The 144,179-nt window shown below is 34.8% G+C and overlaps 7 protein-coding genes and 2 long non-coding RNA genes across 19 annotated transcripts; 3 read left to right on the forward strand and 6 right to left on the reverse strand.

Annotated features, from left to right (window-relative positions):
- Positions 1-2,135: 2,135 nt before the first annotated feature.
- On the reverse strand, positions 2,136-17,492 carry LOC145306541 (uncharacterized). Its single transcript, XM_080148718.1, has 7 exons — positions 17,426-17,492; positions 16,306-16,461; positions 15,841-15,885; positions 15,025-15,096; positions 7,002-7,036; positions 2,588-2,694; positions 2,136-2,285 (listed from the first exon to the last, which is right to left on the reverse strand). The coding sequence occupies exons 1-6, from the start codon at positions 17,483-17,485 to the stop codon at positions 2,598-2,600; spliced, it is 465 nt and encodes a 154-aa protein (XP_080004844.1). The 5' UTR covers positions 17,486-17,492; the 3' UTR covers positions 2,136-2,285; positions 2,588-2,597.
- Positions 17,493-17,499: 7 nt separating this feature from the next.
- LOC145306540 (uncharacterized) lies at positions 17,500-21,623 on the reverse strand. Its single transcript, XM_080148717.1, has 6 exons — positions 21,482-21,623; positions 20,636-20,785; positions 19,779-19,973; positions 19,145-19,195; positions 18,807-18,929; positions 17,500-18,491 (listed from the first exon to the last, which is right to left on the reverse strand). Exons 1-6 carry the CDS (start codon positions 21,590-21,592, stop codon positions 18,354-18,356), a joined length of 768 nt encoding a protein of 255 aa, XP_080004843.1. The 5' UTR covers positions 21,593-21,623; the 3' UTR covers positions 17,500-18,353.
- Positions 21,624-28,319: 6,696 nt separating this feature from the next.
- On the reverse strand, positions 28,320-29,569 carry LOC145306542 (histone H3). Its single transcript, XM_080148719.1, has one exon. The coding sequence runs from the start codon at positions 28,803-28,805 to the stop codon at positions 28,395-28,397; it is 411 nt and encodes a 136-aa protein (XP_080004845.1). The 5' UTR covers positions 28,806-29,569; the 3' UTR covers positions 28,320-28,394.
- A 1,604-nt stretch (positions 29,570-31,173) lies between these two features.
- On the forward strand, positions 31,174-31,691 carry LOC145305713 (histone H4). The gene has a single exon (XM_080147445.1). It carries the CDS (start codon positions 31,351-31,353, stop codon positions 31,660-31,662), a length of 312 nt encoding a protein of 103 aa, XP_080003571.1. The 5' UTR covers positions 31,174-31,350; the 3' UTR covers positions 31,663-31,691.
- A 2,302-nt stretch (positions 31,692-33,993) lies between these two features.
- On the reverse strand, positions 33,994-44,770 carry LOC145305573 (histone H2B-like). Of its 4 annotated transcripts, XR_013874624.1 has the most exons (4): positions 44,535-44,770; positions 43,539-44,392; positions 42,600-42,661; positions 34,812-35,624 (listed from the first exon to the last, which is right to left on the reverse strand). XR_013874624.1 is itself a non-coding variant. In XM_080147255.1 (3 exons), exon 3 carries the CDS (start codon positions 34,787-34,789, stop codon positions 34,415-34,417), a length of 375 nt encoding a protein of 124 aa, XP_080003381.1. In that variant the 5' UTR covers positions 34,790-35,624; positions 42,600-42,661; positions 43,539-44,770; the 3' UTR covers positions 33,994-34,414. The 4 variants fall into 4 exon arrangements, 3 of the variants coding, with proteins under 3 accessions (XP_080003381.1, XP_080003384.1, XP_080003385.1); XM_080147255.1 differs by having other exon boundaries at positions 33,994-35,624; positions 43,539-44,770; XM_080147258.1 differs by lacking the exons at positions 43,539-44,392; positions 44,535-44,770 and adding an exon at positions 43,135-43,321 and having other exon boundaries at positions 33,994-35,624.
- Positions 40,505-41,187, forward strand: LOC145305572 (histone H2A-like). Its single transcript, XM_080147254.1, has one exon. The coding sequence runs from the start codon at positions 40,758-40,760 to the stop codon at positions 41,133-41,135; it is 378 nt and encodes a 125-aa protein (XP_080003380.1). The 5' UTR covers positions 40,505-40,757; the 3' UTR covers positions 41,136-41,187.
- Positions 44,771-50,770: 6,000 nt separating the features above from the next.
- LOC145305574 (uncharacterized) lies at positions 50,771-75,966 on the forward strand. Of its 7 annotated transcripts, none has more exons than XR_013874625.1 (31): positions 50,771-51,473; positions 52,069-52,161; positions 52,689-52,794; positions 53,109-53,182; positions 53,592-53,677; positions 54,084-54,190; positions 54,558-54,626; positions 55,294-55,373; positions 56,308-56,385; positions 56,940-57,069; positions 59,503-59,588; positions 60,192-60,296; positions 60,581-60,784; positions 61,596-61,794; positions 62,350-62,490; positions 62,923-62,979; positions 63,573-63,734; positions 64,538-64,678; positions 65,022-65,122; positions 65,478-65,589; positions 65,930-66,196; positions 66,636-66,782; positions 67,585-67,723; positions 68,617-68,684; positions 69,180-69,278; positions 69,941-69,994; positions 70,233-70,406; positions 70,863-70,928; positions 74,743-74,865; positions 75,333-75,584; positions 75,827-75,966. XR_013874625.1 is itself a non-coding variant. In XM_080147260.1 (30 exons), exons 4-29 carry the CDS (start codon positions 53,130-53,132, stop codon positions 74,860-74,862), a joined length of 3,045 nt encoding a protein of 1,014 aa, XP_080003386.1. In that variant the 5' UTR covers positions 50,771-51,473; positions 52,069-52,161; positions 52,689-52,794; positions 53,109-53,129; the 3' UTR covers positions 74,863-74,865; positions 75,333-75,646. The 7 variants fall into 7 exon arrangements, 5 of the variants coding, with proteins under 5 accessions (XP_080003386.1, XP_080003387.1, XP_080003388.1 ...); XR_013874626.1 differs by having other exon boundaries at positions 68,626-68,684; XM_080147260.1 differs by lacking the exon at positions 75,827-75,966 and having other exon boundaries at positions 75,333-75,646.
- Positions 75,967-117,406: 41,440 nt separating this feature from the next.
- Positions 117,407-118,693, reverse strand: LOC145305245 (uncharacterized). Of its 2 annotated transcripts, none has more exons than XR_013874550.1 (3): positions 118,665-118,693; positions 118,464-118,520; positions 117,407-117,721 (listed from the first exon to the last, which is right to left on the reverse strand). It is a non-coding gene; the product is annotated as an uncharacterized LOC145305245 (long non-coding RNA). The 2 variants fall into 2 exon arrangements; XR_013874551.1 differs by having other exon boundaries at positions 117,409-117,721; positions 118,636-118,692.
- A 5,416-nt stretch (positions 118,694-124,109) lies between these two features.
- On the reverse strand, positions 124,110-129,089 carry LOC145305246 (uncharacterized). Its single transcript, XR_013874552.1, has 3 exons — positions 129,007-129,089; positions 127,107-127,161; positions 124,110-126,472 (listed from the first exon to the last, which is right to left on the reverse strand). It is a non-coding gene; the product is annotated as an uncharacterized LOC145305246 (long non-coding RNA).
- Between the last annotated feature and the right edge of the window lie 15,090 nt (positions 129,090-144,179).

The raw sequence follows: 144,179 nt of genomic DNA on the forward strand, positions 1-144,179 counted from the left end.
CCCCCCCTTAATCATCGGAATTAAAAAAGTAAGGTGTCAAATTAAAGAGCTTACTATTTTTGTTCATAATGGCAATTTTCTTCTTTTTTTTGTTGCGTTTTAGAACCTTAAAACAGACTTAAATTACTTAAAAATAAGAGGTCTACAAAAAAAAAACGATTGCATATTTAAATTCTTTGGAAAATTTTATATCTACTACTCACTAAAAACACCGACTAGCTATAAAAATAAAAGTTAAGACACCTTCTTTTGACAGCATTTGTTTGTTTTTTTTACAAACATTTTTAAAAACTAAAATTTTCTTCAGACTCTACCTATTAATAACGAAGCCACTCATTATTTAACTTATCATATGTCAACCCTTCTGTCAGTCAGTCCGTAAAACTATGGAGGAAATTTTATTTTCTTTGCTGCTATTTTTTTGCGACGGCGGCGGTGAACGAGGGGAGCGGCAGTCACAGATAATCTAAAAAGTAACTTTGGCACTTCAGAAGCTTAAATCCTATATTAGCACCCTTTAGATCTAAGATTTCTCGATTAAGTCTTTTTCTAAATGGCAACATTTTTAAATGTGTGTCAAAATATTGCTTAAATCCTTGCCATTCAGCATGATAAACATAAAAATACTCTATCAAAATTCATTGAAAACTTTTGAGAGTATACACTAAGTAGAATGGCACAGAGAATGGTTTCTCTATAACCATGTCTCTCTCTGCCTCTCACTCTCTCTTTCTCTCTCTACATGCACAGTATGAAAAGGATTTTTTATACAACCTCTTACTTACATACAATATTTACAAACAAAACTACATGATGTTAAATATTTTTTAAATGTACTTTTTATTTACGATTTTGGCACGATATCGCTTACGAGCCTTACGATATCGCTTACGATTTCGTGGGTGTATCGCGCAGCTCTAAGTACCTTTTCGACCATTTATCGTAACATATCGTCGATGTGCATTGGACGACTATTTAGCGATATCGTAAGAACTCGTGCTCGATTGCTACACGATATCGTGCGCGATAGTGACGCTACTTTCTGGCTGGGTGCTCAAACGCTTCTTAAACGTATAGATTTTGTGGTTTTTTCCCGAATTAATTTCATTATTGATATAAGCTGGAATAGTCCTTCTATTTTAGGATCTAATCCCTCTTTATTTAATTATTTAATAAAGAATCATAGCATACTAACTGAAATTTAAAAGGTTGTGGCCCCTCTTTTTTAGGGGTAGGTGACCCCTCCTTTTCTTATGGTGGTCAATGACATTCATAAGTAAGACAAGAGTTAGGTGGCACTTGGAGACTACCCAACTAATGCATGTTTGGACTAATAAACCTTCCCAGGACCTATGAAAATCTTCACTGGATGTAGAACTATATTTGTCTAACGGTTAGCAAGATCTTTTAGTATACACAGGCAGACACAGACACACTCACAGACAGACATCCTGTCACTTTTATATAAGGATTTATTTTTATCTTAATATGGTTTGGTTAATTTCTAATGCTACGCTGCTTCTGGAAATAAGGGGGGGGGGTGAGTTTGTACACTTCAAGGAAATAATATTTTAGTATAAAAATTTGCCCTGGACGTTTGGGCTTGCTTTTATAGTTAACAATGTAACCTTTTTTTTTTACATAAATGAGTTAATTAACCACCACATATTTCATTTTGGCACTTTACTTCTAGGGGCTTGTAATCTCAAAACTTATCAATTTTGAATTTGAGGGGGTTGTTTTCCCCAAAGGCCCCGAGAAGGATAGCGCATAAATAAAATCTGTAGGTACTGCTTATTTTAGTTATGTAAAAATAGTTTCCAATAAAAAAATTAGTTTGATATCTTTAAAGATAAATTCAGAACTTAAAATTTTAGTGTTTTAGGGGATGTTTTGCCCCACAAGCCCCTAGAAGGAAAGTGCCAAAACTCAATTTTCAAAGATTTACAGGTAGATCCAACCATATTTTGCAAAAAGAATTGGATTGATAACTATGTATAAAAACAAGTTTAAACGTCCAGGGCATAATTTTCTTTTTCAAACCATCTATATATTATTAATGGCTATGTAGCATACCACCGTATTAGAGACAGTTATCTACAGATAGTAAAATGTAAAAATAAAAGAGACTAACAAAACTTTTATTAATTTTTATTTTATAATTCGAGTAAAATTGATCATAATATTATACATTACATGAATTTTCAGTATGGCTCAGAAAAAAATATTTTGTTCTCCAATCTATTCAGTTGTTGATTACAGCTTGTTTCCTATACTCTTGAAGTACCCCTTTCAAACAGGGGTGTATAATCACAAGATTCATTTTTTCCACTGCTAAAGAGTTTCTCCCTTCCCCCCATCCCCTATGTTTTCCCCATGGAAGGGGAAAAATGGGGAAAAATGTTTTTAATACTCATTATTTTAATCATTTTTTAACCTCAGCACCATATTTTTGTAGTTTATCTCAAAATATTTGAAAAAATGAAAAAAAATGTTTTCGGTGCCTACTCCTTATTTTTCCCCCCTTTCACATGTTTTTACTCCCCCCATCCCCAATTTAGCAGGGTCAACCATGCAGAATATATACACCCCTGCTCTCAAATAAACAGGGAGTCTGTGTAGATATCTCTGATCTTGTTGGCCAGACGAGGTTGATCTCCGGAAGCCTCTACGAGTTCCAGAAGTTCTGACAGCCTGAAAAAACAGCAATCTTTATGTACTAAAGTAACAGAATGTATGTCTGTTTGTTTGTAGTGAAATATCTCGCTATCCTCCAAGGTTCTCCATTACAGTGTAGCTTCTGAAAGGTCCAGGGAAGGGGATTGTATCAACCCCCCCCCCCTAAAAAATATTCCCCCCAGTAGGGCGAATTCCTTGGTCGATAAACTTGCAACTCATTACCATGCACAGTTGGGACTTCCAGACTAAGGTCGTGCAATCAAAGGCTTGGTAGTCTTTTGGATGTTACTTAGCCTAATATCCTATAGTTGGCGTTAGAGTATTGCACCCTATTAAAAGCGAATGATGCCCTTGGGTTCTCTAGATAAATACTTAAAATTTAAGGAGAATACCGCCTCAATGAGGTAATAACTAGGAAAAATGTGCATAAATAAATGTACTGGTAACTTATGCCTACAATAAATGGATATAAAATATACGTGGATATTATTATAGTGAAAAAATTGTAAGGGGGGGGGGGGCGTAATGACATTTATTCGTAATCCGTGAGCAAAATGGTCTTAAAATTTAGCTAGACCCTTCAAACTTGGCATATAAGCCTAGTCCTATAGGTATTACATCTAAATGGCAAAAAAATCCAAAATTTTTTATTTTAAGGTTAGGTTAGGTAAGAAAACCCCTGCAAAAATGGGGTTTTTAGGCTTTTTTTGGTTTATTTTGATGTGGACACTTAACATAAATTGTTTTTTCTTAGGGTTTTAAATTAAATACACTGTATCTATTCATATGGACTTTAATTAAGATGATTCAGCAAGTCGGGGACGGACCCCAGGTGGCTAGGTGGGTGGCCCGCAGGGGTTAAGTGCCTTTTTCCCAATACATATGTTGTGATACATCTAATTATAGGTTTTTTAGGTCAAGGAACTCAAATTCAGAGCTAAAATAAGCATTAGACTAATCTGAAGCTAGCCCCAGCGGGCTAGGTTGGTGGCCCGCAGGGGTTAAGTGCATTTTTTCCAATATATATCATGTTATATATCAAAATATAGGTTTTTTAGGTTCAGAAACTCAAATTCTAAGCGAAAATTAGCATTAGACTAACCTGAAGCTAATGTTAATGTTAATGTCGTGTGGGTGAGTTGCACCTGGACTGAACAGTCAACTTGTCAACTCAAGGCCAGACTCTTGGTCCTTCACCTCATACCCGTGGTACAGTACATTGCAGACAACCAACCCTTTGATTGCACGATCTTTGTCTGGAGATCCTAACTGTGCATGGTAGTGAGTTGCGCCTGTTTGGGGCCAAGGCATTCCCCCTACTCAAACTCTTTGATGTCCTGTGCCGAACAGAGCAGGTAGGTACCATTTTTAACGTCTTTGGTATGACGCGGATTCGAGTTTGCATCCTTCCCATCATTTCCCTTGACACTTTAATTAGGGCTTGTGGGTAATTTACACTTTAACCTTATGGATGGTGAGTTAAGGTTTCGTGATTTTTGTCACGATATTATTGCGACTTTTAATGCAACCAAGGCACAGGACGTGGCGCTGTTTTGACAACGACACAATGAAGTCACATTAAATCCTAGGGGCATTTCAGTCAACCTAGTATTTAAGGGTGACTCCCAGTAGATGAACTAACAAACGCTACTAACACACTAGCTAGCTACTACACAATGCTAGTTCACAGGGACTTTTCAGTCAACCTATGACTGAGCAAAGTTTTCGATCACTAGTGTACCATGCCAAGGACCACCCATGCATACCTGATTTAGGGCTAAGGCTTCCCCCCTACTCTTACTCCAAATCTCTAACGCCTGAAAGAGCAGCAGTAGGTACTAATTTTTACATCTTTAGTATTGATGCGGTCTGGGGACTCGAACCCGACACCTCCCCAACAGATAAGCGGACGTTAAACCACTGAGCCATATCTGCGGGGGGGTTAACCTGAAGCTAACCCCCCCGGGCTAGGTTGGTTTTCTACAGGGCTTAAGAGCATTTACCTAACCTAACCTAACCTAGAAACTTATTTATATTTTAACATGTTTTTTTTATAAACTTTGTCTATTAATGATGACTTTATCTAAGATAATCCAGCAAGTCGGGAACCGACCCCAGCGGGCTAGGTTGGTGGCCCACAGGGGTTAAGTGCATTTTTTCCAATATATATCTTGTTATATATCAAAATATAGGTTTTTTAGGTCAAGAAACTCAAATTCTCAGCGAAAATTACCATTAGACTAACCTGAAGCTAACCCCCCCGGGCTAGGTTGGTTTTCTGCAGGGCTTAAGAGCATTTACCTAACCTAACCTAGAAACTTATATTTTTACAGGTTTTTTCTTGAATAAACTGTGTCTATTAATGAGGACTTTATTTAAAATGATCCAGCAAGTCGAGGACCGACTAATCTGAAGTTAGCCCCAGCGGGCTAGGTCGGTGGCCTGCAGGGGTTAAGTGCATTATTTTCCAAAATACATCTTGTGATATATCAATATAAAGGATTTTAAGGTCAAGAACTCAAATTCAGAGATAAAATAAGCATTAGAATAATCTGAAGCTAATCCCAGCGGGCTAGGTGGGTGGCCTGCAGGGGTTAAGTGCATTTTCCCAATATATATGTTGAGATACATCCAATTATAGGTTTTTTTAGGTCAAAGAACTCAAATTCAGAGCTGAAATAAGCATTAGACTAACGTTATACAGTAAAGTGATAACTTTACCTAATATTGTATTGAACCAATAGACCCATTCTTAATTACAGTATTTGTTATATGGTCAGATCTCGAAAGATCTCAACCCAGATAAGCAAGTTTGATAATTAAGTAGGATATTTGAATTAGGGTCAGATCTCGAAAGATCTCTACCCTAATATACGTTGATAATAAATAACTCTTCTCAATAACACAGTTGTTACTCCTAGACTCAACGTTCGTATACAGCACAGATTGCAATGAAGTCATCTAAAGCCCGCTAATGCCATGTTGTCTGAAAGCATTTACTTTCTGACTTCTTTTGTCTTCCGGGATGTCTCAATCCATAGTTCCATGATAAAAACAGTTAAAATCATTTATTTATTTATATACACTAAAACACAATTAGGGATTTATCATGAATATAGTTAGGACACCCCGGGGACAGTCTTGGACATCAGCAGCAGTAGGGTATGGCAATCTGATCTGGTGTAGAAGGAGAATCCAGGAGTGATGTTTAATTATCTGATTCAGATTCCTGAAATGATTAATGTCATTACAGGAAGTTGTAATCTAATGTAATCTGAAGCTAACCCCAGCGGGCTAGGTGGGTTGCCAACAGGGCTTAAGTGCATTTTACCTAACCTAACCTGGAACCTTGAAACCTGGGTTTTTTCTGGAATAAACTGTGTCTATTTATGAGAACATTATTTAAGATGATCAAGCAAGTCGGGGACCGACCCCAGCAGGCTAGGTGGGTGGCCCGCAGGGGTTAAGTGCATTTTTAAAAAGTATGTGCTCTCATACATAAAATTATAGGTTTTTTAGGTCCAGAAATTCAAATTTAGAGCTAATAATTGAATCAGACTAATCTGAAGCTAGCCCCTGCGGGCTAGGTGGGTTGCCTGCAACGCTTAAATGCATTTTACCAAACCTAACCTAGAATCTTACTTTTTTGAAGATTTTTTAATTGAATAAACTGTTCATGAGAACATTATTTAAGATGATCTAGCAAGTCGGGGACTGACCCAGGCCGGCTAGGTTTTACTTAGATACACAGTGTTCAGTCCTAAAGCCATCATTTAAAAGATTCTTCATGGAGGAGGCTGACCCAAGGAGGTCCCCAACTTGCTGGATCATCTAAAATAATGTCCTCATTCATAGACACAGTTCATTCAAGGAAGAAACCAAAAAATAAGTTAGTTTCTAGGTTAGCCTAGCCCGCGGGGGTTAGCTTCAGGTAAGACTTATGCTTATTTTAGCTCTGAATTTGAGTTTCTTGACCTTAAAAACCTATATTTTGATAATAATGCATTTAACCCCTGCGGGCCACCGACCTAGCCCGCTGGGGCTAGCTTCAGATTAGTCTTATGCTAATTCTAGCTCTAAATTTGAGTTAACTGACCTAAAAAAACTTATAATTAGATGTATCACAACATATATATTGGGAAAAATGCACTTAACCCCTGCGGGCCACCAACCTAACCCGCTGGGGTCGGTTCCTGACTTGCTAGGCTTATATACCAAGTTTGAAGGGTCTAGCTAAATATTTAGACCATTTTGCTCACGGATTACGAATAAATGTCATTACGCCCCCCCCCCCTTATATTTATATAGATTCGTTTGCTTACCTTGAAACTAACTCTGAACTCTTTTCATCTCGTAACTAGATAATAAATTGGGATTTAAAATTTATAATAAATATTCTTTCATAGGTATATAAGTTTTGATCCTTTTAGGTACTTAAACCATTGAGAAATGGTGTTTTAGTATTTTACCCTGTAGGAAATAAACACCTCTTTAACTGCTGAAAGACTGCCACAAGTATTAAAGTTGGAGGCTTCAATCTGGGGTTTTGGGTCTATTTGTTGCAGTCTTTTAGCAGTTAAAGCAATGTATATACTGCAGGCTTACTTAAGTTTTTAAAAGCGAAGCTTTTCTATAATTAGGGTCGGTCCGTCCGTCACGGATAGCTTTTTTCGTTAATTTAGACATGTTAGAATTGTCCTATCGATTTCAAATTTTGCATGCTGATTCCTTTAGTAGTTAGGTACGATTTAGAAAGCGTAGCAACTCTATAATCATTACCAAAATGTCCGTACGTCCATTTTAAACATGTTGATTTTTTTTACTTTTTTAAATAGCTTTTTACGTTAATTTAGGCATGTTAGAATTGTCCTATCGATATCAAATTTTGCATGGTGATTCCTGTAATAGTTAGGTACGAGTTAGAAAGCGTAGCAACTCTATAATCATTACCAGAATGTCCGCACGTCCATTTTAAACATGTTGATTTTTTTTACATTTTTAACAAAAATTTGTATGTGACCAAATAATCCGATTGGTCTGATTTTTGGTATACTGATTCCTGGGACAACAAAGTACAATATTATAAGCGAAGCAACTCTATAATCAAGTCCTAAAAATGTAATTATGTCCATAATCATTATCCTGTATCAAGCAGTTTTTCAACAAATTTACTTACAATTTTGCTTTGACTCTTATACATTCGCATTCTGATTATTCAGTTCTGATATTATTCAAGTGTTAATGTCCGTTTGTCCTACCGTTTCAGAGCTTCGCTTTTATGGATGTTGTCATCCTTGTTTTAGTCATGAATCAATACAATTAAAAAAATTTCATGATCTTTAAAAATACTTTTAAATCTTTTTTCGGCGTTATCCTCTTAGAAATTTTTTTTCAATTTTTTTCAATTTTGTAACCCCCCCCCCCTTCCCCCTCCGAATACCGACGAACAACTATTTTAGGGGGGGGGGGTACTCAAATTTTTAATATTGAAAAAAAAATTCTAAGAGGATAATGTGGTATCTGCCGCGGTTAAGTGGCAGACACCCAAGTTCAAAATGACTACGGCAGTGCGGCCCTCCTCCGAACCAAGGTCAGGGTTGCCACATAGCATGGCTCAGGGTCGCCGAATACCACAACTCTCCCCTCGGAAGGCTGGGTCACCAGACTTCCGACGGTGGTTGAGGCCTTCAGCCCGCTCCTTATGGGACTATTATGTACAGGGGTTAACAATTCAATGGAATCCTAGTGGTGCTTTTAGAGTTGATGGGCCCCCAACGTGGGGTAGAAGGTAGAGGCGGGCTTTTGTTGGACACGTAGCTCGGCGCCAGCGGGTGTCAGGCCACCATGGGGCGCGGCCGCTGCGGGGCCGGTCAGCAACGGGGCGTTCTGGTTGGCTGTGGCAGCGGCTGGAGCACTGGCTACGAGGTTGACCGTCTGGGCGGCAGCCTGGCCTCCCGAGGGGCCACGGGGTTTCCCGTTTACATTTCAAGAGTGCGGTCCAGGCTTGCCTGGGCGGTCATTCCCGCTATCGGCTGACTTCATAGACACCATTTCTTTGGCTGCTTCCCGGCCAATAGGAATGGCATCCCAGTCCACTGAAAAGTCTCGAGACTTGGCATGGTTGGCCCTGGCCAAGGCCTTGCGATACAAGGTTGGGTGATACAAGAATACTTGCGACATTGCGTTCAGGGCGGCACATACACCTCCTTGTGCTGCTGCCAGGGAGATGATGGTTAAGTCTCCCAGTAGCTTGAGAATCAACAGCAACAAACACAGGATGGCTGCGCCATCTCCCCACTCCCCACTCTAAATCCAGCCCAGACATCCAGGGTCTCCTCCCCTTCCTCCGCCAGCCTTTCGATATTGTAGGACACTATGCCGTGGTCTCCTGTGGCTGAACAGCTTCCCTGCTGGACGCAGGAGCCATAAGACAGGCCGGTCAGCATGGCGGCCTTATACGCCGGAAACGACAGTAGCTGCTGCCAATCATTCAGCTCGGCCTGGGAATACAATCCTCCCGAGCTAAAGTCATCCAAGGGCTCGGTCAGCAGTTGTTTGGGTGTATCCAGCGGGGGCGGCCTCTTTTTAGGGGCTGGAGTTAGCTCTATCCATCCTTCCTCGGCATGCACAGTTAGGGGGTAGGTGGAGGAGCAGGGAATCTTGGTGGCGTGACTGCTGTACACCTTTGTCACGGCATCTACAAATCCTGTGGGCTCCACCGGCACCTTGTCCCAGCATTCATTGCTCTCCCTTACCACGTACTTATTACGCTGGCAGGTAAGCTGGAGCAATACATCTCCCCTCAAGATGGAGAACGTGCTCCCCTGAACACGCACCGGATGTGCCGGGTCTAGTTGCTGGAGCTTCCAGCAATTGGCCGCTACCTCTTCTACTGCTGCGCTTCGCATCCGAGTCTCCAGGGTGAATCCGATGTAGGCCGCGTGTATCTGGGCCTGGAGGGGGACATCCACGTCCCTGGCCGATACCCTGGGCAGCGCTGCCGCGGCCGGGTCTGCTGCCACAAACAGTGCTGGGTGGTTGGTGGCATGGGCTTCAAAGTCGCAGTTCACTATAGAGGTAGGGGTAGTCATGTTAATGAAGAATTGCGCCTGATGGTCCACCAAGAATGCATCCATCACCAGGCTGGGCTGGAGGCTGCGGATCAGCCTCAAGGGGCAATCTCTCCCCAGGTGGTCCCACACGTACGTGGCCTCGCCGGTGACGCAGGACAGCTTGGACTGAGGACACGCCAGGGTCAGGTGATCGGACTGGGACTCCACCCGTCCTCCCTCGACTACTTAGGTCTCCTCCTTGACCAGCAGCCGTCGCTCCTGCAGCACTAGCTCATTGCGGTACAGCTGGCCTTCGAAATGGACGTCCTCTCCTTCACAACCCACCCCCTCGGGGCTGTTTACCAGTGCCCCCACCATATCAAGGGTGAAGAACAGGGGGTGGTTCAGCTGGAACGTCAATGGCTTGGTCTTGCCGGGCAGGGTGTAGACTCGGCTCCGGGCCAGGTCCCGGCAAGTCTCTGGGTCAATCTTGGTTGGCCGCATGAGGGTGGGGACCGACGTCACCTTCAGGTGGCCCCAGACGCCACACCTGAAGGTCCACTGGGACACGGTGAGTTGACAGCTATACCCAGTGGTCTCCCGGATCTTGACTTGCTGCAGGATGTGTACCTCATGGCCTAGAGGCACCTCCTGGTGTAGCGGCTCTTTGTTACACATCTGCTCCTTGTTGAAGGTGGTGACATGGGTGGGGTTGGCACAGTCCCACCCTACTAGAACATAGCTGGCCGTGGGCCACACAGCTGCTAGCAATAGGCCCCACAGGACCATCCACCAATGGGAACACTGGCCGGACAGCCACCATACTCGGGCGCGCTTCTGGGGGTTCTCGGCTCTGGCCGCAGCAGCTGCTTGGGAAGGAGGGCTGGTTGTCTGCTCCTGGCTAGATATAAGTTTCCATTGAGTGTTATCCTTAGACGCCCGGGGCTTCCCTATACCCTCCCCAATGACGGACTGACAGGCGACCGGCGCCTGTTCGGGTGTCTGCTCCCCTAGCCTCAAGGCGGCCCTTCCCTTGTCCATGGCATGCCCAGTGGCATGGGGCTCTAGTGCGGGTGGCACAGGCTCGCCCTGCATTACATCCCTCCCTTGCCCTAGGAACTCAGGTGCATGTGGCACAGACAAGTCCTGATACCCCCAAATCTCAATCTCCCCAGCCTCTGGTGCGGGGGGCACAGGCAAGGCTGGGGGGTTACAATATATTGGGTACAATGTATTTGTTAATTTTAACTTATCCTGGCTCAGTTGAGGGGGTTGGACAGCTGGACACAGTTGAGGATGAGGGATAGCTGGACTCTCCCTGCTGGCTGGGGCCTCGGGCTGACTGGGGGTGACGGTTGTCACCCCTTCCTCCATGGCTGCGGGCTCGTTCCAGGGTCCAGGTCTCTCAGTGGCGGCGACGGTTGTCGCCCCAGACACCAGCGTGGGGGTGCTGGATAGCACCCCTCGGTCTCCACAGGTGGCGGCGACGGTTGTCGCCCCATACACCGACTCGGACTCGCTGGCTAGCGCCTCTTGCCTCTCCCGCTCGGCAGCCGCGAGGGCCTCCCCGTACATCGTCCAGGTGGCGCTGGGTAGCGCCTCTCGTCTCTCGCTGGGGGTGACAGGGGTTACCTCCTCCGCCGGGGGACTCGGCCTGGCAGGTACCATCATGTTGAGGCCAAAGGTCAGCGGCCGCAGGACTTCTGGCTCCGCGATGTTGGTTGGCTGCACATACTCCGGTCCCATGTGGTGGAGGCTGAAGCCCAGGCCAACCCGGTTGGGTTCAGCCGCTCCTCCCAGCACGTTGATCCTGGCTGGGATGGTTCCAAACTGCGGCATTCCTTCCGAGTGGCCCACAGCGGTGGGGGCGGCGGCTTGCTGAAGGGCCGCCGGCGGTGCGCTTCCTTCCATGTTGGCTACCTGGGAACGGGGCTTGCCCGGGTTAGCGCCCTTGCCGGCTACACGTCTACTCCCGGCCTCCTGGTCCCAGTCAGCCGTATGACCATTGAAGTGGCAGCGGTCACACCGGCAGGTTGGTCACGGCGGGGCTGGGTGCGTCGCTCTTCTAGGCTGACTTCCACGGGGGTAGGACAGTCTCTGACTCGGTGGCCCTTCCCATGGCATCGGTAGCAACGGCCTGGGATCTTGGAGGCGTCGTCTAGGGCAACGTTCCCCATCTGGTGGAGACCCGGAGCCAGGGCGCCAATCTCCATTGGCTCCGAATCATCATACTGGGGCAACTGGACGCTGGCCGATCCCGTGAGCCCGTCGGTGGCATCCACCAGACACACACCCTCCTTCAGCTGCTTGGTGATCATGGTCACGGTGAACATGGCACGCCTCGTGTACTCGGGGACCGAGGCGATCTCGTGTCCCATCATGACACGCTTCACATTGGCGTTGCGGATGCCACGGTTAAGCTCATCTATGAGCAACTCCAGGTCTTCGTGGCTGTAGGCCTCCCTGTACAGGGCGCACTTGGTGGAGATATAGGCCTGGATGGGCTCCGTCGAGTGTTGCCTATAGTCCCTGAAGGCTTGCTTCAGGGTCTGGGGCTCATAGGCTGGCCGGAACAACATTTCACACTCGGCCTTGACTTGGTCGTAGGTCAAGGCTTGGCCTGCCTCCCCAAACAGGTGGGAGGCCATCTCCGCCGCCTGCCCCGCCAGGGATAGTAAAAGGGCGTTGCGGCGGTTCAGCGTGTCATGGGGGGGCACTCGGTAAGCCGCCCATGACATTTCCAGCCTCCGGATGTGGGAGTTCCAGGACTGCTTGGGCGGTCCTCGGTACTCCGGCAGGTTACTCAGCATCAGCTTGCGGTACTCGGCTGGAGCCGGCTGGGGATCGTCCTGGAGCCATCCTTGAAGCTGGTCGCCTCCCTGCGCTTGTGGTTGCTCCATAGGGTCAAAGATTCAGCGTCGGGTCACTAAGTCTAGATCAAAACGATAGGCTGCTTACACTCTTGGTCACTATGCTAGCAACCGCTACCATTTATCCTTGGTTGGTAGTTGGAAATACAAATGTATAATAGGTATACACTAGGGTACTTTTTCTCACTAGTTTCTCAGCTTTAGGGTAGGCTGGTAGGTCTAGAGAGTTGTTGAGGGTCTGAACTGCTGTCAGGAACTGATTTGGTTTTCCTTATCACACTGTAGATAGGGGGAGGAGCTTTGCAATTTCTCAAATTGTATCCTTAGTATGCTATAGAGTAGCTCCCCTCCTTTGTGTGTGTGTGTGTGCGTGAAATACCTTCTCTCACAACGCGCCTATGCGCCGTCAGAGCGCGCACACAGGTGAAAGGCGCATCTATCCCTCACTCTGCTCTTTCATTGGCCCACGTTATCTCCTTTGTCCGTCAGCTTTCGTTGCGTTCCGCTTCTCTGCACAACCCTTGAAATGCGCTCCGTTTTCCCGGTCTCTGTCTCTGCACGGTAGACGGACTTATCCGAGTGCGGGGAGAAGGGGGAGCGCGTGAGGGGACAGGGTAGGGACGCCCTTCCCCAGATGGGGAGGGGGTGCTGCGGGCTTCAAGTGACTGGGTGATAAGGTAGGTGGGCTTCTCCCTTAATCCTTTGCTTATCAGATGTCACCTTAGATTGTATTTACTTCAATTTATGGGGGGACCCTCCCCTTCTGTTGGGGTAGGGGGCGGTGTATTTGCCGTGCTGCAGGGTTGGGGTCCAAGTCTTTAACAATGCATTGTTAACTCGCACCTGGGTTCTATTTTTGGCTTATCAAAATTCCCGGCAATTGTTTACCAATCCCTGCCCATAAATCTATTGTTTAGCCTTCACACCAGGGAGGCAAATCCATAAAATCTGATACAATATCTGCTTTTCTCAGTGGGTGGCTGCACTGTAGCCTCTCAGAATACTCGGGGTTAGCGTAGTTTTTCTTCTACTTGGTACACTACACTCGTATTTTCGCTCACAGCTCACAGCTATTTTGCTTGTTTCAGCCAGTCGGCGGCAGGGAATGTCCCGTCCCGCAGCGCCGTGGGTCCGAATCCAGGAGTTGGCGGCAGGGAATGTCCCGTCCTGCAGCGCCGTGGGTTCGAATCCCGCTATCTTTCACAGTAAGTAATGGGCCTTTTCCAGCCGTCTGCAATTATTTGGCCTGTTTCAGCCAGTCCGCAGGCCTGTTTCAGCCCTTGAGCTCACAATCCTCCGTTAGATTTCGTCGCTCTTCGCGGTTCTCCGTCAAATTTCGCTTCCACAGCTGCTGGATACAGAGTTAGACCTTGCTATCCAGGGTGGGTACTTCAGGTTGCTTGTGTCAGTTTTGCCAGTTTCAGGTTGCTTGTGTCAGTTTTGCCAGTTTCACTGCTGGGAGTACCTTAGCCTCAGCTGCGCGTCTGCTCTACACTTGTGTTTTGCCGTAATCTCACACAGCTGTCACCAAGTTGTGGTATCTGCCGCGGTTAAGTGGCAGACACCCAAGTTCAAAATGACTACGGCAGTGCGAACAGACGTGGACACGTATAATTATAAAGAAGCTGGGCTTCTCTAGCTTTCACTAAATAACAAACAGAGTCTATTCAGATGTTACTTTATTCAAGGTCTAAAGGTTACTACTTTATAATACAACAAATAATAAATACACAGATTGGAATAAATAATACTAAAACAAAATCAATATAACTATACAACCAGTAATCAAAATAGGCAATAATGATCCCCCATCCCTCCCATCCCTGGAAGGGGTGGGGGAACCAAACAATACAACTTAGCCATAATGCGGCTGTCAAATCTATCATTAATTTTAGAGCATGGGGAGGGGTCAGGTGGACCCCTTCCCCGGTACTCGGGGGAGGGCCCTCGGCCCTCCTCCGAACCAAGGTCAGGGTTGCCACATAGCATGGCTCAGGGTCGCCGAATACCACAATAATACCATTTTTTCTTTTAATTCAAAAAGGTTTAAGTAAGCTACAGAGTATTTTTAGTAGCGAAGCTACTCTATACTATTGGCCTGTCCGTCCATCCGTAACGCTATGGGGGAAGTGTAATTTTCTCAGCTGCAAATTAAGATAAATTACTTATTTTTTTTCGTAAAGATTTCCTGTACTTATGAACACACAGAAAATAATTTACTTTGTCCGTTAGTTTATCAGTCATGCTTAAAAATATAAATATCAAAACTATAAAAATTCGTTAGAAAGGTTTCGTGATTTTTTTCCTCCAATGTATTTCTATTCTTGATTTTAATCGGTATATCTCATCCCTCCGTATTCCCATGACTATTTTCTGTTTCGCTATTTATGGATGTCGTCATCCTTGTTTATGATAATGATTACCCTTAAAAGTTTTTCGTGTTTGTTCAGAGAATCTTGTAGTATCTCCAGTTCTTGTCGTAGCTTTTCATTCTCCTTAAAATAAATGTATAAGTATAGAATTTTAAACCAGACAACTACCTGCCCCAAGTGACACAAACCCTTTTTCATCTGGTATTAAATTGCTTTTTGTTCAACTGTATGGACTCTTTTTTTTATTTGTTAGCTTAAAAACTTTTGGAACTTATATTGAAATTTAATAGTTGGTTCATGAAGTTGAATGTCACTGTCCAAACATTTCAACCGAAAATAGTAATCTACAGAAGGGGCAATTTTGTGTATAATTACTGGATATGTACAATAATTACGACCATAGTCTTATCCCTTCTGATCCTTGATTAATCGAAGCGCTTAATAGAACAAGGGGCTTTAAGTTATTAAGTATATCATCAAATATCTGAATAAAGTTAAAAATAAAAGTTTATCTGTGGAACATTGTGAATTAAGCTTTGTCTATACAAGAGAGACAAATACAACAACATCCAGAAGTAGCGAAGCTAAAATAATCATGGAATGGACACAATTTATAGAGAAGATTGTTGAATTTATATCTTTTGATTCATGACCAACAGACAGACGGACAAAACAAAAGGTAAATAGAATGAATACGCATCTCATACCTATGTAAGAGGAATCTTTACTAAAGATTTCTACTTTCTTTAAAGGCCGCCGAGAAAATATCATTTCTCCTATAGCGTTACGGACAGACGGGCAATGTGAATTATTATAAATATAAAGCAGATAATCGCTGCTAAAAATATACTTTTTAAACAATGTTACCTCTTCCTTAATTTTTAACTCTGATAACAATTTCTTATTTTCCTCCTAAACAAAGAATGTTTGTTAATTCCAGTAAGTCGTCGAAACCGATTAATATCCGCTGGATTAGAACCATGTACATATAGTATCGTATTAGACAATTTTCCACGAAAATTAAAATAAAAATTATAATAAAATTAAAACAAGTTTTGTTTTAATTTTAATATCCGCGAAAAGCTGTCTGTGATGCGACAAATAACTTTTAACAATCTCAATGTCTAAATCGAATATCAAGTTTAGAGGGGCAGATGTTATAACTAGCAGCTGCGCCATTAGCATCTAAATTAGGAGAGAAAGTAAAATAGCAAATATGAAACCTTTGTGAAGCTTACCAAAAATAAAAGTCTAAATCTATTTATAGCGAAATCTTAATGGGCACAACAAACCTCCTTGCCAATTTATCAATAGGATTATATATGACGGTACCTTCTCTAAATTAAAGATGATTCTCCCATCTTCTTCATTTCTTAGTTCCAGATCATCACAGGAATCTATTTCATAGCTGTCTAATCTTTCATCCTGTTCTTTATTACCAGGATCAACATCAAGCACTTTGTCTAGGTCTTGGGAATCTAAGCTTTTCTAATTTTTGATACAGAATAAAAAACAGAAATAAATCCTTGAATAAAAGTAACAGGATCTCTGTCTGTCTATACCGAAGGATCTCGCTAACTGCTGAATCGGTATGGTTCTCCTTTACAGTGTAGTTTCTCATGGGTCCTGGGAAGGTTTGTAACTATTTTAGGGGACTGGAACTCGAAGGCCTTTTACTGCATAGCCGCTTGTAGGTAATATACCTAGTTAGTTTAAGGAATGTACAAAAGGGAAATATTCTGTTTGGATATTAAATTTAGACACTCTACAAGTGTTCATGTTCGTTCATACACACATGAATTCAGAGTATCGCTTTTGTGGATTCTGTCCATGACATTCCAACAGAAGGTCGAATAAGGATAATATTCGGTTAAGTATTACCCATCAGACAACTAACACTTTCATAGCACGACCTTTGTCTCGAAGTTCTATCTGTACATGGTAATGATTTGTACCTGTTTTGGGCCAAGGCATTCCCCCTACTCTAACTATTAATGTCGCGCAACTGACATAGCAGCAGAAGGAACCATTTATAACGTCTTTAGTCTTGACGCGGTGTTAAATTGAGATTTGAACCTATCACCTCCCCGACGACGAACGGATGCGCTATCGTGTTGAGCCACGAACGCAGGTTATCTATAATACAAAGTAGAACGATGTCTGTCTGTTTGTTTGTAGCGAAGGATCTCGCTAACCGCTGAACTGAACGGGTACTCCTTTACAGGGTAGCTTTTCATAGGTCCCGGGAAGGTTTATAACTATTTTCTTTTTAAAGCTAAAATTAAAATAGTGGGGTCGACTTCCCGCCCCCCCCCCAAAAAAAAAAAAATTTCCTACACAAATTTTTTTTTATAAATCTAAAATACGAAAAATTGGTTTGATCAAACCTCTTGGGGCAAAGCCCCTAGAGACTAGGGGCAAAGCCGCTAGTTGTGGATATAATTCTGTATCCCTGATTGTGACTGGTTTCACTGCCAGCAGCATTATCACTACCCCAGCCTAGAAACCACATTCTAGTAATTCTGGAACAATCATAAAGGTCAGTGAGTTTAAGGATGATTTGCAGGGACGTACAAGCTTTTTTTTTTTTTTGGGGGGGGGGGGGTATTTTATATTTAGATTATAGGGGGGGAGTGGGTTATCATTAGTATTTTCAAAAATTTTGAGAGGGGTAAAAAGAGGGCTAGCAAAGTTTGAGGGGGCAATCATCAAATTACTACCCCCCAAGTTTAGACGTAAATAGGTCATACTTATAAAATAAATGAATTAGTTCATAATATAAATCTAAAATAATGTGTTTCCGATTTCGGGTAACGATTATCTCCAATAATCAAAGCACTTTAAAGGCTGCTAGCTGCCGAACGTACAAGTCATGTCCGTACACCGTTTTAAGCGGCATAAGAAGGCCTCTGACTAATCTGGATTAGTCAACATCAAATGGTGCAAATGGAAAGAATTTCAAGTTCGTAGATTTTTGCAGATAATCGTTACCAGGAACATATGCACTGTGAAATGCACTAAATTCAAATTTTTTTAAAAAACATGTTTACATACTGATCAAATGTTTTGATTATGTCAATGTGATTCAAAATATAATAAAAATGTAAAATGTATGAGAAAAAAACAGAAATAATATAACGGTCATATAACGTAAAACATTAAAACAATATACATAAAGAGATCATTTATTTTTGAATTATGGAAAGAAAACGAAGTAGCTAGTTTTGTCGTACTTTCACAGAAGCTTTTCTTTTATTTCTAGCCCCTGCGGGTGGCGCCAACACTGCGGGTAATCATTAACATTTACCTAACCTGAGTTAATCTATCAAAAGCGACAAACCCGCTACTTCGTTTGCTTTCCATGAACCGGATTTTTTCCTCTATTTGATTAGCAGAATATCAGTGAGGATATCAAATAATTCTTTGTTGTTTTTCATGATTTCATGTGTGTCCTTGGGGGTAAATTGTTTGCTGAATTGGGCTAGTTTGGCCGTGTTCTTGGCTGCAGCTGTCTTCAGCTGAAATAAAATAGGTAATTTTTAACAAAAACGGTAAAAGAATATACGTGGATACTATGACAAGAAAGGTTGCAAACATGGATCTTATTTATTGGTCAATTCATACAAAAAGATGGGAAAAAGTAAAAAATTACCATCACTTTATTGGACGAACGGAGTTTCTAGTAAAGATTATAGAGTTGCTACACTTATGAAATCATACTTAAATGTTAGGACAATATGACATTAAAACATGTCTAAATCAGGGAAAAGAGTTATACGTCACGGACGGTTCGACCTAATAAAAGAAAAGATTCGCTTTTAAATTAAGTCTACCTTTCTTTTTAATACTCGTTTTCGAACGTCATTCCTGACCTCTTTGGCTTTCATGCTTTTTTGCAGTCTAACAATTTTCTCACTTTTCCGTTTCGTCTCCTGCTCCAATAGACGATTTTTAGCCTCCAATCAGGGGTGTATATTCTGCACAAGATTAATTTTTATACCCGGCTAAAATATATTTCTCCCTTTCCCCCGTAGTTTTCCCCCCATTGCCATGGTGGGGAAAAACTGCAAAAATGACTGCACACACTGCTTAGTCCACTATTTTTTCACCCCCCCCCCCCCCCACATATTTTTCATCAGCAGGGGATTCCAAGCAGAATATACACTCCTACCTCTAATTCTTGTAATTTTTTAAGTGCATCAGCCACAGCCACAGTATCCACCTAAAAGTAATGGATATATTATTACTTGGATGTTACACCAGATTTTTATGTTCTCTAATATAGTGAGTCTCGCAGCTGGCTAAATCTTACACCAGAATATAATGTACTCTCATAAAGTGAAAGAAGTATGAAACGTACCCCTTCCCTTTTGTACTTTAATAAGAATAAAATAATAGAGGGGGAAAGAGGTTAAATAACTGTATGTCCCCACCCCGTGAACAATCTGTCGACTTTCAATAGGGTCTTTGAATATCAGCCAATATCATCGGAAATACTAACATAGCCAAGTAATTACAAAAGAGCATAAAGCAAAAAGGTCCCCAACACTGAATCCACGTCGTTTTCTTGGTTATAACATCTATACTCTTACATTTATTGTAGGGCGGGAGGGAACATTGGACTGTTTATTACACTAGTTGGTTGGTTTATCAAGTTGATTGTTCAAATGTAATCTATAGAAGGGGAAATTTTGTGGTTTATCAAGTTGATTGTCCAAATGTAATCTATGGAAGGGGAAATTTTGTGTATCATTGGGTTTGTGCATCAATTTTTTGGCCATTGTCTTATCCCTTGGTCGGCTTACCTGGTGTAAAGGTGCCAGATTGTTATTGTTCACTTTATCACAATTAGAAACAATATTTCTATTAAATTCTTCTTTAATTCCAAGATTTGAAGGAATGCCTTGACATTCTGGCATCTTCTCTTCATTTATTTGTTCTCTAGAAGTTCCAGGTAGATTATTTATTTGCTGATAAGATCCTCCTGTTTGATGATGGCTCTTTAAATTTTCAAGTTTAGTCTAAATATAGTTGTAGATGTATATTATATAATATATGCTTAGAACATTTATTTTTGGATCTACTGCAGTTCACGGTAAAATATTGCTCGTAACGAATATTGCCAAAATTCTATGATTTTTGGCAATATTCGTTACCAGCAATATTTTACCATGAACTGCAGTAGATCCTTTTTTTATATCTAAAATACAAAGTATAACGACGTCTTTCCGTCCGTCCATCCGTGTATCTAGCAGTCATTTTCCTTGTCTGAAGATTAAGTAACCGGTGAAAGCAAAAAGCTCCGTTTATATTTCTTATAATGGATGTAATTGTAGAATATACATGGATATTATGACGGGGCAAAATTTTCGTCAATTTAGGTGGCTAACATTTATTGGTCAGTTCGCTATTCCAGCAGGAGGGAAGGGGATGGGATAAGGGAGTGGAGGGGGGGAATCGTCATTTTAGTCAGCTGTGAGTTTTACTTTATTAGTGTACATGAAAATTTGGTGCAACATCCAAGTAATAATATATTGATTCTTATACAGCTAGACGGATAAACAACTGCTAGTTATACATAGAGTAGTTGCACTTTAGAACATTTGTTAATAATTACGATTGAGTTGACGAATTACTATGTTTTCAGAACATATATCTATCCCTGATAATGAAGAGGCTGTTTAGCTTGAATAAAATCAATGGGCACTGAACCAAGGGTTCTGTGTTGGTAATGGGGAATGCTCCAGCCATCGTTAGAAAGCAAAATATTTGGTGGGGGAATACAGGGGTTGAAGCCCCAGGCAGGTGGAGGCCTGTAGGAATGAATATAGAATCAGGGATAAGACAATGGCCGTTAAATTGATGTACAGTACATCCCCAAAATTACCCCTTCTGTAGATCACAATTAGTGGTTATAGCGTTTGGACACTCAACTTATTGAACCAACCAACCCCAAGGTTGTTAAGCCAACGAATAAGAAACCGGTATTATAAGACTTTGGGGACTAGTGTAATAATCAGCCCAATGTCCCCTCCCTCCCTGAATGGATATAGAATGTACGTGAATATTATTACAGAGGAAAAATTGTCGTTAATTTAGGTTGCTAACATGGACATCACCTATTGATAAGTTTATTCAGTAAGATGGGAGGGGATGGTGTAATAGGGGTGGATTATTATTTCAGCCAGCTACAAGTTTAACTCTTATTAAAGTACATAATAATCTGGTTTAAGATCCTAGTAATAATAAACAGAGATCTAAGGGGATAAGTTATTGGCTAATAAATGAATGTACAATTGTACATACCCAATGATTATACACAAAATTATCCCTTCTGTAAAGTAAAATAAGTGGCTGAAACGTTTAAACACTCAACTTAATAAACCAACCAATCACAATTTACTTAAGTCCCCAAAGTTGTTAAGCCAACAAATAAGAGAAAAAAAAACTATGGGGACTATTGTAATAAACAGCTCATTGTCCCCTCTCTCTGAATAATATATCCATTCCTGTAGGGTTCAAATACAGGCGTTACACTGTTTAATATGTTGAAAATATGGTTGCTTGACTTGGCCCACGGGACTACGCGAATTCCTTGGTTTTGGTTAATTTTTCCCATTTTTATTACTCTGAAAAAAAAGATTATTTCCATATAATTGTTAATATATTTAGTATACCAAATAAAATTCAGGTATATAAAGGTATAAAACATGATGATAGATAAGTTGATGTAAATCACCAATGAGAATACACAAAATTACCCCTTCTGTAGATAACAATTGGCAGTTGGACACTCAACTTTATGGACCAACCAATCAAAAGGGATAGTTTCACGAAGTGTATTTAAAAAAAAAGTGAACTGTAAGTTTTTTCTATTTTAAATAACGTAGTAGTGCATAATATAAAGTTATTGATTAAAATTAAAAGATTTGACCAGGGACTTTCCTTAAAAATGAGTTTTTCATTTTTATTTTCAACTTCGTTGCATGTTATATATGGCAAAAACTTTTTTGTCATAAATACAACTTTAGATAGCATTTACTAATTAATAGAACTTCAAACTTTTTATACAACAAAATACACATAACAACAAAGAATGACCAATAAAATATTTAGTTTAGTACTTAGAGTAGTGATCTTTTTATATGTCTTAATAGAATATAATAGGCATTGGATAGATATGATTGTGATAAAGAATTTTAACATTGACCTAACCGAACTTTTTTATTTGACAATATCTAAAAAGTTAGTGATTTGCAACATAAATTACATGAGAATGGTCTTTTTTAATATATATATATATATGTTGTATGGTTAGTTGGTATTTCCGCGTGAGATTATGTGTATATTGTAAGTAAACCGGACGGTTTTCTTTATTTTTTAAAAATGAATCTATAGAAAACCTGTCCTATAATGAACCGGACGTTATTTTTTATGTTTTTTAAGTAACTTGTCCCAAGGGGAACCCCTGTTCAATTTTTTTATAACTATTGTGAAATTTGTGGAAAAAGATTCTCTGATATTGGTGTTTTGGCTATACATATTTGGACCATTCTCATGTAATTTATGTGGCAAATCACTTTAATTTTTTTAGATATTGTCAAATAAAAAAAGTTTGGTCTGGTCAATGTTAAAAATTCTTTAACATATAATCATATCTATCCAATGCCTAATATATTCTACTAAGACATATAAAAGTTCACTACTCTAAGTACCTTAACTCTTTAAATACACTTCGTAGAACTATCCCTTAAATTAAAGTCCCTAAATTTATAAAGTCAACGAACAAGAAAACGTTTTTATAAAACTTTGGGGACTAGTGTAAAAACAGCCCATTGCGCGTTCCTCCCTGAAATTAATGCATTAATCAAAACAAAAAGAGAGAATAATATAAGAGGTTAACTCACAAACAAGATATAATAGTTATTTCTCGCATCGTATATATAAACAACTTTCCGCGTATATAGAATGTACAATTATAAGATTAAAACTAGCTTTATTATCCCCGAGGTGCCGAAGGCACCGGCTAAAAAAACTTGTTTGAATCTTATGATTGTACATTTTTATATTTGTAGAAAGCTGGATATTATACGATGCTAACCATAGCTTTTTCGTATGGAGGAGAACCAGTTCCTATCCACCGGATTCGAATGAATACGAGAAATATATTTATTTTAACTTAATTTTTTTAAAGCACTTTTCCCTATTGATTTAAAACTGAAAGTATATAGCTATGGTTTCTTCATATTTACTTAGACAGATGTAGACTAAGGATGCGGACGTCCTAGAATGATTAGGATCAGTTAGACAGTTTTAGTCCTAATAAGGCCAAACAACAATCATTAGATTACAACTTCCTGTAATGACATTAATCATTTCAGGAATCTGAATCAGATAATTAAACATCACTCCTGGATTCTCCTTCTACACCAGATCAGATTGCCATACCCTACTGCTGCTGATGTCCAAGACTGTCCCCGGGGTGTCCTAACTATATTCATGATAAATCCCTAATTGTGTTTTAGTGTATATAAATAAATAAATGATTTTAACTGTTTTTATCATGGAACTATGGATTGAGACATCCCGGAAGACAAAAGAAGTCAGAAAGTAAATGCTTTCAGACAACATGGCATTAGCGGGCTTTAGATGACTTCATTGCAATCTGTGCTGTATACGAACGTTGAGTCTAGGAGTAACAACTGTGTTATTGAGAAGAGTTATTTATTATCAACGTATATTAGGGTAGAGATCTTTCGAGATCTGACCCTAATTCTAATATCCTACTTAATTATTAAACTTGCTTATCTGGGTTGAGATCTTTCGAGATCTGACCATATATAACAAATACTGTAATTAAGAACGGGTCTATTGGTTCAATACAATACTAGGTAAAGTTATCACTTTACTGTATAACGAATCTTAAAATGTAAATATGTCCACATGAAGCATTACTTAGATTAAAATTACCAGGGATTTATCAATTGGCTATCCTGCTACTTGTTAAAAATAGTTTTATGAAGCCTATTAGAAATCTTATCAAATTTTTTAGGAACTTTATTAATACCCTTATTTGTAGGTTGAGGTTTGTGTACAACAATATTATATGTTCAGGGTGGCCACAAGGTTTTTAAAAAAAATCCGTACATTTCCGTCCATATTAAAAAAAATCCGTACATTTATCCGTACATTTCCGTACAATTCCGTACATTTTTATACTAGTAAATATTAGGGTTGGGCCGGATATCCGGCAAATATCCGGTTAACCGGCCAAATTTACGGATATCCGGCCGGATAACCGGCCAAATTACTACATATTAAAGTATCAAAAAAGGATATAGTCCCTTTCGTGGCAACGCACCTTAAGGGGCGATTCGTTTTATTTTTTAAATTGCTTTTAATAGGTTATTTTAGGTTAGGTTAGGTTATATTTTGTAAGGTGATTTCCCCGCAGGGTAAGGCAATTGGCCCCGCAAGGTTAGAGTCCCCCGCGAGGGGCTAGAAATAGGAGATACGCTACTGTGAAAATAAGAATAATTGCTGCTTAAGGGGCGTTGCCACGAAAGGGACTATTCCCGCAAAAAAAATTTCTTCATAAACTGGTGTTTTATATTATACTAGCGTCTGCGTCCCTAGTATCTTGGGATATATATTAGAAGGGACATGAAAGTGCAGAAAAATAACTTAAAACCTTACAACGACTTTTTTTATAAAAATTAAACAGCCTAAAACCACCCTGGGACCTATAAGAAGCTTCACTCTAAAGGAGAACCATATCAGTTTAGCAGTTAGCAAGATCCTTTGCTACAGACAAAAAAAGCTTAGTAAATAAATCTAATTAACTATTACTACTCTCAATCTGTAATATCAAACTCTAACGGTTGGAGGATTGGCGGGGAGGTGGCGTTGAATGCCTTCCCCCCCCCCTCTGATTTTTTTCTATCCCATTTTCTGTGTATAAAAGGTAGAGGGCTATAACTGAGTGACTTTCGAAATATGGGTATGACACATAACTGAGAGTTGAATTACTTAAACAAAGCATTTCATGTTATCTAATACTAAAATATCCTATAGTCGTACATCCTCATATGTAATATAGGTGTTCAAGTCGATTTCAGGTTCCAGGTATAATCCTGCAAGTCCTGAACCTCCAGGTCTCCAGATATCTTTAAACGGTTCCTGTGACCGCAAATTTGTACTTGAAGATTTCAAATTTTAAACTTAGGCTTTTTTATATATCTTCATGACATATTACAATTTCATAAAATCTGTTGCCGTTTACCTGCCAACCGTCGGTTTGCGGCTTGCAGCTGCCAAGTACTGCTGCCACCGCCAAAATTTATGTTTTGAGATTTCTAATATAAAATTTACATAAACATAAACATATTCAGAAAAAAATGTTCTTCTAGCTTCAATAATAAGAAAATTAAAGCCATTGAAGATTAAAAAAACCCAGAGATTTTTGTTGAAAAATATAAAAGATTATATTGCCGGATATCCGGCCGGATAGTTTCAATATCCGGTATCCGGCCGGATATTGAAAATGGCCGGATATCCGGCCACACCGGATATCCGGCCACACCGGATATCCGGCCACACCGGATATCCGGCCCAACCCTAGTAAATATATTATTTAGAAAAATGTCTCAGCAGTGCATTGTGGTTTATTACTACTGATCTGGTTCTGGGTAGCCTTGCAGGGTTTAGGCATCGCAGGTATTGGCCTTGTAGGGTTAGACCCCATCTTAGCCATAGTAAAAACATGGGAGGGGGTTACCAGAGCTCAACAACCACCTTATGTGAAGAATCCATGGTAGAAACTAACTAATAAACGCCTATAGAAAACCCTTTGTCCTTAGAGACTTAGGAAAAAAGCAGGAATCTAAAGGGATAATACAATGGCCATAAAAATTGATTTACAGTCCCATTGCTGAAAAACAAAATTATCCCTTCTGTTGATTACATTTAGTAAATGAAATGATTGGACACTTAACTTAATGAACCAACCAGGAAAAAATCATAAAAGTTCCAAAGTTGTTGAGCCAACGAATAAGAAGGCTTTGGGGACTGGTGTAATAATAAGCCCAATGTCCCCTCCCTCCCTGGGTAAAAGTATAAGGTAGAATATGTAAGGATGAGTTTGTTATCTTTACATAAGTTTGTACTGAAGGATCTCACTAACCGCTGAACCGAAATGGTTCTCCTTTACAGTCTAGCTTCTCAAAGGTCATGTGATGGTTTATAGCTATTTTGGGGGAGGGTACCGCCAACCTCCCAAGAGAAATCATCACTAGAAAATAGCCCCCCCTTAATTTTCTTGATATAAATGAAATTAAAAGTGGGGGAGAATCGATAACCTAGTGAGTAAAAAAGTGTTATACTTCAATTCAAGAATGACAACATCCTTAAAAGCGAAGCTCAATTAGTCCTATTAAATAATGTAAAAATCTTGTCTGTGGCGAAGGACCTCGCTGACCACCGATATAGTTCTCTTACAGTGAAGATTTTTAACTTTTTGACAACTTTTTGTATGAAACAATAGTTTCACTTCCTTAGATTTTAGAGTTTTGCTTTTATGAATGTTTTCATCCTTGTTTTTTTGTAACCCTTTTTTTTTGGGGGGGGGGGGGGGGAAGGTATATACTGGAACTCGAATAGATAAAGCAATAGACATTAAAATGATAAACATCATAAATAATGATAAACAAAATTACCCCTTCTGAATAAATGAATTTCTAATATGTTAGACACTTCTAGTATGGAAAGAGGTTCAGTGGTTAGTGATATCCTTTAGTAGACAGACAGATACACAAAGACAGATAAACTTAATTGAATATTTAAGAGAAGAATAATTAAACTTCTGGTACACCACCCAGCATATACTTTTATGGCATTATTTTAAGAAACATGTCGCATTAATACGTCCTTAATGACGTAACTTTTTTATTACTATACAAATGACGTTTCATATTTTTTATTTTTTTTTAAAGGACGTGTTGTGTACCAAAAACACGTCGTTATCTTTAAAAAAACGTCACCAAAAAAATATAAATAATAACAATATTTTGAATTTAATTAATGACATTTTATCTTAAATAACGGCGCATTAAAACGTCAATTTTTCCTTTAAAACGTCCAGAAAAACAAGATGGCCGCCAAACTTTCAAAATTGTATTATAATTTTTTATTATTTGTGGTAAATAAAATGATTAAATTTAATTCAATTTAAATCATTTAAGGCTGTATTAAGACGTCAAATTTTTATAAAACGTCAAAAAAACAATATGGCTACCAAATTTGGTAATGTATTATTTACTTACAAACAAAATAGTAGAAATAATTCAGGGTTAAAATTAATCTAACAATTTTGAATCAAACACATAATATGTTTCTATTATTTCATTGCTTACAGAAAAGTTTCATGACCTATATATATGGTTCTATTCTTTCTAGAAGGTCTCACCAAAAAAATTAGTTTTCATAATATACATGCATAAAGGAACTAAAATATAAATTCATAGTGGTGTCTGTAGTACTAATATCCTTCATTTCATTACAAAATAATAATTGTCAAACTAAAAATAAGGTCAAAACATTGAGAAAACAAAGCTAAACAATTAGTGATTTTAACTGCCATCTAGTGTCAAAATCAGTAACTATTTGATCCAATTCCTTATTAAATTTAGATAAGATCATTTTAATGCGTCCTTATTTATCAATACGTCATTTAAATTATTTAATTAATAAAGATGACTTATTACAAATAAAGGACGTTTTGAATCCACATTATTTATTTTATTTACTGTCACATTAATATGTATTCTATAACATATATATTAATATGTGGAAAAAATAGAATATGACATATTGAAACAACCTTAAATTTTATATTTAATCAGGCATTAATTTGTAATTTCTTTTTTTAAGAAAAATAATGGCAAATAAAAAACAATTAAGGCCATATTAATAAGTCATTTTCTTTAAATACGTCACAAAAAAAAGTATTGAAAATTAACGACATGTCAATGCAACATTTCTAAAGAAACAAAACCACTTTAGTAGATGCTGGGCATTCTTGTCCTATCTGGTTCCCGTGAAATCCAAAAGTAATTTACAAATAATGATACATTTTACTTAATTCATTAAGACCATAACACCAATTATAACACATTCTAAAACCTTTGTAACTACAGTATGACAAATAGCTAAAAAAATTATTTTAAAATAGAAAGTACGGATTTTCCGTACACCAAAAATAAAAATCCTGACATTTTTTAGCACTTTTTTGAAAATCCGTAAATCAGTACATTGTGGCCACCCTGTATGTTCTATTAAATAAAGCATGGATATTTCTCTTTTGATAAATATGGTTGGCTCTATAAAGAGCCGTTTTTTAGGATCGTTGGGCAAAATCAAATAACTTAGGCACGTTCTCCACGGATTCTCCTGGCGAGCTGGATGTCCTTGGGCATGATGGTAACTCTCTTGGCGTGGATGGCGCACAGGTTGGTGTCCTCGAAGAGACCAACCAAGTAGGCCTCGCTAGCCTCCTGCAGAGCCATGACAGCGCTGGACTGGAATCTGAGGTCAGTCTTGAAGTCCTGGGCGATTTCTCTGACCAGACGCTGGAAGGGAAGCTTGCGGATCAGAAGCTCAGTGGATTTCTGGTAACGTCTGATCTCACGAAGAGCAACGGTACCGGGCCTATATCTGTGGGGCTTCTTGACTCCACCGGTGGCGGGGGCAGATTTCCTGGCAGCCTTGGTGGCCAGCTGTTTGCGGGGAGCCTTTCCTCCGGTAGATTTACGGGCAGTTTGCTTAGTACGAGCCATGATTACGTTAAAATTCAACTTAACTCTGTAAATTTTCCGTTTAATATTTATAGTTAAATCACAAAAATTTTACTTGGTGAAGAGGAATCAAATAGACCCTAAAAGAGAAGGCTGTTTGATGTATGGGGACGAGAAACCTTCCAAAAAATTGGGGATAGGATTATATGGGGGAGGGGTTTTAAAAAATAGGGTGGGGTGACACAAAGGGAGGGGAACTCAGTTGAAGGTGGCGTCGATATGTAGACATTAATTGTTTTGGTGCAGTAAAAGAGGGGTTTCTAGGATAACATGCCGTACTGTCACGGATTATTGTTCAGGCAGATGTTTAAATTTGCGGGAAATTTTAAAAGATAAAAGAAAGCAAAACTATACATACAGTTACCTTAGAGGGAACTTAAATTTTAACGGTTTTTCTGTCTACAATTTACACTAGGCGGGATTTTCATGAATTTTTCTCATATCTATCATTATAAAAGTAACAGGAAGTCTTTCTGTTTGCTAACCAATAAAATGATATTGTTCCCCGTAACAGTGAAGCTTCTCATAGGTCCTGGGAATGTTTTTCACTATTTTGAGGGAGGATACTAGGGGCGTAACCGCTTGTTAATTATTAAACAAGAGTTTGAGTATGACTTCAAACAAATATTTTAATTTTGTAGAAGTATGTTTTTTTGCTTCAAATATAAATATATATTTCAGAACTTGACTGATTTTATACTAACAAAGATGAAAACATCCATAAAAGCGAAGCTTAATGGATTAGAAATATCTAAATCAACAATATATTTGATATTCAACATTATTTAGAAGTTTAACAAAAATTGCGTTTATATCTATCTCAAAATTACTTAAATACAGTTATCTTTCAATAGAAATACATATATCTTAAGACTTGATTATAGAGATGATTAGATCACAACATATACCTATTTGTCATAGGAATTCATAAATGATTTTTCATCTAAAATATTATTTTTTAAAAAGGCAAAAATCATCGCGTTATAAAATCTTAGAACTACTTAAGTAGGCATAAAAAGAAGTATTTTCAAGTATTTATTTTTTCTACTTAAACTCAAAAATATGATATAATCAAATAATTTTCATGGAGCCATCACTCTTTAGACAAGACTATTATTTTAGGTTTTAATAAGAGGTTAATTTTTTTAGCGAAAACTTATTCGCATCGTATTATAGACAATTTTCTGTGTAAAGTAAAATGTACATAAGATTAATTCCAGTTTAGTTGGCCCCAAAGGGCTAAACTAGCATAATCATTATAAGGACGAATATTTAATTATGGAGAGTATTTTAGTTATTAATTTAGACACACGAGAATAGATCTTTAGATGACAAACTTATCTAGACTATTCAGTTAGATAGAATTTCTAGAAATAGAAATCTTATAATTAATAACATAAGTTTGTATGCCCATTTTTTGATTTTGGCTTTTTTTAAGAGCAATATTTCAAATGATATAATCTTCCTGTTAACTTTTTGTGTACAATTGGCTATAATGTTAAATGAAATATCTCTTTAATCAAATCGTAAAACGTAGGTGTGTTTTTATCAGCAATTATATTTAGGTAATTTAGGGTATTGTTAAAAGTTCTATATAATGTTGAATATTAAAACTCGGGTATTAATTTCTTTATGTTCGTTTGTCTGACTTTCTGATTTAGTTATGCTTCATTAGATTATGACAAAAATCACTTACATTGTCATTATAAAAAGCTTGATTTCTGAAAGCATGCTTGAATTAAGATCTCCGTGATACACCCAATGAAACATTTGACATAGACAAATAGAATGACATTATGAGGTCCATTATTATGTAGATTATCTTTGTACTTTGACTTTGTATATGACTATGTATGAAGTAGATGAACAGCTGCTTTATCTTTGTACATTAAACTTTGTAATCTTTGATGATGTTCAGGTTCACCTAAACTAAACATGGACATTATTAATGATTGGCGCTTTTATAAATGATTTGATCGTATTTAAATGAAAGGGTAGAGAAGTTTCAAATTGTCCTCGGGATGGTTTTGCTATTTTAATTTAAGATTCAAGTTTTTGTGTGGTTTTAGGCTATTTTTGAGTATTCTTCATTCCTATATTCTCGAATAAAGAGCTCTTAATACTGTTGGGGGCGCAAACATTAGTTAAAGATATGAGAATAAATTAAAACAAAAGTCAGTCTGTTAAAATGTTTTTGTGGTACAAATATTAAAGATAAATAAACACATTTTCAACGTTTTATGAAAATTTCCCTCCTATTTCTTTTGTATTGTGAATGTGAAAAATAGAACTTAATCCCTAGTAATCCTTCCCCCTCCCCCCAGGCCCCCTCTCTCTCCCACTACTATATGTTAAGTTGCGCGCTTCACACACAACGTTGTTGTTGTGTTGTTTCACCTGACTTTGTTGTACTGGAACGTCGAGACTAACATCCAATAGGAGTTGGAGATAATTGAGCGGATTGACTATAAATATGGCGTGTTTGGGTTAATCAATTCAGTTTCAATTTTGAAATTAAACTATCAACATGACCGGCAGAGGCAAAGGAGGAAAGGGACTCGGCAAAGGAGGCGCTAAGAGGCACAGGAAGGTGTTGAGGGATAACATCCAGGGTATTACCAAGCCCGCCATCAGGCGTTTAGCTCGTCGTGGTGGTGTCAAGCGCATCTCTGGTCTGATCTACGAGGAGACCCGTGGAGTACTTAAGGTCTTCCTTGAGAATGTTATCAGGGACGCTGTCACCTACACTGAACACGCCAAGAGGAAGACTGTCACCGCTATGGATGTTGTCTATGCCCTGAAGAGGCAAGGCCGCACCCTGTACGGATTCGGAGGTTAAATATAACTACTGCTCATCGGAAGAACAAACGGTCCTTTATAGGACCAACCATTTATATCAACAAGAGATTAATTATTTTACGAAACCTACTTATGTGTACATACTAATACTTATTAGGTTATTTATTTAATAATATCTATTATTTATTCTGACAAGCCTTGCCTTAAAAGCAAGTAAGATGTATACATTTAATGATATAATGATACATTTTTGCCTTCAAGTGCAGGGGTGCAGCCATATAGACATAAATTTCAGCATATCAAGAATTTTCTTAATCTGTTACGTAGTTCCCCTTTAACTCTTTTCAATCCGCCTCTCAGTCTATAGCGGTAATAATGTTTATTGGTGTCTGAAAGGTTACTTTTTGAAATTGAAATGTAAACAATTTGCACATTTCTATTATGCAACAAAAATACTAGTCTGTCTGCAATGCATTATAAAGAACATCTTAATAAAATCCCCATATAAGGAAATCTTTTTTTTTGTTTGGGGGTGCGGGGGGGGTGAATAAGGGATAGGCCAGATAATGAAAGTTGTTCTTAATTTTTTTGCATGAATTCAAACCTATATAATATTCATAGATTCACCCCCCCCCCCCCCCCCTAGTATATGTGTCAGAAAAGCAAGATGTTTTTTGGTGGAAGGGGGTGGAGTGCAAAATCCCATACACAGACGAACTAATAAAACATTTGGTGAGAAAAAAATATGACAAAATCATTAGAGAAGCACATAAAAATCATGAAATGGACTTGTACAACAGATATTCAGTTGTAATAACAAAAAGACATTGTAAATATGCCAATACTTAAATAAATTTAGGAAACCTTTATAAAAGGTTTGGCGTTATCCTGTTAGAAATTTTTTTATCAATTTTTAAAGCGGATTATTACAAAAATACGCAAAAAAAACCGGATTAATCCGTGGATTTTCCGGATTCTAGCAATACTTTAAAGGCCTTTTTTTTACTGGGTACAGGAAAGAATCTAAAACTGCATTTTTCTTCTTCATATTTTTACATTAGCTTTTCTCCTATTTCTAGATCCTACAGCGGCCATTTTCTAACCCTTACTCAACCTAACCTAACCTAAAATAAGCATGAAAAGCTACTGTGAAATATTCGGAGGAGTAAAAAAACTCAAGACGCTATACTAATTTTAGCCTAACAATTAAGAATCCGAATCTGCTATTAAAATAACGGATTCAGGATTGCCAATCCTAGAAGCATGAACGGACAGAACTTTGTCTAGACTAGACCGGATTGTCGTTGGGATTCCAGCTATCTATCTTGAAATGAAGACGAGAAATTACACATAACGTTACGGACAGACGGACAAAGTTAATCAGGGGTGTATATTCTGAAAATTTTACCCTGCTATAAGGGGGGGGGGGGGGGGGTAATTTGTGGGTTGGGGGAAAAAATGTAAAATTAAAAGGACTGAAAATATTTTTTACATTTGCTCCCCTTCCTTGGTGGAAAAAAAAATTTAAAAAAGTGTGGGAGGGGGGGAAAATATAGAATTCTTTAATAGTTATTTCTCGCATCGTATTATAAACAGCTTTCCGCGGATATAGAATGTACAATAATAATATTAAACCAGTTTTTAAAACCCCGAGGTGCCTTCCTTTTAATCTTATGATTGTACATTTTTATATTCGAAGAAAGCTGGATATAATACGATGCTAGACATTTTTAAGCATTTTCATAAGCGAAACTTGATTAAACTTATTTGCTTAAATATGTATAAACTAAATTGACATGTCAAAAATGTGTTTGGCAGCCAATATAACAAATTAAACATTAATATGCGGGTGAGGGTTTCATCAACAACAACCCCCTTAAATTTGAAGTTTAATAGCCTTTATTACCCTCGCAAGATTAACAAAATCCTGAGCACAACACTGCAGGGGTGTATATTCTACATGGGATCCCCTGCTCAGGGGGAAAAAAAAAAATAAGTTGTTGGAGGGGAAAAAAAATGTAAAAATTGAGAAAACTGAAAACATTTTTTCTATTTCTCTCCTTTCCTTGGTGAAAAAAAATGAGTGGTAGGAGGGATAAAATAAATAAAATATAGAGTTCTTTAAATATTTTTCCATTTTCCCCCCTACTTGGTAAGAAAAAACTAGGGAGGAAAAAATAAAAAAATTTGTAGCAGGGGAAAAAAAAAATCTTGTGCAGAATATACACCCCTACAACACTGACATTAACATGCAAGATTATAAGTCAACAAGAGTTAATCAAATTCTTGGTATATAATATGAATGGGCCTATTATCAGACCAGGATCATCTTTTAACTTAATTCAAACTTGAAGCATGACTTATAATCCACCCAACAGTTTTAAAGTAATATTCTGCTGAGCTGGATCTTAAAATCATTTTAAAGATCCAGCTCCTATAAAGCTTTAGTGGATGCTGTCTACTCGTTTTTACTGGTAATATTAGGCTTTAAGCAAATAAAATTAAAAATTCTACTCCTTTTGTAAGTCTTAACTAAATATCATATTGACAAATTCAGTTTATTTCCCGAAAGCATACGGTAACTACTTATAACAAAATAGTTACCAAATTTTATGGAATTGATGAACGTGTCGGGGAAACATACTTCACAACTTCATAAGCAGAGGTAATAGAATTTCTTATGCCAATGTTAGGTTAGATAAAAATTAATTATAATGAATCTCTTGTTTTGATATATATAGTTGGTCCTATATAGGACCGTTTATTCCTTAGGGCAGAAGAGATGGATCAAATTACTTGGAGCTTGTGTACTTGGTAACAGCCTTGGTACCCTCAGAGACGGCGTGCTTGGCCAACTCTCCGGGCAGGAGAAGCCTGACAGCAGTCTGGATCTCCCTGGAGGTGATGGTGGATCTCTTGTTGTAGTGAGCCAGACGGGAGGCCTCAGCAGCAATACGCTCGAAGATGTCGTTGACAAAGGAGTTCATGATGCTCATGGCCTTGCTGGAGACACCAGTGTCGGGGTGCACCTGCTTCAGAACCTTGTAGATGTAGATAGCATAAGACTCTTTGCGTCTCAGCTTCTTCTTTTTCTTGTCTCCCTTAGCAATGGCCTTCTGGGCCTTGCCGGACTTTTTAGCAGCCTTTCCTGAAACCTTGGGTGGCATGGTGATGTAGATTGATGAATCTTGTTAAATTCTAAAATATCCCTGTTTATATACTCACTTTGTGTTCTATCACTACAAATAATCCCGCCTTCTATTCATAACTTATTCCCCTTTTATTTTTGTCACTAAGAAATGTAGCTAGATGGGGGTGTATAGTACACAACACCGCGTCGAGCCGTTGCGGGCGAGGTATTGCTATGAGCACTGTGAGTTTGTTGTACTGAAACGACCAAACAACCCCGTACAGGCAAGGCTTCCTAGAAAATGCGGGAAACTTAAAATTTTCAATCTGAGATAAACAAGCCTAAGCGAGAACAAAATTTTATTACTAAAATACGATAAAATAATTTTTATCTCAATAAAAATAAGTTAAGAAGACAATCTGAATGCAAACTTTCATTATTGTAGATAAATTATAATCTAAAGAAAAACTTGTGCTTATCAATACACTAGAGAACTTCCTAGTGAGTTTAACATACTTTTGCTAAACATGATAAGAAAAAAATTATCTTAATAATCATATAATGATTTAAAAGCATTGAAGTTATCTAGAATAATTGAACTAAAAAAATGTTATCGGAGATATCAATTTGTGTTATTGGGTAAAAACTTCTGAATCATCTGAAACTAAAAATACACACAAAAAATTGTTTTAACAAATTGACTAAAAAGGTTTGTTCTCGCTTAGTCCTAAATACAAGCTTTGTTTGGGTATTATAGCCGATACAGTACATAGTTCTGTCCCTTTAAATTTGAAATGGCTTGGCTTGGGTTCATATCCGTTCATCTGTTGTTTGTGTCTTTTTTCTTTTACCGCCAAATTTCCACTTGCAAACTGAAACAAAAAAATATAGAATGTTATTTTTTGTGTCCTTTTATGGTCTCAGCTCTTCGCGGATGTTAAAATGAAAAATTTTAAGATTAAATCCAGTTTTGTTAGACCCGATGTATCGCATTCACTGGCTAGCTAAACTAGTAGTAATTTTATGAATTTTATTTTTATATCCGTGGCAAATTGTCTGTAATTAGATGCTATACATGCTTTTTTAGTATGGTTGAGGACCGGTTCTAATCCAGCGAATATTAATCTTAATAAGTTATCGTGTAATTCTCATTTCCCTTTAAACTTGCTACTTTTAGAATTACTAACGTAAAGGCGGAAAAAAACAATATATATTAGATTTGATACGCATAAACTACAAAATCTTTAAAAAATAACTCTAATATCTTTAAAAGAAACCAAGATAATCATATAAATAAATTGTCTATCAAAGCAATACCGACAGACCGACGGACAACGCAATCTATAGACTGAATGCGTATGTCACAAGAATCTTCACTTAAAAAAAGCTTAATATCTTCAATAGAAGCCAATAAAGCATTACTGACAGCTAGGTAGGCAGACAAAACAGTGTAGCTGAAAAGTATGTGCATAGGTCATCAGAAGCTTTAAAATGTAGCCTAATATCATTTATAGAAGCCAAGAAATTCATATTTCTTCAAAGAAATTAAATAAGCATCACTGACAAAAATAATCTTTGAAAATATCAGCTTAATCTAAAGGGTGAGCAAAAAAAAATGCGTAGATTTTTAAAATTCAAATTGCGTGGCTTGTGTTAATAGTAGAAAAATGTTACGCATACCATTAGAACCGATAAGAAGTCTATTTTTTGGAAATATAAGAACGATTCCTCTGCTACGTATAGTTAGGGAGCTACATGTTAAAATGTCCCAATTGACTTAAAACTTGACTTGCGAGTAAATTTTGGGACATTTTACCACCTAGCTCATAGATTATTTGTAGCACAGGAACCGTTCTTATATTTCCAAAAAATACAGTTCATAGCGGTTCTAACGATATGCGTAACATTTTTCTACCATTAACATAAGCCGCGCAATTTGAATTTTAAAAATCTACGCATGTCTTTTTGCAAGAATTATTGTCTAATATTTACTAATATACTCGCAAGTCAAGTTTTAAGTCAGTTGGGACATTTTAACACGTAGCTCCCTAACTATACGTAGCAGAGGAATCGTTCTTATATTTCCAGAAAATAGACTTCATAGCGGTTCTAATGATATGCGTAACATTTTTCTACTATTAACACAAGCCGCGCAATTTGAATTTTAAAAATCTACGCATTTTTTTTTGCTCACCCTTTAATAATATATAGTAGTAAGTTTTTTTTGTCTGAAGCTTAAGATCTTAGAAACTGCTGGTCTGAATTGGTCATGTTTTTTAGGGAAGCTTTATAAATATCTGGGGGGTGTTTTAAGCTGTTTTCCAGAACTCTCCCGCCTTCCCCTAGAGGCTAGTGGCGAGGCAACTAGTATCTTTAAAAGAAGCCAAGAAAATCGCGTTTCCCCTTTGCCGTGCAGATAGACAGACATAGTGAGTTAAGTATCTTAGCTCCTTCCAAGATTTAAAATAACAAGGATGACAACATCCATAAAAGCGAAGCACTGAAACGGTAGGACAAACGGACACATTAACGCTTGTATAGTGTAAGAACTGAATAATCAGAATATAAATGTACAAGAGTCGAAGCAAAATTGTAAGTAAATTTGTTGAAAAACTGCTTGATACATGATAATGTTTATGGACATACTTACATGTTTAGGACTTGATTATAGAGTTGCTTCGCTTATAACATTGTACTTTGTTGTCCCAGGAATCATTACACCAAAATAATCAGATCAATCCGATAATTAGATCACATAAAAATTTGTCAAAAAAGTAGAAAAATCAACATGTTTAAAATGAACGTATGGACAATCTGGTATTGATTATAGAGTTGCTACGCTTACTAAATCGTACCTAACTGCTAAAGGAATCACCATGCAAAGTTTGAAATCGATAGGGCAATTCTAACATGCCTAAATTAACGAAAAAAGCTATCTGTCTCGCAACGACCTTATAGAAAAGCTTTGCTTTTAAAAAAAGGGGTATTTTCACGAAAAGTATTTGTATGTAAAAATTTTAATGACCAGACTAATGGCAATGACATTTTTTTTTATAATATCAAGAATACAAAATCAAACTTTCTTGATATTTGGAATCTTTGAATTATGTCTAGTTAGCATTACCGATTATCCTCCATGGAAAACTCTTTAAAAAAAATAAAAAATTCAAAATAGGCTGTGTTAAACCCCAAATTGTGAAAATATGTTAAGTCCAAGCGACCTCAGTGTTTTACTTAACGAATGATATGGCCTTCAGTTATCGTATTACATCTAGTTTTCTACGAATATAAAGGTATATGATCATAAGATTAAAACCAGTTTTTTTAGCCCGTGCCTTCGGCATCTCAAGGCTTTTAAAAAACTAGTTTTAATCTTATACTTGTACATTTTTTCATCCGCGGAAGCTGTTTATAATACGATGCGATACATAACTATTAAATCCGTTTTACATTTATGAGCTTCGCTATTTATGGATATTTTTTTTCTTATTTTTTTGATTAAATATCATTCAAAAACTAACCTTATGCTGCAACGAAAATAATCGTTGAAAGTGTTTAAGACTGCCTTTTTCTGACCATTTTTTAGAATCTAAATCCTTAATATAAAGTTCTGTGGCTTAAGATCTCAAAAATACTGAAGCTACTTGTAGTCAACAGTCTACACAACGTTTGGAATTCAAAGAAACTTGCTCTGAAAACAAAAATCAGACTTTACAACAGTAATGTGAAATCAGTTCTTCTTTATGGAGCTGAAAGCTGGAGAACTGTGAAAACTGAAACAAATCAACTTAATGCATTTCACAATAGCTGCCTAAGAAGAATTTGCAAAATATTCTGGCCAAACAAAATATCAAACATTGAGCTGTATGCTAAGACCAAATGCAATAGTATTGAAGCAGAAGTGAAATATAAAAGACTAAGGTGGCTAGGACATGTGCTCAGAATGGAACAAAATAGGTTTCCAAAAAAATGCTTAAAATGGAACCCCACCACCACTGGTAAACGTAAACGGGGACAACCAAAAATGACCTGGAGGCGGAGCACTGAAAAGGACCTCTTTAATTTGGAATTAACATGGGGAGAAGCTGAAGCACTTGCCAGAAAAAGGAATTCATGGAGAAACAAGGTGTCCGTATTCTCTGGACTTAACAGTCAAAAAGAGAGATGCGCCTGATGATGATGACTTGTAGTCTAAAAAAAATTAAAAACTTGAAGATTTCAGGGCAAAAACGCAGTAAGATGATTTAAAAGTATAATTTCAATTTCGTATAGAAAGAAAGGTCATGAAATTAAGATAGAGAAGATATCAAACCCTTTCACTTGCGACTGAGACCCTATATAATTGAACTTGGGACTGCATTCGTAGGGGGAAGAACAATAGCCTAAATCCACCCTAAGGCTTAAAATAAAATAATAGTATAAAACTACACAGGGCCCATGTGAAGCTTTCTTAAAACTCAATCAGCTCCGTGGTTAGCAAAATCTTAAGAGACAGGAAAAAAAGACCTTTAAATCAAGAACTTTAATTTTTGGGCCAAAATCTTAATAAATGTAATTTCCATTCATTGAGCTACCTAATAAAATAAATAGGTAAATATTTTTTGAAAGTAAAATATCTTTTTAATAAAAGATGTCCGTCCGTCCGTCTGACGAAACCTTCAAAGAAAATGTGAATTTCTCTGCTGCTATTAAAAATAGAAAGCTAATTTTTTTTTATGAAGAATCCAGTATATACTTTACTCTGTCCGTCGGTCTATCAGTAATGCTTTGACTGGCATTAAAAATCCACAGGAAAAAGATATAATCCTATGCTATATGAGATAGACAGCTGAATTTCTTATCATGATTCTACTAAGCAATAGCACATAGTCTGTATCAAACTTGGTCCGTTGGTCTGTCTGTAATGCTCTAATAACATCTAATTTCCACAGAGAAAATGTTTTTTTCTCTTTGCTAGGTATTAAAAATAGAACTTTTTTTAGTTTTCTGAGATTAATGCGCATCTACATTCTACCCTATAAACCATGTTGTCTGTTAGTCTTTCTGTGTTGCTCTGAAATGCATCAAAATAAAAATATGCCGTTTTTTCAGCTATTTTGAAACATAGAATGTTGTTTTTTTTGTGTGAAGATTCATAGGACCATTGAACGTCTACTATACAACTTCTAAAGTCCGTATGTCTTTCAATAAAGCTGTGATGATATTCTGTTTGGGAAATATTTTTTTCTTAAGAGTTGATATATTATATAATTGCGGATGAACTCCTATCATCTAGAGCAGAAAAATAGCATAAAACTATCTTCAGATTAAAATCACTAAAATCATCCGAGGACTTTTATGTGGCTTCCCTAAAATGTCAAACTCAATCGGATCAGTAACATATCAAAATCTTAAGCAACAGATAATATAACCTCACTACTTTATATTATAGGATAAAGAACATGTAATTTGTGTGAAGATTTCTATGAGTATTTGGCATCTTTTCGTCATTAAAATTATTCTTCTTTTTGGCTGTTTACATATTTATATATTTACATTCAAGAGCTTTGCTATTTATGGATGTTGTCTTCCTTGTTAGTTTATAAATACCTTAAAACTTAAATTTTAATATTTTTTAAAGTCTTATTTTCAAACCTAAAACTCTGCAAAAATAAATAAACGGTCTTTGTTAATTTTCCCGGTAAAAGGCAGGTGAACTTTCAAAATATGAGGGAAAATATTTATTTTGTACAACTAGAAAGGGGATATAACACACTCAAACGCACGTTTATAGTGCGGTGCGTGCGTGCGTGTGTGCACGTTTGGGGCGCTTAAGAGGATTAGAAGGGGGAAGGTTCTAGGAACTTCTAAAGAAAAAGGGAAAGAAAATAGAAAAATGTATATTTTTACAAAAGGGAAGGCAAATATTAAAAACAAAGTTTGTAATCGGGTAGGGGTATAAATAAGGCAACAAAACAGATAAAATTCAGTTTCGAAATTTTGTTCCAAACACCTAACAAATCATCATGTCTGGCCGCGGAAAGGGAGGTAAAGTCAAGGGAAAGGCAAAGAGCCGTTCAAGCAGAGCCGGTCTGCAGTTCCCAGTTGGACGTATCCACCGTCTGTTGAGGAAGGGAAACTATGCTGAGCGTGTTGGAGCTGGTGCCCCAGTCTACATGGCTGCTGTCATGGAATACTTGGCCGCTGAGGTTCTCGAGTTGGCTGGTAATGCTGCCAGAGACAACAAGAAGACCAGGATCATTCCCAGACATCTGCAGCTCGCCATCCGTAACGACGAGGAGTTGAACAAGCTGTTGAGCGGTGTCACCATCGCCCAGGGAGGTGTCCTCCCCAACATCCAGGCTGTTCTTCTCCCCAAGAAGTCTGAGAAGACCAAGGCTTAATTTCATCATTGACCGGATTACTGACCACAAAACGCCCTTTACAGGGCAACCATATTTATCTAGATAAAGATTATTCTTAAATTAACAAGGATGACAACATCATAAGTAGCGAAGCACAAAAAATAATAGATTGGAATACGTACAAGTAGATTAAAAGGGTATTTATTAAAATCAAGAATAGATTTATGGGATAAAAAAAAACACGAAACCTTGTTTTATTATGTATGATGACGATTGTCAAAGTAAATTACATAAAAGATGCTCATAATAATGGGAAAATTTATTTTGATACTGATATCCCATAAAGTTTAAAAATTGGATAAAAAAAAACACAAAGATATGGGGAAATATGTAAAACATATTAAAATAGCCAAAAACCTGATTAAAGGCAGCCTGGCCGCCATGATTGTTGTCTTGAAACAACAGAAAATTTAATTTTTCTTCTTATGGATTATTAACTTTAAAAAATTAGGAAAAATGGACCATATACTCTGAAGATATGGAGAAAAATGTGAAAAATATAAAAATAGCCTAAAACCTGCTAAAAAGGCAGTCTGGCCGTCATGTTTGTTTTCTTTAAAAGACGGGAAATTTAATTTTGATATCTATAATTGAAAAATTTTTGAAAATCAGGCCATAAACACTGAAGATATGGTGAAAAATATAAAACTAGCCTAAAACCTGCTAAAAAGGCAATCTGGCCTTCATGGATGTTTCTTTAAACGATGGGAAATTTAATTTTGATATCTATAACTGAAAAATTTTTGAAAATCGGACCATAAACACTGAAGATATGGAGAAAATGTGAAAAATATAAAAATAGCCTAAAACCTGCTAAAGAGTGGTCCGACCGCCAAAGATGTTTTATAGTTAATTGTGCTCCTAAATTATGGGAATGTTGTCAAAAATTTTCAGCCTTTTACCTTTAATAGGAGCCGAGAAAATCACGTTTCCCCTAATTCATTAATTACGGACGGACGTACGGACATAGTGAATTATAGAGTAGCTTCGCTACTAAAAATGTCATTGGCATTAGTCTGGTCATTAAAATTTTTACATACAAAAACTTTTCGTTAAAATACCCCTTTTGTTAAAAGCAAAGCTTTTCTATAATTAGGGTCGTTGCGCCCGTCCGAGACAGATAGCTTTTTTTGTTAATTTTGGCATGTTAGAATCGCCCTATAGATTTCAAACTTTGCATTGTGATTCCTGATTTCAGCATTCTATCTTTTATAGGAGCTGAGTAAATCCAATTTCCCCCATAGCGTTACGGACGGACGGACGGACAAAGTGAATTATAGAGTAGCTTCGCTACTAAAAACATATACTAAATTAACCTAATAATACTGCTGTTATGGATATTTATGGTTTATAGTTATACTATTAGAGTCCAGTTCCTTTTAACCCAAAAGGCTGTCTAAACTCCTAAGGAAGGTAGAAGATCTTAATTTGAAATATTATCACCTCATCTTGTTATAAAGTTTTGTAGAGAATTGTACTTGTTTCAATTCAGGCACCTTTCAATTCTATAAAATAGTTTTACTTTTTTTTGTGCGTTTATTTAAAATTTTACTTTCAGGAAAACTTAGTTTGCCAGTTTTAGGGGTAGATATTAAACCCTGTTTCTATAATAACAATATTCCTCAATGGAATTAAAACAAGGATGACAACATCCATAAGTAGCGAAGCACAAAAATCCGTGGATGGGACTGACGGTCATAGTTGTTTTCTTCAAACGACGGGAAATTTAATTTTGATATCTTTAACTAAAAAAAAAAATTTGAAAATCGATCCACAAACACCAAAGATATGGGGGAAAATGTAAAAAATATAAAAATAGCCAAAAACCTGCAAAACGGCAGTCTGACCGTCATAGTTGATTTCTTCAAATGACGGGAAATTTAATTTTGATATCTTTAACTGAAAAAAATTTGAAAATCGGTCCATAAACACCAAAGATATGAGGGAAAATGTAAAAAATATAAAAATAGCCAAAAACCTGCAAAAAGGCAGTCTGACTGTCATTGTTGGTTCTCCAAACGACGGAAAATTTAATTTTGATATCTCTAACTGAAAAAAATTTGAAAATCGGACCATAAACACCAAAGATATGAGGAAAAATGTGGTTAATAAAAAAATAGCCTAAAACCTGCTAAAAAGCCGTCCGACCGTAATTGATGTTTTTTAGGTAATTGTGCTCCTTAATGATGAGAATGTTGTCAAAAAATTTCAGCATTCTATCTTTTATATGAGCTGAGTAAATCCCATTTCCCCCATAGCGTTACGGACGGACGGACTGAAGGACGGACAAAGTGAATTATAGAGTACCTTCGCTACTAAAAAATAATAATATAATAATGAAAAACTAAACTTATTCTATCATACTCGAAGTAATGAACTTACCAAATTGAAGGTAAACTCTGTGGTAGATTTTTTTGCTCTTTATAATCTTTATTACCATTTCACTTTTTATTCTGAAAAAAGTATACGAAAACATATAAAAACAAGGATGACAACATCCATAAGTAGCGAAGCACAAAAAATCGTAGATGGGAATACGTACAGGTAGATTTAAAAGGTTTTTACTAAAATCAAGAATAGATTTATTGGATAAGATAAATATGAAACCTTGTTTTATTTTGTATGATGACGATGGTCAAAGTAAATTATATTAAAGATGCTCATAACAAATGGGAAAAATTATTTTGATACTGATATCCCATAAAAGTTTGAAAATTGGATCAAAATAAACAAAGATATTGGGAAATATGTAAAACATATAAAAATAGCCAAAAACCTGATAAAAGGCAGTCTGGCCGCCATGGTTGTTTTCTTAAAACGTCAAAAAATTTAATTTTTAAATCCTTAAAAACTTTAAAAATTTGGAAAATCGGACCATATACACTGAAGATATGGAAAAAAGTGTTAAATATATTTATAAATAGCCTAAAACCTGCCAAAAAGGCAGTCTGGCCGTCATGGTTATTTTCTTTAAAGACGGGAAATTTAATTTTGATATCTTCAACTGAAAAAATTTTAAATATCGGACTATAAACACTGAAGATATGGAGAAAAATGTTAAAAATATAAAAAAAACAGCCTAAAACCTGCTGAAAAGGCAGTCTGGCCGTCATGGTTGTCATCTTTAAAAGACGGGAAATTTAATTTTGATATCTATAACTGAAAAAATTTTGAAAATCGGACCATACACTGAAGATATGGAGAAAAATGTGAAAAATATAAAAATAGCCTAAAACCTGCTAAAAAGGCATGCTGGCCTTCATGATTGTTTCTTTTAACGACAGGAAATTTAATTTTGATATCTATAACTGAAAAAATTTTGAAAATCGGACCATAAACACTGAAGATATGGAGAAAAATATAAAAATAGCCTAAAACCTGCTAAAAATCGGTCCGACCGCAAATGATGTTTTATAGTCAATTGTGCTCCTTAATAATGGGAATGTTGTCAAAAAATTTCAGCATTCTATCTTTTATAGGAGCTGAGTAAATCCCATTTCCCCCATAGCGTTACGGACGGACTGACTGACGGACGGACTGACTGACGGACGGACAAAGTGAATTATAGAGTAGCTTCGCTACTAAAAAGTGAATTATAGAGTAGCTTCGCTACTAAAAATGATAGATAGAATTAAACACATAAGGAAAAAGGATAAGAGGATGAATACTCACCCCTTTTTCATGGTAAAATACTACTTCCCCATCCCTAAATTTAGAAGCAGACGAAAATCAAAAACCGCCCAGGGCTTTTTGTAAGTCAATCATAAATAATAATGTGAATAAAAAGAAAAGCAATACTTAGCAAACAGCCGTGGGCGGTCAGAATCAGCTGAATGTTCATTATGAAAAAAATTTCCCCCTTTTTAGAAATAGAAGGATTCATCTTTCATGAACAAATTTTTTTAAATAAAAATAAAATTCTATGTAATTTTTAATTAACCCATTAGTGACGAACCGGCTTTTAACGCCCGGTTCCAGAAAATGCCGGAAAAAAACGGTTCTCAGTTTTAGCATTGCATCATTCTCAGTATGAATCCCCCCTCTACTACCCTGGTTTTCATTTCCCCCTGGAGCAGGCAGTTTTGCTTACTTCCGTTTGCCGGTATAGCTCAACAAAATTTGAAAACCAAGAAAAACGAGGTGATTTTAAAATACCCCTCCTAACTTTTTTGTTTATGAAGTAAAGTTAGTGATTTTTTTCGTGAAATTTAAAGTTTATTGGCAACTACATTCATTTGTGGATTCGTTTTATTCAAATTATTATTTTTTATATGATTTTTTTATCATTTTTTTACGTTCTACAGTATGACCCTCGAAAAAGTATTTTTAAGCATCTGCAGCCCTTATTTCTCAATGAATTATTAAAAAATGTATAAGTCCTTGTTCTCTATAGATTTCCACATAAGTAGATATAAAAATATTTTTTTTACCTCCATTAACACCGGAGATTTTTAGAGCTAAAGTTTTGAAAAAGTGACTGAGGAAAAAGTAACTTTTAACATGAAACGACTTTTTTAGCAAAATTAAGGTAGAAGTCCTTTTATTTTTGTTACTAGCAGAAACTTTATACAAAAATGAAATAAAAAATTTAGGCTTGAGTAAAAAGCATTTTTTTACACATATTTTTTGAGTCTTTTTAGTTTAATGATATTTTGAAAAACTTACTTATTAGGCAAATTTGTTTTAGATTAAAAAACCAAATAAATCTTTATGAATATAGCAGGAAAATTGTTTTTGTTTCATAATCCTAACTTTAATTACAAAAAAGTTATAAAGAAAATAAAATTAGAACATAATGATTTTTTAGTCTAAAAAACTTAATTAACCCCCTATTAAATGATTGAGATGTCAGAAAAGGGGGCGGAGCAACTGTCATAATTAATCCTTTTTATAAAAAAGGGTAAATAAATAACCTAAAATTTGCATATAATCAATTCATTCAGTAGTATTTTTTGCCATATAAAATTGATATTTTTTGGTAGAATAAAAATAAATTAATTAGTTAACTTTTTTTTCTTTGTGTATTATTATTCAGTTGCCAGAAAAACATAATATAACCATCCAAAAATTATGAGAAACAAAAAAAAATTCTTTTTCTCAGTCACTTTTTCAAAACTTCAGCTCTAAAAATCTCCGGAGTTAATGGAGGTAAAATTAGAATTTTTATATCTACTTATGTGGAAATCTATAGAGAACAAGGACATATACATTTTTTAATAATTCATTGAGAAATAAGGGCTGCAGATGCTTAAAAATACTTTTTCGAGGGTCATACTGTATATAGCTTCGGCTCGGCGCGAGTAAAGATACCCGCTAGTTTTATTGCCCTGCTTGGCGCGAGTAAAGATACCCGTCCACATATAATATCAAAGTTTTAAAACTTCTAGGAAACGGGCTTTTTTAACCGAAAAGGGCGGTACCTATAGCCAAAATCTTAAATGTGATATAAATCGTTTTGTATCTTACTTGTAGCTCTATCAATTACATGAGGTTATGTAGTTTTCAATTACGGATCGTAGCGTAGTATTAGCTACTCTACAACTCACTTTGGACGTTCAAAAATTACATTTTTAACTTTTTGGGCCAAATAACTGGGTATTTAGGTCGAAAACGGGCTTTAATGCCGGGGGAAAGCACCAAAAAATGCCAAAAACGGTTATCAATGCCGAACGGTTTCTTTACTCGCGCCGAACCGGGTTTTATTGCAACTTTCCTGTGCACGCCACCAGAGCAAAACAAAAAATTGGAATTCCGTTTTTACCATTATAAAGCTTCCCTGAGATTTTCACCTCGATCGGTCCATAAAAGTGGCCCTCGGCACTAATGGGTTAAAACATTAAAACGAAATATCTAATCTAATATTCTTGCCCTAAATATGGAAATAGTAAAAAGTAAAAAATATTTTTAAAAATAATTTTTAATCCTCCCATTTGAAAAGTAGTGGAATAGCAATAAATTTTAGCGCGGCAACAGCGCTAAGTAGGCCTCTAGGCCCACTGCCTATTTTCGTCTTCTAGTTGCTTCGATTCCTCTCTTTTATTTTTTTCTCTATGATTAAACATAAATAAATAAGCATAAAGTAACTTCAATGACAGTTCAGAAACAATTTACATTCGGTTTCAATTAATCTTGAAGCGATCTATTAATACTTTGTTATTAACTGTATTAAAACTTTTCTTAAAAACACGATTATAATAAACTATTCGCCTATATTCTATGGGCTCTGCATTTCAGGACCAAAAATTAAGACTTAAACCTATAATCAGCGTGTCGGAGCCGTTTAATTTTGATGCGGCTCCGGCTCCATGGAGCCGTATCTGGAAATACGGCTCCGGCTCCTACCTTAAAATTAATATATCAATTTTTGTTCATTATTGAATTTGATAAAATAAAATAAATAATATAAAATATTTTGCTTTTATTTGATTAAGCTATATAAAAGTAGAAGGATGTGCGTCTATTTGTTAAGTAACAATAGTTTTTCAGTTTATTATATGGAAATAGACCGTTGCCAAATTATAATATTACTTTAAAAAATCATTTTTAGCTAATCTGGAGCTGTAGCCGGAGCCGTTTTTAACGAAAAATACGGCTATGGCTCCACCAAAAATGTTGCTGCTCCCCGGCTCCGAAACGCTGCCTATAATAAAATAGCCTGAAACCATCCCGAAATCTAAAAGAGGATTCCCTAAAATGAAGAACTACATCGGTGTAGTAGACATAGACATTTGAATTCTTAACCCACAGACAAAAAAATCTTACTACTTAATATAAAGTCCGTCCCACGTATTGAAGTCTAAAGAACTTAGAAATACTGGCGGTTTCCTAATTTGATTTTAATGAAATCATACAAAAGATTTTCTAAACATAATGAGGACAGAGTTTGATTAACGACACATCCACAATCCTAAATCCATTATAGGCATTTTCATTGTGGGTTTCTGAAATTATAAGAATGCATAGAGACTCTATCCCAGCGAAACCTTTTTAAAAAAAGGTAGCATGCTACCTTTTTCGATATCTCTAAGAGTAGCATTTTGACGAACTTTTGTGAGCTCGTAAATGGGTAGCTAGCTAGTATTTTAGAGCTCCTACTTTAGTAGCTTGCTACCTCACAAATTATTAGCTTTTCTGCTAACTTTGGCGACCTCGAAAATACTAGCAGAAGAAAAAACACGATGTCGCTCAAATGTAGCATTTTACGGTGTTAACACACACATACATCAAACACACAATCAACCCATGATCAAAATTAATAGGGAGAAAAATATAGTTTATAAATTTGCCACTAGGGACTCAAATAATTTTTTTAAGACTCTATCAATCTTTCTGTTTTCCAACTGAAAACAATAAAAAATGGTAATACATAATGTTATAGAGTGTTAATAGTCTTTGATGAAAAAAAGTAATTTTTAAAAGGCATTCTTTTTTTAAACAACAACAAATATAGAAACATATCTTAATGTTCAGTATATTATGCTGAGAATGGTATGATATCTGCTAAGTTGAAAGTCAAGTCAATTAAGCAATGCGTCTAATTATGAATAAATTGAGAGACATGTTTTCCTTATGGAGACATGATAGAGAATGACTCATTCTTTCCATCAATCTCTTTCTCTTTCTCTCTCTCTCTCTCTCTCTCTCTCTCTCTCTCTCTCTCTCTCTCTCTCTCTCTCTCTCTCTCTCTCTCTCTCTCTCTCTCTCTCTCTCTCTCTCTCTCTCTCTCTCTCTCCTCTCTCTCGCCTTCCACTTTTCTCTATGATTATAGCTTCCCACTGTGTTTGGAGCATTTAAGAGTTCGTATAAGAAATGTTTCGAGTCGCCATCGAGATCTCAATTGACGCATTTTAATGTATGCTACTATTGTGCGACTTCGCCCCATACTCTGCCACGATATCGACGGCGAACTCGCATGCTACCTTTTGTTTGAAAGGACGATTTTCCAACGTTGTTCTCCAAAAAATTAGGTGTTAATTCATGGCGAATGGGATTCGAGGTAGCATAGGACTCGGTACATATATTGCACGAGCTCGTAGGCGACTCTATGGAGAAATGTCTCGCTGGGATTAGAAGGGCAGAAAAACGGCTTAAAACCTTCCTAAGATCTTAAAATATAAACCCATCCCGTGGAAATAATTGAAGCTTTCCTACAATTGAGAACTTACTTAATCTGTTCAGTAGTGATCAAAATTCTTAAGCTAAAGACAAAAACCCTTCCTAATTAATATTAAAGGACTAGATTCGAACTTGTGTTATGAACATTGAAAAATTAAATGTTGTAATAAAGTTGATACTATTAGGCAATAAATACATAAGTATAACCGAAATGCCTCGACCCATAAGCAGGATCAAAGCTAAGATATAGGTCTGAACTGAATAGTTTTCCAATTTAGCATGAAGCTTTGAACAAAAGGTTTTAGACTGTTTTTTCCGCCCCCTCCCACCACTTTCGATAACAAGGCTCCTGGGAACTAGGACAGCAGCCGCTTTAGCTTAATTAAATAGTACTGCAATCGTAGAAACATATAGCTGATTATAATTTTGAAAAAAACAACGATATTTAAACGACGACATAAAATCAAATGAAAACAAAAAAATCAACCAATTAGAGAAAAGTAGGTGAAATACTCACCCAATCAGAGGCAAGGACAAATAAAAATATTTGTTTAGCCATTAAAATGGACTAAATTTGACATACAATATAATTTTTGCTTCAAATATTCAAAATATATTGTATCTTACTTAAAAACGCAACTTTAAAGCAATTTAGAAAGGCGAACAGTAATTATTTCATAAAAATGTGTGAGAGGGGAGTGAAAAAATTCCCCCGTTATACATGTCTGCTTTTTCGGCATAAAAATAAAGACACGCATGCGTTATTTGTCCTGAAGGCTTGATTTGCACACTGCGCAGGCGCCAATTTAACATGTCTGCTAAATAGGATGCAACGATACAACATTTTATAAACATCTATTTTTTTTAAATAAAAATAATATCTCGATTTCAATTTTTTAGCCTATGATTTAAGAAAAATTGAAATTCAAATATTATTTGTTTATATTTTATATTTTATTGAAATTGCTGCAGCCTAATTGCCACCCTTATGCTTTCTAACGCATGCGCAAGTTTACAATTTCGCGGATTTTTAAAGCTATTACGCATGCGCTAATATATTTCTTGGCTTAGCGGATATTTGATTAAATTTTCTCTGTATATTTTGTCCTAATTTATTTTGTTCTAGGAATCAAAAATATAATTATGTGAATATTACAAATGAAACTAATAAAAACATTTAACCCTAAGATATAATTTCAAGATTTATTTTGTTGGGATATTTTCATAATCTTTAAAAAAAAATTATACAGGTTAAACCTTATTTTACTCGGTCTAATTAGCCTAAACCTTGCTAGAGTTTACATAAAATTTTCTCAAAATTGTGAAATTATTGACTAAACTGTCTAAAAGATCTTACTGAGCTCACAATAGTCATTCCTACATTTACACAAATTATGATATACACATAAAAATATTTTAGGGGAAAATCTGATAGTATAAATTTTGTCCAAAAACCTTTCTTGATTTTGCGGATTTTCAGGCATGCGTGCGTCCCTTCATTTGCAGGATTTTATTATTATACTTACTACTACATATACACGTCTGTGATTTTATTACTATTTTTATTTTAAAAGTGAAGATTTTCCATAATAAGGGTCTGTATGTTCGTCAGTCCGTATTTTATTGATAGTTTATCGTTATTTAGGCATGTTAGAGTTGTCCTATCTATTTCAAACTTAGCATGATTATGATAACATCAGAAAGCGTAGTTGGCAGATCTAATTACCAAAAGAATGTCCGTATGTTCATTTTAAACATTTTTTGACCTTTTGACCACAATTTATATGATATTTGTTATATTCTGAATGAAAATTTCTGGGGCGTTTAGGCACTATTTATATTTAATACAAGTGAAGCATCTTTATAATCTAATCAAGTTTTAAAATAATTAAGCATATTTATGTCTTGTATTAAGCAATTTTAGATCGATATATTTGCATTTAGACTTGATACAAATTATTTTTATACATTTATTATTGATCAATTGTAGTTTATCATATTTAATATTTCATATGTTCGTTTGTAAGTCCAATCTAGCTAAATATATATTTTTACCTGAGCTTCGCTGTAATGGATGTTGTTATACTTGTTATTATCCATATTTTATCAAAATAGTGTGTTTAAATTATATCTATATTTCAGTAACTAAAGAGAGAAATAAATAAATAATATATTTATATATTAATTATAACTATATAAGAGGTGAATAAAGGATTATTTCTTAAAGTTATACTATTAAAATCACTAAATAATAAGTACAGTTAAATCTATTGATCTTATAGTTCTATACCTAAGAATCCTTTTTTTTAACATGGTTTTCTTGTTTTTTTTTCTGTATAACTATATATCTATGGGCTCTGAAGTGGGTTTGAAAAATGGCTTAAAACCGTCCCAGGTCTTAAATCAGAAATGAAATTGCCTAAATCTATGTGTTGCTCATTTAGTTAGGAGAACTCAAATGTTTTAGTACACTAGTTAATGATATCTTAAGCTTTAGATATAAAACCCGTGTCCTAAAATATAAAGTAGTAAGGATTTTTTGTATGTAGATTTTGATAACTACTGAACCTTATGAAAGATTCTTACAGGTCCTAGGATGGTTTTAGGCATTCCCCCCCCCCCCTTTTTTACTCTATAAGCAGAGCTACTAGATGCTAGGAGAGCATCCGCTAGTTACTTCTTATAATACAGTGTAATTTGATCAATAAGTTTTCTATTCTTTTATCTAATTTAACCTTGTTAAAAGAACTTCATCAAACATTCCCTTTTGAAACTGAAATAATCCTTTATTGTATAGAAACTAGTGTCTCTAGACAGAGAGAATTAGATAAAAGGACAGCTACCTACTTAAACAAATAATATAAAAGAAACAAATATATTTGAAAAACAGGTAAATATATTTTCCTTCATTACTTTTTTCGACCATTTCAATTTTTAATGCTTTCTCGTAATTTATATTGCCCAAAGGACCATTAAAATAATAGTTTCAAAAATCTTTAACTGTGTATCACCCTTTTTTTCCAAAGTCGTAAAGTCGTTCATTGCCTGAGAAGTGGGACAATGGTCGACAGATTATTGAACCCCTTTCACATTAGATAGGCTCAATTATCCATTTTTTTCTCTCCTGGCTGCAAAATATTATATCCATCCACCCCTAGTTTTCTCCCCAAGGATTGGGAAATAATGGAAAAGTGTTTACAGTATCTACTTTTTATTTTATGCATTTCTTTTACGCCTCCGACACATCTGTCTATTTTTTTGCCAAGGAGGGTTAAAAAATGGAAAAAATGTTTAGAGTACTCTTTAGTTTTCCATTCCCCCCCTAGCTTTAGCAGTGAAACTCTTGCAGAATATTCATTCCTGTTGTCCCATCCCATCCCGTAAAAACTTAACTAATTTAAGAATGTTTTTATTTAGTATATGTTTGGGCTACGCGAGCTAAGAAGGACCACATTGATAGATTTTGTTTTGACGGTACTCCAGCATAACAGACAAGATTCCGGTACCTACTATTAACAGCAAGGTTAGATCATCTTCTAGTAGCGCAGCTACTCTACTACATGATCTGTTCTGTAAGTGCTCGTATTTGCGCGTCTTCCACACTTTACAATAAAGTTGAAACGTTAAGTTTCTGTAGTAAAAGACTGGCACTGTGTACCGTAGGATCTCGGTAACCGTTGGACCTATGGTTCTTTTTTCCAGTGAAGCATCTCATAGGTTGATCCTGGGAAGGTTTTTGATCTTTTGTGGGGCAAGGTATCTTCGCCCTACCAGGAGATATCGCCTCAGAAATAAAGAAATTCAAAGAATTATTCTTATTGTAATTTTGATATTCAGGGCAGCTCAAGCCATTCCAGCATGAATTCTACTAAAAGAAAGGGACGCGGAGGCGGTAATAATAACACTATGGGGTAAGTGGATAGAATTAGATATTTAAATTTTAAAATCTAAAAAAAACATCTTATTTCTACTAGTTTGAATGACCAATTTGCCCGGTTATTTAAATATATTGATCTTTTCTTCAAATAAAATCCTTACATCTTCACATTTGTAAATTATAAAAAAAAGTAAAGTCAGATTGTTAAAAACCTCATAGTGTGTGCAGTAGAAACATTACTTATGGTTTTATCCAAGGACGTACAGATGAGGGGGGAGGGGATGATTTACGGGTTTTTAGTAACCCGCCATCCATATAATTTTTTGTAATAACCCAAAACCTATAAAAACCTTCATTCACCACCCCCCCTCCCCCGCAAAAAAGCTTGGACGGACGTCATGGGTTGTATCTCGTAAAGATTTAAAAATTTTGTATGTTTTCAGACGTGTTGAACGGGGTCACGGAGGTGTACATAAACAGTCCAAATCTCCAGAAAAAGAAGTCAATCATACTCCACCCCCATTGGAAAAGGAAATTCATTCTTGGACAGCATGAAAAATAGAATTGAAGTTGATATTTTTTTTGCAGCGCAATTGTATTTCAATGTGTTGATTGTTTTGGTTAGGTTTGATAGGTACCCATCTTAATTTACTGTGCAACAATTTAATGTGCTTTTTTGGACTGTAAAATGCCTGGTACCTAAAGTTTTCATACCATGCAATCTCATTCGTTGACGCAAAACTTTGGCTACTTTCATTTAATTTTGATTCGTTGATTCCAAAACTACTAATGTCCAATCCAAACTTTAGCAGGTTCAATTTTGCAGAAAATACACCCCTGTAATAAAATAATGTCAACTTTTAATGATGCGTTGATTTTCTTCATAAATGTCCTTGTTCTAATGTAAACTTAAACCAAGAATGAACGACGTGCACAGGAATCCAGCCCTGACAATTTTAAAGGAGTTTATAAAAATGCCAGATTTACGTGGGCGCTTACTTCACTTATTGGGGTTCCGCTTAGGGTGGAAACGGCTTCAAATGTGAGTATAATAAATTATTTATTAATTGAAGATTTTCGAGATTTACTGTTTGTATTTTGTTTTCATTTTTATGCCTAGTAATACGCAGGATTTGCAATCCAAATCCGTTTCGAAATAAGATAAAAACCTTTTAATTTTTGAACTATACTCCTTAAACCGCACTGTAAATAATTATTTTTTAGCTCGATTCGTTAGGAATTCGCATCAATTTCACATGATTTCGCCAATTTTCTGCCAATCTAATCAGAATCGTTTTCCCTTCTTATACGAAAATGTCTTATACACTTAGTGGATTTTAACAGTTCGTTTGTTTTGATTTAAAGACTTAAGTTTTAATAGAAACTAATATTGTTGTATAATGTTTTAGGATGAATTTGAAGGAATTTTAAAAACTTTTTCCCCCGAAGTTGAATTAGTGCTAGAACAGAGTCATAAGGTAATGGAAACATTTTATCACATAAAGCACAAGATTTTAATGGAAATAATTAAAAATATTTAATACCTAACACTTTTCTTTCTTGATAAAGACTTAATTTAAAATATGTTGCCTCTTAAGCATTTTGAAAGTGGATATTTATTTATTTTTAGGGGGGCGGGGGGTGTTCATTAACTCGCGACTTAAAGTACCAGTCATTTAATTTTTTCACTTCTCCCTAAGATTTATTTTAAGGAGTCAACCCCAACTATCTTTCATTATGAACCGCCGCAACCCCCCTAAAAATTCTTTATCAGGGGTTTATATTCTGCCAATTGACCCTGCTAATTTCTAAAGGCAAGGGGGGGGGGGGAAATAAAAAATATTTGGTTGTGGGGGGGGGGGGGGGGGGAATTAAAATTAGTTAAGAGAATTGAAAATATTTTTTCCATTCCCCCTCCTTGGTGAAAAAAAATGTGGGAGGGGGGAAAAAACATAGAGTTCTTTAAATATTTTCTTTATTTTTCACCCCTCCCCCCCTCCCTTCGTGGAAAAATCCCCTTTTCATTATAGTTTCGTAAGTCTTCGCTTCTTGTGATATATTCTAATTGTTTTATATTTCAATCTATTGTTATTACTGCGCTTAATAGGCAAAAGTGTACTTAACTAATCCAAAACTAATATTTAGGTTGACTCTGCAAATGAAGATACAGTAAATCATAAAAGTATTATTGATAAACACGTTTTTCCTTTAAAAGATGTCGTAAGGTACGTAGTCATCATAATATAAAAGTAACAGGATGTCTGTCTGTTTGTACTAAAGGATATCGCTAACTGCTGAACTGATAAGGTTCTCCTTTATAATGTTACGTAGCTTCTTATAAGTCATGAGATGGTTTTAGGCTATTTTATTTTAATAAAAAAGTCTGGGTATGGTTCTAGGATAATTTTCTGCCCTATATAGTATACCTTCAAATATAGAGCTTCTATATTCTAGTATATTTAATAAATAAAGTAATATGATGTCTGTCTGTCACGTTACTTTGTTTAGATTTGCTAAAACATTTTTTCTAGCAAAAAAAAGATAAAAACATTTAAGTTAATGGCGTGCTAAGGGTTTTACCATGAGGGTTTTTAAACGGATCTGAGTGTCTGATTATTATTAATCCTCTAGGTGTAATATGTCCAGTCTATCTAAAGTAAAAGAAATGGTTGTGGATCTACCACTTCAAAGATTGACTTTTGCTGGTTTAATTTTAATTAATGGATAAAGAATACGTGGATAGTGTGAGAGATTATTGCAAACCCAGAAAAAATGTTTCTCCCAGCAGGCTAATTAAACAATACGCCCTTATTCCCCCGTATAACATTACCCCATCCCCTCCCCTGACCATGGAGGAACGTAATCACCAATATCTGAGAACTATATTAGCAACCTAAATTGACTACAAAATTTCCCTGTCACAATATCCATGTATAGGGGGGACAATGGGCTGTTAATTACACTAGTCCTCAAAGTTTTATTATAACGTTTTCTTATTCGTGGGCTTAACAACTTTGGGGACTGTTGTTTCATTAAGATGAGTGTTCAAACGTTTCAGCCACTAATTTCAATCTACAGAAGGGGTAATTTTGTGTATCGTCATTTCGGCCATTGTCTTATCCCTTTAGATCCCTGTCTATATCTATTAATTTTTTTCAGGTATTATGCAAAAGATGTAGATATGGAGTATGCCATGAAGGAGAGTTTTCTTACAGATACACAAATTAGTCAAACTAGGTAGGTTTTAATGATTTTTTAAAGCGAAGCTTTTCTAAAATTAGGGTCAGTCTGTCCGGCTGGAACGGTTATTCCTTTTCGTTATTTTAGACATGCTGAAATAGTCCTATCGATTTCAAACTTTGCATGTTGATTCCTAAAACAGCTAGGTACGATTTTTAAAGCGTAGCAACTCTATAATTTTGCATTATAGAAAAGCTTCGGAACCCTTAGGTATTATTTTTCTAATTTATACAAAAAGAAAATATAAAGTATGTATAACGAATTGTTTTAATTACAATAGTCAAGTTAGTGTACAATACCTCTTAAGTTTATTGTAAAAGACTGCGTTTTTTTCGTGGAATTCTAATGCACTTAAACCAAGTTGGTGGAGTTAGTTTCAGTTTTTATCTTTATTTTATATTACCAAACTTAATTTTTTTCCTTTTTGTTTAAAATTAAACTAGCGGCTACGCCCCTAGAAGTCTCTAGGGGCAAAATAAAGGTGTTGGGGGCGGGGAGGTGACCCCTCAATTTTCAATTTAAGTTTTAAAAAGATATATCTATCTATCTAGAATGAATGGAGAGACTGCAATTAAAGAATTAGTGGCCTGGCAAGCTGACGAAGGTGACCAGGGCCTTAGCATCGAGGATGAGAGTTTAAATGCCTCCAAGGGGTGGAGCGCACATGAAATGTTTGCCAAGGTAAAAATAAAAAGAAGTTTAAAAATAAATTAAAAGGGGACTATGCACGGACGCTATTTCATCAAAAAAAATGCTTATTCTTTCAAATATCTATTATATAAAACCATGGTGAAACTTATGTTTTCTTTTTTATTAAACACTAGTGGCTTCGCCCTAGCCTCTAGGGGCTTTGCCTTAAGAGGTATAATTACATCTTCTATTACTTACCCAGCAGAACGGATCACAAATTTTCGCACCTACCCAGCAGGAAAACATTTGCGATTAAATTTGCAAAATTCGTAAAATTCGTAAAATTTATAAAATTCATAAAAGGGGGGGGGGGGGCGAAAGTGACACTTTTTGAAACCAAAACTAAGAGTCAACAAAAAACTCAACTAAAAATAGGGTTACAGGTCTGAAATTTTGCATGGCAGTTGCTTTATAGGGGTACAATATGGAACTGTGAAGAAACGGCGGCGCAACCGCCGAAAACCGCCGTTTCCCGCCGTAATTTTTGTTGCCTTTTCTCGGCGGTTTTCGGCGGTTGCGCCGCCGTTTCTTCACAGTTCCATATTGTACCCCTATAAAGCAACTGCCATGCAAAATGTCAGACCTGTAGGCTGTAACTCTTTTTTTTAGTTGAGTTCCTTTGACTTTTAGTTTTGGTTTCAAAAAGTGTCACTTTCGCCCCCCCCCCATTTGTAAAAAAAAAAAAAAAAAAAATGGGGGGTTTTTTGTTTTGTTTTTTGGGGGGTTAGGGGTGTCCCACCCCTCAAGAAAATAGCTTAAAACCACCGCAGGACCAATAGGTATATACCCTGAAGAGTAGAATCCGATCGGTTCAGTGGTTACCGAGATCTTAAGCTTCAGACGGACAGACATAAAGCTACTTTGTATTATAGATAAACCTGGTATATTCACCAAAAAAAGAGGGGGGGGGGGGGTAATGCAACCATCTCGTAATCAATGATTAAATGGCCCTTAGAATTCGAATTTTGATTATAAAGGGGGGGGGCGAAAGTGACACTTTTTGAAACCAAAACTAAAAGTCAAAGGACCTCAACTAAAAAAAGAGTTACAGGTCTGACATTTTGCATGGCAGTTGCTTTATAGGGGTACAATATGGAACTGTGAAGAAACGGCGGCGCAACCGCCGAAAACCGCCGAGAAAAGGCAACAAAAATTACGGCGGGAAACGGCGGTTTTCGGCGGTTGCGCCGCCGTTTCTTCACAGTTCCATATTGTACCCCTATAAAGCAACTGCCATGCAAAATCTCAGACCTGTAACCCTTTTTTTAGTTGAGTTCCTTTGTTGACTCTTAGTTTTGGTTTCAAAAAGTGTCACTTTCGCCCCCCCCCCTTTTCATGAGTATTCCTTGGTAGGTCTATTTTCCCTAAATCGAACAAAAAGTTGGAAATGTAACTGCTGGCGGCTCAGCCGTTTAGCCGTTTTTGCCTATTTTCAGGGCAAATTCATCATTAATTACGTAGGTATCAACTTTTTAAAACATATTTTTGGTTTAATTCATGTTAAATGATAGCAACAACCATTTTTTAAATTTCTAGTATCAACAGCTACCGGCTAGAACCGTTTAATAAGGTTTTTTTTGAGGGACAAAAAGTATTATGTGGATATAGGTTTCGTGACTAATATGCTCTTAAGATTGGCAAAACGGCTGAGCCGTTAACCGTTACTTTTCCAACTTTTTGTTCGATTTAGGGAAAATAAACCTACCAAGGATTATTCATGCAAAATTTCAGATCAAAATTCGAATTCTAAGTGCCATTTAATCACTCATTACGAGATGGTTGCATTACCCCCCCCCCCCCTTATTCAGGTTCACTGCTTGAAGGTGCTTAAAATCACTTGCTCTCGTTCGTGCCCTTCAAAAAATTATCTCATTTCAGTCCATTTTTAGGTTCCTATTCTCTACTAGCGGCTGCGCCCATAGCATATATGGGGTTCTGTACTCAAAGGGTAGATAGGGGACATAAAAATAACCTTAAACTATCCCGTGATCTATTCAAAGCTTCCCTATAAAGAAGAACCCAAATAGTTTAGTGTTAATGAAATCTTAAACTTAAGACAAAAAAAATCTTAATACTTGATGCAATAGGATATGAAAAATGGCATAAATTTTTTATCTCTTGCTCTCGTTAGTGCATAGTCCCCTTTTAACTTAAAAAAATATCCTATTTTTTATACCTTAAAATGGCTTCTAGTGTTTACTTCTTCCACCAATTTAAAAGAAAAATTTCTCATTTTTAAGGCATTGCATTGGGGACTTCCAAATTGATGGTCCCCAAAGGCCAAAATGTGTGTGTGTTTGTTAGTGTTAAAAGGGCAATATTATTATAATTTCTATATGTCAAAGGTTTGCATAACTTTACACGAAAGGTCGAGAGTAATCTTTTTTTTTCAGTTTTCATGAAAAATATTCTTGTTTGTTTTAGAATGAGGAACGGTATGGTGTAACGTCCACTTTTGACCCCAACCTATCTGGGTACACCACTCAACTGACAAAGGATAAATATGGCAGGTAAGGATATTACTATGTTACTATATCAGGGATCTTAAGGGATAAGACTATAAACGATTTAATTGATCTCAAGTTATGATAATTAAAGTAAAATGGTGGAAGGGGGGGGGGGGCGCGTTTTGTAATACGGCATACCAGCAATTGGGCAATTGAGACCACCGCCGTTCAACACTTTTTTTCCATTACCGCCAAGAATTTATTTTACTTTTCTCGCCGAGTAAGGCGATTTGAAATCATTTGAGACCATGTTGTTTTTGTTTTTTTTAGTGAGATGGAGAGTCAGAGATAGGCAGCTAGACTGTGAAACTAATCTTATTTCTGTTTATAGTGAGATGGAGAGACAGGCAGCTAGACTGTGAAACTAATCTTATTTCTGTATATAGTGAGATGGAGAGACAGGCAGCTAGACTGTGAAACTAATCTTATTTCTGTATATAGTGAGATGGAGAGACAGGCAGCTAGACTGTGAAACTAATCTTATTTCTGTATATAGTGAGATGGAGAGACAGGCAGCTAGACTGTGAAACTAATCTTATTTCTGTATATAGTGAGATGGAGAGACAGGCAGCTAGACTGTGAAACTAATCTTATTTCTGTATATAGTGAGATGGAGAGACAGGCAGCTAGACTTGCAGCAGAGATAGAGAACCAGGGAGACAGTGGATACAGAGCTCAACTAGAGAATGGCGACGAGGAGGATGCTTTCAGGTAAAGCACAATGCCAGGAATCTAAAGGGATAATACAATGGCATGTACATCCCCAATGATGATACAAAAATTCTCCTCTTCTGTAGATTTCAACTACTGGTTGAAACGTTTGGACACTCAACTTAATGAATCAACCAGTCAAATTTCATTAAAATAGCCCAAAACCACCTCAAGACAAATATAAAGGATTTAAGTCCATAATATCCGAGACCTTATGCGCCAAACAATGAAAAACTTTAGATTCTTTTTAATAGAATTAAGCAATAAAAAAGTTATAATTTCAGTGCTGTAGTACGGCCGAGCGCTAACGACAAGCGGAACGGTCGGGAACGAGAAAGCCCTGGGGACGATAAACCCAGCCCCGCCTATGTGCCCCCCAACAAGAGAGGGGACTCGGGACGTGGTTATAATTCGCGGGGGAGGGGCCAGAGAACCCCGCCCCCAAGAAGTTATGATAATAATTATGATGACAGAGATCACAGGCAAAGGTATACAATATTTATCCTTATACTAAAGTAACAGGATGTCTGTGTATTTGTGTGTCTGTATCGAAGGATCTCGCTAACCGCTGAACCGATCAGGTTCTCCCTAACAGGGTAGTTTCTCATAGGTCGTGGGAAGGTTTATAACTATTTTGGGAGAGGCTACCACCAACCTCTTAAGAGAAATCAAAATAAATCGAAATTTTTTTCCCTCGAATTGAGACTCCTACGTAACATTGCAAAGTATCGTAGCAATTTGATAGAGACTCCTTCGCAACATTGCAAGGTATCGTATTATTTTTTTAAAACACCAAACATTTAAACTAAAGTGCCACTAGAGGCCTCTAGGGCCGTAGCCGATAGTGAATTATAATGGAAAGGGGGGGGGGGGGGTGTCTTCAAAATCAATGATGACCCTGTTTTCCTAACCTGTGCAGATTAAATCGGACAAGTCTCTCTCATAGTTAGAAGGTTCTGCCAGGTACTCCTATCTTAGGATATTGAACGTACAATACCCAAAGCATGTTCTACAATGCCACCTCTTCATCACTATGCCTGTAAATCTATGTATTTCAGGATAATATTTTATACGATTTAAAATTTCTTTTGATATATTTGTGCGACAAGGTTCGAATGAATACTAAATATAAATACTGAAAATCTTTGAAATATTTCTTCTTGTTTCATTAAAAGTACTTGTTTCTGTAATACTTATGGTTTTGAAGATCCTTAGATCCAGGAACCTTGTAATAATGCCAGGAAGCATTCGTTACCAGCAATATTTCACCATGAACTGCACTTATTTTGATTTATCCAGGGACGACCGAAGAAACGATAGGTACGTTGGGGGCAACAACAGGCGAGATTACAATGACCAGCGAGGCCATGACCGGGTTGGTGACCAGCGCGGTCATGACCGGGCGGGCGACCAGCGGGGACATGACCGGTCTGGCGATCAGAGATTCCATGAACGCGGGGGTGGATACTCCAGGGATGATCGCAGCTATGGCAGACAGGTGAGTTTTATTGGTGGAATTGTCAAATTTCTTTAAAACCTTTACTAGGTATGATTAGAATTCAAATGTCAATAAAAGGTAGGCAAAATTGGATTAAGATTAGAATTTCAATTTTAAATATAGCGGATTTAGATACAGCCTAAAGATTTAAAGAAAAAAAGGCAGGATAGTACTAACAATATAGGTAATGTTATAATTTTTGTCGAAAGTGTTGTTATAAAATAAATTGTGTATTGAATGTCGGAAAAATAAGAGACAAAACGTTAGGTATAAAATAAATTGTGTATTGAATGTCGGAAAAGATAAAGGAAAAATCACTGTTATATTATTTATACTAGCGGCTGTGCGACTAGTATTTAGGAGCTCTATATTAAAAGGGGAAGGTAGTTAGAAGAAGATTAATACAAAACAATCATCAAACCTAAAAATAATGTAATTTAGGCCTTAATGAAGTTTCCCGAAATTGGAGAACTCAATCAGTTCATTAGTTTTTGAAATCTTAAGCCTCAGTCAAACAAAAAACCTTACTACTTTGTGTAATTGGATTTATTTTAGGATTCCCACGGCAAGAAAGATGATTACAATAGATACGACGATAGGCGGGATAATCGGGATTCACGCGACAACCGCGGAGACTCGAGAGATAACCGCGGAGACTCGAGGGATAACCGCGGTGGGGATAAATACCGCAGCCAGGTAACACTAATTTAGCTAATTAAAAACTTTGGGTACTTTTATTTAATCTTGATTGTTTTTTTATTCTAGGAAATATGTAGGGAGGGTTCATTGGAATATAAATTTTTTTTCCCTCCTAGTTTTTTTTTCCAGCAAGGAAGGGAAAGATTTGAAAACTATTTTCATAACTCTTTATTTTATTCATATTTTCCCCACTCCCACTTAGGTATATTCTTTTAGGGGAGAAAAATGGATAAAAATCTTTTCAGTTCTCTTAATTTTTACATTTTTCCCCCCCAGACACATATATTTTTTATTCCCCCCCCCCTTCCCCCACCCTTTACCAGTGTCAAATTTGCAGAACATACAACCCTGTATTATAAAGCTTCATTGGAAAATATTAGAAATAAAAAAGTGTTAGGCAAGGTTCTTCATTTAATTTTTTTGTTCCAGGATCGACCCGGCAGCTCACAGGACTCCAGAAGGGATGATAGAAAATCCATTGAAAAGGTATTAAATATTTTTTCGTGAATGTTTAATTGTCACTAGGTTTTACAGACAGTTTTCCGCGGATAAGAAAATAAATATATCATATGTGATTGATTCCTGTTTTTGGTCGGGCCAGCAAAACAAGGATTAATTCTTATGTTTATTGTATTTTCCTACAACATTCTCTAAAATATACATGATTTTTCGTTATGGCTTAGAACTGGTTTTAATCAAGTGGAAATTAATCGAATCCGAAGCCATGCTAATAATGTATTCAAAGATAAGGTATTAGGGATTATTACGTGATTTTAGGTACAAATAGGTAAAAGGAAGATAATTAATTTTTCAGTATGGCTTCGAAAATGATTAATATTCACTGGATTAGAACCGGTTTTAAGCCATACTGAAAAATCATGTGTATCGTATTATATCCAGTTTTCTACTAATGTACTAAAAATGTACGTACAATCATAGTATCAAAACCAGTTTTGTTAACCCGTTCCTTCGGCATCTCAGGGTTAACAAAGCTTGTTTTTTTGTATGTACTATTATTATATCAATGGAAAGGTGTTTATAATACGATTCGATAAATAACTATTTATTCAACACTTCAGGTATCTCCCCTGCCCCCGCATGACCACGACCGCCAGAAGTCTGGCGGTGACCGCAACCGGTCCCCGGGCACAAACAACAACGGTCCCGACTCCATGGGAGGCATGGCTGACGCCCTACCCCAGAGGGAGGGTGGCAGACGCAAACAACAAGATAAAACGAAGGTAGCAATTTATCCTATTGTATAAAGTACTAGCGGCTTCGCCCCTAGCCTCTAGGGGCTTTGCCCTAAGAGGTTTGATCAAACCAATTTTTCGTAATTTAGATTAAAAACAATAAATCTAAAAAAAAAATTTCTTGGGGGGGGAGGGGGAATTTTTTTCCTAAGAGGGGGGTAGTCGACCATACTATTTTAATTTTAGTTTTAAAAAGAAAATTTTTTTTGGGGGTATTTTAAATTTTTTTTTGGAGGGGGGGGGTTGGGGGTGTCCCACCCCCCAAGAAAATCGTTAAAAACCTTCCCGTGACCTATAAGAAGCTACCCTGTAAATGAGAACCCGATCGGTTCAGCGGTTAGCGAGATCCTTCGCTACAAACAAACACACAGACAGACATCGTTCTTATTTGTATTATAGATTAAGGTTTTTTTTGTCTTTTGCCTAAGATATCGATAACTACTGAACAGATTTAGTTTTCCATTCAAGGGGAGCTTCTCAAAGGTCTCGGGATGGTTTTAGGCTATTATAGATTTAAGTTTAGTTCCCTTTCACTCTTAAAAAACTGAGCCCCTAGATTTTAGTGGTGCTGCCGCTAGTAAGAAAAAACCTCACTCCCCTTTAATAAGTTTGAGGCTAAAAAGGTTAAATAAAAATTATTAAAACGATTATTGGCACTGGGTAGCCATTCAGGGTTTCAAATATTCTTACAAGATGACAAACAAAATCATATGTAAATATAAATAAATACTCAAATGTTCAAAATTGAAAAAAAATATCTTAGAGGATATTACCCGTACTTCTTTTTCCAGGAGATTTCTGAGCTTAAAGGATTCCATAGTAATTTCAAACTGAAAACATCGGATGAAAATGCGCCGCCAATTTTATCGCCTTCCAACGCTCCCCCGACGGTCAGCATAAACGCCTCACCGGCAATGGGCAATGACCAACAGGTAAAGTTTTTTTTTCTAGAGTTGCCATATTCCTACTATTCAGATTTTACCGAATCAAACTCTATTGATGTTTGATTCGGTAAAAATGTACTTCAGAGGTGTATATTCTTCAGGATTTTTTTCCCCTGCTGCAAAATATTTAATTTTTCTCCCTCTTAGTTATTTTCCTCCAAGAAGGGGAAAAAAGAGAAAATGTTTTCAGTACTCATTATTTTATTCGTTTTCCCCCTCCCTAAAGGTCATGGCCGAGCACTGCGCCCATGACCTTTATTATCAGTGGAGGCTACTTTCCTTAGGAGGCTACTTTGTCCAAGATCCCATATCATTGATATTACCTATCTAGGACGGCGGGCGGCAGTCTGGCAGCAGTCCTCGTGATCAGCGGCCGTCCATCAGTCCCAGAGATACCACTGGACCTCCTCCTAATCAGCATGACAGGAATGGGTTTCATACATTTAATGATCCGGTAATATTTTTGATTTAAGTGTAACAAATTTCTTCTTTGATAGCTTTTAAATATTACTTTTAAAATTATTATGTAATGGTATCTTTTTTCCTATTCTCAACCCTAATGATTCAGTGCCCTAAAACATTGAAAGAAAACTATTCGCACCCCCCCCCCTCACCCTTGTTTTCAATTTGTTTCATAAAACAATAGGATGGGAGTATTTGAACTAAACTTTAAACAAGGCACTTTGAGAAAAGATTAAGCGACGTTTCTTTAATTATAGATAGGTATTTACTCAAAATTTCTTATGAAATAAAAATGTATGAAAATCACAAATGAATACAGGAATAGTCCCCGTAATAGCGTGGCTACCGGTCCGCCCCCTGGAATGGGAGGACCCCCAACGGATGGCGGAAAAATGGGTGGAGCCACCACCCCAAAACCGCCTTCTACCCCTAATCAGGTAAAAATCTCAATATGAAAATGTAAATCAAAACTAGAAAGTAAAACACTAGAGGGGGAAGGGGTTAGATAACTGTTATGTTCCCATCCCAAGGGCCTTATGTCGACCTTCGATTGGGTCTTTAAAAATCAACCAATATTGTCGGGAATATTAATACAGCCAAGTAACAGAAAAAATAATTTGCTAGCAGACGAAAAGGTTCTTGGAAAATGGGGGCAGGTAGTTATCTGTATACATCTATACTTACTATAGATCTTTTATCAAAACTACAGCAAAGTTTAATGAGGGAGGAAAAATATTTTTTTCGTTTAACTTTTTTTCAAGCCAAAAATAATTTCAGGGTATGCCGCCAAATTCTACTCCCACGGCCGGCAGCGGCGGTGACATGTCAACGCCGACCTCCGGCTCTACTGGCGATTCGGCGAAAAAGTCGCAGCAGCTCAACCCGCTTGCCAAGGAGTTCACGTTCAACCCCGGGGCAAAGGAGTTTACGCCGAAAAATGTTTTCATGCCGGCAGGGCCGCGGCCATCGCCGACCCCGCCGCGAGTACAGACCCCGGTGCAGACTATGGGTGGGCAAGTGTTCCCCCACTTCATTCCTGTACAGGTAAAAAAAATCATTGGGGGGGGGGGGGAGGCGGGGAGGAGTTTTTCTTTATAATTTGTCTACATAATCAAGCTATCTAATCTTTTGATTTCTTTTGTTTTGAAAATATATTATTCTTTGGTGTGAAACAAAGCCCTTTTGCATGGAAAACAAAAATATATTAATATTTAGACAAATAACCAGGGAGGGAGGGGGAACTTGGGCTGTTTTACACTAGTCCCCAAAGTTTGATGACAGCTTTTTCTTATTCGTTGGATTAAAAACTTTTATTGAAATTTGATTAGTTGTATCATTAGTTGAGTATCCAAATGTTACAACCACTAATTGTAATTTATTAAAGGGTAATTTTGCGTATCATTATTGGGGATGTACATCAATGTAACGGCCATTGTCTTGTCCCTTTAGATAACTGTATATAACTAACTCTGTATATATCTAGGCTGGTGGTCAGCCAGGCATGCCGCCACACGTGGTCGTGTCCATGGCCAATATGGCTATGACCTCTATGAGTTCGGGTCACCAGCAGCCCAGGCCGATGAGACCCAACAGCAAGGATGGCGGTATCCAACAGACCATCAGAGCAGATGTAAGTTTATATAAATAGATTGCTAGTAACAGATAGATAATTAGGCTGTTAAAGAAAAATGTGGGTATTAAAATCCAATTTTCATTTTAAATATAACGAAACTACATCCCAAAAGGAATTTTTTTGTCCAAATAACCTCTCCTCTTTCTCATAAGACAAAGCCTACACTACCTGTTTACGCAATATTGTCAGAACCTAACCGCCCCCCCCCCCCTTAATTCCTATATCTTGGTCAAATAAGACAAGTAGATAGTCGGACATAAATATTCGTAGACATTTAAAAGCATTGTTAAGGCTTCGCTCATAGCTACTAGGGGCGGTCAGTAAAATAGCCTAACATCACCACAACACATGTATAATGCTTTCCTGAAAAGTACAAACAAATTCGGACTAACAAAGGGGGGGGGGGGGGGGGCGAAAGTGACACTTTTTGAAACCAAAACTAAAATTCAAAGGAACTCAACTAAAAAAGAGTTACAGGTCTGATATTTTGCATGGCAGTTGCTCTATAGGGGTACAATATGGAACTGTGAAGAAACGGCAGAGCAACCGCAGTTTCTTCACAGTTTCATATTTTACCCCTATAAAACAACTGCCATGCAAAATCTCAGGCCTGTAACTCTTTTTTTTTGTTGAGTTCCTTTGTTGACTTTTAGTTTTGGTTTCAAAAAGTGTCACTTTCGCCCCCCTCCTTTTAAGATCATTAGCTTCAGACAAAAAAACTACTTTATACTATAGTAGTAGTACAAGAATAGCAAATATGTTTGATCAAAATTGATTAATTTACATTTCTTAATTCTAGATCGCCGCTGGACCGCCTATAATTCAGCAGCACCCGGCCCACCCGGGCTATTACCCGCCCCCGGGCCCTCCGGGCGGACAACAACAACAGATGTATATAACCCCGCAGGGACACTTTGTCCGGCCTATGGTTCCTCCAGGTATTGTTTCGCTTATTATAAACTATTTATGAAAGTGTACAATTATAAGATAATATTAAAGCCAGTTGTTTCAGCACTGAGATGCTTTAACAATGTTTTTTGGCAAGTGAGCACTGAGCATCTGATAAAAAAATTCACATTTTTCTTTACCAAAGAAAATGTTAGTGCTGTTGCTATGTTTTATCTAAGTTTCTTAGTGTTGCTCTATTGCCTATCCCCTTTATAGTTTCTAAGGTGGCGCTACCGTCCATCCCTCTCTGTTTCTGGAGAGGCGCTAGCTTCCATCCCCTTTAAAGTTCTTAAGTGGCGCTACTGCCCATCCCCTTTATAGTTTCTAAGGTGGCGCTACCGTCCATTCCATATGATTTGAAGTTTCAAACTGGCGATACCTCCCTTCATTTTAAAGTTTCCGAAATGGCGCTGCCGCCTATCTATTTAAAAGGGAGGAGTAGGTTGCGCTAAAAATCCGTAAAGGTTGTGAGTTTTAAGTTAAAAACAGTAGGTAGTAGAACAAGGAAAATTTATGTTAACTTTGAAAAAAATTATTTGTCTATAGTTCTTTTCATTAAGAAATACACATATTTAGTTAATATTATCGTTCTGCTACTATTTTTAAGTCTTAAAACTCACACCTTTACGGATTGTTAGCGCAGCCTACTCCTCCCTTTCTGAAATGACGCTTTCCACACATCTTTCTAAAAGTTTCTTAAGTAGCGCTAAGTTTGAGGGAAAAATGGAAAAATGTTGTAAGTACTCTACGATTTTTCAATCTCACATGTTCTATTTTTTCCCCCAAAGAAGGGGTTCCACGCAGAATTCCCCCCCCCCCCCCTCCCTGGAAATGGCGCTAGCTCCCGTTCCCTCTGAGAATAATAATTGCATTGATTGATTAGTTTATTCAGGAATGAACATTACCACAATGAATATGATGCACGCTGTCCCAACAATGTCACACGCCCAGGTGAGCAACAGTTGCAAGTTTTCTGAAATTACCCCTTTCATTTTTTTGTTGGTTGTCATTAAGAATGAGGCATTTTTTTTAATGGGGGGGGGGTGGGGGGGGAATTGACTTTGAAACATAAAACAATACTTCCACTAGTAAGTTGTATTAGCCCAGTACTGCTTAATAAGATGTTAAAATGTTTCCTGCTGCTGCTTTAGCAGGTCAACAACATAAATAAAATTAAGTATGGGGAATAGCTTGGCCCAAAACAGGTGCTATTCAATACCATGCATGACAGGATACATATCCTAGGCTATCTATCTAATAATGTAAAGATGCAGTAAAAAATTTTAAAATACAATAAAGACCAGTACCTTACCAATTGATATGTTTGTGGTTGTCAAGTAACTGGTCAGCAGCCAGGTATCCAGGTGGTACCTGGAGGCCAGGATCAGTCTTAGCATCTATCTTACTATCTATTTATATATGATATATTTCTATTTATCTATCTAGGTAACTGGTCAGCAGCCAGGTATGCAGGTGGTACCTGGAGGCCAGGATCAGTCCCAGCAACAGGTTCAGACCCTAATACCTGTGTCACAACATTATCAGGTAAATATAGAGCGGGGAGTTTAAGGAATAAGACAATGGGCGATAAATTTTTGTACATTTTGCAAATGAGGAGGGGGGAGGGGGCGCTCAAAACAAAAGTAAAACAACAACAAAAATTTGTAGTCTAATCATTAATTTCCAGGTGCGATTTTCAGGGGTGTATATTCTGCACAAGATTTATTTTTTTTCCCTGCTACAAATTTTTTAATTTTTTTTTCCCCCTAGTTTTTTCTCACTAAGAAGGGGGGAAAATGGAAAAATATTTAAAGAACTCTATATTTTATTTATTTTATCCCTCCTACCACACATTTTTTTTTGTTTTTTTTCACCAAGGAGGGGGGGGAAATGGAAAAAATGTTTTCAGTTTTCTTAATTTTTACATTTTTTTTCCCCTCCAACCACTTATTTTTTATTCCCCCCCCCCCCCTGAGCAGGGGATCCCATGTAGAATATACACCCCTGGCGATTTTTCTTGACAGGATGCCCCAAACTAGTTGACCTTCCCAGTACATATGAGAAGCTACATTGTAAAGGAGAACCCTATCGGTTCCGTGGTTAGCGAGATCCTTCGTTACATACAGTTACTATTATATAACAATAATTGTATTTGTACTTCAATTGTTTACGTTCAGCTTCGATTTAATCTTGATTTTTTTTTGCAGACAACCGGCCCTGGGCAGCCAGGACAACAAGTTCAACATATGTGGAGTCCACAGGTAGATAGATAGATAGACTGATAGATAGACAAACAACAAGATAGACAGACAATAAGCTAGAAAGATAATAAAACGACAGAAAATAGGACAGACAGACACAATAATAAACAACCTTAGATATGAATGAATGTCATTTTCAAGCTGATATTAAACTAGAGTTTACTGCTTATGACTGGTGTTCTTCTTAAATCCGCAGAACATCTCGTACATTTTCCTTAATGAATTTCGTTTATTTTAGATGATGTCAACTCCCTCACCATTACACCCTCCCTCGGGTGCCCCGCCTCCCCAGCAGGTGGGAATGCCCCCTCAGAACACAATGACCGCCACCCCGCCCCAGCCCACTGGTCAGGGAGCGGCAGCACCCTCTCCTGGACCTTCCCCCATGATGGGATACCCCCCTCAGCATCAGGCAAGTTATCCAAGCAGGGGCTTTGATTCACCAATTTAAATTAAGTTGACATTGTGCGATCCTTATATAACAGTAACAGGATGTCTGTCTGTGTGTCTCTAGCTTAGAGTCTCGCCAACCACTGGACCGATATGGTCCTCCTTAACAGTAAAGCTTCTTAGGTCAAGTGAAGGTTTTTCACAATATGGGAGGAGATTGAGTCAACCCACCCAACTCAAAAAGAAATTTTTTCTGGAAAAACCAATTTCAAGGGATATTGGATGTCTTAAGAAAAAAATTACTAAGTTGGTTTAAAGAATTCCCCCAACAGATTCAACTCTGTCTCCTATAAGTCATTCAAAATAAAATAGAATTTTTAATCCTCAGTCGCTGGCCGAAAAGTTGGAAGAAAAATCTTAAAATACTGATGTCCTCTTATTTGTTAAATTACCTTAATCTAACAAATAATCTTTTTAGGGTCAACACATGATCTTGATGCATCCACAACATTTACACCAGTTCCATCCACAATCACATGGACAGGTAGATAGATAGATAGTAGATATCTAGATAGATAGGAGGATAGCTAGAAGGTAACTACACATATATTTACACCAGTTCCACCCACAATCACATAGACAGGTGAACACCATAGATAGATAGACAGGAAGATAGCTAGAAGATACCCAGACATATATTTTGATACTTTTATATATTGAAAACAGTTGCATCCACAATCACATGGACAGGTACACAGTATAGAATAGATTTGTAGTAGATATCTAGATAGATAGTAGATATATACAGACTGGCCAGAGTGTACGTTTTGTACGTTTTGTACGTTACGCATCGAATCTGTGTACGTTCTGGACGTTATTTTGATATGTGTACGTAACGTATTTTGAAATTTGTATTTTTGTACGTTTTACGTTTTTTTAAAAATAATAAGAATCAAATAATAGCAGAAAAGTAATTTGTATGTTTTGTACGAAAATTTTTGCAAAAACAATAGGTGTATTATTTAAATAAATTCAATAATATCTTCAATTTTCATAGAACAAAAATATGTATGTAAATTATGCATATATGTTATTAGAACTTACAGTTTAAATTTATGGATTTGAAATATATGTCCTATAGATATAGTTTAAACTATTGAACAGAAAGAGATATGCAGTTGACTAAATTCAAGTTTAAATGCATTTCATGCTACTACCCCTTTAATAGATTTTACGATAATTTTTTTCAAATTCTTTATATACTTGGGTAAATTTTCCGAGATATCATATGGTGCAACTGCACAGTGTAGGATTAAGAAGTCTTATTTTTTGGTATCTTCAGTTTTTAAAGAATAAGAATCAAATATAAGTATAAAAGTATTTGTATATTTATTTGTATTTGTACAAAAAGTATTACAAAAATAGTATATTATCTATAATGCAAAGTAGAATGATGTCTGTCCGTCTGTATATCAGAAGCTTAATATCTCAGTAACCACTGAACCTATTGTGCTCTACTCTTCATGGAATATACCTAATAGTCCTGTGATGGTTTTTGCTATTTTCTTTGGGGGAGGGACACTTAAAGCTTTTTACTTTCTACTAGGATTAGAAGCTTCGTATCCCTCTTTTATAGAATCGTTTGTTGGAAATTTGTCAAAAAAAAATATAAAAAAAGATTGTGATTATTTTTTTCATTTAGGCTTCGCCCCAGGGTGCGGTGGGGGTTCCCCCACCCCGCTGATTTGCATTAGTTTACAAAAATAAATTGAGGGGTGGTTGATTTTTTTTGGGGGGGGGGGGTTTCCCACACTCTAAGAAAATAGCCTAAAACTACCACAGGACTTGTAGATATATTCCTTGAAGATTAGAATTTAGAACCCAATATGTTCAGCGGTTACCAAGATCTTAAGCTTTAGACAGACAGGCATTGATTTACTTTTTATTAAAGACTAGTATTTTCTGAGATCTTTAGCAATAGACAAAATAACCCTATATCCTATTATATGTTTATCCTATAAATCCTTTTTTTTCTGTAACAAAGAATCTTGCTTACTGCTGAACCGACATGATCTTTGTGAGGTTGTAGGCTATTTTCTCTGTCCTTCCATATCCCTTCAAGAACCTGTATCCAAAATGGTAGAAAAATAGTCTAAAACCATCTCGGTAACTGTGTGAAGTAGTTATGAAAATCTTAAGCATCAGACAAAAAACTTACTACTTTATTTAATAGAATATACTTAGTACGTAATAACAGGATGTATGTCTCTCTGTCAGTTTATTTGTACCGAAGGTTCTCGCTAACCGCTAAACCGATATGGTTCTCTTTTACAGGGTAGCTTCTCATAGGTCCTGGGAGAGGGTACAACCACCCTCCCAAGAGAAACTACTCTTAGAAAAAAATCACAACCCTTCCCCTATTTTTTCTTTCTTTTTAAAATTGAAATCAGAAATGGGGGTGGTCTACCCCCCCTTCCCTCACTAAAAAAGTTATTAGCGAAGCTACTCTATAATCACTTTGTCAGTCCGTTATGCTATCGGAGAAACGTGATTTTCTCGGCTCCTGTTTTTTGATTGAATAAGTTCACATTCTACATATTTTCATTGAGATTTGCCTTTTGGTTGGGTGCTAGATCTATTCCTAGATTTTCTTTTTTTCATAGTTTTCTCGACTTCTATTCAAGATAGACGGCTGAAATTTTCAGGGAATAAATAAATTCACATTCTACATATTTTCAAAAAGTTTCTTTAAGGTTTGTCTATTTGTTGCAGTGCTAGATCGATTCCTAGATGTATAGGTTTTTGTGATTTTCACAACTCATATTCCTGATAGACGATTGTAATTTTCAGGGATTGTATTAGTTTTCATTCTTAATACTTCCACTAAATTTCATTGAGATTTGCTTATTGGTTGGGGGGCTGAATTTATTCCTAGATTTTCACGTTATTATATATTTTTAAAAGGTTTTGTGATTTATTTAAATAAGTTAAATGCTTATTTTTTACGACACTACTCTGTAGTTTATATAGTTCCCAGATTTCCATCCATAACTTTTGAGCTTCGCTACTTAAGGATGTTGTCATCCTTGTTTTTTACTTTTTATTTTTAAATAAAAAAATGGGTTTTTGAATTCAACTCCCCCCCCCCCCCCTAATCAAGTTCCTCTAGAGGCCTCTAAGGGCGTAGTCGCTGGTCCTTATAATAGGATATACTTTGTACATAATAACAGAATGTCTGTTTGTTTGAACCAAAGAATCTCGCTAACCACGGAACCGATATGGTTCTCCTTAACAGGATAGCTTCTCATAGGTTTTTGGAAGTTTTATAACTTTTTGGGGGAAGAGTATCACCATCCAACCTCCCAAGAGAAATTGACTTTAGAAAAAAAACTACCTCCTCCCCCCAAAAATGAATTTTAAATGCGATTTTAAGTTAATTTTTTTCCAGATGTCTATAAATAACTTTTGAGCTTCGCTACTTATGTATGTTGTCATCCATGTTTTTTTTATTGAATTCAACTCTCCCCTCCTCAAGTGCCCCTAGAGGCCTTTAGGAGCATAGACGCTAGTTCTTTTGAATAGAGTAATAGGATATCTTGTGTCTGTCAGTTCGCTATGGTTCTCCTTTACAGGTAGCTGCTAGTAGACTTAAATGTATTGATAATAGGTAACTAGCAAATTATTTAACTTATTTTTATTAGGAATGTACGTTTTTGTACGTTTTTTACTTTTTTTATGTACATAACGTATTTTTTTGTGTACGTTATGTACGTTTTTTATTTTCAAAATTGCCTGGCCAGTCTGTATATACAAGAATCCACAATCCACGGATTAATCCGCTATTTTTTGCGTGAATTTTTGTTAGAATCCGAATCCGACCCAAAAATTGGGCGGATTGCCAACCCTAATAATTACATATAATAATTTCATCTATAATGACATGCAGAGTTGTGGATCCGGATCCGCAAAGATCCGCATGTTTTTGAGTCCAAGGATCCGGATCCGCAAAAAAATGCGGATCCGGATCCTGAAGTATAAATTCATAGAAAAATCTACCTAAATTTATATAAAATAGTCACTTACAAAGACATTCGAGGATCCGGATCCGCATACAATCAATGCGGATCCGCAACACTGATGACATGGAATGGGACAGGTACACAAATAGATAGATGGTAGATATCTAGATAGCTAGGCAGGAGGATGGATACCAAGACAGGTATACTATACATATTTGATAATGTCCCAATAACTGTAAAAATACCACCCATAATCATAGATAGATAGTGAGATAGTTAATAGATTTCTAGATACACAGAAAGATAGCTATTAGAATCCTTGATTTATTGTATTTGTAGGGTCTGCCAGGTGGGGGAATGCCTGGACAGCCAGTGACCTCCCTGCCCTACCAGCAGCTGGCGGCCATGCAAGGACATCAATTTCAAATAGTTGGACAGCCACCACATCAACAACAGTAAATAGTAAGTAATTTTTGCGCATTTATTCAAAACCGTTTAATGTCCGGTGGATTAGAACCGGTTCTCAGTCATACGAAAAAATTATGTCTAGCATCGTATTATATCCAGTTTTCTACGAATGTAAAATGTACAATCATAAGATTAAAAACCGTGCCTTCGGCATCTCGGGGCCAAAAAAACTGGTTTTAAGCTTGTAATTGTACATTTTATATCCGCGGAAAGTTGTTTATAATACGATGCGAGAAATAACTATTAAATTCCAAACTTTTCTGTAATTAGGATCTGTCCTTCTGTCCGTCCGGGCGTAACGAATAGCTCATGTCGTTAATGTTATAATTGTCTTATCGGTTTCAAACTTGCGCCTATTTTGGTAAACAGCTGCGCTTAACATAGATTCAAAAGTAAACATATTACGTCCTCTAGGGGCGTAGCCGCTAGTAATACTTATTTGACTATTTATTTTTTTGCAGGCTTTACCGTATTAATTGGTGTTCACTGAATACACTCTGACAAGAATCCATACAAACCAACCAACCACACACACACACACACAACTGTCAACCTTTGACAGTTGACCGCTCCTTCAACTAACTATACAACCCTCCCTTTGATATCCATCCCCCTCTAGCTATCTGTCTCTCTCCCCCTCCTCCCCTCCCCCCAATGAAATGATATAATATGTAAACATGGTTGATTATAATTATTATTGTATATTTTTTTGTGTAAAAAATTAGGGAGATATATGTTTTTTTTTTAGGTTTTATCCATTGTTATTAGCGGAAAATGTTAAATATAAAGAAGTTCCATTAAGATTTATGTGTCTTGAATGACTGAAAAATAATAGATTTAAAAATTTGCATAATTTATGCTAATGCTTTTAACAGTCGAAGGGTTAGTTTTTTTTAAGAATTTGGGTATCTTTTATCTTCCTATTTTTTTTTTACATATTTTAATAATTTTGTAGAAAAAATATTTTTAGCGATTTTAAGTATATTATAAAACAATGATGATATATTTAAAAATTAAAAAAGGCTTCTAAAATTTAATTTTTGGTGCTAACATTTAAAAATTGTTAGGTATTTTAAAAGCTTTAGTGAAAGAAAATTTGATGCTTAAAAAAACTTATTTTGGTAGCTTTTTTGTCGAATAAAAGTATGCTTGAATTTGCTAAAAATAATTAATGAAATTTAAATATTTCTTTATTAAAGCTATGTTATCATTTTATACTATGAATGAGTTTACGTAAGTTCTTTTATACGCTAATGGTGCCTTTTAGAGAGGGGTCAGCAATTTTTAATGATACGGTTCAGAAAATTACAAAAAAAAATTTTAAAAATATAATAGAACGGATAAATAAAATAATAGCTATTTATCGCATCGTATTATTGTACGCTTTCTGCGGATTATAAAATGAAAATTTATTAGATTAAATCTTAAGTAGAAAATTGTCTAAAATACGATACATGATTTTTTAGTTATGCTCAGAACCTGTTCTAATCCAGCGGATATTAATTGGTTTATATAAGAAGAGTAAAATATTTAAAATCTATTTTACCCCGTTCTCTACAACTAAATCAAATTAAACCATATGACTAAATGTAATTATCTGTATTGTACAAAAAAAATTATGTGGGGAGGGTAGGGGGGTTACGAAGTTGGGTAAGCTGCTTTTTAAATCCTTTTTATAGACTATTGATTTATTTAAATCAGTATAAAATAGCATGCTATGCGTCTATTTATGCTTTAAAATTATTTATTTTTATCGAATTATAATGTATTCAATAAAAAAAACTACAATTAAATTATTAGATATATGTTTAGTGCGTACAATGGATGACATTTTAAAATTGGCGCGAAACGGAACAAAATGGTGCGGAAAAAAAACAAAATGGCGCTAAATTTAAGAAATTGAGAAGTTTTAAAAATAAATCATTTTAAAGCATAAAATTGTTACTCAGTTATTTATAAAGAATTGAATATGCTGCACTTTTTAATTATTTATATTATTGTAATATGTTTATTTGTATTATAATAATATAAATTTATTATAGTAATTATGATATTACGGCGAGGTTGGGTGATTTTATTGCAACAATTTCTGATATTTCTAATGATAAAAAACACGAGCATGGATATTTTCAAGATGAATGTGATATGATATTTAGAGCAAAAAAGTCCAGACAAAGATTTTAGTTAAGAACAAAAAAAAGACACGTTTATTTATTAAAAATAAAAAAAGAAAAATTTACAGTTAAAAAATTGATTCAAGGTCTTTGTCCATAATTTCTGTGCTTCTGAAATATGTTCAAATGCCAACAAAAAAAGAAGCTCTAAAAATACCAGAAATTGATGTGTTTAAAAATACCATCCAAGCCGCATTTTCATTTTTAACCTTTTTTGTACGTTATTATTTTTTCCTTTTTTAATTTTATTGTCACATTTATTAAACCCGGTTTTTTAATTAATTTACATTTTTCTTTACTCCAAACAATTTTAAAGAAAATATAACATAAAAAATACAATTTTTAAAGTCATTGAAATGTGATTTTTGGCGGATTGATTTAAACACAGGCGAGTTTATTTGTTTATTTTGTGTTGAATCAATTTTTAAGTTTTAGTCAGAGTTAGGTTAGGTTAGTTCAATTGGTTAGAAACACATTATTTGTATTTTTATGTTATATTTGCTTAAAAATTAAAATTCCATAAAAAAAATCCACAGAAACTTTTCATGCAAAAATTAAATAAATTTTTTCAAATTATTTTTGTGTATTTTTTAGAGTTGACAATCCGAAATCCGTTCAATTTTTGGACAATTTTTAAATCCAGAATCCGAATTCGCAATCTGTTATTTTAACAGCTGATTCGGATTGGTAATTGTTAGGCTAAAATTAGCGGCTTTGGTTTTTTTGGTCCAAATATATATTTTAATTTTTAACAAAGTTAGGTTAGGTTGAGTAAGGGTAAGAAAATGGCCGCTGTAGGATCTAGTAAAAATAGGAGAAAAGCTACTGTGAATTTATGAAAAAAAACGCAGTACCCGATAAAATTAAATCTTTAAATTTATTTTTAGAAAGGCCTTTTAAAATATTGCTAGAATCCGTAATCCGCCAAAAAAAAAATTATTTTTGGGCGGATTTTTGTAAGAATCCGAATCCGGTCCAAAAATTGGACGGATTGCCAATCCTAGTATTTTTTTGCTTGAATCTTACACCAGATTATCATGTACTCCCAATATTCCAAACGTACTCATGGAGTCATCATTGTATCTAAAACGTGTACTCAAGTAACCTTTAAAAAGTCTTGGAGAAACGCAATTTTCTTTTATAAGGGGATAAAAAGATTGGCATGTTGCAAAGCAGATATTCAGTTGTCACATGAAAAGAGAATCTTCACTGAAAATATCGACTGTCTATATTCAATAGCAGCTGATAAAATTACAAATCCCCCAAAATGTTACGGAACGAACAATTAGAAGGTTGAATTCTACAAGTTGATTCTCGTCTAGGGGAGGCAAATATAGGCCTAGAACTACCCTAATACTCTAATCCAATAATAAAATCAGGGTTCGGAAGCCTCAGCCTCAGCCACCATCAGCCGCGCGGCTTACGAGAAGCCTCAAAATCAGCCGCGCGGCTTCCTCAGCCACCCAATAAGCCTCAGCCTTAGTCGCAGCCGCGCGGCTTAAAGAAAACATAAGCCACTGTAAGCCTCAGCCGCATTCAGCCACTGTAAGCCTCAGCCACAAAACTCCAATTCAGCCACATTAAGCCTCAGCCGCACTAAGCCTCATTCAGCCAACGCCCTTCTAAGCCTCAGCCGCAATCAGCCGCGCGGCTTATAGTTGGAGAAGCCTCAGCCACACTCAGCCGCGCGGCTGTTAATGATTTGAAGCATCAGCCGCACTCAGCCGCGCGGTTTCAAGAAAGCCGCAGCTGCAAAGTTATGATTATGCCGCAGCCGCAGCCGCGCGGCTTGATATTTATAAGCCGCAGCCTCAGCCGCAGCTTAATTTTTTTAATTCAGCCGCAGCTTTGACACAGCCGCGCGGCTGAGATATTGTAAGCCCCAGCCGCAGGTGCTAAATCAGTACAAGCCTAAGCCGTCAATTCAGCCGCGGGGCTTAATTTTCATTTCATTTTGTCTGTCTGAAGCTTAAGATCTCAGCAACCACTGAACTGACAAGGTTGTCCTTCTCAGAAAATATATATATGGTCATTGGATGGTTTTGAGCTAATTTTGGGGTGGGGGTCAGACATTTCCATCGCCCAAAAATAATTTCTTAAAATGTTTTTTTTTTAAATGTTATACTTTTAATTTTTTTTCTCGTATTCATTCGAATCCGGTGGATAGGAACCGGTTCTCATCCATACTAAAAAACTATGTCTAGCATCGTATTATATCCAGCTTTCTACGAATATAAAAATGTACAATCATAAGATAAAAACCAGTTTTTTTAGCCCGTGCCTTCGGCACCTCGGGGCTAAAAAACTGGTTTTAATATTATAATTGTACATTCTATATCCGCGGAAAGCCGTTTGTAATACGATGCGAGAAATAACTATTATATTCTTTTATAAAAATTTTATCTTAAGTTTTTTTTTTAATTTCAACGTAGAAACTACCATCTCGAACAATTACTACAAAAGTTTAAACCTGTAATGTAAGAGCTCCAGTGGCGCAATCGGTTAGCGCAGGTTCTTCTAGACTGTTATGCAGGGGTTATAAGTTCGAATTTCACCAGGAGCAATACCTTTTTGAACGTTGATACTTATGAATATTATTGAATACTATTTATAGGGTAACTGCCCTACTGACGTTTGTCTAATTTTATTAGTTTTAAAAAATACAAATTTTTCAGAATTTACTTAATATTCACTATGAATTTGTATTATCTTAAATTTTTTTTTCTTATACAAGTTGCCTGTTTAGCTCAATGGTAGAGAACTCGTCTCGTAAACTAGGGACCGTGAGTTCAAACCTCACAGGGGGCAATCAACTTTTGTAATACTCAAGTTATATCGTAGCTTCTCTATATTATCTTTCCGTTTAAGTATGCAATACATGTTCTATATAATTTAGCTTCTCCTACTTAGATATTTCTTCAATTTTAAATGTATTTAATACTTTGTGGTTGATGAGAGACACTGAAAAAGTTATGCAAAAAAAAGATTTATACATATTTAATTTTTCATAGTATTTTTAAATTAATTCATCCGATTTTGTTTATTTTACAAAGATGCTTACTAAAATTTATTTATTTTCGAAACTGCAATTATTATAAAACAAGGATGACAACATCCATAAAAGCGAAGCACTAAAACGGTAGGACAAACGGACATTAACACTTGTATAGTGTCAGAACGGAATAATCATAATATAAATGTATAAGAGTCAAAGCAAAATTGTAACTAAATTTGTTAAAAAACTGCTTGATTCAGGATAATGTTTATGGACATACTTACATTTTTAGGACTTGTTTATAGAGTTGCTTTGCTTATTACATTATACTTTGTCGTCCCAGAAATCAATATACCAAAAATCAGATCAATCAGATGATTAGATCACATAAAATTTTGTTGTTAAAAAAGTAAAAAAATCAATATGTTTAAAATGGAGGTACGGACATTTTGGTGATGATTATAGTGTTGATACGCTTTCTAAATCGTACCTAACTTTTTAAGGAATCACAATGCAAAATTTGAAATCGATATGACAATTCTAACATGCCTAAATTAACGAAAAAAGCTATCCGTGATGGACGGACGGACGGACGGACCGACCCTAATTATAGAAAAGCTTCGCTTTTAAAAATGTTTCTTTATCTTTATCATTATGTTATACAATTTCTGAATTTATAAGCAATACATGAATCGATATATTATTGCTTTGATGTTGTCCATATTTTCCTGTACTCTGATAAAGAAATAATCTCAGCTGGCTAAAATAACAATAACCCCCATACACCTCCTTTAATCCATCTCTCCCCTCTTATGGGATATATAAATGAACTGGCCAATAAATGAGGTCCATAATTTTATCAACAAATTTTCTTTTTTTTATATATCCACATATTCTATTAAATAAAGTGGTAATATGAAGCTTCTTATTGATCCAGGGAAGATTTATAATTTTTTGGGGAAATGTATCTTTTCCCTCCCAAAAAAAGATGACCCTCAAAATAAATTATTTTTGCTTCCCTTAAGTTTTCCTAGAGGTTTTAGGGGCGCAGCCACTAGTATCCTTTAACCATTAACTAATTACATATTAAAACAGGTTTTAAAAGTATGTACATAAGAGTTATACCTATGAAATTTAGCACCCAATAATTTATTATAATTGTAATATTTAGACCTAAATTTTTCTTCAAAATTTCTTTTCACCTTTGGTCTAGGGGTTAGTGTGGCAGTCTTGTGTTGGAAAGGTTCTTGGTCCAATTCCACCAAGAATTGAATGTGATTAAAGTTTTTATTCTGCTATGGACAATGGACAATTATTTGGTGTTTCCTCTCATTTATAGTTATTTTCCTCTCAAGTTGAAAAAAGTTTATAAAAGGAGGGTGGATATAATGTGTAAAAAAAGATTAGAGGAGATTTGTTCTAGGTAAACTTACTTTATTTGTAATATTATTAACTAAATTTTATTATTAATTGCTTTACACCTATGGTCTAAGGGTTAGTGCACCATCATGTGTCAGAAATGTTTTGGGTTCAATTCCACCAAGAATTATATATGATTATTTTTAAAACCTTGTATAAAGTATGAAGAGTTATTTTGTCTGTAGATTAAGAATTCGATAACTACTGAACTAATTGAATTCTCTTGTTAAATTGCCTTTTCCAAGTTTTTGAATTTTTTAAAAAAACTAAAATTAAAACTGGTGGGTGCTCAACCAAACTCCCCCCCCCTCTTTTCCCATCAATAATTAATAAAAGTCACCCTTCATCCCCCCAAATTTTTTTTTCTTCTGGGATTCGAACCCGGATGATAGATGGTTCAAAGATGTTACCGTACCAAAAAGTTATCAGAGCTTCAATATTTCAAAATGAAAATTTGTCTTATTTTTAGATCAATAAGTATTATGATGTCTGTTTGTTTGTCTGTCTGTTTGTTTGTCTGTCTATCTGTTTGTACTACAGGATCTCGCTAACTACTAAACCGATATGGTGCTCCTATTCAGGGTAGTTTCTTATAGGTTCTGGGAAGATTTACAACTATTTTGGGGGAGGGTACCATCACACTACCAGAAAAAAATTGCCTTAGAATAGTTATTTCTTTCATCGTATTATAAACCGCTTTCCGCTTTTATATAGAATGTACAATTATAAGATTAAAACTAGTTTTAATCTTATGATTGTACATTTCTATATTCGTAGAAAGCTGGATATAATACGATGATAGACATAGTTTTTTCGTATGGATGAGAACCGGTTCCTATCCACCGGATTCGAATGAATATGAGAATAGTTATTTCTCGTAACGTATTATAAACGGCTTTCCGCGGCACCTCGGGGCTAAAAAAAGTAGTTTTAATCTTATAATTGTACATTTCTATATTCGTAGAAAACTGGATATAATACGATATATGGATGAGAACCGGTTCCTATCCACCGGAATGTAATGAATACGAGAATAGTTATTTCTCGCATCGTATTATAAACGGCTTTCCGCGGATATAGAATGTACAATTAAAAGATTAAAACTAGTTTTTTTAGCCCCGAGGTGCCGGAGGCACCGGCTAAAAAAGCTGGTTTTAATCTTTTGATTGTACATTTTTATATTCGTAGAAAGTTGTATATAATACGATGCTAGACATGGTTTTTTCGTATGGATGAGAACCGGTTCCTATCCACCGGATTCGAATGAATATGAGAAAAAAAATTAATCTCCACCCCAAAATTAAAAATGGGATTTAATCACCCTACCCCCCAAAAATTATTTTAATTCAGTTCTTCTTTTTCTTATGTGACATAAAAAGTTTGTCATAAAAATTATTTTATGACAAATGCATTTATTGCTAGTGTACATATGATAAGCATTTTAAAGACAATTATTTTTAAGACAAATGTAACCTGCGTACCATGGCTCAACATATAGCGCATCTGCTTGTCATCATGGAGGTAATAGGTTCGAATCTTGGCCAGACACTGCATTAAAACTGAAGACGTTAAATGGTTCCTACTGCTGCTATGCCAGGTGTGCAACATGTAAAGTTGGAGTAGGCGGATTTCCTTGGCTCTTAAACATGCGTAACTCATTACCATAGGACTTTCCGGCAGGTAGTTGGTTGCTGGAAAGATGTCACTTGAATTAATACAGAAAAGGAAAGAATGGTTTCCCTTAGTTATCCAGGGTTCAACTAGTAGCGCATCTGCTTGTCATCAGGGAGGTAATAGGTTCAAATCTTGGCATTATAACTGAAGACATTAAATGGTTCCTACTGCTGCTATGCCAGGTGTACTACATGTAAAGTTGGAGTAGGAGGATTTCCTTGGCTCATAACTATAAAACTTTCAGGCAGGTAGTTCAATAAAAAAAAGTTGGTTGCTGGATAGATGTCACTTAAACTAATACAGAAAAGTAAAGAATTGGTTCCCCTTAGTTATCCAGGGTTCAATTAGTAGCGCATTTGCTTGTCATCAGGGAGGTAATAGGTTTGAATCTCAGCGTTATAACTGAAGACATTAATTGGTTCCTAGGTGCTAGATGTGCAACATAAAAAGTTAGAGTAGGAGGAATTCCTTGGCTCATAAACAGGCGCAAAGGAAAGATATAATCCCCTTAGTCATCCAAGGTTATTGGATCTTAAGTTAATGTCATAGAAACCCTCAACTGTGGCTCAACATGTATAAAACTTTGAGTACCAAAATAAATTTTTGTGTATTAGTAAAAAATTTTGGGTACCAGTATAAAACTTTGGGTACCAGTATGCAACTTTGGGTACCAGTATAAAACTTTGGGTACCAGTATAAAACTTTGGGTACCAGTATAAAACTTTGGGTACCAGAATAAATTTTTGGCTATTAGTATAAAATTTTGGCTACTAGTATAAAACTTTGGGTACCAGTATAAAACTTTGGGTACCCGTATAAAACTTAAGGTACCAGTATAAAATTTTGGGTACCAGTATAAAACTTTGGGTACCAGAATAAAACTTTGGGTACAAGTATAAAATTTTGGGTACCAGTATAAAACTTTGGGTACCAGTATAAAACTTTGAGTCCAGTATAAAACTTTTGGTACCAGTATAAAACTTTGGATACCAGAATAATATTTGAGTATGAGTCTAAATTTTTCGGTACCAGTATAAAACTTTGGGTACCAGACTAAACTTTGGGTACCAGTGTAAAACTTTGGGTACCAGTATAAAACTTTGGGTACCAGTATAAAACTTTGGGTTCCAGTATAAAACTTTTGGTACTAGTATAAAACTTTGGGTACCAGAATAAAATTTGAGTATGATTCTAAATTTTTGGGTACTAGTATAAAACTTTGGGTACCAGACTAAAACTTTGGGTACCAGTGTAAAACTTAGAGTACCAGTATAAAACTTTGGGTACTAGTTTAAAACTTTGGGTACTAGTTTAAAACTTTGGGTACTAGTTTAAAACTTTGGGTACCAGTATAATATTTGGGTACTAATTCTAAATCAAACATTTGAAAAAATCCTGCTGTCCTCCCCCCTCTTCCCTCCACTCCCATTCTCACAACCCCTAACCACCCTCAACTCTCCAAAAAATGTCCTAGAATGCATTTAAAAAATCCAATTTAGCCGAAGCCTCAGCTGCAAAGCTTATTTTATAATCAGCCATAAGATCAGCCTCAAGGCTTAATATTGTATTCAGCCGCAGCCGCATTCAGCTGCGCGGCTGAATTTAATTCAGCCACAGCCTCAGCCGCACGGCTTTCAGTAAGCCGCAGCCTCAGAATCAGCCGCGAGGCTTAATTATGTAATCAGCCACTCTCAGCCTCAGCCTCACTCAGCCGCGCGGCTTAATTTTCCAATCAGCCACTGTAAGCCGCAGCTGCTCTGAGCCGCGCGGCTTTCAGTAAGCCGCAGCCTCAGCCACAAATCCTTCAGCCACTGTAAGCCTCAGCCACCCTCAGCCACTGTAAGCCTCAGCCGCTAGAAGCCTCAGCCACAAAATTCCAATTAAGCCACTGTAAGCCTCAGCCACCCCAATTCTTATTAAGCCTCAGCCGCATTCAGCCGCAGCCACTCTCAGCGGCACTAAGCCTCAGCCACTCTCAGCCTCAGCCACTTCCATAACTATAAGCCTCAGCCACGTCAGCCGCAGCCGCAAATTAGGATTCAGCCGCAGCCGCGCGGCTGATAGCGCGGCTTCCGAACCTGAATAAAATAGCCAAGAGTCATGTGAAGCTTCCATGAAATGGAAAACTCAATTGGTTCAGTAGTTATTTAAATCTTAAACTTCAGACAAAAATAACTTTAATATGATATAGTTTTCAATTAAAACACCATATTTCATTTTATTTATAGATTCCTTTTTTTAGAATTTTTCCTTAAGTAATTTTGGCAAAGTGTAAAAGCTGTAATTTTATGTCTATAAATATGGTTTCTCTCAAGGAGGAAGGAGAGATTGGGCTCTGTTTATTACAATAGTCCCCAAAGTTTTACAATAACGTTTTCTTATTCGTAACCTCAACACCTTTGGGAATATAGATTTTTGTATGATTGTTTTATTATTAAAATATTCAAATTTGTCAGGGACCTCAAGGGATAAGAAAAATTGAGGTAAATAAATCTTTAATTCCTAAATTCTTTGCATAAAGATGAGAAAAAAAAGATGAATTTTGATTGGTTGGTTTATTGTTGAGTAGTCGAGTGTCCAAACGTTCAAATCGCTAATTGTAATCTGCAGAAGTGGTAAATTTGTGTGTTAACAATGGGGATGTACATCAATTTATCAGCTATTGTCTTATCTCTTTAAATCTCTGGATTTTGTGTTAAATACAAAATATTCAATATTTTCAGGGATCTTAAGGGATGAGAAAAATTGAGGTATATAAATCTTTAACTCCTAAAGTCTGCGTAAATTTCTGGCTTTGGTGACTGTTAAAACTTTGAAGGTGGGGGAGGATAGAAGGGTTTAAAACCCGCTTTTTCTCCCCCCCCCCCTTCCTGCAATATTTGGGCTCAAAGAATGGATATAAAATACGTGGATATTGTGACAGAGGCTTTTTGTGGTCAATTTAGGTTGCTTATATAGTCCTAAGATATTGATGAATACGTTTCTCCATGGTCATAAGGGGGAGGGGGAGATATCATTATATTAGCCAGCTGTTAGAAACATTTAATCAGGGTATGTGAGAATCTCTCACAATATCCACGTATTCTATTATCCATTGCTCGAAGCTATGTCTTTATTATTATTTAACCTTTAACTAGGACAACAAAGTTCTTAAGTAGCGCAGCAATAAAACAAAAATGTTGTGTTGTGTAGAATAATATTAAACTTATGATTCAAAATAAGATTAATTTCTGCTAGATTAGAATCCTTTTGGAGCCGTATTGAAAATGCATAAATCAAATAATATTATAGATAATTTTTATACAAAAAAAGCAAAAAATAAATTTCATTTAAAAAGAAAATATAAACTTTTGCATATTATTACCTGCGGAAAATTGCCTATAATACGATATTTTAAGTAACTATTGTTTGTAAAAAAATTATTAAAAAGAATACAAATTTTAGAGGTGCTGTGCTTCAAAACTATTTGGAAAAAATGGTCAGACAAACGGTCGATATTTAAATGGGGATTAACAAAAGAAGAATTTACTAATTTCTTATTTGTATACAAAATGATTAAATTGGCTACATCCGAAAGCAGCGAAACTCTAATAGCTTTTGAGTAACTCCCTAATAAATCAAATATCCTTTATTGCATTACAGATGGACCAACGGACCAAGTGAGTTAGAATAGATGCTCATCAGTCATAGAAATTAACATTAAATATACCTCTTATCTCTCATTACCTCTGTTAGGACGGGCGGACAGAAAAATTTGGATATTGCAGGGAGTAAGGGAGGGGACAATGAGAAATTAATAAAATTTAAGAGTTTTCAAAGAAAGGCCATGAAATCCAGATTAATCTAGAAAATTTGGAGGAAATGGTAAAGGGTGTGTTAATGAAATTTAGAAAACTATAAAACAAGAAAAAAAGCAATCATTTGAAAATTAGATTACCAGTTTATCAGACTGGCGCAACCATTCTGTAATTAATTACTAGAAAAATCTCTCTGGAACTCGTTTAACCCATGTTTCTAGATTTTAAATGCCACTATACACAAGAGTTAAATTTAGGTTGTTAGATTAGGGTTCTTAGATTGTTTATTACACAAATATCACAATAAAGTTTTTATCTATGAAATGATATTTTTTGGAGAATTTTTTTTTAAACCAACCATATCATAACAAATTGATACTCGTCTGCTATATTTAAAACTAACACAGCGAGTAGTGGCATTTGTACCCAAAACTCAGTCAGAAACTGCTAAATTCTTGCACATTCCATTTAAGCCAGCTCCAAAGTCTGAGACTCCTAAAAATTGAATATTCAATCCATTGTCCCCTCCCTTACTCCCTGGGATATTGAAAACCTATACATGATGAATAAATATATACATTTAAACACCAAAACATTCCCCCTATTTCTACCATTTTTGCCATATCCTTTTATATAAAGTAGTAATGTTTTCTAGTCTAAAACATAAGACTAAAGATTTCAATAACTACTGAACTGTTTGAGTTCTCCCTTTTTAAGAAAACTTTCCATAGATCCTAGGATGGTTCACAACTATTTATTTTTGTTATTCAAGAAAGTTTAGGGCCATTAGACGGTGAAACGTTTTCACATTGCGAGTCAAAGCGTGGTAAAACATTTTAGTAAATATTTTGTCAAATAATCCTTTTTTAGTTTCTAAGCTACTCTATGTGTATGTGTGTGTGTGTATGTTTGTCAATTTTTAGTTTAGTAAATATTTTTTTTTCTCAACGTTTGAAGGTATGTTTTGCTTATTGATTTTAAAAGAACTGCTTCGCTCCTATTCATCCTTGTTTGAAGATTAATGTTTGAATCATCTTACTATTTACCCCCCTTGGTAACATAAAGATTAACATTGCGTATGACCGCGTATGACTTTGATGAACAGCATTTTATTACTGATCACCAGAATCTGATTTTACTGATAAAATGTACAAATTCTAAGGGTAGAAGAAATGGTCAATTACAAATAAAAAAGTTTTCTTCTTATTCTATTCTATACCTATATGAGCGATTACTTTTTCTGTTTTTTACCTTATGAATTATTTTCGACAGATTTTTTATAAAACGGCTTGCTTTATTGCATCAAGATCCATGACAGATCTATATAGGAAATAAACGTCTATATATGAGCTCGAGTCTTCCAATGGTAAAATGGTTAATACTCATAGTGGTCCAATAATCCATAATAAACTCTCATTGACCAGAACAATAAGACCCATTATTTTACTCTATGAAGAATAAATTCATTTCTTTTATTTCATGTTGCTATTTGAATTATATTAAAGTACTAAATTTCTATTCATAAAAAAGAAAATTTAAATTTCTAAAATAGTAAATCAAAGAAAACTTAGTTTTAAAATAATTTGATACTAGCGACGCGTCCAGATATTAAACTAAAATTTAACATTTAAATAAACATTTTAACCCTTTCAGGACGATAATTTGAAACAAAAAAATATTAGGATCCCAAAATATTTTAAAGAAAGAGAGACAAAATTATAAATTCGGTTTTAAATAAAAATAATGAAATAAAAAGACGGAAGGAAAGGGAAGTGAGAGAGAGGGACATTTAATCTTTAAAAAATGATGAAAAAACGAATATTTAGGGATAGGACATTGGAAGAAAAAGATTAATATTCAATCTAGCCTATAGCGGTATAATTTTAGAACGCCACCTCTAGTCCTTTTATAAAAGTAACAGAATCTTTGTCTGTCTGTACCGAAGGATCTCACTGTCCGCACAACCGATATTGTTCTCCTTTATAATGAAGCTTCTCTCAAGTGCTGGGAAGGTTTATAACTCTATTTTTTTAGAGGGGGGGGGGGGATTTTACTTTAACTTTTTGAAACCAAGATAAAGTGCCCCTTGAGGCGTTATTAATTTAGGCGTGTTAAAATTAAAGTCAGGGATCTAAAGGGATAAGACAATACATCCACAGTAATTACATACTTAATTATCCCTTGTGTAGTTTAAAAGCATTGGTTGTAATTTTGTAAATCGAAATATTATAAAAATACCTAAAAATTTGAGCCAGCGAATAAGATAATGTGTCATTAGAGTAAAACACTAGAAAGAGAAAGGGTTAGATAACATTATTTCCCTATCGCAAAGACCTTGTGTCGACTCTCAATTGGGTCTCTGAAAATCAACCAATGGTAACAGGAATATTAACACAAGTAGCAGAAAACAATTTGCTAGCAGACGAAAAAGGTCATTGAAAAAGGGTGGGAGGTAGTTATTTATAAATTTATACTATAGATCTGTTAATGTGTTAATAAAACTTTGGGTACTGGATCTTTAAATACTTTCGTGGTGCGCAAAATCGGGGCGATCCAGTTCTACCCGGTTTGGCGTGGCAATGAAACTCGCCACTGGGCGCGCTGGTTCGCCCATTCCATTTTGATTTAAAGATTGAAATCTAATAATATCTAGGTGCGCCGAACTGGATCGCCCCGATTTAGCGCACCACTAAACGATTTAAAGATCCAGCTCAGTGTAATTTTCAGCCAAATGTTCCCTCCCTTCCTCCCTGATTACAGCTGATTTATTTATCATTATGCCCCAATTAAAAGTTCAGAGTGGTCAGATATTTAAATCAGGGATCTAAAGGGATAAGACAATGTCCGATAAATTGATGTATATACATATATTACTTTGAAGCCGGCTGTGAAAAAAAGTGGCTTCGAAAAAGAGAGAATATATGCTATTAAGTAAAATTTCTTAGTATTTATATAGTAAAACTCCATATATAAAATTGCAGCCGGCTTCAAGATTTTTTGAAATTTTAGTGATTTTTTCACATATATTTTTTCAATAAATTCCTTTGATTAATTACCATTCTCAGATTTCGAGGAAAATGAAATTTTTTTTAAATAAGGGAAAATCAATAAAAATAAATTTTTTAAATTATTAAGTTAAAAAATCACTAAACTTGTCATGATCGCTTCTAGTTTAGTTGGAGTTTACCTAAAATGAATCTTTGAACCATTAAACCTAACTTTCTTGTTTATTGACCAATTTCAACCAATTTTTTTTCTTTCACCTGGATATTCATTGGAGATTCCAAATTTTATATCGTACTTTACCTAAAATGACTATTTGAACCATTAAATCCAACTTTCTTGTTTATTTACCAATTTCAACTAATTTTTTTCCTTTCACCTGGATATTAATTGGAGATTACAAATCTGATATCGTAGTTTACCTAGAATGACTCTCTGAACCACTAAACTCAAATTCCTTGTTTATGGACTGATTTCACCAAAATTTTCTATCTTTCTATCTATATATCTATCTATCTATCTATCTAACGGACTATCTATATATCTATCTATCTATCTAACGGACTATCTATCTATCTAACGAACTATCTATCTATCTAACGGACTATCTATCTATCTATCTATCTATCTAACGGACTATCTATCTATCTAACGAACTATCTATCTATCTAACGGACTATCTATCTATCTAACGAACTATCTATCTATCTAACGGACTATCTATCTATCTATCTAACGAACTATCTATCTATCTATCTAGCGAACTATCTATCAATCTAACGGACTATCTATCTATCTAACGGACTATCTATTTATCTATCTATCTATCTAACGGACTATCTATCTATCTATCTAACGGACTATCTATCTATCTATCTAACAGACTATCTATCTATCTATCTATCTATCTATCTAGCTAGCTTACTAACTATCTATTTATCCATCAAACGGACTATCTATCTATCTTTCTATGTATCTATATTTCGATTTTTCTATCTCTCACAGCCCCCGGGATAATTGTAAAATGCTAAATCTTTTTAAGAAAGTAACATATGTCTGTTAGTGTGTAGCATAAGATCTTGATAACTGCTGAACCAATATAAGTTTAATAAGTTAATAAGAAATTGAAAGTAAGATATTTAACAAATTGTTGTTTTAAACTCAAATATTTATTGTCAAGTGTCCCTTCATAACTACAAAACTTCTAGCTGTTGTAAAGTAATAAAAAGGGTACATTGAAAAAAAAATATTTTGGTTTCTTGTGTTATAGACAGAACATGGAAAGGCTAAGTGCTAACGCATAAAGAAATAATTGCTAAAGTGGGTATGTAAAAACATAGGAGTGAAGCAAAAAGTTGTGTACGTTTGTGCTGTTTTGTCAACCACACTGTTTTAAAGTTTTAAATACACACAACAAATGTCAAGTTTAATCGTCCAATGTTTCCTGTTACCCAATCATAAGGAAAAAGGATAAGAGGATGAATACTCACCCCTTTTTCATGGTAAAATACTACTTCCCCATCCCTAAATTTAGAAGCAGACGAAAATCAAAAACCGCCCAGGGCTTTTTGTAAGTCAATCATAAATAATAATGTGAATAAAAAGAAAAGCGATATTTAGCAAACAGCCGTGGGCGGTCAGAATCAGCTGAATGTTCATTATGAAAAAAATTTCCCCCTTTTTTGAAATAGAAGGATTCATCTTTCATGAACAAATTTTTTTAAATAAAAAAAAAATTCTATGTAATTTTTAATTAAAACATTAAAATGAAAATATCTAATCTAATATTCTTGCCCTAAATATGGAAATAGTAAAAAGTAAAAAAATATTTTTTTTAATAATTTTTAATCCTCCCATTTGAAAAGTAGTGGAATAGCAATAAATTTTAGCGCGGCAACAGCGCTGAGTAGGCCTCTAGGCCCACTGCCTATTTTCGTCTTCTTTTTATTATTATTTGATTCTTTATTTGTCTTTATCATTTACATACAAAGATTACATTTAAAGTTTATCAATATTATTTTAAAAGTCATTCACAATATTCAAAAATAAATGGATAAAAATTATTTATGTACACATATATTAACCCTTACAGATCGGGCCCCAATTCCCAACCTAATAGATCGGGGGGGGGGTCATATTGACCCCCCCCTCTATCTCAGCTTCTGTTACAGATAAAGACGTAAAATTTTTTTCTGGTGGTTCATGTGTAGTTTTAGAGAAAATTACTTTTTCTAGTCATAGCAGTCAGGCCGCTCCTTAGCCGCTTTTTAGCGGCCAGCCGCTAAATTTTAAAACAGCTGTAGAGCGGCCAATTTTGCAGCTAGGATGACAAAATTTTAGGACGAACTTTTATTTTTCATAACAAAAAAAATACTTTTTCTGATCATCGCCGAGAAACGGCAAATAACGGAAACCGCCATTTTCGGCGGTTACGGCGGTAAAACGGCGGTTGGCGGCACCAATTAATATTTTTATCTGTTTACTGTTGCTCAAGGATTTACCAAAAAAAATTATAGGTCTCTAGCTGTAATAGAAGCCACGATATTCATGATATATGTCTGTAGTAAAAGCCGGACAAAAATCGGTCATAAAGTTGGTCAGGGTGCGGTCAAACGGTCATAACACCACTTTTCTCATAAGGTCAGTATTCACCAAAAAAAATTTAGGTTTCTACCTTATACACAAAAGTCATAATGTAGAAATTAAGATTTATTTAGAATTTTTTTTAAATTTTTGTACTACCCAACCGACTTTGACCGGACACCACGACCGACACAGACCAGATATCCTAATAAAATCAACTCTTGCCGACGTATAATTACTAAACTTAAAAAGTCATGAAGTCACAACTCTCTATCTCACCTACAAAAAAAATGACATTGAAAAAACTAGAGGGGGGGGTCAATATGACCCCCCCCCCGATCTGTAAGGGTTAAAGAATATCATATCAAAAATACATTGGTTATAAGAAAAGATTTTTACATACTGTGACATTCCCTTTGTTCAGTCATAATTTACGTCTTCATAAAATAATAATGGATCACATTTAAGATGTGATTAGCAAAATGAATAAGTAAGGGAGGGGCATGGACAGTTTTATTAACACTGTTAGGTACAAGGGTCGCCAGAGGATGACTGGTCCCTTACCTTGTTATTGCCCCTTTAATTTAAGTCAGACATCCTGTGGTATTCCCTGAGCCCAGTCATCAATAAAGCCTCAAAGAAATAGTGTATCACATATAAGATGTGCTTGGCAGACTGAATTAAGATGAGTGGGGCAAGGACAGGTATTCTGATAGTAGACAGCTCTGACCCTGTTAGGTTTAAGAGTCGCCAGAGGATTAATGAAGGATCATTATCGACTGGTCCCTTACCTAGGTATTTACCCTGTATAGCATACTTGAGCTGAATAATTTTCGTCTTCTAGTTGCTTCGATTCCTCTCTTTTATTTTTTTCTCTATGTACCCAATAAAAAATATTCTTACACAAAAGTGTTTCTTATAATAATAGAAATATCTATAAATATTTCTATCAAATATTATTTTCAAGGAATCTTAATGATGTCATTGGGTGGTTTTGATTACTGCCTTCCCACTCCATTAGACCTTTGTCTGAAAGTCTTAACTATGCATGGCAATGATACAAATGTATGTTTAATTCAACAATTATATGCTTAAGAAAGTAAATGTATTATACTAAAGTAAATGTTTCCCTATCCCTTCTAAAAACATATCTTTAACTATTTTTCATATATGAAAAACTTTTCAAAATAAATAAAAATCAAAATTTAAATAAATACAAAAAAATGAGTATTATGCTTTAATTAATTTACGTGGGATAAAAGGTCATACAAACATTTCACACACTCCCCGTGGGGCTAAAATATATTCATGGATGAAGTTAACAGTAAAGTGACCAGGAATAAATATCCAATACTTAGTAACAACATTTTTATTACAATTAGTTAAATTTTTAAAAATTAACATTTGAAAAGAAGAAGTATGTATCTATATTTCTGGGTAAAATAGTCTTAAACATGTTCTGGTCTAAATTAAAGATTTATGAAATAAAATATAATTTATACCTTTCTTCATAAAAATACCAAAATCTTTCTCTTGTGTTTTTTTCCTTTTTTACTGAATTATTTGAAACTAAAACACAAAATGAAACGTGTGAAAAAAGGGATAGGGAGAATAAAATAATACTCAACATTGACAAACAACATATCCAATAATGATAAACTAAATTACCCCTTCTGCACATTAAAATAAATTGTTAAAAAGTTTGATACAATCATATAAAAAATCAATAAAAATACCAAAGTTTTGAATCAATAAACAAATAACGTAGTTAGAAAGCTTTGGGTACCAGTGAAAATGTAGCCTATCGTCCACATCATCCCTGAAATATCAATACATGGGGCCAAAGGACATTTCCAAAAACTATATTCTAAAAATAAAGTAAAAAGTAATATAGTATCTGTATGTTTTAGCTATAAAATTTTTGTTACGTTAGAAAAATGGATTATAAAGTTTGATATCCCATTTCCAAGATATTTTGCTTCAAACAAAAAAACTTATCTAATGGGTCATAGCCAATAGAACCTGTACTTTTGAGAGATTGTGTTTAAAAAAAGCATTAAACCATTGCATGTTATAGTATACATACAAAAAAATCACATTTAATTATTATAATATAAAGTTGTATTACTGTATAATTTGTATTTATAAAACATCTAATTTTAAAATCATTTATTTATCTTTATTTTCCAGCTAAAATTGTTCTATATTTGTTAAATTTTTATTTCTATTTGAGCTTAACTTAAACATTTTTCTTATCATCCAATAATAGGATACTTTTTTTGAGGAAAAGTAGCGCAGCAACTCTACTTTATTTCAGCTTTATTCAAATAGTGGCCATACATACTCAGTACAGTCTTCCCTACATCTAGAGATTTACTTTCTTATTAAAGAAGCGCAGCTACTAAAAACTTTTGCTGCAGATACAACTATTTCCACATACCTTTGTTTATTATCTAATTATCTAAGACTAAATATATTTTTAAAAGATTAAGATCTAACTTCAAGTGAGTTATAGCCTAGATTTGCTACAATTAAATAAACTATAAGAATAGAAGTTTTGAAATTAAGGATAATTTTGAGCGTAATCACTCCTTTACCCCCCCCCCCCATTCTCTTTGGATGGTTGTGGTTCCATTCAGAAAAGACCTATAAAAGCAACAATGTGAAAGAGAACTAATGGTCCAATGGTTAGCGAGATTCTTGGTACACACAGGCAGAAAGACAAACTCACACCCATACGCACAGTCACAATGTTACTCTAATCTAATTTAAGAATAGTTACCAACAAAGTAAAATTGTTAAAAGCGAAGCTTTTCTATAATTAGGGTCGGTCCGTCCGTACGTCCGTCCGTCCGTAACAGATAGCTGTTTTTGTTAATTTAGGCATGTTAGAATTGTCCTATTTATTCCTGTAGTAGTTAGGTACGATTTAGAAAGCGTAGCAACTCTATAATCACTACCAGAATGTCCGTACGTCTATTTTAAACATGTTGATTTTTTTACTTTTTTAACAACAAACTTTTATGTGATCTAAGTATCCGATTGATCTGATTTTTGGTATACTGATTCCTGAGACAACAAAGTACAAAATCATAAGCGAAGCAACTCTATAAAAATGTAAGTATGTCCATAAACATTATCCTGTATCAAGCCGTTTTTCAACAAATTTATTTAAAATTTTTGTTCGACTCTTATTCATTTATATTCTGATAATTCAGTTCAGACACTATACAAGCATTTTGTCCTACCATTTCAGTGCTTCACCTTAATGAATGTTGTCATCCTTGTTATAGTGAAAACCTATAGAATATGCTTTGTTTCTATCTATCTATTTATTTAGCTACATGTATAACTATCTATATATCTATATTTTGGTCCAACGAAATCTCTGCTTTTGCATGGAGTTAAACATAATTGTTTGTTTTTTTAAAGGGGTAGTTGCACGAAATGCATTTAAATTTGAATTTAGTCAACTGCATAATTTTTCCGAATCAATGGTTTAAATTCACATTTATTGGGCATACATTTGAAAGAATTTCAATATTCTACCATGTAGTTTAAAAATATTAGGACTTAAAATAGTATTTTTGTGACATATGTAATTTATATAACTGGCTATACATACATTCATAAAAAACAGCATGACGACTAATTTAGTTATGTCTAATTGTTTGTTATTTTGATTTATGTCCCCAATGATGATTCACAAAATTACCCTTTCTGTAGATTAAAATTAGTGTTTGTTGAGGCAACGAATAAGAAAACATTATCAGAAAACTTTGAGGACAAACAGACAACCATCCAAAGACATTTACAAAGCTTCTTAAAAATTTTCAAGATTGAGAATAAAAACCTCACTTCTCATTTAATTTTATTAAGGAAAGCATAATTATCTTCTATTAAATTAAAAAGCTGTGATTTTTAGTGAAGATTCACTCTATACATTGTTTTTGTCTGTGCGTCTAATTTTACAACTTACTTTTTCAGTCAGTTTATTTGACTCTTTGACTGTTTGCTAAATAGTTTTATATTTTTGTACTTCGCTACTTATGGAAGTTGTCATCCTTATTAGGATGAAGGGTACGATTTCGTAAGCGTAGCTACTCTATAATCGTCAGAAAGTCCAGAAAGTCCGTCCGTATTTTTAGCTTTTTTTTGACAATAACATTTCATATGATATAAAATTATCTTATTTATCTGATTCCTATGACAACAATTTACTATGTCATAAGCAAAGCTTCTCTATTTTCTTACAATTTGTTCTAGACATTATACATCTAAATTCTGCTTTTTCAGTTTGATACTCTGCAAGTGTTCATATTTGTTAGTCCTACCATTTCAGAGCTTTGCTTTTATGGATGTTGTCATCCTTGTCCTTTAATCATTTAATCTAATATTATATTTTCAATGAAGTATAATATGATCAAAATGAATAACTATCATTTAAATTTTTTAATTGATTCACAAAATCTAATTTTAAATTCTTAAAATCATAAACATTAAATGGTAGCGGTTGCTTTCGCAAAATTCCATAAAGGTGTGTGTTTTAAGGCTTTTAAATAGAAGTAGAAATATAATATTTGGCATGCCAGTTGCTTTAATTGAGTACTAGCGGCTACGCCCCTAGAGGCCTCTAGTGGCACTTTAAATGTTTTTGTTTGTTAAAGTGTACGATAATTCTTTATGTTACAGATACCTCTTAATGTTACGTTGAAGTCTCCCAGATTTTAAGAAAATTTTCATTTTTTTTGTCATTTCTATTGGGAGGGTGGTAGTACCCTCCCCCAATTTTTTTAAAAAACTTGAATCATGAAAAGAAAACAAAGTCATTCCTAATTAGGACAGAAAGAAAGACTACTTTTGTCCTTCATCTAACAAAATCTAACTTAAAGGAACCCTGCGAGAAATATACCGATCTAACTGCTGAAAGACTGCCACAAGTAGATCCAATACCCCAAAGCCTTCAGCTTTAATAACAAAAAGTTTTAGGTATTTAAAAATGACATTTTATGTACAATGAAAATTTTAAAATATTTGTATTGCTTATGTTAAGAAATTTAAAATTAAACTACATAGCCAAGAAACAAAATTATAAGCATATTTTCATCATAAATTTAGGTTGCCAGTAACTAATTATATTTTTACAATAAAAATACCCATATTTATAGTAAAAATCATTAAAATAAATCAAGTTTAACTTACATTGTACCGTAAGTACTGTAGTATTTCCAGCCAATCAGAAGGCTGAATCAGCTCAACAACCAATCACAGGTGAGCTTGTATTTAGTTTTATTTGTTTCCGCTATGCTTTTATTGTAAAAAAAAATCAGTTACTGGCATTCTAAGTTGCTGATAAAAATAAGGTTATAATTTTGTGTCTAGGCGATATATTTTAATACTGTAATTTCTATTTTAAGCAATTGAAATCTTTCAAAAATTTCATTGTACATAAAATGTAATTTTGAAATGCCTAGAACTTTTTTGTTATTAAAGCTGAAGGCTTAGAATTTGGAATATTGGGTCTACTTGTGGCAGTCTTTAAGCAGTTAAAGCATTTATTCCTTGCAAATTCGTGCAAAACATAGCTTTTCTGTCCTTAGAATAGCAAAATCTCACAAAACATAGCTTTTTGGTCATTGACATAGCAAATTTTTTCAAAACATAGCTTTGTTGTCCTTCACATAGCAAATTCTTGCAAACCAAAGCTATTCTGTCCTTATAATAAAATCTCACAAAAAATAGCTTTTCTGTCCTTATTCTAGCAAAATCTTACAAAACTTAGCTTTTCTATCCTTAATATAGCAAATTATTGCAAAACCTAATATAGGAAATTCTTGCATAACTTAGCTTTTCTTTCCTTAATATAGCAAATTCTTGCAAAACTTAGCTTTTCTGTCCTTCACATAGCAAAACCTCACAAAACATAGCTTTTTGGCCTTTCACATAGCAAATTCTTGCAAAGCAAAGCTTTTGTGAATGACAGAAAAGCTATGTTTTGTAAGACTTTGCTATGTGAAGGACCAAAAAGCTATGTTTTGTGAGATTTTGCTATTTTAAGGACAAAAAAGCTGAGTTTTGCAAGATTTTGCTGTATTAAGGACAGAAAAGCTAAGTTTTGCAAGAATTTGCTATGTGAAAGACAGAAAAGCTACATTTTGTGATATTTTGCTATGTGAAGGACAGAAAAGCTTTGTTTTGCAAGAATTTGCTATGTGAAGGACCAAAAAGCAATGTTTTGTGAGTTTTTGCTATATAAAGGACAGAAAAGCTAAGTTTTGCAAGAAATATGCAATATTAAGGACAGAAAAGCTTAGTTTTGCAAGAATTTGCTATGTGAAGGACAGAACAGCAATGATTTGCAAGAATTTGCTATGTGAAGGACCAAAAAGCCATGTTTTGCAAGGTTTTAAGGACAGAAAAGCTATCTTTTGCAAGAATTTGCTATATTACGGTATCTTGGACAAAGTAGCTTCAGACAAAGTAGCTTCAGACAAAGTAGCTTCAGACAAAGTAGCTTCAGACAAAGTAGCTTCAGACAAAGTAGCTTCAGGACAAAGTAGCTTCAGGACATTTACTTAAGAAAAGTAGCTTCCTAAGAAAAAAAGTCTCCAATATGGCCGCAGTGCTCGGCCCCCTGGCCTGCCTAGCCGTGGGCGCTCGGCTCCCTAGCCTATATCCTAACCTAATCTAACCTATGTTAGCCTCAGAACATTTGTTTAAATAAAATATCATTAACTGATAATACATAGGTGGTTTAGAATTTCCAGGATTTTGCAAAAAGTGGTTGATAGATTTTTACAATTTTTAATATTGTTTTTACAAGTTTTAATAATGTTTTTTACAATTTTTTGGTTAGGTTAGGTTAGGTTATAGGCTAGGGGGCCAAGCGCCCGCGACTAGGTAGGCCAGGGGGCCAAGCGCTGCAGCCATGACCTTAATTAACAGTGGAGGCTACTTTCCTTAGGAGGCTACTTTGTCCTGAAGCTACTTTTTCCTGAATCTACTTTGTCCTGAAGCTACTTTGTCCGAAGCTACTTTGTCCGAAGCTACTTTGTCTGAAGCTACTTTGTCTGAAGCTACTTTGTCTGAAGCTACTTTGTCCAAGATACATATTACTGACAGAATAGCTAGGTTTTGGAGGAATTTGCTATTTGAAGGACAGAAAAGCTATGTTTTGTGAGATTTTGCTATGTGAAGGACCAAAAAGCTATGATTTGTGAGATTTTGCTATGTGAAGGACAGAAAAGCTAAAGTTTGTAAGATTTTGCAATGTGAAAGACAGAAAAGCTATATTTTGTTAGATTTTGCAAAGTAAAGGACAGAAAAGCTAGGTTTTGTGAGTCGAAGAGCGGCTACTTATGTCCTCCATCTTAAAATATCTTTGTTAAGGTAGGCAAGTTATGCCCTTCATCTGACAAATTCTCACTCTAGGAAGGCTACTTATGTCCTTCATAGGAAGGTTACTTCTGTCCTAATTAAGGAATGACTTTATTTTCTTTCCATGATCCAAAAACTTAAATATGCAAGAATTTGCTATGTGAAGGACTAAAAAGCTATATTTTATAAGATTTTGCTTTGTGAAGGACAGAAAAGCTAAGTTTTGGAAGAATTTGCTATGTAAAGGACAGAAAAGCTATGTTTAGTGAGATTTTGCTATGTGACGGACCAACAAGCTATGATTTGTGAGATTTTGCTATGTGAAGGACAGAAAAGCTAATGTTTGCAAGATTTTGCAATGTGAAAGACAGAAAAGATAAATTTGTTAGATTTTGCAAAGTAAATGACAGAAAAGCTAGGTTTTGTGAATAGTAGGGAGGCTACTTATGTCCTCCATCTTAAAATATCTTTGTTAAGGTAGGCAAGTTATGCCCTTAATCTAACAAATTCTCACTCTAGGAAGGCTACTTATGTCCTTTATAGGAAGGTTACTTCTGTCCTAATTAAGGAATGACTTTGTTTTCTTTCCATGATCCAAAAACTTAAATATGCATAGAAAAAAAAACAATTATATATAATGATTTATATATTTGAAAACCTGTAATGGGACATTAATGTTTAAATTATTATAGAATATTATGTTATAGAAACTGTACAGCAATATAACGGCTATTTATTAGGGTAATTTCTATTCAGTTTCCATAACTAGATATTTTGTAATTTTAGATGTTTTCAGCTGTTAAACAGCTGCATCTAAAGATTTCACACTTTGCATGGTAATTCCTGTAGTAGTTAGGTAAAATGTAGAAAGCGCATCAACTCTATAATCAATACCAGAATGTCTGTACGTCCATTTTTAACATGTCGATTTTTAACTTTTTTAACAACAAGTTTGTATGTGATATTATTATCCAATTGATCTGATTTTTGTAATACTGATTCCTAGGACAACAACGTACAATGTTATAAGCGATGCATATCTATAATTAAGTCCTAAAAATGTAAGTAAGCCATTAAACATTTTTCTGTATTTAAACAGTTTTTAACAAATTTACTTAATTTTTTTCTGGACTTTTGTACTTTTATATTCTGATTAATTAGTTCTGACACGTGTTCTGACATGTGTTAATGTTCGTTTGACTCACTCTTTCAAATCAGATTTTTGCTTTTATGAATGTTGTAATCCTTGTTGAATAAAAAAATTAAAGGTAATATTTGCTGCCAATGATAAAATATCATTTGTTTTCATATAAACCCATTAAAATATATAGTAAATCCTCTACAAGTAATGACATGTACTGAAAGAGGTGTACTAAGCAATACTATCCTTGTACCATAAACTTATACCCCTATCTTATCCTATATTATAGGTTAGGATAAATGCAATTTTTGTTGCCTCCTTTCTGGTAAAGAGCATATATATAAAATGTTATATTCTGTTTATTAACTCCCCCCCCCCTCCTGTATACCGTTAAAAAAAAGTTTTAGAATGGTTAAAAGTAAATCTTTTCTATAATTAGGGACTGTTCGTCCATTCATCCAAACATATGAATGTCAATAACGGATGGCTCTTATCATTAATTTATAATTGGGATTTTTCTGTCTATTTAAAGCTTGGCATGATGATTTAAATCTGTAACAAATAAGTAATTATTTTAGAAGCAAAGCATCAAGTCCTAATAATATAAGTATATCGTGTCAGGAATAAGGTATAACCAACAAGCAAAATAAATCTAAAATAATATTTGGGGGGCAAATGGAGAGGTCGTCAATTTTACGATGTGTTGCCCCCCAACGACAGCTGAAAAACACGTATAGGTTTCGTGATTTTCTTCCGAATTAATTTCGTTATTGGTATGAGCTGATATCGTGTATTTAGACAATATTACAACAAATTTAAACACAATTATGTTTATGCTTAAAATGTTATATTCTGTTTATTAACCCCCCCCCCCCCCTCCTGTATACGGATAAAAAAAAGTTTTAGAATGGTTAAAAGTAAATCTTTTCTATAATTAGGGACTGTTCGTCTATTCGTCCAAACATATGAATGTCAATAACGGATGGCTCTTATCATTAATTTATAATTGGGATTTTTCTGTCTATTTAAAGCTTGGCATGATGATTTAAATCTGTAACAAATAAGTAATTATTTTAGAAGCAAAGCATCAAGTCCTAATAATATAAGTATATCGTGTATTTAGACAATCTTACAACGCATTTTAAACACAATTATGTTTATGCTTAAAATGTTATATTCTGTTTATTAACTCCCCCCCCCCCCCCTCCTGTATACCGATAAAATAAAGTTTTAGAATGGTTAAAAGTAAATCTTTTCTATAATTAGGGACTGTTCGTCCATTCGTCCAAACATATGAATGTCAATAACGGATGGCTCTTATCATTAATTTATAATTGGGATTTTTCTGTCTTTTTAAAGCTTGACATGATGATTTAAATCTGTAACATATAAGTAATTATTTTAGAAGCAAAGCATCAAGTCCTAATAATATAAGTATATCGTGTATTTAGACAATCTTACAACGAATTTAAAAACAATTATGTTTATGCTTAAAATGTTATATTCTGTTTATTAACTCCCCCCCCCCCTCCTGTATACCGATAAAAAAAAGTTTTAGAATGGTTAAAAGTAAATATTTTCTATAATTAGGGACTGTTCGTCCATTTGTCCAAACATATGAATGTCAATAACGGATGGCTCTTATCATTAATTTATAATTGGGATTTTTCTGTCTTTTTAAAGCTTGACATGATGATTTAAATCTGTAACATATAAGTAATTATTTTAGAAGCAAAGCATCAAGTCCTAATAATATAAGTATATCGTGTATTTAGACAATCTTACAACGAATTTAAACACAATTGTGTTTATGCTTAAAATGTTATATTTTGTTTATTAACCCTTAACAGTCGGGCCCCTTGCCCCACCTTAATCAGTCGTGGGGGAGGGGGGCGTTCTCAGTTCCCTATTATCTCAGTTCCTATTAGAGCTAGAGGGCTAAAATTTTTCAGCAGAAGTCCCCTGTTAATGAATTTTTGTTTTTAGGTCCTTTTTTACTTAAAAATTTAAAACGGCTGTAATTTTCTTATTTTCGAAGCTAGAAGAAAAATATTTTGCAGAAAATGTTTATCTTTATGTAAATTTTATATTAGAAATATCAAAATATAAATTTCAGCGGCCGCAACTGTACTTGGCAGATGCCAGCCGCCGCAGTCGGTTTATTAGCCAAAATATAGATTATATAACTTTGAAAGTATCTACTTTAAAATTTTATAATTAGTAAAAGAATATGATTTTTTTTATTGTTTTTCATTGATGGATTGGATTATATGATTGAAATATCCAGTTAACAGTTAGATTTGCTCTTTAAACTTTGTTAACTAGCTTGCTGAAACAAACAATTATTTTCATAATTCTTGTAGAAAGAAAAATTGAAACCCAGCAGCCAAAAAAAATGTATTTTGAAAAAAATCATAGTAGGAAAGCTACAGCTACGATTTAAGTAAGAGTGGTTATGAACTCACAATACCTTCCTAGAACACCCCTACTAGTAAGTTTCTTTGGTATGCTCAGGTAAACCTGTACCTGGCTTAAGCTAGCTGTGATGGGTCTAAATTCCGATTTCCTAAATGATTTTCTTGAGTTTCTATGAAAACAAAATTAATATCTCATACTTTAAATGTACATGATTTATATTCCTTAATTCGTAATTTATCTATTATAAACATTTAAAAATACATAAATTCATAGTTTGTTTCATGTTTAACTCGAAATAAATTATATATAAACAACATTTTCATCTAATAAAAATAATAGAATACTAATAATAGCTATGATAAATCATTAATTTCATTTTGTTTTCCCCAATTAAATTATTAAAGAGAGGAACAAATAATAATTTTAATATTATTGAATAAAACAAGGATGACAACATCCATAAAAGCAAAGCTCTGAAATGGAAGGACAAACGAACATTCACACTTGTAGATTGTCAGAACTGAATTAGCAGAATAATAATGCATCAGTACAAACAATATTGTTAGTAAATTTGTTGCAAAACTACATTAATAGATGATACTGTTTAAGGACATACTTACATTTTTGGGACTTGTTTATAGAGATGCTTTGCTTATATCATTGTACCTTGTTGTAATAGGAATCAGTTTTTAAAAAATCAGAAGAATCGGATAATTTTAACATACAAAAATTTGTTGTCAAAAAAGTTAAAAATCGACATGTTTCAAATGGAAGTACGGACATTCTGGTATTGATTATAGAGTTGCTACGCTTTCTAAATTGTACCTAACTACTACAGGAATCATCATGCAAAGTTTTGAATCAATAGGACAATTCTAACCTGTTTAAATTAACGAAAAGAGCCAACTCTCTGTTACGGACGTACGGACGGACGGACGTACGGACGGACCGACCCTAATTATAGAAAAGCTTTGCTTTTAAAAAGTAATGTTTACATCCTATTAGTAGCAGGTTTTTGGTTGTGTAGCTCAAAATTATGGTAACTACTGAACCGAGTGAGTTCTTTATTTCAGGGAAGCTTCACATTGGTCCCAGAACTTTATTTTAAGTATTTGGATAGTTTTTGGCCATTTTTGTACCCTTTTCAATGCAGAGCATATAGGTGCTGGGGACGCAATCGATAGAAGATAAAGTTATTTAAAGATATATATGGGCTTGCTAAAATTTAATTTAACGTATTGTCATTTCACTCAAGAATCCCTTAAAATTTATTTTTGATAATGGTTAGGACCCATATGATTTGGTATTAGGTTAAGTAAAACTACTAATAAAACTAATTCTTGTGCATGCAGTAATGACCGTATATGATTCTTTTAAGTTAAATAAAAAAAGCATTTTTTTGTATATACTTCATATTAACATACTACTTTAAAATTTTGTTGTTTAAAGAGACTCTTAACTATAAACATTTGAAATTGAAACTGCCCAGTGCCGACCATAGGCGTCCAAGGGGGGGGGGGTAATGGGGCGATTACCCCCCCCAAACGAATTTGGGGGTACCCCCAAAATTTTTTTCATTTTACCCCCATTTAAAATTTACCGAACCCGGTATTAGTGTCTTAGAAATTATCTTAGTGACGTAACTAAAAACGAGGGATTAGAGGGGAGGTGGGAAAGGTAACCCCTAAAAAAGAGATGGATAATAGAGGTGATTGATAATTGATAATTGATAAAGAAAATGTAGGAAATAATTTATACTCTCTGTACTTTCTACCATAGATTAATTAATTTGTATTTTCTAGACAAGGATGACAACATCCATAAAAACGAAGCACAAAAATCAGAAGGTAGAACAAACGCACAATAGCTAGAGTGTCAGAACTTAATATAATATATTATCACTAGCAGTAACATCACTAGAAGCTTTTAGGGTGGTAAGGGGGAAAGTTCATTCTTCCAATTTTCAATTTAAGTTTTAAAACAAAGAAGTAAAATTGCGGAGATGGTACTTTTTTTCTAGGTGTTATTTTTTTTGGAGAGTGGAGAGCCCTCTTCCTAAATAGTTATAAACTTCTCTATACCTATAATAAGCTTCACTGTAAAGAAGAACCCTTTAGGTTCAGCGGTTAACAAGATCCGTTGCTACAGTCAAAAAAAGCTTAGCTTACTAATTTATATAATAGGATATAATAAAGTAACAGGATGTCTGTTTGTCTGTCTCTTTGTTTGTTTGTTTGTCTTTTTCTTTTAAAATCTAGAAAAATAAATTGGTTTATTAAATTGGACTCTCTCCTCCTCAAGTGCCCCAAGAGGCCTCTAAGGCGTAGCCGCTAGTAATAGGATACAGTAACAAAATGCTAATCCTTATATCAAAGTAAAAGAATGTTTGTGTGTGTGTGTCTATTTATATGGAAGGATCTTCCTAACTAATATGCTTCTCCTTTGCAGGGACATAGGTCATAGGTCATGGGAAGGTTTTTAACTATTTAAGGATAGGGTACCTGCACCCTCACGCGCTTAGAAAAAAAACCACCAACATTTTTTAAATTTTTTTCTTTTAAAACTAAATTGTCCTTTTAAGTATATCTGTCAGACAGACAGACAATAAATATATGGAGCAGATCTGTATAAATATAAGGTATCTTGACTAAAACTTACAGCTGGCTATCTAAAAAAGCAGTCGTGAAAATAACATTTCTCCAACAATAAGGTTTTTTAAGCATGACCGACAGTCAGACAGACAAAATAATGTATAGAGTAGATGCAGGGGGGGGGGGGGGGAAGGGGTGATTACTTGAGGGCACCCTCAAATTTTGGAAGTCGTTAAGTAGATGCACATATATCTTGGGTATAGTCCCTTTCATGACAATGCCTCTTAAGGGACGTTTCTTGGTATTTTCACAGTAGATTTTATCCTATTTCTAGCCACTGCGGGGGGGGGGGTCTCTATCCATGCGGGGCCATTTTCCTAACCCTGCAGGGCAATCACCTAACCTAACCTAAAATAATCCATCAAAAGCTACTGTAAAAAAAAATACATTAAAAAACCTCTTAAAAGACCTTTTCACTTAAAATTTCAGTTGTCTTTCTTCAATAGCAGCCAAAAAACACACAAAGCATGTTTTAAATGGACGTACTGACTTTCTGTTAACAATGATAGAGTTGCTTTCTAAATTATACCTAACTGTCATAGGGATCATCATGAAGAGTTTGAAATTGATAGGAAAATTCTAACATGTCTTGTTTAATAATCTAAAATCAATTAATAATTTTATCTAATTTCAATTTCAATTTATCTATGAAATAAATGTAAAGCTGTACAGGTTAAGGCTACTATCTGACTCAATACATTTCTTTTTCTCCTCTTTTTAGCAACCGAATGAAAGTAATTCTTTTCAATTCCAGATAATTATAAGAATTGGTACCATTTGCTTAGATATTTATTTTATAAAAACATAGCAAAAAAAATAATAACCGTATTATAATACAGGTATTAAATATTTATATACAAACAATAAAATTGAATATGAATAAAAATTAAGGATAGATCAATCAAATAATAATTATGTACAGTGTCAAAGGACTAAACAATCTTGTGAGAGGTAATATAACTTATGCATTTTAAAAAGATATTTGTTAAATAGACTGATTATTTAAAGACATATTTGTTAAATATGTTGCTCTACTGGATATCATTACCCTTGTTAGAATGTACCATTCATAAAGAAGGTTATTTTTCAATGGCAAAACTGTTTAAGCTAGCTTTTTTAACAATTACGTTCAAATTCCGTTAAATTTATTGATATAAATAATCTAATAATTGATTGTTTTGTTTTTATTCGTAATTGTCTTTTTTATATATACATTATTATGCTTAATTAAAAATTTCTGATAAACATCTCATTATATTTAAAGAAAAATTAGCTGTCTCTAAATTTAATATAGAAATAAAATTATTATGGAAAATCAATTGATTTTTCATGGTAACAGGTATAAGTTATAAAATACAGACGAATTTATAGATGTAATCTTGAAAAGATAGCTTTAATTTAAAATGATAAATATGCGTTATTTTTACCAAAAACCCTTTTTTGTTGTTGTTGATAGCAATATCTTATTTCTTTACTCTCGTTTATATATAGTTTTAACCTAATATCTTTTGATTTAATTGTTATTGGTTTGAAATTTTGACTAAAAAGCTGGCTTAAAAAATAGCTCATATGTGATAAAATATATGGCATTTTGCGCTAACTTATGCGGGGTTTATACAATAAGTATAATTATAAAAGCAAATATTTGAAAATTATTTAAAATCATTCAATGTTTAATGTAAGATTAAGCCAATTATTAATCACGAAATTACATATAGGTTTTTTATTATTTTGCTAAATAATCTATAAAATATTTACACATTGTAAGTCAACTCTTGAGTTATGTAAGAAGTACAATATCAGCTGATAGATCTTATTTCAATTTTGAAAGATAATTTTATAAAAAAAAATAAAAAAAAGTTGATTTTGTTTTTTAAAAGTGAGCAAAAATAATGTAGAATTTTTAGAAATATTTTTAATATTTTTTAAAACCACAAAAAATCTTGATTTCAGGCCTATATTAACAATTCTTAAAAATCCTAGTAGTATCGACACATCCTATTTTTTTTACGTCACTAAGATAATTTCTAAGACACTAATACCGGGTTCAAATTTACCCCTACCCTGGGGGTGCCGTAGGCACCCCCAACCATTTAGAAGGGGGTATACAAAATAGAAAATCTCTAACAAAAAAAATTTTTGCACGCTTCGCGCGCATTTTTAATACTAAATTTTTGATAAAATTTAAATTACCCCCCCCAAAAATTTTACCCCGGGGGTAAATTTTGGGGGGGGTAAACAAATTTTACCCCTGCCAACAGATTTCAGGGGGGGGGGGTAATTACCCCCCCCCCCCCAAGCAAATTTTACCCCCGGGGTAAAAATTTTGGGGGGGGTAAAAAAAATTTGCGGCATGCTTCGCGCGCCATTTTCCCCCCCCCACAACCGAATTACCCCCCCCTTAAAAAAATTTTACCCCCCCCAAAATAAAAAGCTTGGACGCCCCTGGTGCCGACCTTACTATGGACATATTATTACTTGGTTTTTACATCAGATTTTCATGTTCTCTAATAAAATAAAACTTGCAGCGAGCTAGAATAACATTTACCCCCTTTCCACCCCCATGACCCAATCCACTCCCTTCCTACCTCCAACCCAATATATCTTTTTATGAATAATATTCCTTTATTTTTCAGAGTGACTTTATATAGGTCACAGAAACTTATTCAGAGGTTTATGAGGTCAAGACATTCCCCCCTCCCATCACAAAAGTCTATCCATCTTTCTATCTATCTGTATGTTTATCTTTTAACACTTTTTTTTAAATCTAGCCATTTCAGACTTAAAAATTATTTACATTTCCAGAAAAATGAAAATATGTGGTAAAAATAATATAATTAATAACTTAATCTAACAAGGGAACATTTGTTGGAAAAAAGGTGTCAGATATCTCCCACCTACTTGGCTAAAATTTAAAGTTCTTTTTCTGTAAAAACAAGGATGACAGTATCCATAAAAGCGAAGCTTTGAAACGGTTGGACAAACGAACATTGAAATTTGTAGAGTGTCAAACTGAATAATCAGATTATAGATGTATAAAAGACAAATCAAAATTGTAAGTAAATTTGTTAAAATACTGCTTAAATACAGGATAATGTTTAAGGACATACATACATGTCGGACACATAAAATTACTTTGTTCAATTAATTGTTCAAAAAGTTAAAAATTAGATATTCTGGTAACGATTATAGAGAAGCTATGCTTTATAAATCGATAAGACAATGCCTAAATTAGCAAAAAAAAGCTATCCGTTCCAGACGGAGTTCGGACGGACGGACGGACTGACCCTTATTATAGTAAGGCTTCGCTTTTTTGTTAAAAATCAATTGTAACAAGGATGACAATATCCATAAAAGCGAAGCTCTGAAACAGTAAGGCAAACGAACATAAGTGTCGAATCAAAATTGTAAGTAAATTTGTTGAAAACTGCTTAAAAATAGGATAATGTTTACGGACATACTTACGTTTTTAGGACTTTATTATAGAGTTGCTTCGCTTATAACATTGTTTTTTGTTGTCCTAGTAATCAATATTCCAAAAAATCAGATAAATCGGATAATATTATCTGATAAAAATTTGTTCTTAAAAAAGTTAAAAATCAACATGTTTAAAATGAACGTACGGACATTCTGGTAACAATTATAGAATTGCTACGCTTTCTAAATCGTACCGAACTACTACAGTAATCACCATGAAAGTTTGAAATCGATAGGACAATTCTAACATGCCTAAATAAACGGTCGGACGTATGGATGGAAAAATCCTAACTATAGAAAAGCTTCGCTTTTAAAAAGGGAGTACTTGAAAGTTGAAAGGGGACGGAGAGTTATAAATAAGTTTTTAACATTTCTTGGACCTTAAGGGATAAGATATTGGAGGATGAATTGATAAACATCATGCTCAATAACGGTAAATTAAATTACCCCATCTCTACATCATTTGTAGAAAAGTTTGAAACCAACAAATAAAAATTCAATAAAAGTGCCCAAAGTTTTTTAGTCTACAAATAAGATAAAGTAGTTTGAAAGCTTTAAGTACCAGCGAAGTTTACATTCCAATGTCCTTTCCATCTCTGAAATATCTACCCATCATTAAAAATATTCAAAAACCCATTTTAGGAAATTTAGCACACCAACTCTACTGTGTTGGGTTTTATTTAAATAGTAGCCATACAAACTAAATCTATATACGTTATTCAATTGCATTAATCTAGCAAACTTTGTGTTATCTAAATCTATATCTATCTATCTATCTATCTATCTATCTATCTATCTTTCTAAGTTGATTTTCGATTTAGAAAGTTTAGTGATTTTTTTTCCGTATTAAAATATTTATCTCAAGTATTAAATTGATAAATAACTTGAAGCCAAATTACATATATTCTGAGTTTTTTTAGGTTGGGGTTAATTTTGAAAGAAAAAAGGGTTTTGGGAGTTTATTTTTAGTAAAAAGGGGTCTAGAGCTGTCAACATATATTTTTATCTTTTTTCGGCTTTGAAAGTGTTTTTTACAGCCGGCTGCGAAATAATATATATATACATAAATGATGATACACAAAAATAGATTACTATTAGTTGTTAAAACATTTGGACACTTAACTTAATAAACCAACCAATAGAAATTTAATATAAGTCCCCAAAGTTGTTAAGGCTACAAATAAGAAAACTTTATTACACAACTTTGGGGACTAGTATAATAAAAAGCCTATTTAATTAGAAACCAGGGCAGAAAAATTTATGAAAATCGGGGAGTAAGGGAATTATAGACCGTGAATTACACTGGTACCCAAGGTTTTATAACTACGTTATCTTATTTGTTGGTTTAAAAACGTTAGGCATTTTTATTTAAGTTTTAATTGGTTAGATTCAAACTAGTCGTGACAATACTTTTATACCAATAATTTTAGTTAGTGGGTTGACTTAAACAATATCTTTGTACAATCAAACAAGGATGACAACATCCATAAAAGCGAAGCACTGAAACGGTAGGACAAACAGACATTAACACTTATATAGTGTAAGAACTGAATAATCAGAATATAAATATATAAGAGTCGAAGCAAAATTGTTGAAAAACTGCTTAATACAGGATAATGTATATGGACATACTTACATTTTTAGGACTTGATTATAGAGTTGCTTCGCTTATAACATTATACTTTGTTGTCCCAGGAATCAACATACCAGAAGTCTGATCAATAGGATGATTAGATCACATAAAAATTTGTTGTTAAAAAAATCAAAAAATCAACATGTTTAAAATGGACGTACGGACATTCTAGTAATGATTATAGAGTTGCTACGCTTTCTAAATCGTACCTAACTACTAAAGGAATCACCGTGCAAAGTTTGAAATCGACAGGACAATTCTAACATGCCTTGATTAACGGAAAAAAGCTATCCGTGTGTGACAGCGGACGGACCTACCCTAATTATAGCTTCGCTTTTAAAACACACTGTATATTTTTACAGCCAAATGATTTTAAATATTAATCAGAAATATAAAACCTAACCTTTAAAAACCCATTGTCTTAAATAATAGATAGCAATCGATATATTATTACATGGATGTTGCACCAGATTTTTAAGTACTCTGATAAATTGAAATTCGCACTTGACTAGAATAAAGGTAACCCCCCACCCCTTCCCCTCCTACTGGATGAACGAACTGACAAATAAATAAGGTCAATGTTAGAAACCTAAATTTATTAAAAAATTTTCCCTGTCAATATATCCACGTATATTCTATATCCATTATTATAGCTGCCCTTTAGAAAATTACAATGATTTAATTTTAAACTGAAAGGCTTCGCTTTCAACAGGATAATTAAATTTCATATCTAAGAATTTGAAAGACATATGTCCATACGGAGAGAGAGGGAACAATGGGCTGTTTATTACACTAGTCCCAAAAATGTTATAATAACGTTTTATTATTCGTTAGCTTAACAAATATGGGGACTTTAGTGAATTTTGATTAGTTGATTTATTAAGTTGAGTGTCAAACTTTTTAACAAGTAATTTTAATCTACAGAAGGAGTAATTTTGTGTATCATCATTGGGGATGTACATCAATTTATCAGACATTGTCTTATCCCTTTAGATCCCTACTATCCACAAATTGCGCAGCAATAACAATTGAACAAAATTTCTAAAGAGAAAAAGCAGTACCAAATAAAGATAATTTATTCATGCTTATTATATTGTATTGAAAAAAATGCGTTATTCAGTTCTAGGAAGAATTATAGGCATAGACGTTCAAGGGGGGGAGGGTAAAGTGGGGATTACCCCCCCCCCAAACGAACCCAAATAATTTTTTTTTCATTCCCCCCCCCCCCAAAAAAAAAAAAAAAATTGCCATTTTACCCCCCCTTAAAAAAATGTTACCCCCCCCCCAAAAAAAAAGCTTGGATGCCCCTGATCATAGGGATTATAAAAAAAGGATGACAACATTCATAAGTAAAAAGATCTGCTCTACTGGTACCAACAGAGTTTTGGGACTTGATTATAAGGACTGTAAAATATACCGGTAACCAAAGTTTTTCAATCACGCTCTTTCATACATTGGCTTGAAAATTTTGCATACTATTATGAAATTATAATAGTTCGGTATAAGCTATGAGTGTATTCAGTTTGAAACTTTTGATTTTAACTCACAGAAGGGGTAACTCTGTTTATCATCATTTGAACTTTTCTTTTATGGATGTTGTCATCCTTGTTATTTTTTTAAACCTGTGCCCCTTTATCAACAAATATAATCAAAATCCAGGGAGGGAGGGGACAATGGGCTGTTTATTGCGCCAGTCCCCAAACTTTTATGATAAAGTTTTCTTATTCCTTGGCTCAACAACTTTTAGGATTTTTATTGAATTTGGATTGGTTGGTTTATTAAGTTGAATGTCTAAACGTTTCAACCATTAATTGTAATCTACAGAAGGTGTAATTTTGTGTATCATGATTGGGAATGTATACCAATTTATCGGCTATTGTCTTATCCCTTAAGATCCCTGATAAAAATCAAGAATATCGTATGATGATGGTACTCTTTTTTAGCCCTATAACAAAATCAGCTATTTTCACGGGTAAGGAGATATGTAAGTGAAAAAGCAAGCAAGGACAGTTATAAGCAATAATAGCGAACTTAATTACTATAAAATAGATTTGTGGTCTCGTATTAATTGCATCTTGTTAGGTTGGTTAGGTTAGACAAAATGTTAACCTCTACAGGAACTGGAATGGTTATCAATCGTATTATAGACAGCTTTCCTCGGATATTAAAATACAAATCTATAGGTTTAAAACCAGTTTCGTTAGCCCCTTGGGGACAAAGGCCCGGTCTAACTAAACTGTTATCAATTTTGTGATTTATATTTTAATATTCCAGGAAAACTATCTCTAATACGATGCTAAACATGATTTTTCAGTATGGCTGAGAATCAGTTATACCCGCGGATATTAATTGGTTTCGAAGCAATACTGGAAATGATTTTAAAAAAACAAAAAATGGGGAGGGGGGATTCGGTGGTCAAGAAGTAGGTGTAAGTGAAAGCATAAAAACCTTTCGGCGTTATCTTAGAAACATTTCTAACAATTTTTGACAATTTTAACATATTCTTTCCCTCCTGATAATAACGGTAGTGTATTTATTCTACCAAAAAAAATCAAGTTGAAATTGTTGCCTACACTATTTCTTATTTATAAACAAGGATGATTACATCCATAAAAGCTCTGAAACGGTAGGACAAACAAACATTAACATTTGTAGAGTGACAGAACTGTAAGTCAATTCGTTAAAAAACTGCTGAAATACAGAATAATGCTTAAGGAGATACTTACACAATTGTAGAGTTGCTACGCTTTCTAAATCGTACCTTAATACTACAGGAGTCACCATGCATAGCTTGAAAAGTCATTCGTTCAGGACAGACCAACCCTAATTATAGATAAGCTTCGCTTTTAAAAAGACCTTTCCAAAGACACCTTAACTAGGTTTCTAACTCAATCCTTGCCAATTTGGCATAGAAAAGACAGACCCATGAAACATTGTGACATGATGGCTCTGTTTAGTTCTCAATGTTGGTCAGGTCTTACTTTTTTATGCCAAATTGACTAGGAATGAGTTAGAAACCTTTTAGGAAAATCTTTAAATAATGCCCCATCAAAAACTTTAAAAGGGGTCTATCTACAAGATTTTAAGTATTTTAGACATTTATTAATTCTCCTGGTAAAGAAAATTCTCCACAAGGGCCAGGTCTCGAGCTGTAGTGCTTTAGCATGACACTAGTCGCCTGAAGTGAAAAGCAGTTTTTGAAAAGGGCTATCTGATATATGATAACAGATTATGATAGATACATATAATGTAGCATAAGAACAAAAGAAAAAAAAAATATTTGGAATTATGATAAAGTCAACCAAAACACATTCATTAACTTGCAATCTAAGTATTTTAAAATCAACACAAAAAAAGTGATTTAGAATTTAGAATAAGCTATTAATTTTTCATGAGTTGAAACCATACAATTAAACTTTAATAGACTTTCATCAATAATCACTTGGGCTATACAATTATTGTTACTTTTAAAGATTAATTAACATTTACAATAAAAAGTATCTAATCATACAGTTTATATTGGGTTAAAGGTCAAAATCTTTTTGCACAAAATTATATGTGCAAAAAATGTGACTTTAATATTATAAAATGAATTAAAAGGGAGATAAGGGCTGAAATAAAAGCAGAATCAGAATAATGAATTATCATAGTGTGAAAAAAATTATTTTTTTTCTCACATGTGCTCAATCATGTTGAGCATTCTGGCTCTCCTCTGTGGGGCTGCAGTACTGACTGGAGTCCAGGCTGAATGCCAGACAACAGCTGAAGGTTATACCTGGAGTTTCCAGGCTGACAGAGATGAAATGCTCCTGGACATACAAAGTGCTGAAGCATGTCTGTCATCCTGCTTTGAAGATCCCAATTGTAATGGCTACACATGGCTGACTGACGTTGTTGTTGATATTTGTTACAAATTCCAAGTCTTGGAGGGTCAGCACACCTGTTATGGATGCCACAGTGGAACAGTACCAACCATCTTCCATGAAGAAGCCTGCAAAGAAGATACATCACATCTTATATCAGTTGTGACAGCTGACTCATCTGACAGTTGCTACATCTCTTGTTTGGGTACTGATAGTTGTACTGGATTTACCTGGTACAATCAACTCACTTCTCTTCCCTACTACTGCTTCTTGTATGGAGAATGTGTGGATACCATACCATGTCTAGGATGTTCTAGTGGAATACTGAACTGTATTGGACAGTCAAGCACAACAGCAACATCTAGTACCACTACTACTAAGGCCACAACTACAACTTCTGCTACAACTTACACTTCAACTACAACAACTACAACTTCTGCTACAACTTACACTTCAACTACAACAACTACAACTACTACTGCTACAACTACAACAACTGCTTCTATTGCTACTTCAACAACTTCATCATTGTTGCCTGTGCCTCCTCAGTGCCAGCCGGACAGATACAGAATTCTCAATGACCCAACAAGAAATGAAGATCATGGGTATGAAGATTATTGTGATCGTGGTGGACACAGCTATACCAGCCCTGATTGGCATGGACCAGGATATTACAGAATAGAATCCCCAGCAGGAGACAAGATACCAACCTCATCACCTGGTATGGAACACTGTGGCACAAATGCACCTGGATGGATAAATGATGAAGAAGGAGCTATTGAACAGATGGAAGTTGGTGAGGAGATCACTCTTCAGGTTTGTTTTGAATGGAATAATGATTTGTGTAATTGGTCTACTGAAATCAAAGTCACATGTTGTAACAATTTTTTTGTTTACTACTTACCAAATACACCTGGTTGTAAGGAAAGATATTGTGCTTCCTTTGCTTGATTTTTATTCACTTTTCAATTTTTCTTTTTTGGTTGTGTTTTTTTTATTTATTTTATCTATGAAAATTATTAAACTTTAATAAATATTCAATTTTTATATGTATAATGTTTTTTACTTGATAGAATAGTTAGATTGAAAATAAACATTTTTACAAGGTTAAATAAAATATATAAAATAATAATTTTAGATTTTGCTTTATAAACATACTTTTTGATTTATAAAAATGAAGTATATTATTTTATAAGAATAATAACAATTGGAAAATGATTATATCTAATAGTAGCATGGCTTTTACATTATACTATACTATAATTATTTTAAATTATTCAATAATTTTAGATAATAATTATAAGAGAATTAAGTATGATGTATTTGTGTTCATTTGATTAACCAATATCCTTACTTGAAAAACTGCTTTGGTGCAAAAGTATGTCTTTAACATAACATAAACTCATAAAAAAATATATTGTTAAAGTAATATGTGTCAAAGTTACAAAAAAGAATTTTAAAAAGGTTCATTGGCTTTGAAGATTTTATCAACTTAGTAAAGCAGTAATCTTTGTAAAAGGTATAAAATTACTAGAAGATTCTTAAAGCCTAAATTGGTTTCAAAGCTTCATGCATCTAAAGTTCAGTAAATTATAGACTATTTTGTATTTCACCTACCTGTACAGAATACCCAGTAAATATAGAGATCCAATGCATTACAATCTAACAAGACACTAAAATGTGTTATAGTAAATTAAAATACAACAATAAATAAAGACACTGAAACCACTGCAATGTGTTCCAATATTGTTTAAAAAGCTTTTGATTGGCCCTGAGTAAGTTTTTGAATATTTTGTGGGGGGACTATTTTAGTCAGAGATTGTATTTTGACCACAAACAAACTTTTTAAAAACTTATATTTGGTACTAATTTCAGGTAATGTTATATTCAGAAAGGGTTAGGATAGCCCTTAAAATAGTACCTCTTATTAGGGAATACTACCTTAGTTACAGACATTTCAAAATGTTTTTTTCGTGGTCCAATGAAAATTTTGAAAATTTTCATTGCTTATGATAGAAATTTCAAAATTAAATTACGTCGTCTAGAAGCAAAATAAAAGCTTATTTTTATTATTAGCAATCAAAATCTTTCAAAATTTTCATTGTACTAAAAATATCCTTTTGAAATGTTTATAACTTTTTTGTTTCAAATTTTGGGTATTGGGTCTACTTGTGGCAGTCTTTCAGTAGTTAGAGCGGTATATTTCTTGCAGGGTTCCTTGAATAACATTTTATTTAAGTTATTTATAGTTTTAATTCTCAATTGTCAGGTAGAGTAAAAGAATTTAACATCTATAATGTGATTTGATTTACCTTAAAAGAATAAAAACACAATTTTTTAACTCCTATATTCTATACATTAAAAAATGAATACAATAAGTATATGTATGACATTATTATAAATTTTTTACTGCACTGATTGTAAATTAAAGAAGTGCTTTCTATTAATTTAAGGGCTAGCAAGACTAAAAGAGATCTAGGCTTAGTTTGCAACTTCTTCAGAGCTGGTTGTAGCTTTATCAGAGCATCAGAGCTGGACAGTTTTCTAAGGGCTGCAGAGATGATAGCAGCTTCACAAGAGCTTTCAGCTGGTTGTAGCTTTGATTCAAGCTCTAGTATTAACTATCCATTCTTATTCCTTTACCACTAAAAAAAAAGAATAATATCATTTTATTGATTTACCTCAATTACAAATTTAAAGTATGCATATAAACTAAAGGGAAAAGTTAGCTTTGATTGAAATTATAATATAATTAAAATTTTCTAAATCAATTAAGTGTTGACTATAACTATTTTTATTTTAAATGGTAGCTTTCAGTCTGTATCCAAAGATTTTATTTTAACACAAAAAACTCTTTTTCTTGCAGGTATAATCATGAAAAAATATCAATCAATTCTATTCTATGAAAAAGTAGCCTTAAGTTGAGAAAATAAAATAAAAAATCTAATAGATATGAAAGAAAACTATCAAGTGAAAAATTGTAATATAAAATTTAGAAATATATTCACAGGTCTAATTTAGCTTTTTAACTTCCAACATGTTGAAACTTAGATATCTTCCTGTTTATAGATTTTTAAAGCAACAGACTTTAATACTTTGGTGACTGGTTAGTGCAAACCTTATTAATAAATTTTTAATTTTGATAAAACTTGCAATGATTATAATTAATTTATTAAGTGAGCTACAGATATGCAGCAAATTCTTATAATTTAATTAAAAGAAAACCCTATGAAATGGATATTTTAAATTCATATCTCTTATCTTTCTAAGTAAACGTAATACATTAAGAAAAGCTATCAACTTAAAAAATGGACCCTAAAAAAACTTTAGTATAAAATCTAAAATCCTTTTTCCAGGTCTTATTTATTTTAACATTTTGTTTGCTACCTGCATATAGCAGTAAATGGAACCATCATTATGCTTTAGTCAGTACACAGTACACACCTAAAAAATTATTTTTTAACTACAAAATTTTTTATATTTTTGATGAATTTTCCAATGATTTTATAAATTTATCTAGGGTAAATGAATATATTTAATGCATTTCTCTTATCTTCACCAGTTATTGTTGGAGGAATAAAAATAAACCTTGTGCTTCTAAGACTAATTTATAACTGAGAGTAAATATAAAGAAAATTAATGTGCACACTTATGTAAATATTATATTGCCTCAATTTATAATCTTTTTTATGTACTATTCATTATTGTGTTTATGTCTAACATTCAAAAAACTGAAGGCAAATTAAAATCTTTTTTTGAAATATTTTTTAAATAGAATTCTCCTTTTCACTAGTTTTTGGATTTCAACATCAGTGTTTATATTGTATGAATTAAATTTTCATCCTCCTCCTGATTAAACCTGACTCTTGTCTGAAATGCTGTCTATAAAATTATTATTTCTTCAACTTTCTTTGGAAATAACTTACAATATAACTGTTATAGAATTTAATCAAAATGCCCTTGCTACCAGAGGATATTTCTTACATTTCAATAATTTGAAATTGAGTTTTGAAATTTTTATATTTAATAAGAAATATGAAACACAAAAAAAGTATCTAATGACACAGAGTTTACATGGGGCTTAAGGTCAAAATTTTTTGCACATAATAATGTGTGCAAAAAATGTGAATCCTATTATATAAAGTAGTAAGCGTTTTTTGTCTGTCCCAAAGGATCTCGCTAACCGCTGAACCAATATTGTTATCCTTTACAGTGAAGCTTCTTAAAGGTCCTGGGAAGGTTTTAAACTATTTTTCGAGAGGGTGTCTTAACACCCCTCTCCCCCCAAAAATAATTTTTATTACTCTTTGGAAACTCAAAAATAGGATAAGGTCGACTTTTCCTTCTCCTACCAGTGCATTGCCCCTAGAGGCTTCTAGGGGCGTAGCCGCTAGTATTTATATAGCATAATAGGAAGATAAGGGCTGAAATAAAAGCAGATTCAGAATAATGGTATATCACAGTGTGAAACATTGTTTTTACACATGTGTTCAATCATGTTGAACATACTTGCTCTCCTCTATGGAGCTGCAGTTCTGACTGGAGTCCAGGCTGAGTGCCAGACAACAGCAGAAGGTTTTACCTGGAGTTTCCAGGCTGACAGAGATGAAATGCTCCTGGACATACCTAGTTCTGAAGCTTGCCTGTCATCCTGCTTCAATGATCCTGATTGTAATGGCTACACATGGCTGACTGACGTTGTTGATGATATCTGCTACAAATTCCAAGTCTTGGAGGGTCAGCACACCTGTTATGGATGCCACAGTGGAACAGTACCAACCCTCTTCCATGAAGAAGCCTGCAAAGAAGATACATCACATCTTATAGCAGTTGTGACAGCAGACTCATCTGACAGTTGCTACATCTCTTGTTTGGGCACTAAGAGTTGTACTGGATTTACCTGGTACAATCAACTCACTTCTCTTCCTTACTACTGCTTCTTGTATGGTGAATGTGTGGATACCATACCATGTCTGGGATGTTCTAGTGGAACACTGAACTGTTTCGGACAGTCAAGCACAACAGCATCACCTAGTACCACTACAACTACAAATACAAGTACAACAACTACTACATCTACAACTACAACAACTACTACTGCTACAACTACAACTTCAACTACAACAACTACAACTACAACTACAACTACAACTACAACTACAACTACAACTACAACTACAACTACAACTACAACTACAACTACAACTACAACCACAACTACAACTACAACTACAACTACAACTACAACTACAACTACAACTACAACTACAACTACAACTACAACTACAACTACAACTACAACTACAACTACAACTACAACTACATCTACAACTACAACTACAACTACAACTACTACATCATCAACTGTACCTCCCCAGTGCCAGCCGGGTGGATATAACATTCTCAATGATCTATCAAGAAATATAAATGAAGGACATACCATGGGCATTATTGTGATAATTATGATTGGCCTGAGAATGAACTTAGCCCTGATTGGCATGGACCAGGATTTTACAGAATACAAGCACCAGCTGGAGACAAGATACCAACCTCAATTCCTTCTTTATTTCACTGTGGCACAGATTTACCTGGATGGATCAATGATGCAGAAGGAGCTATTGAACATATGGAAGTTGGACAAGAAATTATTGTGCAGGCTTGTTTTAAGTGGAGAAGTGGACCTTGTGATTATTTTACAGATATCACAGTCACTCTTTGTCCTTCAAACTTTTATGTTTACTCCCTCCCCAATGTACCTATTTGCTGGGGCAGATTTTGTGCAACAAATTAATGTGATTCTTCTTTTTGGATTATCATTATCTTTTCAATTTTTCTGATTTAGTTTTTTTCTTTTATTTGGATAAATATAAATAATGTAATTTTAATAAATTTAAATTTTTATATATTGTTTTTTTTACTTGGTAGAATAGTTAGATTGAAAATGAATATTTTTACAAGAAAAAAAAGGTAAATAAATATATATAAGATAAAAAGTTGCATTTCAGCTTTACAAAAATGAAGGGTTTATTATTAACATAAGTATATTAATTATTGAAAAAGGATTATATCCAATGATAGCATAGCTTTTAAAGTAAACTATTACTTTAAGAAAAAACATTAATTTTAAATTTTTCAATAATAGTTATAAGGGAATTAAGCCTAATACATTTTTGATGTTTAAATATGACTAATATATAAATACTTGAAAAGTTGTTGCAAAAGTTTGTCTTAAAAATTATTTCTCATACCTTTTGAGAAAAGGAACAATTTTTTTTGTGAATTCAACAATTTTAAAATCCATGAATATAAGGGAAGCAAAGTATCAAGCTGGTGACATAACATATATAGTACATATATTCTAATTCTTGTTTTTTCTGAGATTTACAAATAATATTAAATCTTTATTAAAAAAGTTTTTTTTAAACCAATTATATTATGAGCAGTTAAAAAATACAGAGGCTTAGATATGTAATGGTATTATAAATTTTTAAGACATTATTATAGAGTTGCTTTACCTTAATAATAGTAACTAATTGTCAATGGAATCATGTTATTAAAATTTTTCAATAATACTATGGATCAACATTTCACCCTCTTAGTCATTTTACAAAATACAGAAAATTGTAGAGTAGCCTTGCAAGGGAGAAAAGTAGATCCTAATTTAACTTCTATATTATTTTTCAAAGAAACATCAAATAAATAGATAATCCAGATAAATCTAGTTATGTTTAAAATGATTAATAATTATGTGCCTATAACTTTTCCACCAATAGAATATGCTTATTAACTTGCCTTCTTATTTATGATGAAATTATATTTAGAACAAAATAATTCTTTCAAAAATAAAGATTTATAAAAACATCTGGTAAAGTACGAATTCAATAAGCTGAAAGGCACCATAAGAGTTTTCCACGAGTTAACACATGAAAAAATAAGCCTTCCCCCATGTCATAATTTTACCCACATATGTGCAAATTAACACTTCCCTTTAAAGATCTCTCCCTTATGCATTTACTCGTTGAATCAAAAATTAATCCTTTTTATGGTAATTCATACAAAACCACGAAAATAGTAAAATCAATAGTCAAATATTTTCTAGTATAATAATAACAATGGTGTGGATTTTCTGGTTTCAGAGAGTTTTTGCTTGTGATATTATATAAACTTAATAGTTCTTTAAGACCACGAGAACAGTTATTGGCTTAAATCTCTCAAGCATAGGACTCGTTGAAATCACTGATTCCATATCTTCATGTTTAACATGTGCAAAAATACAATGTGATCACTTTACAATTTCTAATTTGTTATCTTATCACTTTGTATAAACACTCAATGATTTTTCAAAAGTCTCAAAGAGAAGTTAAAAGAGAAGCATTTTGGTGATACTCTCTAGGCTCTGCCCAGTTAGCTGGGAAGTAAGGCCTATAAAAGGTGGCCCATTCGGGCTATACAGTCAGTTGTGATATAGCAAGACAAATCACCAGTCGAATTTCTTAAGGGATAAGTCGGGTTAAATCTTTGACTAGAACTTAGCTTGAGTAAAACTTCTCTCTGAGATCTTTGGCCATAACATACCTAAAATAAAATAGATTTTGTTAAATAAAATTATTCAAATTTCCTTAAAAATAAAGATCTGAGACATTACAAAACTTTGTTTATACTTTAGGTATAGGGGGGAAATAATAGGGTTTAAGCCCCTATGGGCTAATATTAATAGGTATTTATTAAGACTAAGTAAAAAGAATAATATTTGTTCGGACCTTAAGATATCACAATAGATTCCATATTCCGGAATCGCCTGATGGTTCTGAGACTCTGACAGATTTTATTTCTTTAGCAGTATAAATTCCTATACCATAAGATAACACCAAAGGCTAACATATAGTTGTCTAAAGGCTGGTTAGTGAACCCTAGCGGGGATCTTACTCTGAGGTTGGACGGAATTTTATTTCTCAATAATTTGTATTAAGTTTCTGACATAACACCAGAGACGACCTGACGTTATCTCACGGTTGGTTAGCTGGTCTGTTAGCTCAGATCTGGCTTGTTCGACGAACCTTAGTATAAAATATTAGGGAATTTGGTATATTTTTGTATATTTGACGCCAAGACTTTAAGATAACACCGTAAGCCGGCTACCTTATCCGTGGCTGCAGGTTGGTTTGTGAGACCGCCCCATTATCGTGTAAGTCGGTGATAACTTAATCTATAGATCTTGGCCTAAAATATTTAATTAAAATTTTATATAGGGCATCAATAACTTAAAAGTTTTATTTCCAATAGACGTATGATCGTTGATATACATTCCTGAAATCGTTAACAACACATTATTTTCGGAATAGGGTTTTAAGACAAATTATATATCTACTGCTTAGTAATCTATTATCTAGTGATTTGGTTTTTGAATATAAATAGTCATTTCATTGGATGGTATTTCTAATCAGACAGATATTAGTGTTTCACTGAATCGAGCTTGGACCGGGAGAGGAGGTGAGAGCGCAGCGCCTTGGCCATAGTAGTGTGACAGAAGGACGCGACTGTTCCGGGAACCGGGTAGTGAAGCAACTATCGTTTGAAAATGCTTGAAACGTTAAAATACGCAGAATTGTATGGCCCTCAGAGCAGGATTTAGACTATTTGGTATGAGAATATGCCCGCCCCCTCTCTCATCCATATAAGGGTTTCACCCCTGTGAAGAAAACTTTGCACATAACCAGTACCAGACATCCTAAGACTAAATGAATTTTTTTACAATTCCAATGATGATAAACAAAAGTTTCGCACTGCTAGTTTCAACAATCAAGGTTTTATGAATGTACCCAAAGTTTTTAGCCAACAGATAAGAGATGGCGTGTTAATAAAACTTGGGTACCAGTTTAATTTTAAGTCTGATGTGCCCCCCCTCCAAAACATTTACTAAAATATGTTTAATTTAATAAAAAAATGTTTTAACATCTTTAGTATGAAAACTTTTTATGTAATTAAACAAAATAAAAAATATGTGAAGTATTCATTTATTTTGTAACCCATTTTTAAGTATTATACAAATTAATATATCAAATAAACAATTATTTGAAAATTATGATATATACATTATAACTATACATAAACCTATTTTTTAAATTTATAGTTGCAAATTTAAAAAGTTTTACTATTAAAGGGTGTTTAAAAAAAAACAATCGCTCCACTCTTTTCAATATAAACCCTACAGTTTTGGTAAAAAACTAACAAAAAATTACCCAAATCATGCCCAAGCAATGATAATGAGAAAACACTATTGAATATTGATTTTTACTCACCTCTTCTGAGCACTACAGCTTGAGTCCTAGCCCTTGTGGAAATTTTTCCTTACGTGGAGAGAGCATATTTTATTACAAATTAAGACAGTTTTGTCTTTTTTTAAAAAGAATAAACTGTCTAAAGTACTTGAAATCTTGTAGATAGACCCCATTATGTTTAGAGTTTTTGATGGGGCATATAAAGAACTTTCTATAGACGCCTTAACCATATTTTTGACTCAATCCTTGCCAATTTGGCATCAAAAAGACAGACCAATCAAACATTGAGACATGACTGCTTTGTCTTTAAAAAAAGAACAAACTGTCTTAAGTACTTAAAATCTTGTAAATAGAACCCATAATGTTTAAAATTTTTGATGGGACATATAAATATCTTTCTATAGACACCTTGATCAGATTTCTAACACAATCTGAGCCATCTTGACATCAAAAAGAAAGATCTGTCAAACATCAAGAACTAGAGAGACTTGTCATGTCTAAATGTTTGATGGGTCTGTCTTTTTTATGCCAAATTAGCTAGGATTGAGTTAGAAATCTGGTTAAGGTGTCTATAGAAAGGTCTTTACATGCTCCATCAAAGATTCTAAACATTATTGGGTCTATCTACAAGATTTTAAGTATTTAAGACGATTTGTTGTATTCTAATCTCCAAGTAAGGAAAAATTCTCCACAAGGGCTAGGACTCGAGCTGTAGTGCTCAGGAGATGTAAGTAGAAATCAAAATTCAATAGTGCTTTCTCATTGTCATTGCTTGGACATGATTTGGGTAATTTTTTGTTAGTTTTTGACTAAAACTGTAGGGTTTATATTGAAATGAGTGAAGCGATTGGTTTTTTTTAAACACCCTTTAAAATAAAAATTTACACAATTTAAACTGCAAATGGATATTTTTCATCAATAAAAGTTGATTTATGTAGATTTTACTGCACTTACTTTAAAAAAGAAAGTGGAATTGACAAAAAATTTGGCGTCTTTTTTTGCTACAATGCAATGATGAAATGAATAAATGAGGGCCCGGGTGTCGCAGTCACACAAACCCCAGCCTCATTAATCAGCAGCGCGGATTGCACGCAAATTGCTACAGCAACCCAGGATGTACTCTAAATTGATCCACCCATTAGCCACACAGCTTCTCAGCCACTCAAATATTCTCAGCCACGCGGCTTATTCAGCCGCCCAACAAGCCATAGCCACAAGACATCAATTCAGTCACCCGTCAGCTGCGCGGTTGCCTCAGTCACGCGGTTTATTCAGTAACCCAATAAGCCACAGCCTCAGCTACCCGCAGCCACCCTCAGTAAAGTGACTTTTCTGAAGCAGCTCCATAGCCAAATTAAGCCGTAGCCACCCCCATCGTGAGCCACATTCTGTTTTAGTGGCAGAAGCAGCATCCAAGCCATAAGCCATTATCAGCAAATGTGTATTCAGATTCAGGTATGCTTACTGTAAGCCGCTCTTAGCCACACCAGCACTTTTCTTTTCAGTTGCAGTGACAGCCATCAAAACTGTAAGCTACACTCAGCCACAGCTTCCATCAGTCGCAGCCACAAATTTGTACTCAGCCGGAGGTTTGCTCACTGCAAGCCACTCTTAGCCACTCTCGGCAATTTTGCTTTTAGTTGCAGAGACAGCCATCTAAAACTATAAGCCGCAGCCACAAATTTGTACTTACTAAGCCGCAGGTAAGCTTACTGTAAGCCATTCTTAGCCACAGCGGCAATTTTGTTTCAGTTGCAGACGCAGCCATCTAAACCATAGCCACATGCACCATCAACCGCAGGCATGCTCACTGTAAGCTACTTTTTTTTCAGTAGCAGACACAGCTATCTAAACCATAAGCAACACTCAGCCACAGCCACCATAGTCGCAGCCGCAAACTTGTACTCAGTCGCGGGCATGTTATTGTTCACTGTAAGCCACTCTCCGCCAAAACAACATTTTTTTCAGTTGCAGACAGCTATCCCAAACGTAAGCCACAGGCACCATCAGCCGCTGCAATGCTATACTCAGCCACAGCTGCCAAGTAGCCGTTGCCATCAGAAGTAGCCGCTGCCATGATCTCCATAAGCCATACTAAGCCACAGCGACTGCCGAACACTAAAATAAATAAATGTTAATATAAATATATTTGTAAAGCTTACTTTGTTATAAATACAAATAAACAAAGCTTTTAAAATTTAAAAAATGAAAATCTAATAAGTTAGTAAAACATGAATTACAACATAAATAAAAGCAAAGTTCTTAAACTATAGTACAAACGAACATTAAAACTTGCAGAAGGCCAAAAATTTGTTTTCAAAAATGTATAAAAAATGAGCATGTTTAAAATGGACGTACAGACTTACTGGTAACGATTGTAGACTTGCTACGCTTCCTATATCGTACTTAATTGTGTAAGGAATCATCTTGCAAAGTTTGAAATCTATAGGACAATCACAAAACGAGTTAACGGGCCAAAAACTTTTTAGAGACCAATGTTTTAGAGATCCTTAAAGCCATTGAGATAAGTGAGAAAAAAAATCAAGAGAAAATTTAATTCGTGGAAAATATAAAAACTACCGATGGGGGTTATTATGCTGATATGCTTAGAAGCAAAGCTCAACAAATCAGACAATCTGACAAACGAACATTAACACTTAGAAAGTGTTGATACTTAAAGGAGTTAGAATCTAATTTAAAAGATTTTTACTAAATGTTGCAAAATGGATTAAATTTTTAATGATCTACTTACATTTTTGGGTCTTGGTTATTGAGATGCTTCACTCATAACATTGCACCTTGACGTCCTAGAAACACAATTTAAAAATAAATTTTAAGTTTTTACGTAAAAAAATTACACAAACAAGGATGACAACATAAATAAAAGCGAAGCCTAACAAATCAGACAAACAAAAGCTCATTGACCAGTTTCGGTCTGTTTGTTTAAAATGACTTCAAGACTTGGACTATAAATTGATATAAGTCCCTAATGATACACAAAATTACCCCTTCTGTAGATGGATATTTCCATCAATATTTAACAAAAGCAATTAAAGTTTTTTAGCTAACGAATAAGATATTGTAGTTTTAAAACTTTAGGTACCAGTGTATTTACAGTCAATTGTCCCCCCCTTCCCTGTTATATGCACGTTGTTCAACGATAATAGTGATTTCTCGCATCGTATTATAAACAGCTTTCCGCGGATATAGAATGTACAATTATAAGATTAAAACCATTTTTTTTAAGCTGGTGCCGGGTTTTAATCTTATGATTGTACATTTTTATATTCGTAGAAAGCTGGATATAATACGATGCTAGACATAGTTTTTTTTGTATGGATGAGAACCGGTTCCTATCCACCGGATTCGAATTAAAACGATAAAAAATATTCTAATAGTAGTTCTTTTGCATATAAGAATCGTCATATCGATTTTAAACTGTGCATGATGATTTCTATAACCATTTTAAAAGTAAAAGTAAAAAGTAAATGTAATACTTTTATAGACATTTTGATACAATTTTTAAAAATCTTTATGTTTTAAAAATCAGTACGATTTAAATGCAACTAAAAACTTTCTGGTAACAATTATGTAGTTGCTACGCTCTCCACATCATACCTTACTGTTACAGGAATCATCATACAATGCAAAGTTTAAAATCAATGGGACATTCCATACATATGTTTAAATCAATGATATTAGCTGTCCGTTACGGATAGACGGACGTACGGAACGACCCTAATTATAGAATAGCTTCATAAATCGAAGCTAGTAAAAGTGGCTGACTCAGATTATGACGTGAAAAAAAATTAACCAATGAGAGGCCAGTATACACTGTAATTGACCATTGGTAAAATCTATAGTGTCCTCTCATTGGTTAATTTTTTTGAGGTCATAATCTGAGTCAGCCACTTTTACTAGCTTCCACTAATCTCTAAGTTTTTCCATATGTCTCAAATTGCATAACCGACAGACTGACAGAAAATTAACGAGTAGTTACAGGTTGATATACAATTTTGAATTAGTAAAAATGTCTAAAGCCAACAAAATTGATGATTTAAAAAAAAATTAATTTTTAATATACAGACTCAAAACACAAACATTGTATAAACTAAATTTGTGGTTTGAGTTTATTTAAAGACAAAGATGACAACATTCATAAAAGTGAAGCTCTAAAATGGAAGGACAAACGAATATTAACGCATGTAAAGTGTTAGAACTGAATAGGTAGAATATTATTGCATAATTCTGGACAAAATTGTAAGTAAATTTGTTGCAAAACTGCTTAAATATATGATACTGTTTAAGGACATTCTTACATTTTTGGCTTTGAATATAGAGATGGTTCGATTATGACATAGGAATCAGTATACCAAAAATCAGATAATTCGGAAAATTAATAGCATACAAAAATTTGTTGTCAAAAAAGTAAAAAATCTGCATGTTTTAAATGGACGTACGGAATTTCTGGTAACGATTATAGATTTGTTGCGCTTTTTAAGTTATACCTAACTGTTTTAGAATCACCAAGCAAAGTTTGAAATCGATAGGACAATTTTATCTTGTTTAAATTGAAGAAAAGAGCTATACTTAACGGACGTACTGACCGACCGTAATTATAAAAAAGCTTCGCTTTTAAAAATAATAATCACCAGTAGCTGTTGATTCTTCTAATTCTGATGCAGAAATGAGAGAAAAGATAAGGAAATAGAATATTTGCTAACATGATAAGGGTGTCAGTGGTACGAAAAATAAACTTAAATATAATCTTTATGTTAAAGTAACAGGATGTCCGTGTGTCTGATTTGGTTCTCTTTTATAAAAAGACCTTGTAGGGCCTTGGAAGGTTTTAACTATTTTGCGGTGGGATACAAACAAAATTAAATTGTAAAGAATTAACAGTTTTTACCATGTAAAGGGTGTGCCAAAAAAATGCAGACCTTTTAGAAATTCAAATTGCGTGGCTTGTGTTAATAGTAGAAACATTTTATGCATAGTGATAGAAAACCTAAGAACTCTACTTTTTGGAAATATGAAATCAATTCCTGTTCTGCGTATAGTAAGGGAGCTATGTGGTAAAATGTCCCAACTGACTTAAAACTTAACTTGGGAGTAAATCATTTAAGATTTAAGTATAGAATGAGCAAAAAAAAATATTTGTACGTTTTTAAAATTCAATCTGCTTGTGTTTATGGTAGAAAAATTCTATGCATATCATCAGAACCATCATAAAAAATATAAGAAAAACTAAAAAAAGTTTTGAGTCAGTTGGGGTATTATACCACTAATGTACATATTGTACATTTAGAAGTTAAAATGTTACTGAACCAACCAATTAAAATTTTTCAAAAGTTGTTAAGCCAACGAGTAAGAAAATGCTATCATAAAACGTTGGTGACTTGTGTAACAGCCCTACATCCCCTTTCTCTCTGATATTTATCGGTTGCAAGATTATACAATTATAATACAATTTTATGGACATTTTGAAACCTGGTACCCATGTTTAATAATGAAAGATAAAAACGATTTTGTCTTCTCTTCATGTTTCTAATTTTCAATAATTCTTACATAGAAATAAAAAAGGATGCCTGTCTATCTATCTGTATAATACCGAATAATTACGCTTACCACTGAAACGATATGGAAGATACGTCCTTGGAAGATTTATAACTATTTTGGGGTAGGTACCACCACCATCCAAAGAGAAATGGCCCTTAAAAAAAAATTAACCCCACCAAAAAAAAAATTTATTTGCCCAAAACTATGCTATTAGGTTGATGATAGAATCCCCTCCCCTCTCCCAAAGTGCCCATAAGCGTAGCCGTTAGTTTAATATAAACAAGAACGACCTCTGACTGTAGCATAATACGTAGCGCATCTGCTTTATTAGGGCGATAATTGATTATTGACCTACTGCGTCAGAACTAAAGACATTAAAAATTGTACCTACCACTTCTGTAAAAGATGCGCGACATTTAAAGGAATAGTTAGGGGAATAGATTGGCCCAAAAAATGCGCCATTGCGCATGCACAGTGCCTTCGAAGGTGCTTTGACTTTAGTGTCAGAACCTAAATTGGGACATAGTGCATTTCATTACCCTAGGTTAGGTAACTTCATTTCACTTTTCAATAAAATCTAAAATGCAGCGGTTTTTGAGAAAATTAAATTTGAAAATTTCAAGTTCAATTTTCACCCACTAGGAGTTACCGCATAATCATGACAAGAAAAGCAAAGATTATTTATTTAAAATTTTGAACAACTTTGCTTTTATAAAGTCAGTCATAAAACCTCTCTATATATGATTTATTTAAGGCTAAATTTCCGTTACCTTAGCAAAGCAATTGATAAAAATGGCCATTAATTAACTCACTTCAGGAGTGGTTTTATGAAGAACTTTATAAAAGCAAAGTTGTTAAAAATTTTAAATAAATAATCTTTGCTTTTCTTGTCATGATTATGCGGTTAAAATTTTCTTTATATTTATAAAAAAAGTAACTTTTTAAAACAAAATATCAATTGTTAATGTATTTTTAACAATTTAGGATAATTTTAAGGCCTTTTCCTTTGATGTGTGATTTTTCTGTATTAACATGTATTTTCCTCTCAACAGTTATATTAGGTATAATTCAGAAAGCGTAGCAACTCTGTAATCGTTACCAGAATATCCGTACATCCATTTAAAACATCTTAATTTTTAACCTTTTTGATCTTAAATCAAGTCCTAAAAATGTAATTATGTCCTTAAACAGTATCATCTATTTAAGCAGTTTTGCAACAAATATACTTAAAATTTTGTTTATTCTTATACATTTACTTTCTGATCTTTTAGTTCTGACACTCTACAAGTGTTATTGTTCGTTTGTCCTATTGTTTTAAAGCTTCGCTTTTATGGGTGTTGTCAACCTTGTCTAAGTTGCAATTCTTTGGGAAGCTTTATGATAAACAAATTAACCCTTTTGTAGTATTTATTAAACTCGTTGATGAAATATTTGGAAACTGCGAGATTGTACAACCAAATCATGATTTAATGAATATCCATAAAGTTATAGAGCCAAAAAATGAGAGAAGGTGTTTCAAAGATGTATAAGCACACACTTTCATTCGTAGGTCTTTGGGTACTTAGACCTTGATTAATTGGTTAAAAAGCATTTTTATACAAAGAAAATATCTTCTTTGTTTTAATATCAATACAATTATATAAATCGCTCAGAAATAATGATTTAACAAAATTTAAAAATCAAAGTTGATTTTAATTAGAAGATAGATTCAAGTTGACATACAAGCGTACGACGGGACGTACTGACCTTAGGTTTAGAATAGCTGCGGCGCTAGGTTAAAAAGTAGTATAGAATAGTTATCTATCGCATCGTATTATAGACAGCTTTCCGCTGATAGTAAAATTAAAGATTAAAACCAGTTTTGTAACCCCGGAGGAGCCGAAGTTCCTTGGCGAATAAAACTATTATTATTACGTGATTTATTGGTTTTTAATTAGTTAAGTAACATAAGATCACAAATACAAATTGTTGAAAATATAAAATTAGAAAATTATTTACAAATACTACATAAACTTTATTTTCAGTATATTTTACGTGATTTGTCTTCTTTGACTACTCGGAGTATTTAAGCTTTTGTTTTATGTGAGTGAGGGCAATGGCATCTTTTTTTTTATAAACTCGTGGATCTTATTCAATTTCTTTCTTCGACTGGACTGGCTGTTCTCGAATTTTTCTTAGGATGGAGTTACCTAGCAGAAGTATTTTTCTACCAAAATACCTAGCATTAAATAAAGATTTGTGAACAGGTCCAGCTAATTGAAGTATTACTTGTCCAAAGGTATTTGTGACGTAATTTTACTTGAGGTTGGATATAATACCATTCCACAAACTGTGCAGCACTGTGTTTGGGCGGTCATAGTTGCCAGTTGCCTCTGAAAACCTGACACAAATTCCATACTACAATCACAAAGAGAACCCGCTTCATTTACCATAATTGGCAGGGCGGGTATAGCCACTACACCCGCACCAAATTTCTGAGAGGCAGGTAAAAAGCTTTCCATAGGCAGAACTTAAAGATTGCCTGAGCCTGACCTGTCGCCTACATCTCAGCTTGTATATTAACAAAGAGCTGTGTGAATAAGATTAAGCTAGATGTGCTATAGCCCACTGGGAAGGGGGCAATCGCTGGCAACACAGTCAAGTTCAGGCTTTTTAGTGCCCAGAAAGAAAAAAAAGTATTCATACCCGTATATACTCTGTGACAGGTGTGACAGAAGGCATACAATGGCGGAAACTACCAGGTTTAATTTTAAACCGCGGCTGTGCTGGTAATCCAGCAGGAATTATAGTTGTTCAAAACTGCCTGACTCAACTCTGAGAGTTGGGAGGCAGCTACATGACTACCTAGAACCGAAGGTATGTTTTCATCAGCTAAGATAGGCATTTCTGGTGATGGTAAGGTTGGGGTGGTCAGGTATGATGAATTTTGGGGTTGTTGGAAAGCGGCAACTTGTACTGCTGCTGTACCTAGCAGGGGACTTCATCTTGGTGCCCGGAACTTCCTCTGGTGTCTGTTGATTTCATTAGCTACTACTCCTGAAATAAAAAAAAAATAATATTAGCTGAAACAAATGATTTTACATTTTTGAGTGGAAAATTGTCAATGCTAAAATTAATTTTAAATGGAAATGGTATTAATTTTATTTAATAATTTAGTTTTTGTAGAAAATTGTTTATAATACGATGCGATACATGATTTTTCAGTATGGCTGAGAACCAACTCTAATCAAGCGGATATAAATCGGATTCGAAGCCATACTGGACAAAAAATTACCAGTTTCACTCGGAGGAGGGAGGAGACATTGACTTGTAAATTACACTGATACCCAAAGTTTTCTACTTATACTATCTTATTTGTTGACTCTAAATTTTTGGGTACTTTTATTGAATTTTGATTAAATGGATCCAAAACTTTCTGGCAATGATAAAAGAGTTGCTACGCTTTCTAAATGCCTAAAATATTTTTAGGGGCTGTCCGTTACGGACGGACGTACGGTCACTAATGCAAGAGTAGTGCCATGCCTTGTTCAGTAAACAGGTGCGACTCTTTAACATGAACAGTATGTAAGATGTGACCTTGTGTTCGCACCTCAATTTGCCAATTTGTCTTTTGATTGAGTGAGTGGACAGCTAGGACCCACTAACACTAAAGATACAACCCCATAAAGCCTACACCCGCTCGATTTTGTTTTAAAACGTTGTCTAAACTTTCCTGTGCGCTCCACGCACCCCCCTGACAAAAAACTGTTTCAGTCATTTTAGGGATCTTATTTAGCAGAAATAAATATATTAAAGCGTATTATATAATTATTTAACAATGTTTGTTTATTTGTCAAAATCCTGGGATTATTATTTTTTTTCCAGAAAATTTGGAAAATTAGAAAACAACAAGTATAGTGTTATTCATGGATATATTCATGGCGAGGAATTTATGCTTATTTTATTTTCCAAAGGGATAAGACAATTGCTGATAAATTGATGTACATCGCCAATGATGATACACAAATTATTGTAGATTACAATTAGTAGTTGAAAGTTTGGACACTCAACTGAATGAATGAATCATTAAAAATTCTGTATAAGTCCCTAGGTTTGTTGAGCCAACGAATAAGAAAACGTTGTTTAAAAACTTTGGGGTCGGTAGGAGAAACACTTGTCATTGAGAACTAGCGGCTACGCCCCTAGTGGCCTCTAGGAGGCACTTGAGAAGGGAAGAGTTGATTCGAAAACTTTAATTTAGATTTGAAAAGAAAAGGTAAAAAATGGGCGATTTCTCTTGGGAGGGTGTTGTAGTACCCTCACCCCAAAAAATAGTTATAAACCTTCTCAGGAGAAGCTACCCTGTTAAGGAGAACCACAACGGTTTAGTGGTTAGCTATATTCTTTGGTACAAACATACAAATAGACAGACGGACATCCTGTTACTTTATTATAAGGATTTATACTTTATTTGCTTTGTCCCAAGAGGTTTGATCATATAAGTTTTCGTATTTAGTTTTAAAAAGAAAAATTAAAAAAGATAATAGCTTAAAACCATCACAGGACCAATAGGTTTATTCTCTGAAGAGTAGAGCCAAATCGGTTCAGTGGTTTCTGAGATCTTAAGCTTTAGACAGACAGGCATCGTTCTACTTTGTGTTAAAGATAGCTACGATCCTTACAAAATGCATTGTTTGATTTTCTAAAACTTAAAAATTACGTTTGTTTTTCATGCTTAAGATAAACTTTTCTTGTTTATTGACACTTTTTAACGTGACCTTCATTGACGTCAATCGTTGTTATCATTAATTAACAAGGAAGACAACATCCAAAAGTAGCGAAGCACAATTAAATCATGGAATGGACAGACGGACAAAGCGATTATATATAGCAGATGATCAGTTGACTTAAATAGAAAAGGAAGATAGAGAATATGCAAAAAAATGAATAAAGAAGGTTTATGCCTTTTGAAGCTTGACCGACAGACAGACGGACAAAACAATGTATAGACTAGATGCGCATATTCACAGGAATCTTCAATAAAAAGTTCAGCTTAGATATTATCATTTTCCTCACAGCGTTACGGACTTACTGACGGACAGGCAATATAAGTTATAAGGTGGATGCACTACTTTTAAATTTTATTGTTTTGTTATGATTTATTTATTGACTTAAGAAGTGAACACTTTTTTAACGTGTAATTGATTGACGTTAAAAAAGCTTGAATTGATGTTGTAATCCTTTTTTGAAATTTTAATTTATCCTTTACCCCTTAAATAAACGTTACTATATTTATTCTAACGAAAAAATCCAGTTAAAATTGTTGCCTAATCTTAAAAAAGATTGAGTAAAAAATTCAAATTTAAATGTAGTTGAGCTTAAGTCAAAAATTAATATTTTTAAAAGCGAAGCTTTCTATGATTAGGGTTGGTCCGTCCGTAACGGATAGATCTTTTTATTAATTTAGGCATGTTTGAATTGTCCTATCGATTCCAAACATGGTGATTCCTAAAGTTGTTGGGTACGATTAAGAAAGCGAAGCAGCCGTCTAACCGTTGCATTGCCAGAATGTACGTCCATTAAAAAAACCGGTTGATTTTAACCTTTTTTTATTACAATATTTTACAATACAATTATTCTGTTCATCTGATTTTTAGAATACTGATTCCTAGGACAACAAAGCAAAATGTTATTAGCAAAGCATCTCTTTAATAAAGTCCTGAAAATGCAAGTTTGTTCTTAAACAGTTTTGCAATAAAGTCCCTAAAATCTTTTTTTTTTAAATTAAACATTTATACATATGTATTCTGCTTAAGTGTCAATGTTAGTTTATCCTTCAGTTATAGGGCTTCACTTTTATGGATGTTGTCGCCCTTGTTACTTCATAAATTTGCAGTTCACCTCATATTACATCTGGACCACAAACAAACTTATGTTTTAGGATAGGTTTGGTTTGAAGATCCTTGAAGGGATGGTTTCACGAATGGATAAGCCCCGAAGGATTACTACAGAAGAAATTAACATTTTTGTAAATGTCCTAAGTACTCCTAACTTTGGGTATATTCTGAATTTAGAAAAATTTTAGGATGAAAATATCCACTAGATGTGAGGCACATAAAAATAACAAACTATCTTCCACAAAAAAAAATAAGAATGAAATATTATATAGTAGACGAGCTAATTTATCTTTTTAAAACCTTACCCCCCTATGGTTATATGTTTGGACAGATAGACAGACAGTATTATAGACAGACAGTATTACAGACACACAGTATTACAGACACACAGTATTACAGACACACAGTATTACAGACAGACAGCATTACAGACAGACAGTATTACAGACAGACAGTATTACAGACACACAGTATTACAGACACACAGTATTACAGACAGATAGTATTACAGACATCCAGTATTACAGACAGACAGTATTACAGATAGACAATATTACAGACAGACAGTATTACAGACAGACAGTATTACAGACAGGCAGTATTACAGACAGACAGTATTACAGACAGACAGTATTACAGACAGAAAGTATTACAGACACACAATATTACAGACAGACAGTATTACAGACATACAGTATTACAGACATACAGTATTACAGACAGACAGTATTTCAGACAGACAGTATTACAGACAGACAGTATTACAAACAGACAGTATTACAGACAGACAGTATTGCAGACATACAGTATTACAGACAGACAGTAGTACAGACAGACAGTATTACAGACAGACAGTATTACAGAGAGACAATATTACAGACAGACAGTATTACAGACAGACAGTATTACAGACAGACAATATTACAGACAGACAGTATTACAGACAGACAGTATTACAGACAGACAGTATTACAGACAGACAGTATTACAGACAGACAGTTTTACAGCAGACAGTATTACAGACAGACCACATAATCAAAGTAATTTACATATATGTTCCTTATTTAGAGATATCTTCACAAATATTTTTAAACAGCCGCCGAGAATGTTACTTTTTCTGCCGCATGGACAGACGGACAGAATGAGAAACATAGTAGCTTTAGAAAATCACACAATTAACAAAGCAATAGAGAACCATTTTGACGCTTCTATTATAACGCTGAGACTCGAACCCGACCCCACTACGAGGACAGCAGACATAAAGTAAAAATATGCTTTTAAATACACTTTATTCGTAGGCAAGAAAAAAAGTTAATATGTATATGTATAGAGATGCTTTGCATCTTTAAAAATTATTATTTTTGGAAAGATAAATTCTATGAAGTTGTACTGTCAAAAAATCTCAGTAATATAGAGATAGGACAATGAAAAATATAAAAATTTCGTCCTTGGGAGAAATAGGAATATCAAACCTCTTTCCAGTGCCTATAAAAGAGGATAAATTAAAAAATTTTTAATGATGACATATAAGAATAATCCATTAGTCTAATATGACGTCATTCGGAATACTTCGACCAAAAGTTTTTAAATTTAACCATTTCTTTATTGGCATATTTTTAAAAAGCATATTATCAATGATTTAATGCTTGATAAAATCCTTTCATCTAATTGAAACCAATATCAAATCGCCCAACGGATTAAAGATTATAATCCAAACAATTGGAATCGTGTTTTTATGAAAAAGAGCAGGTTTTGAAATGAAACAAGGAAAATCATATCCTTAACAAAGATACCTTGGTACTTGATACAGAAGCAATGTAGCAGCTGTCTTGAATAGCACCTAAGAAATTCACGTTTCTAGCGATAAAACAGACTCTAGATAGATAGATAGATAGACAGACAAACAGACAGACAAACAAACAGACAGACAAACATACAGACAGACAGACAGACAAACAGACAGACAGACAGACAGACAGACAGACAGACAGACAAACAAACAGGCAGAAAAACAGACAGACAAACAGACAGACAAACAAACAGACAGACAAACAGACAGACAAACATACAGACAAACATACAGACAAACAGACAGACAAACAGACAGACAAACAGACAGACAAACAGACAGACAAACAGACAGACAAACAGACAGACAAACAGACAGACAAACAGACAGACAAACAGACAGACAAACAGACAGACAAACAGACAGACAAACAAACAGACAGACAAACAGACAGACTTACAGACCAACAGACTGACAAACATACAGACAAACAGACAGACAAACATACAGACAGACAGACAGTCAAAAATACATATAGACAGACAGATAGACAAACAGACAGACTTACAGACAGTCGGATAGAAAGACGGAGAGAGAGAGATGTACATTTTGAATTTTAGAGAATCCTCATTACTAAAAACAAGTAGTGATGACAAATACATTTTTTTACCCTGTTGCCTATCGTCATGGATATAATAAACGTGGAAATGTTATTATCAGAAGAGGTTGCAACTATAGTCCTCATTCATTGGTCAGCTCATTCATCTATTAGGATGGGAGGAATTGACAAAAAATGGTGGATGTGGGGTATCGTTTTATCGATTTTATTAGAGTAGGCGTTAATCTGGTGCAATATCCAAGAAATTATTATATCGATCCTATTATCGTACTATTTTTTATAGCTACTCTTTCATAATTTATAATGTTTAAAATGTACAATTTTTTGTACTATTTGTCTGTCTGTTTGTTTGTTTGTCTGTCTGTCTGTATATTTTTCTGTCTGTTTGTCTGTCTGTTGGTCTGTCCGTTTGTCTGTCTTTTTGTTTGTCTGTCTGTTTGGTTGTATGTCTGTTTGTCTGTCTTTCTGTCTGTCTGTTTGTATGTCTGTTTGTGTGTCTGTTTGTGTGTCTGTTTGTCTTTCTATCTGTTTGTCTGTCTATCTGTTTGTTTGTCTGTTTGTCTATTTGTTTGTCTGTTTTTATGTCTGTTTGTCTGTCTATTTTTCTGTCCGTTTGTCTGTCAGTTTGTCTGTCTATCTGCCTGTCTGTCTGTTTATCTGTCTGTTTGTCTGACTGCCTGTTTGCCTGTTTGTCTCTATCTGTTTTCCCTCTGTCTATTTTTCTCTCTGTTTGTACTGTTTGTATGTTTGTTTGTTTATATGTCTGTTTGTCTGTCTGTTTGTCTGTCTGTCTGTCTTTTTATTTGTGTGTTTATTCGTCTGTTTGTATGTTTGTTTCTCTACTGTCTGTCTGTATATGTGTGTCTATTCGCCTGTGTGTCTGTCTGTCTGTTACTACGCATAACTTTTTATGGATTTATCTTATTACATAAAGATTTTGTTGGGTTTGCCTGTTGAGATGCCGTTAACCACCTAACCAATTGAGTTATTCATTTTAGAGAAGATTAATGTAGTTCCTGGGATGGTTTAAAGCAATTTTTGGCCCTTCCTTAACCGTTAAATATAAAGTCCCTAGCTGCTAGCAGTGCTGCCGCTAGCATCATATAAGTTGTCTATTTATACCCAATAACCCCTAATATAGTAACATGTACTTTTAAACTTTCATAAAAAATCGACCAAGACATCATAGTTTGAGTTTTACAAGCTTTGTGTGATTCAAATAAATTGAACTTAAACTTATATGTACATTTAGGGATATAGAGAGATAAGAGATAAAACAATGGCTGATAAATTGTTATACAATATACATCCCCCAAAGATGATAAATAAACTTTCTCATTCTTTAGAATATAAAATCAGTGCTTGAAATATTTGCACACTCAACTAATAAACATACCAAATTAAATAAAAGTCCCCAATGTTGTTATGCGAACGAAAAGAGAAAATTTGGGGACCCTGTAATAAACAGCCCAATGTCCCCTCCCTAACTGTTTTTTATCTCTCTTTTTTCTGGTGACGAGTAATAAAATGCCGTTTATCGCGGTCGTACGCAGTAAAACGCAATCTTGGAAGGGTGATGCAAATTTCAGATTTTTTGGTTATTTGATTTACATTTTCCCTCTATTTATAAAAGCGATGCTTGAAAGATTATTTAATTTGCTATTATATAAAGATGAATTTTTCTCAAATCGTAAAATTTGCGCCACCCTTCCAACATTGCGTACAACCGCGTACTAGCGGAAGAAACGGAATTTTATTACTCGCCACCATTTTTTCTTACATAGTACGCTGATCAGTAAAAAAATCATCAAGAAGTTACGCAAGTTCAGCTTATATGTATGTACAAAACTAAAGCCTTTATATAACATGTAGCTTTATATATAGTCTTTAATATATATAATACATACGTACTTTATATTATAACAGCGGTTTCGCCCCCAGCCCTTAGGGGCTTTGCCCCAAGAGGTAATTAAAAAAATGGGGGGGGGGGGGGCTATTTTTGGGAGGTTTGGGGGTGTCACACGCCCCCCAAAAAATAGCTTAAAACCACAGCAGGACCAATAGATATATTACTTGAAAAGTAGAATCCAATCGGTTCAGTGGTTACCGAGTTCTTAAGCTTCAGACGGACGGACAGACGGAAAGACGGACATACATCAAGCTACTTTGTATTATCGATGTATCCTTATACTAAAGTAACAGGATGTTTGTCTGTTTGTTTGTCTGTGTATCTGTGTGTCTCGAAGTATCTCGCTAACCGCTGAACCGATCGGGTTCTCCTTAACAGGGTAGCTTCTCATAAGTCCCGGGAAGGTTATAACTATTTTCTTGGGGGTTGGGACACCCCCAACACCCCCAAAAATGAAAAATACCCTCCCCCCCCCCCCCAAAAAAAAAACCACCCCCCAAAATATGTTTTTTTACTTTTTCTTTTAAAATCTAAAATAAGAAATTGGGTTATCAAATTCGACTCCCCCCTCCTCAAGTGCCCCTAGAGGCCTCTAGGGGCGTAGCCGCTAGTAATGTATATAAGATAATATACACACTAAAAAACTGAATGTAATTATAATAGTTCCGCTTGACTAAATTAGAACTGTTGGCCTTCTGTCGCCATGCAATCTTTAAAAAGTAATTTGTCGACTTTAACGCATTATATAAAAGTGGTCATGACTGATGTTATTGACCTAGACCTCAGCCCGCGCCTTGAAACATACTTTGTGTCTTGTAATTGCAGTGTAAAGCGTCCAGTCGCCCGCTAGACAACCAACCCTTGTTATAAAAGTTCTATCTATGCATGGCCAGGGCATTTCCTTCTACTCTAACAATTTATGTCGCACACCTGATATTTCAGCAATAGGAACACCATTTTTAACGTCTTTAGTTATGACGCTGTGTTAAGCCGAGATTCAAACCTATCACCTCATGGCTGATTATATACTGACATAACAGTATTCTAATGACGTAAATTTTGTTTAAAACAAGGATGACAACATCCATGAAGCGAAGCACTGAAACGGTAGGAGAAATGGAACATAACACTTATATAGTGTCAGAACTGAATAATCAGAATATAAAAGTATAAGAGTCGAAGCAAAATTGTAAGTAAATTACTAAATTTGTTGAAATACTGCTTGATACAGGATAATGTTTATGGACATACTTACATTTTTAGGACTTGATTATAGAGTTGCTTTGCTTATAATATTGTACTTTGTTGCCCCAGAAATCAATATACCAAAAATCAGATCAAACGGATAATTAGAACACATAGAAATTTGTTGTTAAAAAAGTAGAAAAATCAACATGTTTAAAAAGGACGTACGGACATTTTGGTAATGATTATAGAGTCGCTTTCTAAATCGTACCTAATTACTACAGGAATGACCATGCAAAGTTTGAAATCAATAGGACAATTCTAACATGCCTGAATTAACGAAAAAAAGCTATCTATCTCGGACGGACAGACGTACGGACGTACCCACCCTAATTATAGAAAAGCTTCGTTTTTAAAAACATAAAATTATTGTATGATTTCAACATACTTTTCCCAGGCATTAAGTCAAAATAATCACACTCTTCATGATACAAGCGGATTCGCCTCTATCCTCGAGGTTATTAAAAAAAAAAAAAATAAGTACCTCTGGTGCTGCCACCACCACACCTATAATACAAAGTAGAATGATGTCTGTCTGTGTGTCCGTCCCCTAAGATTTCGGTAACCACTGAACCGATCGGATTCTACTCTTTAAAGAATATACCTACTGGTCCTGTGGTGGTTTTAGACTATTTTCTTGAAGCGTGGGACAACCACAACCTCCCAAAATAACTTTTCTTTAGGCAGTTAACTTAAAATGTGGTGGTGGCAGTACCAGAGGTACTTAATTTTTTTAAAATTATCTTTTGGGGCAAAGCCCCTAGAGGCTAGGAGCGAAACCGCTAGTTTTGAATTAACTGCCTTAAGAAAAGAAAAATATGGTGGGATTTTTATTTTGGGGGGTTGGGGTGTCCCACGCCCCAAGAAAATAGCCTAAAACCACCACAGGACCAGTAGGTATATGTGGTATTCGGCAACCGTGAGCCATGCCTATGGTAACCCTGACCTGGGTTCGGGGAAGGGCCGAGGGCCCTCCCCCGAGTCCTGGGGAAGGGGTCTGCTGACCCCCTCCCTATGCCTAAAATTAATGATAGATTCTGACAGCCTTATTATGGTTAAGCTGTATTGTTATTTCCCCCCACCCTTTCCAGGGATGGGGGATCATTATTGCCCAAACTGACTATTGTATATGTATTATATTGATTCTGTTTATGATTATTTATTCCTATCTGTGTATTCATTGTTTGTTGTATATAACTTTAGTAAACCTTAGGCCTTGAATAAAGGAACAACTGAATAGACTCTGTTTATTATTTAGTGATTGCTAGAGAAGCGTAGCTTCTCTATAGTATAGGTGTCCACGTCTGTTCACACTGCCGTAGTCATTTGAACTCTGGTGTCTGCCATTTGTCCTAGGCGGATACCACAACTTTTGGTGACAGCTGTGTGAGATTACGGCAAACCACAAGTGTAGAGCAGACGCGCAGCTGAGGCTAAGGTACTCCCAGCAGTGAAACTGGCAAAACTGACACAAGCAACCTGAATTACACACCCTGGATAGCAAGGTCTAACTCTGCATCCGGCAGTTGTGGAAGCGAAACCTAGCGAAAGACCACTAAGTGTGGCGGAACCCGAGCTGCAGAGAGTAGCGAAATCGGACGAGAGACTGCGGAGAGCAGCGAAACTTGACGGAGAACCGCGAGAAGCACCGACATCTAACGGAGAATTGAGCGCTCGAGGGCTGAAACAGGCCTGCGGACGGGCTGAAACAGGCCAAATAAGTGCAAACGGCTGAAAATAGGCCAACATTTACTGCAAGAGATAGCAGGATCCGAACCAGCGGCGCTGCAGGAAGGGACATTCCCTGCCGCCACCAGCCGGATTCGGATACACGGCGCTGCAGGACGGGACATTCCCTGCTGCCGACAGGCTGAAACAAGCCAAATAGCTGCGAGCTGCGAGCGAAAATACGAGTGTAGTGTACCAAGCAGAAGAAAACTACGTTAACTCCAAGTATCCTGAGAGGCTACAGCGCAGCCACCCATCTAGAAAAACAGATATTATATCACATTTTAGGGATTACCACCCTAGTGTGAAGGCTGAACAATAGATTTATGAGCAAGGCTTGGTAAACAAATTTGTTGTGTATTGTGATAAAGCTAAAAATAGAACAGGCTTGGTAAGCAAATCTGTTGTGTATTGTGATAAAGCCAAAAATAGAACCTAGATGTAATATAACAATGCATTGATAAACAATCTAACCCCCCAAGCCTTCAGCACAACAAATACACCCCTTATCCCAACGGAAGGGGAGGGGCCCACCATTAATTGAAGAAAATACAATAACAATAAGCTCAGGATTAAGGAAAGGGCACAATTACCTCACCACACAGTTACTTCAAACCTACAGCACCCCCCCCCTCCCCATAGGGGGGAACGGACGGTTTTACCCCGTCCCCTCACGCGCTCCCCCTTCCTACCCACACTTGAATAAGTCCGCCCACGGTGTGGAGATAGCGACCGGGAGAACAGCGCGCCATTTACGGGTCGCGCAGCAGAGCTTGGGACGCACAACAAAATTCAATGGACGAATAAGACAAAGCGGACCAATGAGAGAGCGGATTGAAGGATAGGTGCGCGTTTTACCTGTGTGCGCGAATCTGACGGTGCGTAAGCGCGTTGCAAGGAAAGGATATTTCACGCACCCACACACACACAGGAGCGGAGCTACTCCATAGCATCCAACAGAGATATTTTTAGAAAAAAAAGACTTGCAAGCTCCTCCCTCCTATCTATAGTGTGATAAGGAAAACCAAATCAGTTCCTGACAGCAGTTCAGACCCTCAACAGCTATCTACACCTACCAGCCTACTCTACAACTCAGACAA

The sequence above is a fragment of the Acartia tonsa genome, chromosome 14 (genome assembly GCF_053477335.1).
Source record: "Acartia tonsa isolate MP-2025a chromosome 14, ASM5347733v1, whole genome shotgun sequence".
NCBI classification, from domain to species: domain Eukaryota; kingdom Metazoa; phylum Arthropoda; class Copepoda; order Calanoida; family Acartiidae; genus Acartia; species Acartia tonsa.

Excerpts from the sequence above, each read along its gene's own strand:
- LOC145306542 (XM_080148719.1), bottom strand. The coding sequence starts at position 28,805 with ATGGCTCGTACTAAGCAAACTGCCCGTAAATCTACCGGAGGAAAGGCT.
- LOC145306540 (XM_080148717.1), bottom strand. The coding sequence starts at position 21,592 with ATGGGAAAAATTAACCAAAACCAAGGAATTCGCGTAGTCCCGTGGGCC. Across the intron at positions 19,974-20,635 it reads AACAGCCTCTTCATTATCAG|AGCCATCATCAAACAGGAGG; the intron begins GGATAGATATAT and ends GAAAATTTAAAG. Across the intron at positions 19,196-19,778 it reads ATCTGGCACCTTTACACCAG|GTGGATACTGTGGCTGTGGC; the intron begins GTAAGCCGACCA and ends CATTACTTTTAG.
- LOC145305713 (XM_080147445.1), top strand. The coding sequence starts at position 31,351 with ATGACCGGCAGAGGCAAAGGAGGAAAGGGACTCGGCAAAGGAGGCGCT.
- LOC145306541 (XM_080148718.1), bottom strand. The coding sequence starts at position 17,485 with ATGTGGTTTCTAGGCTGGGGTAGTGATAATGCTGCTGGCAGTGAAACC. Across the intron at positions 7,037-15,024 it reads AACACGAAAAACTTTTAAGG|TTACGAGATGAAAAGAGTTC; the intron begins GTAATCATTATC and ends TTTATTATCTAG. Across the intron at positions 2,695-7,001 it reads AGTTCAGAGTTAGTTTCAAG|GCTGTCAGAACTTCTGGAAC; the intron begins GTAAGCAAACGA and ends CTGTTTTTTCAG.
- LOC145305573 (XM_080147255.1), bottom strand. The coding sequence starts at position 34,789 with ATGCCACCCAAGGTTTCAGGAAAGGCTGCTAAAAAGTCCGGCAAGGCC.
- LOC145305574 (XM_080147260.1), top strand. The coding sequence starts at position 53,130 with ATGAATTCTACTAAAAGAAAGGGACGCGGAGGCGGTAATAATAACACT. Across the intron at positions 60,785-61,595 it reads GACAGAGATCACAGGCAAAG|GGACGACCGAAGAAACGATA; the intron begins GTATACAATATT and ends TGATTTATCCAG. Across the intron at positions 63,735-64,537 it reads AACAACAAGATAAAACGAAG|GAGATTTCTGAGCTTAAAGG; the intron begins GTAGCAATTTAT and ends TTCTTTTTCCAG.
- LOC145305572 (XM_080147254.1), top strand. The coding sequence starts at position 40,758 with ATGTCTGGCCGCGGAAAGGGAGGTAAAGTCAAGGGAAAGGCAAAGAGC.